The sequence below is a fragment of the Mytilus californianus genome, unplaced genomic scaffold (assembly GCF_021869535.1).
Source record: "Mytilus californianus isolate M0D057914Y unplaced genomic scaffold, xbMytCali1.0.p SCAF_7, whole genome shotgun sequence".
In the NCBI taxonomy this organism is placed as follows: Eukaryota; Metazoa; Mollusca; class Bivalvia; order Mytilida; family Mytilidae; genus Mytilus; species Mytilus californianus.
Window position 1 is genome coordinate 109,863,438 of NW_026262723.1, and position 144,179 is coordinate 110,007,616.

The 144,179-nt window shown below is 33.1% G+C and overlaps 1 protein-coding gene across 4 annotated transcripts; it reads left to right on the forward strand.

Moving 5' to 3' along the window:
- The first annotated feature begins 7,228 nt into the window (after window positions 1-7,228).
- On the forward strand, window positions 7,229-81,711 carry LOC127710027 (cadherin-23-like). 4 transcript variants are annotated; one of them, XR_007985908.1, is made up of 38 exons: window positions 7,229-7,272; window positions 8,040-8,231; window positions 22,218-22,349; window positions 32,325-32,402; window positions 33,101-33,273; window positions 33,781-33,846; window positions 35,431-35,520; window positions 36,328-36,414; window positions 37,144-37,275; window positions 37,833-37,958; window positions 39,203-39,281; window positions 39,798-39,916; window positions 40,465-40,674; window positions 40,948-41,109; window positions 41,458-41,622; window positions 42,528-42,592; window positions 43,633-43,873; window positions 44,222-44,467; window positions 45,372-45,899; window positions 48,080-48,221; window positions 49,410-49,616; window positions 51,117-51,430; window positions 54,211-54,759; window positions 55,097-55,279; window positions 56,064-56,304; window positions 56,759-57,111; window positions 57,790-58,026; window positions 58,401-58,489; window positions 59,051-59,137; window positions 59,569-59,637; window positions 60,515-60,581; window positions 61,042-61,169; window positions 62,182-62,222; window positions 62,461-62,475; window positions 63,393-63,456; window positions 64,744-64,789; window positions 75,120-75,173; window positions 76,919-76,936. XR_007985908.1 is itself a non-coding variant. In XM_052215746.1 (37 exons), exons 3-37 carry the CDS (start codon window positions 22,274-22,276, stop codon window positions 77,187-77,189), a joined length of 5,754 nt encoding a protein of 1,917 aa, XP_052071706.1. In that variant the 5' UTR covers window positions 7,229-7,272; window positions 8,040-8,231; window positions 22,218-22,273; the 3' UTR covers window positions 77,190-81,711. The 4 variants fall into 4 exon arrangements, 3 of the variants coding, with proteins under 3 accessions (XP_052071706.1, XP_052071707.1, XP_052071708.1); XM_052215746.1 differs by lacking the exon at window positions 64,744-64,789 and having other exon boundaries at window positions 76,919-81,711; XM_052215747.1 differs by lacking the exons at window positions 62,461-62,475; window positions 64,744-64,789 and having other exon boundaries at window positions 76,919-81,711.
- Window positions 81,712-144,179: the final 62,468 nt, after the last annotated feature.

Consider the following 144,179-nt stretch of genomic DNA (forward strand, 5'->3'; position numbering starts at 1 on the left):
GGTGCAAACTAAAACTAAGTAAGGTATAAACTGAGTTAGATACAAACTGAGAAAGTTACAAATTGAGTAAGGTACAACTGAGTAAGGTACAACTGAGTAAGGTACCAACTGAGTAAGATACAACTGAGTAAGGTACCAACTGAGTAAGGTACCAATTGAGTAAGGTATAACTGAGTAAGGTATAACTGAGTAAGATACAACTGAGTAAGGTACCAACTGAGTAAGGTACAACTGAGTAAGATACAACTGAGTAAGGTACCAACTGAGTAAGGTATAACTGAGTAAGGTATAACTGAGTAAGATACAACTGAGTAAGGTACCAACTGAGTAAGGTACAACTGAGTAAGATACAACTGAGTAAGGTACCAACTGAGTAAGGTACCAACTGAGTAAGATATAACTGAGTAAGGTACAACTGAGTAAGGTTTAACTGAGTAAGATACCAACTGAGAAAGTTACAAATTGAGTAAGGTACAACTGAGTAAGGTATAACTGAGTAAGGTACAACTGAGTAAGGTACCAACTGAGTAAGGTACAACTGAGTTAGGTATAACTGAGTAAGGTTTAACTGGGTAAGGCACAACTGAGTAAGGTATAACTGAGTAAGGTAACAACTGAGTAAGGTACAACTGAGTAAGGTACAACTGAGTAAGGTATAACTGAGTAAGGTTTAACTGGGTAAGGCGCAACTGAGTAAGGTATAATTGAGTAAGGTACCAACTGAGTAGGGTACAACTGAGTAAGGTACAACTGAGTAAGGTATAACTGAGTAAGGTACCAACTGAGTAAGGTACAACTGAGTAAGATACAACTGAGTAAGGTACCAACTGAGTAAGGTACCAACTGAGTAAGGTATAACTGAGTAAGGTATAACTGAGTAAGATACAACTGAGTAAGGTACCAACTGAGTAAGGTACAACTGAGTAAGATACAACTGAGTAAGGTACCAACTGAGTAAGGTACCAACTGAGTAAGATATAACTGAGTAAGGTACAACTGAGTAAGGTTTAACTGAGTAAGATACAAACTGAGAAAGTTACAAATTGAGTAAGGTACAACTGAGTAAGGTATAACTGAGTAAGGTACAACTGAGTAAGGTACCAACTGAGTAAGGTACAACTGAGTAAGGTATAACTGAGTAAGGTTTAACTGGGTAAGGCACAACTGAGTAAGGTATAACTGAGTAAGGTACCAACTGAGTAAGGTACAACTGAGTAAGGTACAACTGAGTAAGGTATAACTGAGTAAGGTTTAACTGGGTAAGGCGCAACTGAGTAAGGTATAATTGAGTAAGGTACCAACTGAGTAGGGTACAACTGAGTAAGGTACAACTGAGTAAGGTATAACTGAGTAAGGTTTAACTGGGTAAGGCACAACTGAGTAAGGTATAACTGAGTAAGGTACCAACTGAGTAAGGTACAACTGAGTAAGGTACAACTGAGTAAGGTTTAACTGGGTAAGGCACAACTGAGTAAGGTACAACTGAGTAAGGTACAACTGAGTAAGGTACCAACTGAGTAAGGTACAACTGAGTAAGGTACAACTGAGTAAAGTACATCTGAGTAAGGTACCAACTGAGTAAGGTACCAACTGAGTAAGGTACAATGAGTAAGGTACCAACTGAGTAAGGTACCAACTGAGTAAGGTATAACAGAACCACGTATAGTGCTCACATAATTCGGTATAACTGCACCACATCACCACTTACCGTATGATAACGATTAACTATGTGACAAGATTCTACAATCAATGAAAGATGTAATACCTTCTGGCTGTAACTTGATAATAGTCACACCTTTACGTATGGATTAAAGACTCGATATCTTTGCGCGTTTATATGATTCAGTAACGATACAAATAGGGTGAGAGCTGGGAAAGTGAAAAAAAATGAATTCGTATCGAAAAGGGTTAAAACGTAGAGACATTTTTTTAGTCCCAAAGATGTTAAGAATTATTCTTCTAAAAAGGTTCTTACATCTACGTCCTTTGGTTTCCAGTAACATGATAGCATTATCATTGGCATTCATATCTATGATCGAGAAATTAATATCTGTTTCCAAAGATTTTAAAAATGTTGAATCAAATAAACAAAAAAGGACAACCGATTCTTTTAATGTCAACATTTGACATATTTACAATGGTAGTAAAGTTCTTAACGAAACTTCAGTTCGATTTTTAAAAATACGTTTTTCGATTTCATATGAGAAAATGAGATATATTGCAGTGATATTTTCCGTCAAACTAGTCCGAAAAACAAACAAACAGTACAAAGTGGATAACAAGCAGGAAATTAACTATTCAGTTTCCATCACTCCATGACAAAAGTCACCAATCAATAAACGATATAATTAGCCCAGACTGTCAAACTATGGTGCCATGTAATAACAATATATCACCTTAACACCAGGATTACAGACCTAATTAACTGGAAGATACAAAATTAACTTTAATGATAATATGTCACTGACTTATCTATTAATATGTACGCAAGAAAGATTTCATTATGTCTATCTGCGAAATGTTCAGTGGAGCTAAAATAATGAATCGAAGCTATCAGAGCCCACGGCAGACAATAATGATCTGATAATATGTATGGGTTAGAAATGACCAACAATTATGTTTGTAGGTTTCTCAGATGTGTTTTATGATTCTACAGATTACACATGTATGGTTTTGACTGATGGGTATGATACGAAATAATGTAAACAATTTCCTTAACATCCGATAGCTATTCTAAAATACGGCTTCAAAATCGTTGTGATTTTAGAAGACTTGGTTCATCATAATACGTTCATGTATTTTAAATGAGATTGAAAAATGTATACATCATGTAGATTACGTACATACTGTCGATCCTTGTTCGATAAGATCTATATAAAATTGCATCGTCATGAACAAAAGGCCAATATAATGGTTATTCACCACTGATCAAACAAGTATAATTGTTAGGTTATGTACAAATTAGAATTTACTGAAACAATAAAAGCCTGGGGTAAAGTAAGAGTACATGACTCATGAAAATAGTCACTGTTTAGGAACAGATGATTTTATTCAAGATATCTTTTTTATGCAAAAAGCTTAAATGATATAATGTTTGAGTGCTTTCCAAAATACGTAAGGTAAAAAACCAATCAAATATCTTATGTGCGATACATTCAAAATCATGTATAACCACTGTAGAATATCTTTTGCTGATCGCAAAAATAATCAGAATAGAATTTACTTGATACGAATTATCTGATAATCTAAATTGTTCAGATGATTAGAATTCCTTCGCGTCAGATTTTTTCATACATAAAAAAGAATAGTAATTGCTTACCAATTAGCAATAAAACTGATGAACATATATAAGTAATTAGAAAAGGGAATATACTTCAAATAGAGCCAATAGGCATGAAAATCCCATGCGAGTTTTTTTAATCATTTTAAAATGCGTTGCTGTACACTTGGATATTTACTTACTAAGATAGTATAAAACATGTTATATTCGTTGCCACCAACCCGTTCCCTTAATTAAGATCAACGAAAGCGACGTATTACCTATTTTTCTTCTTACCATGAGCAGCATGACGTATGCAACTAAAGGGGCATGATATGCGTACTCTTTCGGAACAATAGAGATCACCCCTTGTATTTGTTGCTCAGGCTTTAAATGTCTGTGAAGTTGTTTGTAAACTGTTGTTTAACTTTTCACTAGTTTTCTTTTATTTTCATCAGTCATGAGCAATACGACGGCGACACACGTAAAACAGGAATTGTCAACCTGTCCGGATATCACAGATCATTCGCCATTTTTGTTTAAGTTCCGGTGTTGCTCTGTATTAGATTGTGATATCTCTTCTCCGTGTATTTTACTATTATTTTTGCCGTAGTATTGTTTGTCCCTATTTGATATATTAATTGTCATCTTGGTATTTTCGTTCGTTGTTGTTTTGTTTTCGTATAAAGCCTAGCTTGTAGAAAAATCTTTTTTTTATGGTTCCGCACTTGACGAAACCGGTACTCTTTTTGTCTTTAAGAAATGACTGTAATATTGTTTCTGTCTATGAAGAAATAACATCAAAAATGTGGTGCACCACATTTTTGAGGTTATTTCGAATAGACAGAAACAATATTACAGTCATTCCTTGTAATTTAATTCTAAATTTCATTTTTAAGGAGTAAATTATAAAAAAACGTTGATGACGTCACGATCACATGACAAAATTATGTCTATAAGCTGATAGACAAAAGACTTTCAGCCAATCAGAAGACGTGTAACTTCCAAAATTAGATTATAACGAAATAATAGAAGATGTGGATATACGACAATGAAACAGACGACAAAAGTAACCCCCAAAACATCCCAATGAAACAGACGACAAAAGTAACCCCCAAAACATCCCAATGAAACAGTAGTCCATCGACAAAAGTAACCCCCAAAAACATCTAAAAATTAGAGATAAAGTACAATTAAAATTTCGAAACATGCGTTCAAAATATCTAAGATGAGTAACAACATCGATGTATTCTCCTTTTATTCCTGGTATTCTATGTCATGCCAAGTTAATGTTGATTTTTTATAGGGCAGATGTAGAAAAAAAAAGATAAGTTTTTATGGCAAACAACAGCAATTGAAGCTGTTCCTTAGATTCTCTGAATAAGTAGAAGTCCTTTTTTGTTTCATTTTGTTGATAAATCTTATTTTATGTCTCAAGCGTCTTTATTAGTTTTCTTCCGTATATTTGTGTATGGTAATGACTGAAAAGCTTTGCTAGCTACGCATTTAGCAGACAGAAACCAAACAACACTAAACCAAAACGACACGGGGCTTCAATTGTATTTTGCATTGACTGTACCATTTCGAACTGTAAGATTGTTATAGGCCAGGCCTTTTATAGCTGAGAACACAGTAACGGTATTGATTATTTTCTAAATCCGTACGGTGAATCATAGTTGTTGACGTTCTCGTCCTTTGGTATCCTACTACAACTCCTTAGTTTTATATTGTAAAAAGGTAACAGAAATAACAAACTGACAAAACATAATTATGAAATATACAATTCTTCAGTAAAAATTCAATCTAAATTGTCGCTTTCGAAAAACAAAAATTGATTCATCAACATGATCTATTTGTGCGGCTCGACCTCGCTCACCTTTTCAATATAAAGACAATAGGACGTGGAACAGACATACACTTTTATATCAAAGATGGTCCTTTGTCACGTCTTTACATCGTTATCGTGATTTTTTCATTTCATTGTTTATTGGACTTTTTTTGTTCGTATATCTTGAAGTATAATCGAACATTTTCATGCCCCAGCAACTGAAAGTTAGGGGCATATTGTTTTACCCCTGTGCGTCCGTCCGTCCTTCCGTCCCATTATCGGTATATAGCTATTCCAAATAACTGCTCCTACAGTTTGAATGCTAGGAAGTTTCACTTTGCTGGCTGTTTGTACATATATTGAAGGTGTGCATGTGGTCAGGGTTTTGGTTTTTATTGATATTTGTTCTTTTGGGAGATAGTTGAACTTCATTTTTGGAGTATATACTTGCATAAGAGGTGCATAGCTATTCCAGATAACTCCTCCTACAGTTTGAATGCTAGGAAGTTTTCACTTTACTGGTTGTTTGTACATATAGTGAAGATGTGCATGTGGTCAGGGTTTTGATTTTTATCAATATTTGCTCTTTAAGGAGATAGTTGAACTTTGTTATTTTTGGAGTATATACTTGCATAAGAGGTGCATAGGGTTTCCGGATAACTCCTCCTACAGTGAACCATAGACCTATGTGCTCCCATGCTCAACTTTGTGTATTTTAAAATAACACTTTGCATCTGCGGGGGCATCATTTGTGTCTCCCAGACACAATAATATATCAAAGAAAGTCCTACATTGACTTTGTTATAATACAGTTACTTCAGAGTGGAGTGTTTGGGCATCACTTTGTCTAGTTTTTATTAAGATGCAGGTCAATTAGTTCTGAATACAGACACATTTCGTACAATTCCATAATTCAACTCATTTTACTTGTACTTCTCCTGAAACATTCACTTCTGTTCTGTTAATGTTAAGGATGATATTTTTAGGTGTAACGTTTGAATTTAAGCTACAATAATCTCAAGTGTCTACTGATATAAAAAATAATGCATCTGGTATCTATATACCTCTGTTTATTAGATATATAGATATGTAAGTAGTGATACCCACCCAATATTTACTATTTACCTGAAACGAATTTGTTCTTATTTGAAGATTATTTGTCTTGATCCGCATTTCTACGTTGAATCACTTTCCCACTTCATACCACTGTTTATATTGGCGGGAACATGGTGATCTTTTAATGTTTGTACGACCTTTGACACACTGCACGACACAACATCAGCTATACACCCTGGTTAAGTGAGTTGGACTTCAGACGTATATGACATCATTATTTTAAATTTCTTAACTTTTGAACTGAAATTAACAGATTCTTTATCTTATAGAAGGATTGTTAGTTTAAGAGAATCTTTAAATCAAAAGAAAAATCATGTCAAATACAAAATTTATCTCATTAAATGCTATTTTGAACCAGAAAATGAAAATTTAATCCATAGTGCGTCTCTGTTAGATCCCTAGTAGAAGCTTTTTTTTTATCAGGTACCAGAAACTCATGCAGAATAATTTACTCTCAATTCTGTGACCGTTCAATTCTTAATTGCAGATAAATTTTCCGAGCATTGGATCCCTTCATCCCGAAGAGATTATATTGTCACTGTTCAAGAATACTAAATAACCCCAACAATAAAACGTACCATTACTCTGTGATATTTATTGAAATAGTTACTTCATTTATAAAACTAAGTTACCATGTTTTCCTTTAAACGTTTTAATTCAATTAATGATAAACAGAGAGAAGGAGATATAAAATATAAACGGCTGTAAGTGAATTATGAAGGCAGGAGTGACTTAATCAAATAACTAGACATTCTATGATTCTTTGTGAAGAAATTATTGCTATCCAAAAGGCCAGAAATTAATGAATATTTACTCTACAGATAGGATCATGTAGCATGTTGTCCGGTGGGAGATCCATATTTGTGATGAGAATTCTCCAATGATTTATATCGCTGGGTTTTGTCAACAATCGTTTATATGATCGTCTACTGTCTTAAGGGTAGATCATGTGATTAGGACATCTGCTATGTGACCAATGAGGTGTAATTTTGATAAACATAATTAAACATTGTCATCTTTAATTTCAGATATCATTTGCAGTGCTTTAAGGATTAATATATATATAGAGGTAAGTGTAATAATTCGTCACTTAAATATATACCAATCGAAACAGAGCTATCAACAGCAGAAGTGGCAGCAAAATATAAGTAATAACGAATATGATTTGATTTAATCGAGCTATGAAAATATCACGTGATTCAAGCGTTTTAACTGTTAATGTCAAAATCTGCTGGATAAATAATAAAAGAAATTAGTTAAAACATATGATACTCACAATAATGATTTAATGGTATTATATATCTCTGGTTAAATTGTTAAAATCTTGGAATAATTTAGAGTGTTGGAAAGTATTTGAATTATGCATTTGAATTGAAAACGTTCAGTTTTTAAATTAGATAATGGTATAAAATTAAAGCTGCATTCTCAACTATAAAATTTAACATTAGTCGATTTCCACTGTTCTGTGAAGGTTATTTGTGGTTTTGATTCTTTTTTAATGTTTTATTTATTTGGCTCCTAAACATGTAACTTGTGAAAGTTTTTTCATATACACGCGCCGGGCGCACTGCAATCAGTATTATGCATTTATAATTGTAAAATCAATTGACAATAACTCACAGCATTCATTGCATATCACCGGTCATGTATTTACTTTGAAGAAAAAAAAGAAAATACAATTGTTTAGCCTACAGTGGTCTTTTCCTGCCATGAACGAGTCACGGAACATTTTTATTTGAACATATACAGGATATATATTCAAATGGATATCGAACATAGTTTACAAATAAACAGTTTTAATCAAACAAGATAAACACTATGTTGTAATATTTTCAGCGAGATCCTGTCAACGAACATTTCGACGTATCTTAGTTTTATAGTAGAATTACTTTGGAGTATTACTTGTGCTTGCCGGGAATATTTACAACTGTGATTTTTCGAATAAACAGATTCCATTAAACTCTGTGGATTAAGTACATTTATGTGTGACGTTTGACGTATTCAAGAAAAGACAAAAAAGAGAAACAGGTAAGATGTTATTAATTTTCACCAAAACATTAACAAACAGATGTTAAAGTTATAAAAGCATTAAAATAGACTAAGATTGATAAAAAGTGGGGGACTTCTATTAAAAAATAAACAATACAAAAACAGTAAATTACAAAAAAAATCATTTATACAGAACAATTATATGTATAAGGGAGTTGCACGTTTGGGCTAATTGTGTAACATTGTGCTAAACATTTGTTACTTTTTTGGGGCCAATGGCAAGTCGACATTTTGGCTAATCCTCACATATATTTTAGTTACATTTTAATATAAATGTCATTCTATTGATAACATGTTCTTGTTTAATATACCCATTCCGTTTGATATACAGTGACTGCTCCCTGCCAATCACTAAATACTGTTTAACAGCTATGCTAAGATTTAAAAAAGTACAACCATTAGATTTTTTGTTACAGATGTGTTTTGGTCCTTAATTTTAACAGCCATTACTTCACTGTAACTTCATTTCAATTAAATGGTATAAAACTTAAAGTTCTTTTCTTTTCAAACTAGCATGGTTTCCAAATGACCATATTTCTTTATGTAGATTGTATCCCTCCTTTAATATCTACATGTTTCATAACAAATATTTATATTGATACATTTTACCTCAAATTTACCTGTTTAGAGTAAAAATAATTAGCCCAAATGTAAACTTGACTCTAAATTTTTTAGTTCAAACGATACCATGGTCACGCTTTTGATTTATCCCAAACGTCTTGTCGTCCATGCATAAGAACAGAAAGCAAATATGGATTCTTGAATTTAGGTGCTCGTGTGTATTGCATTCACTGGATCTCGCCTGACAGTATTCATTTTTTAAGTTTGAATTGTTCAGTTAATATCTTCATAGAAGGTATCACTACAATGTTTGTTCAATATAGTCCCTGTTGTGACAAGATAATGACTTTAGGATTTTTACAATATTGTCAGATTGATACATACTTTAAAATAATGTAATAAAAAAAACATTAACTAAAAAAACCAATATACGCTTGTAGTGCTACATTAAAACAAATATTAAAATAAAAAAGCAAATAATTCTACCGGTACAACTTATTGTAAACGGAACATATTATGTTTATTGTTTCGTGTCTACTTTGGAATATATTAATATATGATCTTACGTTAACAAAATACATTCATAGTTTAAGTTATACAATAGATATATATCATCGTTTTCGTAAAATCATCACATTTTTTTTCAAAACTCAAGTTCGATATAAAATGTTACACGTTTTTATTCAAAATATTACACACGTTACATTCACATATGTGAAAATAGTAATACAATTTAATGATTCTGATGAGCATATGCAAGGTCCGATTGTTTAATGCATAAACACCGATATCACAAAACAAATCGAAAACAAAAAAAGTTGGTAAAACTTGTTCTAACACAGTTTGTACTCATATATAATTCGTGTTGATACCGAATAATCTCTCAGACCCGAGAGTGATCAAAACAAAAGAACGCTTTAATCTACCCATAACTTTGGTCGTGTATATAAACCAAACATAGATAGATTAAAGTCTTAGGAATCTTTATCACAATTTTTATACAAACTTAAAACGAGTTTCAGCTTGAATCGATCCAATGTAATATATTTAATGGCAGAGTACCATTTAACGCCTTTATATAAAAAAAGAAAATGTTGTATTATTGGCATTAAAACAACTCCAGAGTAAGCAATTATACCCTTTTTGAACGTTTTTACTCTATGTTAAAAAGCGAAAATAAATTGTATGCTTTCATTTTCTATTTCCATTGCCTTTGGAAGATAATGGTGTCATTTGGCAACTATACTGCGTCTCATTATTCTTATATTATATCATTATCCGCATGGTTATTACGTCATCAATAGAGAGAGAATGGTTATTACGTCATCAATAGAGAGAGAATGGTTATTACGTCATCAATAGAGAGAGAGAGTGTTTATTACGTACTGTCAGTCATCGTATTACATTGGCCATACACCACAATCAATACAATGTAATATCTGTTGACTGTTAAAATCTGTCACAACCAAATAATCATATTCCACCTTAACAAAAGAATTACAGACTTAATTAACTATAAGATACAAAATAGTAAGTGTAATGGTAGCATGTCATTGATATATCTATCATTATACACGCTACATTTCATTCGTTATTTCTATCTCAGAAAAGTTCGGTCAAGCAAGAAAACTTATAATAGCAATGATTCTATCATATAATGGACCAGTCCAAAATATTAATACTATCTCCTGAAGGACATATCATTGACTTACAATAGAAAATAGTACGTCACATCTTAAAATGGAGTACCTTTTATAGCTGACTATGCGTTATAAGTTTTGCTCATTGTTGAAGGCCGTACTGTGACCTATAATTGTTAACCTCTATGTCATTTGGTCTCTGGTGGAGAGTTGTCTCATTGACAATTATACCACATCTTCTTATTTTTATATACCTTAGTCGATTCATAAATGACCGGGTTCGGTCTGTTGACCGACTTTTATCAGATGCAAAATGAGGAATTCACAGTTCTTACTCCTTACATATACTGTTGATGGGTCATGTTAACTGGTGGTTAACTAGCAAAGTTAACCGATTTATCTGCGATTAACTCGTATTTGTAATCAGATGTTACTGTAAACAGTTACTGGAGGTTACAGTCAACCACTTTGTATTGAATTTTTTAAATCTTGGATCCAGAGGTCCCTATTAGACCGCAGGTTAACCGGTTAACTCCGCTAGTTAACCGCCGGTTAACAGGACAAATTATTAGTATATATATGAAATAAGAGCTGTTAATTTCTTATATGCCGTTGATGAAAGTCCAACAAAGGGCTGAAACCGGTTAAAGTGTAAATTGACTCTGGTACTCTATCTGAAGATGTAGAGTGCTAGCTTCTATTGTCTAAAAAACACTGACTGTCCCCCGGATATATATAAACAGAGTAACAGAGCTGTGACTAATAAATAACTTTTTGGTCATAGAATAGAGCTAGTCTTTAACCAATGGCTTTCAAAGAATTGGGAGAAGTGGCTTCTTAGAGATATCACTCCTATGGCCATTGAGGCGTTTGTGGAAAGGCTGCTTTGACTCACCAACATATTGGAAGCCACAAACCGAACATTCTAGAATGTAAATAACATTCATACTTTTGCAGGTCACATTGCAAAATATCCTATAGTTATTTTCGGTTGCCTTACTGTGAAAAGTTAATGAGTGATGCATCTGTAGGCAGCATTTGCAGCGTTTTTCATCACACGAACGACATTCTCCAGAAGTTCTTCTCGGATCAGACACTTCAGCCCGCACCAGCAGGTTCCGCAGACTATTGGGTTGCTTAAAAGCTATCATGGGGCTCGGGAAAAATCTTGGATAGTTTGGAGTTCTTTTCAACTGTTTTACAATGCTCACGAATGACACCGAAGCTGTTTTTGAGAGATGGGTGGTAAGTAAGAACACATGGAGTCCTTTTACTTTCTTTTTATCTTTGTATTCTAACAGTTTACTCCTTGGGATAGTTTCCGCTTTCTGAAAACTTTTTTGAATAGTTCTGTGTTTATAGCCCCTTCTATTCAAGCGGGTTTCGAGTTGACTCAGTCGTTATTTAGTTGTTTCTGTGTTGGAATATATTCGCTTGACTCTGAGTGCCTGACTGTACTGGATGCTCTTAGTACAGTGAGCAGGATGGCAACTTTTAGGGGACAAGTATTGGTGAGTATCAGTAGGCTTAGAATATAGGTCTGTGGATATAATGCCATCTGTAAGGGAGCTGGAAGTATGGAGGAAGGTGATTTTGGATTTAGATCTCTCATGAGTAAATTTGATACTTTGATGTATGTTGTTGGCATGAGTGATGAATGTATCTAAATTCTCGTCACTTTTATTCCATTTCATATCCACATCATCTATAAATCTAAACCAGGAAACTGTTTTTCGATTAAAGACTCAAGGAATTGTTTTTCTAATTTGCCCATAAATATGTTGGCATATGATGAAGCCATTTTGGTACCCATAGCAGTTCCATTAACTTGTAGATAATGATCTCCATCAAAGGTGAAGTTGTCGTTCTTTAATACCAGCGTGAAAATTTTGACCAGGCATTCAGTAGGTGGATATTTTACTGGTCGGGAATCCCAAACTTCTTTACATGCATTAATGCCATCTGCATGTGGAATATTCGTTTAGAGGGAGTGACGTCCATAGAGACAAGTGTCGTGTCGGAAGGAAGAGGATTTAAGGCCTGCATTTTTCTAAGATAATCGGTTGTGTCTTTGATGTGAGATGGTAAGTCTTCAAAATGTTGACGAAGATAGAAGTCAACGAATTCCGAAATTTTTTTCAATCGGATGACCGTTCGCTGAAACGATGCGTCTTCCTGGGTTATTGGCCTTATGAATTTTAGGTAAAAGATAAAATCTGCCCGGTTTGGGATTTTTTGGTTTCCGTTGAAATATTCAAGAGTTTTGTCATCGATGAAACCATCTACGTGCATATATATATATATTTCTCTAATTCTTCGTCAATTTATCCCTTTCTGCACCCATTGTATAAAAAAAATTTAATCAACGTGTGGTTCGTTTGATCTCAGTTCTTCATTGGTTAAAATCCGATTATGACGTCGAATTTTCTTGCTTTCCTCTGAATTTCCTATTGTGACGGCATGAAAAAAGGCGACCATGGCTGATGACGTCACATAGAAAGAACACATCTTTTTGCAGATCATTCGAAAAGAAGGAATAAATTTGCCTGCGTATTGTTTGAAAATCATTAGAGAAACAGATTCCACCACCAAATCTCGTGTAATACGATATTTATCCACTCTCGACAGTTAAATTTTAAATATTTAAAACGCTCGGCGAGCCTCGCGTTTTAAATTTGAAATTTTAACTGTCTCGAGTGGATAAATATCGTATCATACTCGATGCAGTGGTAGAATCTATATGTATATGAGATATAATAGATATGAAAAAATTACATTGTTAAAATGTTTTAAGATTATCAAATGTACTGGTTTTCGGTACATCTGGTTTGAAAAATTTCTAACATTAAATTGGTATATTATATTAATTTGAATTCTATTTTTAATCTAATTGGCAAGTAATGTTTGTACCTGCTTAGTGCTCGTCAAACTTTTTTATGACACTTATATAATGCGTTTCATATGATTAAATTGAAATTCCAATAAAATGTATAAAGAGTTAGTGGCTAATTTCCAAGAATATCATTAGAGCATGGATATGAATTATAACTAATGATTTTCTAAAAGCAAATTAAAATCTTCAAAAAGAGCTTCATTATGCTTCAAATTATAAAAGTTATATCTATATATAATGAAATTTCCGTATGGAAGAAATATTCTAAATATTCCTGTAATCGCACTGGATTTGACTTGTAAACAAAAATTACAAATGACTAGAAGCTGGATGTCTCCTGACTATTTGTGTAGTTGGGTTGCTGTCTCGGTAATGTGTACCCACGTATCTATGCATCCAAAATACAACTTAGCCACATACGTAGCAACGTATCATATACCACCAGTAGAAGAAAACATCCAACACCATGCACATTAAAACGACTATAAAAGACAACAGTATGTAAATTACTACACAAAAAAACAAAAACATTGAGCAACACAATCCACACCAACAAGGGGAATGAACTCATGATACTAAACTAAATACATTAGGCAACAGATAATAGGAAAAGAAAAAAAGGCTAGAAAGCGAGACGATGTAATGAAATAATAAATGGCTTTGAAATATATTTGCATCACAAACCCATCAGTTTATAATTTTCAATACCGCAGTTTCTAGTCACGTTCGGTTTAACTTTACAAGCTGTTCTATATGTCAGGCATCTCTGTATGAAACCTTTATATGATTGTAAAATTGACAGTTACATAAGCTGATTCGTTCTGAATTAAAGCTTTCTTGCATGTATCAACTAGGAATTTTCCAAATATAGGAAATCGATTTTGTTCTTATTTTCTTGTGTTCATTTTGATTCTTTTACATAAACTGTGTTTGACTGATCTGATTGACAACGACGCACCCGGTTTGGCTCCTTTTTGGAGCTGATGCGATTCCCTCAGTTTTTATTTTTATCTTAAAGGTGTGTTTTCTCAATAGCTTTATGAGATTTGAACATAGTAAAACACTGTTGTCTCTATCGCAAAAAAGCACAAACAATTATTTTTCGTCAATCAAGCATGTGTTTTCTAACTTTTGCAAACAAAATAATTTTATTTTTTTTTATTTTGGTAAAATCTGTATAGTTCCACTTTTTACATATAACATTCGACTATGGTAATACACTGGTCTTATATTAAAGATGTATTGTTCCACTTCTTTACATATAACATTCGACTATGGTAATACACTGGTCTTATAGATGTATTTTTCTTTCGGTCGTCGAACATCATCTGCATGCAATTAGATATAAAGGGGAAAACATAAAATACAAACCACACCATTTTTGTACATAAATTAGGCCGTTAGTTTTCTCGTTTGAATTGTTTTACCGTTTGTCATTTCGGGGCCTTTTATAGCTGACTGTGCGGTATGGGCTTTGCGCATTGTTGAAGGCCGTACGGTGACCTATAGTTGTTAATTTCTGTGTCATTTGGTCTCTTGTGGAGAGTTGTCTCATTGGCAATCATACCACATCTTCTTTTTTATATATAAAGACAAACACAAATACTGAAACTTGCCTTAGACGTTCAATGTACATTCGTATGCCGAAATTTACCTTATATCTGCCTGACAGCATACATAATCTAGGGTTTCCAGATGTATTCAATAGTGGCATGCGTTCACGTCCATTTCCATACCCCTATTTGGACACTGACGATATATTGAACTCTACTGTCATTGCACGACACTCATAGTGGTTCATATTTTATGTATTCTACATTCTATGTACATTATGTATGAAGATATATTCTACGTACATTGTACATTGTGTAAGATGACATAGTCTATGTACATTGTGCATGAAGACATGCTATGCACAGTGTGTATGAAGATATATTCTACGTACATTGTACATTGTGTAAGAAGACATAGTCTATGTACATTGTGCATGAAGACATGCTATGCACAGTGTGTATGAAGATATATTCTATGTATATTACTGTATGAAGATATTTTATGTGCATTGTAGATAAAGACATGTTATGTACATTGTGTATAAAGATATTCTATGTACATAATGTATGAAAATATTCTATGTGCATTGTTTATGAAGATAGCCTATGTACATTATGTTAGAAGTTTTTTGTTCTAATCATTCGATTTAACTATACGCGTGTTTATTTACTTTTGAAAGTGCTTTGAAAAAAAATCACCTAAAGAAATTTTCCCAATCCTTGTACTCTATTATATATATACATGTACATATCCATCTGATCACTGTTATTTTCGGTTCCATATGTTATCATATTACGGTTGTACTGCTTCGGTTCTTCTTGCCAGAAGCTATCATTAAGAAAGACGAAAGTCAAGCAACGAAAAGGTAAAATGCTGTGATATTTGATGGTAAAAGATTATGAGATTTATTGGTAAAAGGTTATGAGATTTGTCTGAAATAAGTTATGAGATTTTATGGTAAAAATCATGAATTATGAGATTTTATGGTAAAAAGTTATGAGATTTGTTGGTAAAAAATCATGAGATTTGATGGTAAAAGGTTATGAGATCTGATGGTTAAGGTTATGAGACTTGATTGTAAAAGGTTATGAGATTTGTAGGTAAAAGTTTATGTGATATGTTGGTAAAAGATTATGAAATTTCTTGTAGAAGGTTCAGAGATTTGTTGGTAAAAGGTTATGAAATTTGTTGGTAAAAGCTAATGAGATTTGTTGTTAAAAGTTTATGAGATTTGTTGGTAAAAGGTTATGAAAATTGTTGGTAAAAGGTTATGAGATTTGTTAGTAAAAGTTTATTAGATTTGTTAGTAAAAGTTTGAGATTTGTTGGTAAATGGTTATGAAATTTGTTGGTAAAAGGTTATGAGATTTGTTAATAAAAGGTTATGAAATTTGTTGGTAAAAGGTTATGAGATTTGTTGGTAAAAGATCATGAGATTTGATGGTAAAAGGTTATGAGATTTGTTGGTAAAAGGTTATGAAAATTGTTTGTAAAAGGTTATGAGATTTGTTAGTCAAAGTTTATTAGATTTGTTAGTAAAAGTTTGAGATTTGTTGATAAATGGTTATGAAATTTGTTGGTAAAAGGTTATGAGATTTATTTGTGAAATACAATGATTTACATTTTTTTTCATTCACAAGTTTATTCGTTTAAAATGATACTGGAAATGAAGATAACTAAAAGCCAATGGTATTTGCCATAATATATAAGCAATGATGATACCATGAATAGGTTAGAATCTTGAATTTGTAATCAAACAATACAAAAAATACAATAGTATTTTGAATATCTTAGATTTGAAACTTATCTAAGGGATACCTTTTAATTTAAAGTTTATTGTTGACAAAAAGGGATTACGTATTCATCCTATATAACATGTACAACTTTTGAAATACAGTGCACAAATAAATCTCAACGAATTCTCTCTCTTCAATCCTTCCAGCAGTCATTTGGATTCCATTGTTCAGATGGAAATTTGTATCTGGCATGAGCATGCAAAATGAATTAAGTAACCGTGTCACTTCTTTATTTTCATTTTCTTGTATGTAGGAACGGCGCAATTATGTAGTTTATTTTCAGTCGTAATTCTTTGCTTTGCTTTGATTTAATGATTTTGAATTTGAATTCCTTATTCTGCTTTGATAAAACTTTTCAACTGCATGACGACGTTTTAATCGGGATTTTCCGTTCATTCGTCTTGCAACTGTTAAATTTAGACTATTTGTTTTCATCTGGGACATTTATCTTTCGACTTCAGTTGTCCTGAAAACAAATTTTCGGTAATATTTTTCAAAACTAAAAATTGATTGATCAAAAAATGGTTTGGATGTAACATGGCAGAATGAATTTGATAGGGATTCGATGGCAACATTTTACGTGCAATTAGTGACATTGTCCATTACATAACTTGATCTGTTCTCTGCGTGTATGATACTGTGATCGATTTTGTTTTGCTCGTCTTTATAAATGTTGCATTCCATGTTTGATAACAAACATGCAATCTGAATGCATAGCTATTTATCACTCCCATAGGGTTAATGCTATATATCACTCTCGTGGGGCTATATATCACTCTACTGGGTTAGCTGCCAGTAGGAATGATTTTGCAAATCTCTGTTTAAAGTTTTAACTGCAAATATTCTGTAGGCTGTTTACGTTTGAAAGATTTAATAATTGTTATTGATAAGATGTAATTCAAAGTACGTTCACTTTCTGCTAGAAAGATGACCAGTAACACTAGATAGACTCAGAAAGTATCTATCTATTTCTTATCTAATGGTTGGTGTCTATTCGTATCGCATTTCCGTATCTGTAATTTTCTGAATCTTAAGCCTTAATATATTCGTGGTTTTTTTTATAAAAAGCATATTCAATGTTATTGTGTAAATGTTACCACGTTATTTATGCCCGATTGTAAATCATGGAAAGATAACAGAAACATTCTCTATATTATGCCCAAAGGTTTTTACTGATTTTAACATTTACACTTTTTGATTTGCTAACTGATTTTTTAACCCTACAAGTTTACAACAAGAAGATTGCGATCTTTTTTCCTGGGGTACTTCAAAAAAACGTTGTTTTACAATGCATGTTTGAGCACACCTGTATAGTATTGTTATTTTTATGTCAAATTGGAAATAAGATACTTGAACTGTAAGTGGTGAAAAATTTAATTAAGTTTTCTAAATTTTAATCAATACATTTCAGATGAAATAAGCCTTTGTCCATTGTACTTATTACAATGCTCTGATTTGAAGATAACAATATTCTTTTTTGGATTTCATGATTGATATCAAATATAAACAGTTAATAATATGGCGAACTGTTATATAGATGTAAATTGTCGTAAAATCAGCACAAAAGTGGACAGAACTGTTAAACTGTCCATCGCACCTGCTAATCATTATCCATCATACAACAAATTCATTGATTTTACACCATAACAAAAGAATTCATGAAAGGAAACCAAGTTTTAAATATGTACATAACCAAATACCTTCAATATACTATCATGAATTTATAAATAGTCCTGAGATGAAGTATAACATTTAGTGTTCATGGTCGTCATAATTCAATAGCAACACGTGTCTATTTGAGAAGTAAAAGTATGTAGTGCTATAAACTTTGACAGAAATCATCACCTGGATTAAGATACTTATCACAATAATTATGGTCCAAAATTTCATTATACCACCCTTGTAGAGAAACTAACCCAGTGAGGGTAAACAACAGCATCAACTGTGGGAACGTTATCGACCAGAGAGGTCTGTAATGTTAGTGAAGTAATGTGTCATCAAAGATCTTTTTGTTCACTTATAATCAACCGTTTTAATCGGTGATAATTTAATGCAAATAATCGTTAAAAGCCTTTAACTGTGAACACAGGAAATATAACACTACTTTTGTTATAAAACAATAATATTTACCCAAGGAATAAATTTGTTGCAACAATGGAAATAAAGTTATTGTAACACGGATGAACATTCACGTGTCATAATAAACCTAATTGGGTATGTACACTTTCTTTTTACTGTCTATATTAGACTTTTGTAATCATTTTATATTTTTTATCTTCAAAATTATAAAACATTATTTCTTCTAACCAATCACATAATACTTGTATATCAAGACTGAAGTTTGAAAAAATAGTTTCTTTATACTTGATGTTACAAATCGATTTGATAAAAGCCCTGTGTGCTGCTTATGGTCCTGACTTAAAACACAAAAGTTATTTCTCCAAAAATGTGTAAACTCATTGCGACTTTCAAATTAACAAGATTTGAAAATAGAGCGTAATGATAAATACCATAATATTGGCAAATTATAGATTCAGAATTTAATGAGTAAATTTGCCGATACGTACGACTATCAGTATAACAATTACAAATAATTCAATTCAAATACGGGTTTTAAACTTCAAATGATCGCCATTGTACAAAATACAACATCCATAGTAATTGTTTAAATTAGGTGAATAGCTTACATTATATTGAATATAGTGAAATCTCTATCCTCCGTTAAAACAATTGATGTAATTTTATTGAAATTAAAGTCATTTTGCACAGATAAAAGTTAGAAATCATGCAATTACTGGCGGCATGAAGCTGTGTATTAGACTAAATTGTCTTAGAATTAGTTAACCAAAGATAAAATATTCACTTATTTATAGATCATAGGGTGAAATGTCAAATAATTTACGAAGTCAACTCCGTGAAATGTTTGTCCTTATTACAGTTTTATGTTACTTTGTCTGAACCTGATTAAGAACTTGTCCTGTTGTCTGGTCCTAGATACAATACATCAATAAACCATGTCTAACCAAAGCCTAACAACTATGTCCGGAAAACAATGAAGGCCATCACTCTAGTGTCCAAAATCTGTAAAGATAGCAAACTTTATTGAGGCTACAGGAAATTGAATTAAATATTTGGTGGAAATATATAGATAAATAAAGCGAATCAATGAATGAAAGGATATTGTTTATTGTAGGATAATGTATGTTTGTCCCTTTAACAGCAGCATGCAATCTATATAAATTGCTTGCAGGAAATTTGCTTAGAAAAATATGGCTTCAGATTTATAGTGATGATTTTACGATTGCTTATGGATATAATCAGAGTATACGACTCGTATTATCAATCACAATCTTATCTTTCCGCAAGAAACAAGAGACATGTATTGTTTACAATTGAATTCGAGGACCGTCGAGTAATTGGTTTTCGGTCCACTCTTAATTGATTTGGAGAAATTCTGCGTTGTTTAATATAATTTCTTGTCAACAGATGAATAGTTGTTGTTTGGTTAACTACATTCTGTCAAATAGTTCAAAGAATCTTATTTTCTTTCTTTGGTAAAGCTTGCTTGATTGTACGGAAAGATGTTATTACGATTCTGGCTAAACCCTGCAACGATATTAGTCTTGAAAACAGTCACAATTGAGTAATGAGATATTGAAAACAGAAAAAGAACAATGGAAAGATTATTCCGATTTAAATGATAAACTATGCATAAACGGAACTACACAAATCACAAATACCCAGTCGTGAATGATCTTTCAAGGTATGCTTGCTCATCGTCCATGTGCAATGTTTTTACAGCTTTGCTTGAGTTGGGGTCACTTAGAGCCTGGCATATTATGGAAACACATGTTTACGACAATATATTGAACTTTTTTGCTTTTTTTTTGTTATCGTTGGATTGTTGACACGTTGGCTTATTCGCCATAACTGCTTTTATTCAATCTTATGATGGACGTCTGTTATTATACGGTATATGTTTACAAATGAAATGTAAAACATTGGTGGGGAAACTGAAACTTAGTCTGGACGTACCTTTGAGATTTGGGCACATCTTGCTTAATGAAATTTTACCTACTGTATTTCTATAGTTAACATCCTCATATATTTTCCGTTGGATATATTTTGTGCCGGGTTAATATTTAGCTTCAGATTTGCTCCGTTTGTAATAATTGTTAATGAGAAAAAGAATTATAGCACAGTGAATCATTACGAACATGACAAGACATAACCAAGGAGTTGAAATTCCCTGTAGAATATTGCATAACAGTGTCAGCATAAATAACATTTGTTTCCCTGCAATAAGATTAAAACTGCTTTTCAAATTCGCTAACCTATTGAAACTTCATGTAGAAAATACAATTGTCACGGAATTAATCTAATATTTATGATAGGGTCATGTTTCAATATTGAGTTTTGAAATGTATTTGTAGGAGACATACTTATTTTTCTGGTTCAAATATCTCGAGTGGTCTTATTTATTAATCATTAATTTAAGCAGTCGCGTGCTCCGCCTCGAGAAAATAAGTAGAAAAAATGGAGAGAGTTAAATCGCCACTCATAATGTTATGTGGAATGCTAAAGATAATAAGTCAGATAACATTTATAACGAAACCGATGTTAATGCACCAGATGAGCATTTCAACAATAAGTATCTCTTTAGTGATGCTCGAGGCCAAAATATTTGAAAATCCATGCGTTGTAGAGCTGAGGAAAACAGTATAAAACCAAAAGGGAACAAAAACATTTTCAAACGGTTATAAATCAAATTTTACAACCATAATTTTGCTAATACATTTTATCTATCAGAAATATTTATAGATAAGGTTGCTTGCTCATAAGGATATTTAATGTTCACATATTAATTATCAAATAATGAGATTCGGGATTACCGAAAATAGGGTAACTTACATACATGAAAAGTAGACTTGAATCCTTGAAACAGAAACTTAGAATCGTCCTTGTATGTTTCTGTTTGAAATAAAGATAAAAAAAAAATTTCTCCTTGGTTTTCAATTTTCTTTTCTCAGATACTTCAAACCTGGGAATAACAGACTTCCAGGTAGCCAACATTTTTTCGCCTCTCTCATTTTTTTTTAGTCCAGCCTTAATTATGAGTTTGATTTATCATTTTATGTATAATTTGAAATGCTATATTAATGTATACACCAGCTGTGTCTATATTGTAGTGCACTGCTGCATCCATTTGTCGTATGTAAAACAATAACATGCTGGAGGATAAAATCATACTATATATCAAACCACTGAATCTATCACACCCAGTTTCAGTATATGTTTTAGTTATTAACGTTTAATAGCATTCATGCTATTTATAAAATAGTATAGGAAAGAAACATACATGTATGCTAGAGTGAAAGAGTGAAAAGCAATACTTTAGCAGGGAACTATTTTGTGAATTCGTGTAAAGAAAAACAATGCGTATGTAGATTTTATAAAATATTTTGGTCAATAATTTGCGTGTAATTTCATCTCTGTTATATTTTTATTTTTTACTATTTCAGTTAAACATGGATTAAAATAGTATAAAGTGAAGACAGTTTCCAAAGAGCCACCGACAATGAAATATAACAGTACTGTATTACATAATCTGTTTGTTGCTGTATTTATTTTCCTGTCCTCAGTGTTACAATTCGGTATGTATATTGTAATTAAAATCTGCATGGCTGCTTTCACATGTTAACATAAGTTTGATTATGCATGCAATACATAATGTCATGTTTAAGTATATTTGAAATATCATGTTATAAATAAACTTCCATTCTCAATTTCATTCTATGCAAAGTTTATCCAATTGGTCTATGCCCTTTTCACCAATCCACAGTCACCATCAGTCAGCATGTGTGTTCGTTCATATATATCTTTATTCTCATAAACAAAAATCTATGGTACAGAGATATCAACATTTTGAGTATAACAATTGATAAGAATAATTGAAAAGCAGCCATTTTCACCAGCTAGTACCCTTTTGAAGTCGGTATAAGCCTTTAATGTTTTAGGTACTATGATGATGTTATAGTACGCAACGTGATTGCTAATTTAAAATTAGAATAGAAAAAACAATATGTTGCATTGGTTATCAGGAGACTGAAGTCTTGTTGTTTAAATCTATGGTATTATCAGTGCTAAATTGGGCTCATCTGGTGATCTGACGGTACCCATTTAGTTCTACAGAACGTTAAATTAGTAAATTATTATAGGTCTGTCATAAAGTAATGACTCAACTTATGGCTTGAAACGTAAACTGAAATCTTGTGGCAGGAATGGAAATCTACCCATAAAATGGTCATAATGTACTAAAACATTGTTTAACAATATTTACTGATCAAATCACATCAGAAAATACCAAATTGATTGAATATCAGGACAGAACACTGGAACTAATGGACATATTTTAGGCATCATTTTGACCATTTTTGTGTAATTCAAGTATAGCGTTGGGATGAATAAATCTAAGTAGAAACATATTATTTTCAACGTAAAACTTCTACAGTGTGAAATATGATAAGTATTTCTGTAGCCCAGTATTGACCAGATATTTAGCTAAGTAGAAAATGAAATACGATACATCATTCCGCTTACCAATTTGTCAAGCCACTTTGCATTAAAGCAGATTTGTCCATTTAGCAGCAACGATCAACTTTATTAGATTAAGTCACACGATCAGATTGTTGCTGAATATTTCATTTTACTTTGATGTTAAGAACGGGTTCATTTCCTCACAAAAGCCGATGCTGATGTTGTAAATATAACTGAACATTTACATATTGCTATTCTTTAGTTTATGTTTTAGGGGAATAAATTACTCATCCAAAAAAGGGGACTCTTGATCTAGTCAAATATAACTGGATGGCTGTAGAGTTTCTGACTATACATTGTTTTACATTGTAATATTTACAATTTCAATTAATATGAGAATGGAAATATGGTATGTGTCAAAGAGACAACAACCCGACCAAAGAGCAGAAAACAGCCCAAGGCCGCCAATGGGTCTTCAACACACCGAGAAAGCCCGCTTTTAAAGGCCATTTAAAAACGTGGTCCAAACTCGCTCTGCTCATTCATATGACGTTGCGGTACATTTTCTTAATAAAAAAAAATTGGGGGTTTACGGCAAAGTATACGTAATTTGGAGATATTTCGGATTTTGATGAAATAGTGTATTCAGTTAGAACTCTTTGAACTGAATATAAATAAAACGATGTATGTAGCATTTTTACTTCCAAATTTACCGTTAATTAACATTTGTGAAATAACGTCCGAAATCTGAGCTCGCGATTCCTATCATGATTTCTTTGGAAATAGAGGGTTGCTGCTAACACCAAGGGTTTCAAATGGTAAAGCTGAAGTCATCCCTTCGAAATTTTTACGGACGCCATCACCACGAGTTTGTTGACCGTTATGGGCTCTGTGATGTCTGTGTCACTGAACCACGGATATGTTCCTATTATGGTAACCACAATTCCGTCCTCTTTTCCTCGAATGTGAACGTGCCAGGGACTAGAGAAGTTAGATCTGCTAACCCTTCCGGAGTACTTGAGATCCCAATAGCATTTTGTGGGGTTCGTGTACTGTTGCTCGGTAATTGGTTTAGTATGTAGTGTTTTTTTAACTTGTTTGTCTTCTCTACGCCTTTGGTTTTGTTTTGCCATAGCGTTGCCAGTTTTTCCCGACTTATGAATTTGGAATGTTCCTTTAGTATCTTCCGTCTCTTTTCTTATTACGTTTCTTTAGTAGATGAGGACCTCGTCGACGGAAATCACACAATGTCCAGGACTATTTAAAATTTTATCATTTGATCATTTTTTAAGCCTGTGTTGAGTTCGGCTTTGTAAGAATGTGAAAAGTGTCGGAATGGTTTCAGGACAAGTCAGGTAAAATTGACATCAGAGGCGTATTAAGGAGGGACAGGGGACCCACACCCTTATGGTGTTTCCTATATGGTCAATGCATATACTTTTTACAAGTCCCATAATGGCATTCCAAACATTGCCTTGGCGGTGCTAGCCTTGGCCGTTCCCCCTTTTCCCGACAAAATCCTGGATCCTCATCTGTACATATATAAATATAAGAAGATGTGGTATGATTGCCAATGAGACAACTATCCACCAAAGTTCAAATGAAGTGGATGTAAGCAACATGAACATTAGAGTTTTTTTCTCATTAGATTGCTGTCTCATACATTGACAATGTGAATACTTCATATGTATTTACCGACTCTGAGACTTTAATGTAATACCTATGGTACTTTGTCTCTGGTCTGAGATTACTATGAGGCGCCGTTTTACTATTTATTCCTTATTTTCTGATATCAAAAATTCAATTTTTTTATATCAGGAAATCGATTTCTTGATATCAAAAGATAAAGAATATTTTCTGATATCAATAATTCAATTTTTTTATATAAAAAATTCATCATTTTTTTATATCAGAAATTCGAATTTTTGATATCAGAAAATATTATTTATATTTTTTGATATCAAGAAATAGATTTCCTGATATCAAAAAATTATTTTGTGATATCAAAAATTCTAATTCCTGATATCAAAAAATCATTTTTTGATATCAGAAAATAAGAAATTAATGAATAATGGCTCCCTGTGTGTCAATAAAAGCATCCAAGCTCACCCATGAGCCCAAACATCAGGAAATATCTGAAATAATGTTTCCCGTAGACCAATTGTTTTTATAATGTGGAGTACCGCTTCACAGTATTGGTCATTATATTTATGACAAAGGGTTCATTGTTACAAAAACAAAATGCTTATATACTTCAAGTTCTATAAACATGATTTAGACTTCAAAGTCTCCAGAACACTGCTATTTAATAACTATATTTGAAGCAAAAAACATGTACACCAATCTTCAGTTTGACGAAACTGAACGAGTACTGAATTACCTCGATCCAACTAATTACGAAATTCGAGTCCCATGCACTACAAGACAATATATTGAAGATTTTTGAAATTATTCTAAAATATAACATATTTACTTTTGCGATGAACAATCCCAATCGGCGGAATTGGTCGACCTAAGAATTTACTTAATACTGGAAAATGTTTTACAAAGCTTGACACATCTAAACAAAATACTGGTGTGTTCAAGATTTAGATACGATGGCTGAATGATATATTCAGGTTCAACTGACGTAATACACGATCTTTTCGCCTTATTTATCTAATACAATGCATATACTAGTACCCACCTAGATTGTACATACCAATTTTCTCAAAATGAAGTGTAACTTTCTTGACAGTCGTTTAATACAAAGACAAACGCTTCCAAAATAAAGGTATTTTAGAAATGAAAACGTACATCAAGCCTACTGAAACTTTTCAATAGTTCACAGAAAAAGCTCATATAAAATAAATATATTTAAATGATATATGCAAGGCGCGGTACATAAGAAATACTAGCAGTCTTTCAAAAAACGTCTCGTAAAAAGACGAAATAGACGAATTCGAAGTATTTGAAAATACAAAACATGCAATTTTTTTATTTGTTATTATTGGCTTTGAACTAGCTGTCAGTAACTGACAGTACTCTCACATCTGTACTTTGTGTCTTTTTGTTGTTGTTACCCTGCCACATCCGGACTGTGTTAGCTGTTTTCTTCTTTGTATCGATCTGATGAGTAAAGCCCTTTTCAACTGATTTCTATAGTTTGTTCGTACACTATGTTGTGATGTAACACCGGTGTCCCAGGTTAGGGTTTAATCCCGCCACATTCTTTATGTGTCTGTCCCAAGTCAGAAGCCTGTAGTTCAGTAATTTTCGTTGGTTCATGTCTGTCATATTTGTTTTTCGTAATATGTTTTGTTATAAATTAGGCCGTTAGCTTTCTAAATTAAATGTTTCATATTTTTCATGTCGGGGCCTTTTATAGCCGACTATACGGTAATGGGTTTTCTCATTGATGCAGGCCGAACGGTTGCCTATAATTTCTTACATCCACTTCATTTGAACTTTGGTGGATAGTTGTCTCATTGGAAATCATACCTCATCTCCTTATTTTTATACTTAACAGAACTAACGAACTTACTAAATTCGCAACATAAACAACGGGGGAAAAAAACTAACAACAAGATTACCAAAACACTGGGGCTTAATTTCACAAAAACCTGGCTGCACAAATCTGTTTCAGAGGAAACCAATAATTGCTTATAAAAGAAGCGGCGGAACTTACACCTTAAAATTATTAATATGTGAGAAACACAAACACACAAAACTTCTTATGACTCATGAAGCCGAACTCTGAGATATTCTTTCCTTAAACACGACCGAAACCCCAGACCTAATGTTAGGGTTATGGGTGAGCTCGGATGCTTTATTGACACACAGGGAGCAATCATTGATATTTTTCTTATTTTCTGATATCAAAAAATCATTTCTTGATATCAGGAAATCGTATTTTTGATATCAAAAAATCATTTTTTGATTTCAGAAAATGTATTTCTTGATATCAAATAATCGTCAGTATTATTTGATATCAGAAAATCAATTGTTTGATATCATAAAATGGATTTCTTGATATCAAAAAAATATTTTTTGATATAAAAAAATCGAATTTCTGATATCAAGAAATAAAGATTATTTTCTGATATCAAGAAATCGAATTCCTGATATCAAAAAAGGGATTTTTTTTATATCAAAAAATTGAATTCCAGATATCAAGAAATATTTTCTGATATCAAAAAATAAATTTTTGATATCAGGAATTCAATTTTTTGATATCAAGAAATATTTTTTGATATCAGATAATAAGGAATAAATAGTAAAACGGCGCCTCATAGATTACTATATAACACTTTTATATTTTTACAAGTTTAATTAATACTTTGACCAATGAAGTTAAAAGACCTTAAAAATTCCTCCATGCTTTGACATACTCAAATAATGTTTTAGATTTATAAGTCTTGTATTCAGTTTTCAAAATATCATACAGACCCTTATTGATCCTATTACATATATATATCAACGATTATGGTGATTTCAACTTTGCACACAATGGATCATATAAATTGTTATCATTACTTTCGTTTCACTCCCCGTCGCCTGTCTATTCCAATCACTGTGCTATATTTGTGTATGTAAACACGGTCTTTCAATTAGTGCATTATTGATTACCCCGGATAAATAACGTCATTTTAAAGTAAATAGTTTTACGTCACGATGTCCTATGACGCTTTCACCCGAATGACCACAGGTAAACCGGTAGACCGTACAATTCATCGTAACTCGGGCTATTACAGGTAATGCTATTTTCCATTGGTACTAACACTAAAACTGAGACAGTTTACAACGAATTCATTTAAATACTAAAATCACAAAACCATAGATATAAAAATCATATAATAGAGGGGCTTAAAGGGGGGTGGGGGTGGGTGTTATCTGCATGGAAGAACGCAAAATAAAATTGCCATTTCACGATGAAAGAACAATTAAAACTTTCTTGCACGTTGATCTTTATACCGATTTCACGAAACACGGTGAATAACGAACTTTTTTCACGTCTGCATGTGAAATAAAAATGGCAAAACACGTACGAAAATAACCCTTTACCACCCTCATAATTGGCTATTATATCTATGACAAAACCGTGCATAGTAGGTCGTGAACTTTTCCCACAAATTTATTTTGACTGACGTTTGGAAAGATTTGCATTGTATACCACATAGACAGATTTAGCAAATATAACAAAATTTGGAGTACTTTGCTACTTTGCATAGTTGCCATATTGCCTTATCATGAGGACAGCCATTGCAATAGGATTAAACATGCCCTTAAATAGAAATGTGAATATGCCAATTCCTAAGTTGAAATCAACAATTTGTTCGCATATAGGTGAATTATACATGTTGTTTGCCTTCTGTTCGTTTACTAATGAACATTATTATTAAACTTTGAAAACTTTCACCTTTTCAGTCTAAAAATCGGAAGCATGACCATAGTATAATTGCTATATAGAATAACGAAAAATCGTAAAAAGCAAAATTCAAAATAGAAATAAAGATACAAGAAGAGGTTGTTCATGATTTGTTCGCTTGTAGGGAAACACCTTACAGGTTAAATTTTCAGGTTAAACATCTGTTAACTTACCTGATTTCTTAGGTTTTCGGCCAAATTCTACACACTATACCAGACGGGGATGCTTATTTATACATCCTGCACATAAAAAAGACAATCGAAGTCACCCTACTTTAAAAAGGTTTGACTGCCATAGTTTTACACTCAAGCCATTACCCTTATATAGTTTTTTGTTCATAATGCGGCTATTATATTGGCAAAGAATGATACATGCTTTAAGATAATAACACTTTTGTCCAGGGCCCAAGTGTATGTTATATATTGTAATTGTTTGTCTTGTTTATTGTGTATGTACAGTATGTTATATGTGTTATATGCATGTAGGCCTTTCGCAAGGTAAGGGTAAATAACTCACATATTTGCACAATTAAGTCGAGCTGCTGTGTTTATTTTGTTTTTCAATTATGTAGACTTGTTAGTAGAAAGTTTTGATAGAAAAGTTATTTTCTTTTGAATTCTGTTTAAATATGTACCTCCTTAACAAAAATGAGTTGCAAAAGTCGATCATTTGCTTTAAAAAAAATAAATTTGGCTTGCCCTCAAAACAAAAACCTAGTTGTCCTTTCCATTTTCAAAGCCTTCAGTCCCCCTGTCAAAGTTTTGTATTTAGTAAGTTTTCATTTAAATTGCCTCCAAAACATCTATTTCAGATAAGTATGTTATGCATTATTATTTAGGACAGATAAATAAATTATTATTATAGATTTAAATTCATCTGGCATGTCCCGCACACTGGGTAATACAATCTATGTTCCAAATAAAGTAAATTGATTGAAAATTTAAAAAAAACACTAAAAAAATGATCTTGTTAATGTTTCATGACCATGGAACTAGATAACTTAACTCTTTAAGTTTACTGCATAATCTTGTATGTATTGTTTTTATTTTATCCATATTTAGGGCCCTATAGAGAGCTGCTTACTTATTTATAGACCAAATCATTTAGGCTTTATCTACATTTTCCTTCATAAAAATAGCATCAGATCAATTTTCAATATTTGCAGAGTTTTTGCAGAAGTTTTACATTTAAGTAGCTGTTTTTGTTGAAATTATAAATTTCAAATGCGTTGGAAAAAATTTAGTGTTTATTTTTTAATGAGCTGTGTCGGATAGAAATTGACCTTATGCATAGATTATCAATACATTTGTTAACCTATTTCAGGTTAAAATATCTCTCTGCAAAATATGTAAGTGTTTGAAAATTGAGTTGATATAAGAACCCTACAAAACAGATCAAAAATCATCTTTTATTTCGTATTTGAATGTTCCAAAATCAACCAAAGTCTGATACATGTACATGTATAAGTACACTTGCATAAGGTCAATTTCTATCCGACACAGCTCATATGTTGTCATGAATACCCATGTACAAAATGTAATTCCATATTATGTTTTAATACCTTTCATATCAACTAAATCTGTAGATCATTGTCCCAGCGTGTTTATTGTTTGTTGAATGTCAGATTATGGTAGGATACTGCCTAACTGGAGAACAAAATTTCATAAAAACAAAGCAAAATTTAGAAAAAAATGAAAAAACTCACTGACAAATAATAAAAAAAAAAAACAATACACAAAGCCTTAAAACAATGCAAAATATGGAAAGAATACATTCAATATCTTTCTGGGACAATTCAAGCTGGAAAATCTACAAATGAAGTTAATATGAATTTCTGTGTTGTGTAATGTAATATTTTTTTGTTAAAATGAGAATTCCATGAAGATTTGTTAAACAATGGACAATCAATGGTGCTCTCGTTTTAGTTATTCCACTGCAGTCTTCAGGGAATTGTACCAATTTCTACAACATAATTGTTTTTTAGTGCAAAGCACATATCATGTTCAAATTATCAGCTTTATCAATCTGATTTGATGTAATTGGAAAGAAATGGAAAATGAATGAGAAGAAAAATGAAGTTGATGTAACACCTAATAGTATATAGATTTGAGAATAAAATAGTTCTGTAGTAAAGTCATAATGAAGATGTCTTGTAGAAGTTTAAGTAACAAGGGCTAAATATGTTATATCGCTGAAATAAAAGAAATTTATTAACCAAAGAATCTTAAAAGTAATGAGCATAAAGTTGCACAATCAATATCCTAAACAATAAAAGTCAAGTGCTAATGGTTATGTAATCTAGCAGAAATCTTTTTTAACAGTAACAAATCAAAACAATACAAAGAAAGATAGTATGAAGAATACAACAGAGACAACCTCTAAATGTCTCTAGTGATTGATTTGTACAGGCACACTGTGACAGGGTTAAGTTTATGATCGAAGCCTACTTAGACCCACCTTACTCAAAGGTCACTCATGATGAATAAAACTCTTAGACCCACCTTACTCAAAGGTCACTCATGAGGAATAAAACGACAAATGATAAAATTCATTACAGTGTATTAAGTATTATAAGGATCAGGACAATAAATAGGATGATAATGAGACTCACAGACTGAAACTAACATCAAACTATTTCATCATTCTGTGACAGTCACTGTCTAACTGTAAATGTAAGGAGCATTCTATACAAATAAATCCTCCCACACTTCATTATCAGTATTGTTCATCAAAACAGTGTCTACAGTATACAAATTAGCAGTATTTTCCATTCTGACTTAGTTCTGGTATGTTTATCACTATGACAAGTTTTGTCTGTAAAGCACTAAATACAAATAAATCATTGATTGGGTAATAAGCTGTTTGGTGGTATGTATAGCATTGACCACTGACAGATGGGTTTGTAAACCTTATGAGTATCAGAGTGCTGAAATCATTTCTATCAAATTGACTGTATTTGTCAGAATGTTAAGACCATTACATTCAAATTAGATCATTCTTGACCCATGTGGTAATCTATAATGAAGTGATTCAGAGTAGACAGATATTGACCAGGCTGGCTGATCATTTAATGGTTGAACCAATTCATAGTCTGAGATATTTATACATTCTATAATTTGATTTGTTTGTATAGAATGCTCTTTATATTCACAACTAGACAGTCATTCTCACAAAATAATGAAACACGTTGACACAGTGCAGCCAATTCATGCTGACTTTGATATCTCAACAATTTGAGTTTGAATTCCTGGGAGAGAACTATATGTATATTTGTTTATTGGGACTTGAATAACGGAAAATTTAGGATATGGCATTTGACTACATGTACATAAAAAAACCAAAAGCAAAGGAACAGAGTGCTTTTATTGATGTTCTTTATGTGAAAGTCACAGTGACAATTTGAATATTTATCCAAATTGCAGATAACTCTTCAAAATTTCCAATAGAAAACCAAATGAAATATTACCAATGATGTTATTAGCACTCATATCATTTTCTTTTATTTCAACTCTAGATGTCTTAGATTGTGTAAAATTTTTTAATGTTCAGCAATTTTTGAAATATCAAATGTTGTACTTGATAATCAAGATCAGGGCAATTATAATTTACAGTGAAAGTCATATCAATTATTACTGAAGCAGTAACTTTTCACATTCATTATTTTATTCATTAATTTATTTGACAGTCGTGACTAACGATGCACCAAAACAGTTAGAATTCTCAGCTACAAACACAATAATCATTCCTGAAAATACAGCTTTAAGTAAGTATAATTTATACATTGACATTTGGGAAATTTACATGGACAAATTTTGACAGGTTTTATGTATGAATAAAGTTTTCATGGACAACAGTGTGAATTATTTACAAGGATTCTATTATTTCCACCTACGTTAACATGGTTAACATGCTGGATGTTCTACTAACGTGTGTAAATGTTATGTAACGGTATCGGTAATTGTCTGTAGACAACAGTAATAAAAAATAATTGTGACAAAACTCTGCAGTGATCCAGTGGGTGATTTTATAGTGATAAAACTAATAACAATATTAAGAAAGAACTCATTTTACACAGTCCAATCGTTTTATAATTGGAAAATGATTTTTATTGTTATTGCACCATTATAATAAAACAGTTAGAATTTCATTCTTCTCTGTTATTTTTATGCTGACTTTTACTATGCTTTTTAAGTGTAGCAATATCCAAGTGGAGATAACATTTTTAGATAGATGTTTAAGGAAATATTGTTGTCCAGCTGTCAAAAATTCTACATTTTTGACTTTGTGTTTAAAAATTCTCTGCCTGCCTGTCAAAATTGCTTTCATTAAGTCTTGTGTTTTATTATATGAAAAAATTGAATTCTTATAAGCATATTTATGTTGTATCTCACTGAATATAATTGTAGAAACAATATCTAGACACCCATCTGACATGCATTAATAATACAAATATCTTTGCAGATTCCACTATAGGTACTATAAAAGCCAGAGATTTAGATGGACCTATGCCTATAATATTTTCTATACAAGATGAGAAAACACGACAACTTGTTAGATTAGGAACAACCACGGGAGATAGTACACGAACAAGACAAGTTGATATCATATTAATAGCACCACTGGACAGAGATAGGGTCAGTTGACAAAGGATATTTATTGATTCATTACTGTTTGCAAATATAACAATGTCACAGACTCAGAATGAGAAATAATTATGCATTATTATATAGTATGTGTTAAATTGTTCTGTAATAATTGAAATGCTTTATTTTGGCATAGAGTTAAAATGAATTATTTTGGGAAAGATGCTACATTGCATGATCATCAGTCATTACAGGTGTTATTAATGGTATGCTTTTGACCCATGTTCACATGAGTAAGTGGAGCTAAGTGCAATTATTATCAGCATCCTAATTGCAATACAATCTTAAGTAAATAAATAGCAATAGTGATCGAGCAATTCAAGCTCTATGGGCCTACTGTTTATCAAAAATATTTTCTGCATTAATCAGAAGTCATATTTGTTAATAAGTTATTCAGAATTTATACAAGAGTTTTGTTTTATTTCAAGAATCCATCAGGTATTAGAATATTGAGTAAAATTTGTATAGTATATAAGAATAATTTTGTTTATTATTCAGGACCCTTCAGACAGGAAGTTATATTTCATTATGGCAGACGGAGATAATACTATAGAACATAATCAGGTATGAATCCTAACTAAGATCTGATGAAATGACTCAGAAAGAGTGCAATTGTTAAACATATATATTAAGTAATACTATATCTCATCTAGCATTAAATTGATTGTGTGTCTCAATTTTAAGTTTTTCAAAATGTTATAGATGATCCTTTGTAGAAATACAACATCTCTCTAATTCTTACCTATTTACTTTACCCAATAGATTCATTTTTTTTTAATAATCAACATGTGGTTTGTTAGATCTCATGTTTAAAATTCAATTGTGATGTCAAATTTTCTTGCTTTGTTCTGAATTTCCTATTCTGATGTCATGAAAAAAAGGTGACCCTACCTAGGCCTGATGACTTCAAGTATAAAAGAAGACATCTTTTTGCAGATTATTGAAAAAGACAGATACAGTTTGTATACATGTACTGGTACTCTAAAAATCATTAGAGAACCAGGTACCACCACGGAAACTCCTGCAATATTATATTTTTCGACTCTTGGCAGTTAAATTTTAAATTATTTAAAAAGCTCTGCAAGCTTCACGTTTTGAATATGAACATTAAAGGTTGTGCTTCTGTAAATATAGACAATGCAATTTCTCATAGAAGCTATTTTACAACTAAACTGTACCACTTTTACTAGGATATTTCGTAAAAAAATCATATCCGGGCTATGCACTACTTTTTGTCGAGCCTGCGATTTTTGAATCCTGTTTATCCATATTTTACTTATAAATGGACTTAGTTTTTCTGCCAGTTAACATTACATTCACTCTGTGGTTAATGTTTTAAAAATTTTAATAACTTTCTTAAACTATCCTGGATTTGTACCAAACTTGGACAGAAGCTTGTTTATGATCAAAAGCTAGTATCTAGAAGGAAATTTTGTAAAAATTTATTTTCTGTTTTTCCCTATATTACTTATAAATGGACTTAGTTTTTCTTCCAGTTAACATTACAAACAGTCTGCATTTAAAGTTTTTAAAACATTTATTAGATTCATAAACCATCCTGGATTTTTACCAAACTTGGACAGAAGCTTCTTACAATCAAAAGATAGTATCTAGAGGAAAATTTTTGGATAATTTTTTCCCCATTTTTGTTGAGCGTATAGGGTTGTGCGTCATGTTTTTAAAATTTATATGCCTTGAACTTCTAAGAGTTTAAAATTATACTAAAACTTTGTACTACCCCTCCCTTTACTTTGAGTCTTCCTGAGAATTCAATTTGTCCGCTATCTAACAGTTTTTATCCTGGAAAAATTCCCAAGTTGTGTCTCTTTGAGATGAAACATGGAGATCATATCTGGGAACCAGTAGATAAACAAAACAAAATATCTATGAATATTAAATATCTCCTAAAAAGAGGTTACATGGTTTGTGAATCAGCTGTATTTACAAAGTGCAACCTATATGTATCCAGTGAAGTAATATATCACACTTGATGCAATGGTAGAATATTTATGTATCTCATTTGGCTTGTAACATATATTTTTGGCATTGACCACATTTTGAAAAAGTTCAACATTTTAAAACTTTATAAATTACTGAACAATTAGCATTTATTGTCATGATTTTAAAATAGTATTGTTTATGTTTCAGCTTATTATTACCATATCATTATATATAACGGATGTAAATGATGAACATCCAGAATTTCATACCAGACGATATAAAGAATCGGTTTTAGAGGTAATATTGTCAGAGGGGTTATATCACTGGTCTGTGAGTTCAAATCGGTCAGATCAAATCAAATCTTCTGTTTCTTATGTACTAATGATGTCTATAAGAAATTTCGGTGTACAAAAAAATAGCATTTCCAAACTAATGACTTTGCTTTACATTAATTGTAAATGAACTGTATTTTAGCTCTTAAAATGAATTGCTTAGGATTGAAAGGGATTTTCATTAAATTTTTTTTATATAACTCATATTCTTTTAGCCAACATATAAATGATGTCCATTAAGTACAAACTTGTCAGTTGTTATGTACGATGATAACCTATATAAAGGATGTGACCAGTACTTATAATTGAGCATGTTGTTTGTATCACAATGTACATCTGTCTAAGAAAATAAGTCTGGGAACTTAATTCACTCATTAATAAAAAGATATTTTAGTCTCACCAGATAATTGATTTTGTGTTGAGACTGCTAATCCATTTTGTCTTTATTTCAAACTATTTATGTCATGTTACATGTTTTATATAATGCAGTTCTATTTTAGTGAAAATTGAATTAGAGGATTAATTTACCAGCATGTCCACGAGATAATTTACCAAGGAGATTATTACATAAATGAACTAAAAAATAAATAGGTGTTTGTTTTTGCTCTGCTTAGCTGTTTGGTTGCTGTCTCAATGTCATTTATTTTACATGTCACTTTATGATGAACTAATATATATGGCTGTTTTGTTTTTGTCATAAAATCTATAGCGCAGACTTTGATAAATCAAAGAAATAAGTGTCTGTAAACCATGTAAATTTTTATATTTCCAGAATGCAGCTATAGGGACAACAGTAGGCCGTGTTTCAGCTATTGATGAAGATAATGGTTTAGGAGGAAAAGTCACTTACTCTATGCAGGTAATCCATGGGATTTTCAACTAATTTATGTAACAAGGAGGTCATACTTACCTCATATTGTTATTTTTCTAATTCGAGATTGATTTGTATTGTGCTTGTGTCTTACAGATTAACAAATTTTGTTTTCTTTCTTAATTGATGATTTTTTTCCTTTAACTGCGACTGCTTCTTATAGATTGATACAGTCTGTGTGACTGTTTTACAGATTTGTACAGTTGATTTGTGACTGTTTTATAGATTGATACATATTTGAACTGTTTCTTCAGATAGGCATGCATATTTTGTGACTGTATCTTATATATTGGTTCATTTAAATTTCACAAAAAGGTAGCAATTCTTCACTGTCATGTATAAAAAGATTCAATATTGTGATAAAAAGTGATGTTTTTTATGTTTTTAATTTATCTATTTCAGGTGAAGAAATATATATCTAGCTTAGATTAGAACATTATATATAAGCCCAACAGGTAAAAAAATATATATACAGTCAGACCTGTATACAAAGGTCACCTTTTCGGGACAGAGATAACTGACCTTGTAAGTGAGATGACCTTTGAATTAAGGTTCAAAATGTAACGATATTACAACAGGGGAACAAGAAGAAGGTAACATGACAAGACAGATTTTTGGTTAAGACAGGTGACCTTTATAGCAGTTTTGACTGTATATATATATACATATTGATTGCAATCAGATTCATTTTATACAAATAATAAACATATTTTTCAGCCAGCAGCCCAAACAGCAGACGACACCTATAAAAATGCTTTCCGAATCGACCCAAACACAGGTGATGTTATCATCAATAATGTACTGGATTATGAACGGCACAACTTTTATGAATTTGTGATCAGTGCTCAGGTAAATTCACATGAATCTGAATCATCAGAAGTCTTTATTTTAATATAAGTCAACCTTTGGCGATGATAGTACATTTGTACATAAATCAGATGTAAAACGTTGGTACTTGTGTATTTGTTTTAGAATTTTCTATTTATTCAGTTAATTTTCAGACATATCCACTGTGGTAAATTTAGTACTGTTCAAACAATTCACTTGCAGCCAATTCAGTCCAGTAATTTGAATCTTGTTTAATTCCATCTCAATATGGGGCTCCAGTAGGGCACACCTATCATCACAAGGTTGCGTTTAAACATATATCCTCTGATCACCAGGTCACTTTTAAGCAAGTTTAAGAAAATCAGTTTTGAACAAATTTAAAAGTCACAGGTCCTTTAATTTGAGACGTCAGGGTACAAGGTCGCTCACCAAGCCCCCAAGGTCCAAGGTATGATAATGTTGGAGCCACCAATATTGTTTTAATGATCATTGCAAGGAAAAAATTTAATAACCATCAGATCTTATCTAAGCCAAGATATGAACCATTTCTTCATAATATGAACATTTTATCACTTTAGGATGGAATGGGACTTAAGAGTACAGCTGATGCAGATTTCGTTGTCACGGTAACAGATATACAGGACACACCTCCTGCATTCTTTAATTTGCCATACAGTGTATCTGTAAAAGAAAACATTTCTTTGGTGAGATATTTTTATTGTTGTTCAATCATGTCTCTACATTTTTTAAGCTTATCATAAACACAAAAATACTTTCGGGATGATGAGGATAATAATATTAATATTGCAACCTTACTTAGATGATTATGTGGTCACATGTAATGGAAAAAAATCTACCTTAAAGTAAACAGATATAATAAATTTAGATAAAAATCATCTCGTCAGAAAAACGAAAAAGTATTTGTCTTTATCCACCCACTGACATATAGATTCGTGATGGATGAAAATTGCTAAATTGGCATTTTTTATGTCATTTGTGAGTAAATTAGATAAGTCTATTGTTGTCACCTGGTAACAGATGTTTAATTGTGATATATATTTTGTTTGTAATACTTTATATGTCCTTGGTAAACATAATCATCATTAAATGGTTTTTATTGATTTCTTTATGTTTTAATGATTTTCCAACTAACAATTATTTTAAGCCAGTTTGAAATGAAGGGCTGTTATGAAGAGAATACTCCTATGATCAATTTTACAAGAAAAAAATTAAATACTCTAGCATGTAAACTTCTAGACTTTAAAAATAAATAAGCTTGTATCAAATTAGCCCAGTTTAAAAACTGAAAATTTCTATTTTCTTGACTATTTTACAGCTAAAAAAAAAGATATTTCTTAACCAATGATTATAGCAGGGCATCAGAAATTTTACTTAAAAATTAATAAGGATCTTTCCCTCATTATGTGTTAACATATAGCTAAGAAAGGTTAATGATTTTTAGGTCACTACCTCTTAGGTCAAGGTCATTGCTACTAAAAGTAGACCAAAACATGTGAAGGAAAGTGGTTTTTGGATACTAAATCAAATATGATATATGGGATTTCAACCTTACTTAGATATATAGTAACATAAAATGAGAGGAAGATCCCTATTAATTTTTAGGTGACATCTCTAAGATCTTGTTACTAAAAATAGACCAAAATTTGTTTAGGAAAGTGGTTTCAATATGCTTGATAAAATACTTTATACCATATTGCAACCTTACTTGAATATGTGGTGCTATATAATGAAAGAAGGATCCCAATTGATTTTGAAGTCACTACAGTATGTCAAAGGTCAAGGTCATGGTTACTGAAAATAGATTTTTGTCAGACATTATCGAAACAGAAAACAACTATCTTCTAGTAAGAGGAAAATGTTTTGCTGAGCAGGTGACTTTCAAATTTATTTACTATTTGCTTATATTTATTTTTTTCTTTTTGAAAAGGGTGAAAAAGTGCTACAAGTGACAGCCTTAGATGGAGATAGAGGAGTTCCAAATAATATAACATATAAATTTACACAGGGTAAGCTTGAAAACATAATGATAGATATGGTTTATAGTTGACATCATGGTTTTGGATGGAACATTGACTAATTTTCCACCAAATTAATCACATCTCCAGTTAAAACGCAAAACAAAGTAACACTTTATTTCTGTACAAAGTTTGTGAAAAACCCTCAGGAACTATAAGATAAATTAAAGCGAGATTTTTAAAATAGTTTTTAATGAGCTTAGGCTGTTTCTTTCAAAGAATATGTTACTAAATACAACATTAGTATAAAAAATTACAATTTTAAAAAGAAATGTATTTACAGAATAATTTTGGTAAAAAAATTTTCTATTGAACATTTAGGAAATAACCAGTTTAACCTATAATTTACAAATGATTTCATCCAATGACTGTATATTTTGTTGCTTGCCTGGGTCAATAGATGAATGTTTTGTTTGAAATATTGAACTTTTTTAGAGTCAATTATGGTGCACTACTTTTACATTTAATTTTATTATTTATAACCTACTTTTGTATATAACATTCCAGGTGATTTTGCAAACTTTTCCTTGAATGAAAATAGTGGTTGGATTACAATAAAAAGTGCTCTAGACAGGGATGATGATGCTGTCACACAGAAGGGAGGGGTGTATGCCATGTATGTACAGGTAAGTGTTCTAGACAGGGATGATGATGCTGTCACACAGAAGGAGGGGTGTATGCCATGTATGTACAGGTAAGTGTTCTAGACAGGGATGATGATGCTGTCACACAGAAGGGAGGGGTGTATGCCATGTATGTACAGGTAAGTGTTACTGGAGGAAGGAGCAAAGATGCAATCAAAGTTAGTTTTATTAATGTATAGATGATTGAATGAAATGCATGAGTAACAAAGTCATTTTGGTGCAGAAAATGGTGTCAGTATCACACATACTGATCTATAATATGTATATAATGTCAGGGATACAGGCTTCAAATGGAGCACTGCTTTATAGAAAAGTTTTTGGAACTTATAAAGGAAAAGTAGACTTGAAAATGCAACTCTATGAATTAATGATTGAAATTTAAAATATGAATATGAGTAATTTATTGAAAATATTTCATATGAAGTTGAAAGATTTTATTGTTTTAGTTGAAATGAATTTGGAATTCACAACAAATCCTTATTAAAAATTTACCATGACCCAGTCTATAAGATTGTCTTTATCCTTTTCAGGCATCAGAAGTTGTGAAACAAGGATCAGCTAATAATGGTCCAACAACAACATCAACACTTGTAACTATCACTGTCGAAGATGTCAATGATAATAAACCGGAATTCAATGCTAACACTTACACGGCAAAGATCCTGGAGAACATGCAAGATGGGGTACCAGTTACCTTGACTGGTGTGACAACTTCTATGTCTGTTAGTGACAAAGATCAGGTACGTACCCGAGTTCTATAATGTATCATCAGTAATTATGAGCCAGAAATTATTATTTAAGCATTATGCAATGATTGATGATTGAGTGTTGGTTGCTTAATGTCCAGTGGCAAATATGTCATGCATGTTCAGGATAAACATTATGCAATGCTGTTTATCTTTGATTTTTATAATCCTTATACTAAAACATCTGTTATGTATTTTTGTTGTGATATATTTAATGATAACTGATACATTGTGGCTCCATGTAACTTTTGTACTTTGTATAAACAGGGACAGAACAGTATATTCAGTTTAAGCTTTGAGAAGAATGGACAGCCATATTATGACTTTTCACCACAGCCTAGCACAGTATACTCTCTTTCACCTATTTTAATTAGAGTCAATAACTCCAAAAATCTGGACTATGAGAAGATGAATTCAACAACATTTCAGGTTTGTAGATTATGGTTTCATTTAAACAAAAGGATCTAGCTAAAGGAATGTAAAGTAAAAAAAAACAATTAGTTTTTGGATGACATGAATACCTGTATTGACCTTAGAGATTTTCAACAATAAGAAAATATATACATCCAGTAAAACTGAAAGCTTATGTGCATTGTAAATGTAACAATTGATAATTACATTGTAAACAGTGAAATACAATAATTTTCTATAAAAAAAGTAGGAATAATGTCTAAACATCATATTTCCCTTTTGAAAATTTAAGACCAGTATGACAAATTCTCACAATTTTTTTAATGAAATATATGTGGAAATTTTATATTTTTGCTGTTACAATAGGTCATAGCCAGAGAAATACACACTGTTGAGAAGAAATCTAGTATAGCTACTGTTACTGTGAACATTGAAGATGTAAATGATATTCCTCCTCAGTTCCAATCTGAAATATTCAGTGCTAGTATACCTGAAAACTCTGCCATAAATACACCTGTCATCACTGTTAATGTAAGTTAATACAATTTATGTAATACCACCATTAAATCATAGTACATCACATCTGGTTTAATACAAAAAGGGTTGAAAAAAATATTCCATTGAATTTGACAGTTGTAGGAAATTAACCCTGCATTTCATTGCAGTAAAAAAACTGTGAGTCATAAACATATATCTTGGGTATTTCAAAGCACCATTCTTTTTATATTTGGTGTTTCTATTAAATATTGTGGAAACTTGAGGTGACATGGTTACTAAAGATTGTAAACAAGAAAAAAAGGGGTGAAATTTGATTGGTTAACTTCTGGTGATGGTTATTTTCTTATATGCAATGAAATTTTATGTGAAATTTTCACTGTAGTACTGGACAGGATAAAACTTGACTCTGACATGCCAAGTATTTCTTTATTTGAAACAAAGATAAATCTGCACATTTTTTCAAAGGTCCCAATTTAACAAAAAATAATAGGGGATAAACAATGGTGGTATTACTCCTGAAGAACTCAATAGACCTTTACACTATATGGGAATCTGCTTTACTTGACATGCAAATTTGTGACTTTTGACTTCAGACAACAATCAAACATGAATCACACAGCAAACAAAACTAAAAAAAGGTATTTAAAGATGGAATTAAACATTGCCTCGGGTCAAGTTAAAATTTTGCTCGCAAATTCATGCATATACATGCCTGTCAGCCAACATTTTGGACTATGATTTAGGCTGTACAGTATGTAACCTATAGTCTGTTTGGTCTCTGGTGGATAGCTGGCTCATTGGCAATCATACCACAACTACAAAAAATGTATTTATCATGTATTGTTACAGATACTAAATTATAAATATATAACAATAACCCTTTCCTTTGATCTATCATGGATGTAACAGTTTTTTTTATAATAATTTCTTGTTTCCAGGCAACAGATGAAGACTCTGGTATATTTGGACAGTTGACTTATTCACTCAGGGGAGGTAATGGGAAGTAAGTTCGTTACTTGCATATTAGAAAAATTGTATTGGAATGGGTACATAAAACAATATCTAGTTGGTAGACTTCTTAACACTGGACACATGGTTCTACCATTTATTGTTCCTTGTCAAGAATAAATATAAATTCAGTAAGACATGTAAAATATACAAGAACTAGAGAAGAAACAACAATGTACTGTAAGACATAATCATATCCTTATGATGGAGTAACCTCAGAGATTACTCAGTTCTCTCCCTTTATAACTTAAACAGTTGAAGAACAGACGAATACAATTAAAAGTTAATTCATAATAAGCTGCTAAATGCAGTTATTCCATCAGAAATTAAAAAAATGCTGGGCTTGAAAACAGATTTTGGACCAGATTATTCACAGTTATGTGCTCAATCCAAGAGAAGGATATAAAAGAATTTAATAGAGAAAATGTGATGTTCTTCACTGTATAAGGAAACAGCAATAAATAAAATAACTACAATATTCAAAAAAGAATACAGCAAATTTTTTTTCAAATCATTACAATTTTGAAACATTTATTCACATTAGAAAAGATTAAGTACTAAAATTAATTTATCTATAGGTTGCACTTTGTAAATACAGCTGTGTCACAAACCACGCCTCTTTTGGGGAGATATATAATATTCATAGATATTTTGTTTTGATTATGTACTGGTTCCCCGATATGATCTCTATGCTGCATCTCATAGAGACATTACTTGGGAATGTTACCAGTATAAATACACATGGATAGCGACCAAATTGAGTTCTGAGGAAGACCCAAAGTGAAGGGAGGGGTGTAGTACAGAATTTTAGTATAAGTTTAAACTCTTGGAAGTTCGTGGCATGTAAACGTTGAAAATATGCTGCACAACCCTAAGTTTTGACCATTGAAAAAATTGTAGTGCATATGAACTTTTCATTCTAAGATATTTTTTAACGAAACTTCATGGTTAAGTGGCACAGTTTTAGCCGTAAAAAGAGTTCCTATGGAAAATTGCATTGTCTATCTTTACAGAAGTATATTTGTATATCTTAAGGTTTGTCATAAATGACAAAACTGGAGAGGTTTCAGTAGCTGGAGAGTTAGATAGAGAGAAAGTTGACGAATACTATCTAACTGTAGAGGCCAAAGACGGTGGAGGATTCCGTTCTACCACAGAGTTACGAATCAACGTCACTGATGAGAACGATAACTCTCCAGAATTCAGAAGAGAGGAGTATTTCAGTACTATTAAAGAGAAAGCCAGTAATTTCCAAAGAGGCAAACTCATTGTGGAGGTATTTTTTGCCTTAAGGGGAAGAAAGTTAAACTGGTGAAGCTGAAGAAAAAACATACAAAATGAATTACATTTAAAAAAATTGGAGTTATCTGTCATCATTATGATAAATTCTCCAAATTTATTCCAACTTTTTGTGCTAAAATGGATAGCTAATTTAATTTTTTTTAATTTTAAGCTTAGCTAATTCTTTTAGTCATTTATATTTAGTACATGACACTGTCAAAAACTTGAGTTACAGTGAGTGTAGCGAAAACTCATTGGCAACATACTTTTGGAAATGTGTTTTTATTGATGTGTAAAAAACTGTGCTTTTAGAATGCAATTTATTTGGATCACGTTATTTCAGGCTTTTGATATAGATGAACCAAACACACCTAACAGCTTAATAAAGTATGAGATTAACCAAACGCCGCCTGGACTTGAAAACAACTTTGAAATAGATATACTGTCAGGGGAGATAACTGTCAAATCTCCCTTAGATTATGAAGCTCTTGATCCAAAACTGAATGGAAAGGTTGTGTTAATTGTAGAGGCCATGGATTGGGGAAATCCTAGGAGGTCAAAGGTCATCAATGTTACCATAGAAGTGGAAGTAATTAAAATCTTTACATTTATAATTATGATATACATATACAAAGTTGAGATTTCAACTCCTTTGTTGTGATTTGAATAGTTTTTATCTACATGTACATGTGGAATTTATAGCATTATTGCTATTTTGTGTACTTTTCCTTTGATTTTTTTTGTAATAATATTTTTAATTAATTATCGCTAGAAACTAAGGGCACAAGTGCCGTTGTCAATGTAAAAGTCACCCACATCTGATACACAAATTAACGATAAAAGATTACCAATGGTCTTTCAAACTCGAGGATGTTTCTAGGCCTCATCTCATTTCAGGACTGTCGACCTTCGATGAGATTGTAGGTGAGAAACACCCTTTTGTTTGAAAAACCATCAATAATCTATATTTAGAAAGATAGGATCTTTACATTGTTACCTCTAATAAACAATTCACATTGCACTAGCTCAGATTCAAAGTAAAAGGGCCTATTGAGATCACTACAGTCTAAAAAAGAAGAAAAATAGAAACTAACATGTTCATAATTAAATATGGTATCAAAAAAGTAAAATAACAAAAATACCGAACTCCAAAGAAAATTCAAATCGGAAGGTCCCTTATCAAATGGCAAAATCAAAAACTCAAACACATCAAACAAATGGGAAAACAACTGCCATATTCCTGACTTGGTAAAATATAGCTTGATATTACATGTCATAATCATAATCATTGTTATTTATTTAAAAAGCTTTTTTTATACACAATGAAAAGATGACTAGACCTTTTGAAAATGACAAATATATTGCTTTATATATATTAAGATGGAAGAAATAACATATTCTCTCTTTAAGAATTGTCGCTTGCTTATATTAAAAAAAAAAAATAATGGAAGTTTTTTTCCTGCGAAATAAGAGATAATGTCTTTTGTCTTCAGGATGTAAATGATAATGCTCCGGTATTTAACCAGCCAAGTTATACAGCCCATGTTTTAGAGAATGCAACAGATTCAACTGTTGTTACACAGATCAAGGCCACTGATGCTGACGGCACATTTCCCAACAATGAATTTGTTTACAGAATAGACAGTGGATCACAAGATCAGTTTAGAATTAACTTCAAAACTGGAGAAATAAGTGTAGAAACTGGTGCTAAGTTGGACAGAGAAACCAAAAGTTTATATATTTTGAATGTCTCTGCAACAGATAGAGGGTCTACTACTCTAGTTGGATATTGTCAAGTAAAGATCTATGTAGACGATGTTAATGATGAAAGTCCAATATTCACTTCATCAAGGACAGTACATGTTAGTGAGAACACTCCTAAAACATCTGAGGTGGTGACAGACTTCACTGCAACAGATCCTGATTCTGATACTGATCTTCATTACAGTTTAATAGAGAATAGAACAACAGCATTTGATGAGAATGGATTTGAAGTTGATGTAGGAAAATATAACATTCAGGTATGGAATAAAAAATGGTATCATTACAAAGGTGTTTAAATGAGAATGATATAGGACAACATCAATATTGAACACATAAAAGGAATTGGTATGAAATACTGTGGAAAAGGCTAAGATATTTATGAAAATAGAAATAAATAAATAAAAGTAAAAGACAAGGCAAATTAAGATTGGAAAATTTACTTGTGTATTATATATTCATCCACAGATCCATGTCCCAGAAGATGAAGTTTAAAATTCCTTATATAATTCTAATGCAATTATTTTGTATCAATGGTTCTGATTGGATGACAGTAAGCGTAAAATTCTCTATCTCCTTGTCTGTAACTAAGGAAGCCGACATTTTGAATTGCGGAATGTATTGACATGTAAGTTCTACAATAATAACAAAAAAACTCACATGTTGCACCTAGCAATTTTCTTTTTATCAAATTTTATTACATTTTGAAGCGGCCAAGAAGCCAGAAAACGCCAGTTGTTTACGTTTGACGCCGGAAGCATACCTATGGCGTCACCTAGTTTAGGGGCCAAATAAGATAACATCTTTTCGCGGAATTTTCTTTCATGAAAATTTTACACTGGAATAATGATTGGAATTCAATTATGTACTTGTTTTGCATTAGAATAGAGATAACTGTAATGTATTTGAAGCTTTGCGGACGTCCATCAGTAGTTTTACTGTCGCAAATACCTGTTTACCTGTCTCCGCTACGCGTCGCCAGGTAAACTAAATTTGCGACAGTAAAACTACCGATGGACGTCCGCAAAGCTTCAAATACAATACAGTTATCACTTAATTATCCTATTACTTGGTTGAAGAGTTATATAATTGTTACTCATTACAAGGTAGATTGAGAAATAAACTTAAATGCAGATTTTTTGCAGATTATCTGATTGTTAATTTTTTGTCGAGCCTGCGACTTTTGTCGCAGAAAGCTCGACATAGGGATAGCGATCCGGCGGCGGCGGCGGCGGCGGCGGCGGCGGCGGCGTTAGCTAACTTCTTAAAAGCTTTATATTTTAGAAGATGGAAGACCTGGATGCTTCATACTTTGTATATGGATGCCTCATGTTACGAAGTTTCCGTCAGTCACATGTCCAATGTCCTTGACCTCATTTTCATGGTTCAGTGACTACTTGAAAAAAAAGTTCAGATTTTTTGTAATGTTAAATTCTCTCTTATTATAAGTAATAGGATAACTATATTTGGTATGTGCGTACCTTGCAAGGTCCTCATGCCCGTCAGACAGTTTTCACTTGACCTCGACCTCATTTCATGGATCAGTGAACAAGGTTAAGTTTTCGTGGTCAAGTCCATATCTCAGATACTATAAGCAATAGGTCTAGTATATTCGGTGTATGGAAGGACTGTAAGGTGTACATGTCCAACTGGCGGGTGTCATCTGACCTTGACCTCATTTTCATGGTTCAGTGGTTATAGTTAAGTTTTTGTGTTTTGGTCTGTTTTTCTTATACTGTATGCAATAGGTCTACTATATTTGGTGTATGGAATGATTGTAAGGTGTACATGTCTAGCTGGCAGGTGTCATCTGACCTTGACCTCATTTTCATGGTTCAGTGGTCAAAGTTAAGTTTTTGAGTTTTGGTCTTTCTTTCTAATACTGCATGCAATAGGTCAGCTATATTTGGTGTATGGAATGATTGTAAGGTGTACATGTCTAGCTGGCAGGTGTCATCTTACCTTGACCACATTTTCATGGTTCAGTGGTCAAAGTTAAGTTTTTGAGTTTTGGTCTTCTTTTCTAATACGTTATGCAATAGTTCAACTATATTTGGTGTATGGAAATATTTTATGATCTATATGTCAGTCACGCAGGTTTTATTTGACCTTGACCTCATTTTCAAGGTTCATTGCTCAGTGTTAAGTTTTTGTGTTTTTGTCTGTTTTTCTTAAACTATAAGCAATAGGTCAACTATATTTGTTGTATGGAAGAATTGTTAGCTGTACATGCCTGCCTAGCATGGTTCATCTGACCTTGACCTTATTTTCATGGTTCATTGGTCAATGTTTAGTTTACTTGGTTAATGTTAAGTTTATGTGACAGTTGTAATAAAGCTTTATATTTAGGACTATCAACATAATATCAATGATTAGTAAAGAAGGCGAGACATTTCAGCGTGTGCACTCTTGTTATTTTGTATTTGTTTTCTATTTTTAGGACTATTTTATGGTTGAAGAAAACAGTGGAATAATAAAAGTTAACAAGGACAATATAAACCGAGAAACAGCAGAGAAAATAGTTCTACAAATTTTAGTTGAGGACAAAAATGGTGTGATGCATAATCCACAAACAGCTACAGGTAATATATGTCAATTTATAATTGGACGTATGGATGTCTTATGTCAGGAATACTGTAGTTATTTTTGCCTCAGCTGCGATGAAATTCTTGGAAAGCGAGACTTAGGGATTGCTTTTCCGTCTCCAGCTCAGGCTCTGGCGTCAACAATTGTTAAGTTAGTTTGATAGGAACTACTTGTGATAGATCATTGATATTTGATATAAAGTTGCATTACTATCAGTTCATATCAGTTTGACGACTATTTTGGGGCCCTGCCCCCTAGGACATGGTCCAGTGACTTTGAATTAATTAGCAATTTTCAATGTTAAGTTTTCTGCCTGAGTCAGTTTGATAAGAACTAATTGTGATAGATCAATGATATGTTGTGTAAAGTTGCATTACTATCAGTACTTATCAGTTTGACAACTATTTTGAGGCCCTGCCCCCTAGAACATGGTCCAGTGATTTTGAATTAATTAGCAATTTTCAATGGTTAGTTTTCTGCTTAAGTTAGTTTGATAAGATCTGCTTGTGATAGATCAATGATATTTTGTATGAAGTCGCATTACTATCAGTACATATCAGTTTGACGACTATTTTGAGGCCCTGCCCCCAAGGACATGGTCCAGTGACTTTGAATTAATAAGCAATTTTCAATATTAAGATTTCTGCTTAAGTTAGTTTGATAGGATCTACTTGTGATGGATCAATAACATTTTGTTCAAAGTTGCATGACTATCAGTACATATCAGTTTGACGACTATTTTGAGGTCCTGTCCCCTAGGACATAATCGAGTGACTTTGAATTAATTAGCAATTTTCAATGTTAAGTTTTTCTGCTGAAGTTATATTGATAGGAACTACTTACAATAAACAACAATATTTTCTATAAAGTTACATTACTGTCTGTACATCTCAGTTTGTCAACCATTTTCAGGCCCTGGCCACTAGATCATGGTCCAGTGACTGAATTAATAAGCAATGTTACTGTCCATCAGATTGTCTTTTTCTGAATTATATGCCGATAGGCGAGATATATCTCTGTGTCAACAGTTTATTAAAAGTTATAATTTGAATGTTTGATGCAATATGGAGCTATTATGAAAATAAAAAAATTATTTATTTATGATAATAATATGTAACCATTTTTATACATTTATGCAGGCCATTTCAAACTATTTTCTAATTATTTCCCTTTTTATTAATCAGGCACCCTAACAATAATTCTTGATGACAAGAATGACAACCCACCTACATTTACACCTAGCAGTGAATACCACGTCAACATATCTGAGGGACGAGACATCTTGGATGTTGTAACTACGATATCAGCCATAGATTTGGATAAAAACCAACAAATAAAGTTTTCTGTAGATCCATCAGATTCTACAACATTTCAGATAGATTCTAATACTGGTAAGACAAATAATTGTTCATTTAAGTCCTTAATATTTGGGCCTGCTGTAAATTATGATTTTTGCACACAATCATACAAGCACAAATGCATGCAGACATGAACACAAAGGAAAGAACGAAGGAAATGATGGTAAACATTTAATTTATTAAGATTCAGTATAGCAATATTGATTTATATAGCAATATTGATTTATAAAATTGAGAATGGAAATGGGGAATGTGTCAAAGAGACAACAACCCGACCATAGAACAGACAACAGCAGAAGGTCACCAACAGGTCTTCAATGCAGCGAGAAATTCCCGCACCCGGAGGCGTCCTTCAGCTGGCCCCTAAACAAATATATATACTAGTTCAGTGATAATGAACGCCATACTAAACTCCAAATTGTACACAAGAAACTAAAATTAAAAATAATACAAGACTAACAAAGGCTAGAGGCTCCTGACTTGGGACAGGCGCAAAAATGCGGCGGGGTTAAACATGTTTATGAGATCTCAACCCTCCCCCTATACCTCTAGCCAATGTAGAAAAGTAAACGCATAACAATACGCACATTAAAATTCAGTTCAAGAGAAGTCCGAGTCTGATGTCAGAAGATGTAACCAAAGAAAATAAACAAAATGACAATAATACATAAATAACAACAGACTACTAGCAGTTAACTGACATGCCAGCTCCAGACTTCAATTAAACTGATTGAAAGATTATGTCTTCATCATATGAATATCAGGCACAATCCTTCCCGTTAGGGGTTTAGTATCATACCATCATAACATATATGAGAAGAACATAACCCGTGTAATGCCAACAACTGGTTTTTAAATAAATGTGTTTAGTTCCGATGCAAAGACCCTATGAGTGAATCAATATTAACGCCAAAATATGCAATCTTTAATGACCTTATGTATACATGTCAAATTTTTAACACTACAAGTTCAATTACTCTGGAATCAAAAGGGAGCTTGTTTTTATTTTTTTTAAATGTATAGAAATTTCCTAATTAACAAATTTTAAAGGAAATTGGAGATATCATGAGAAATGTTTAAAAATATTGTTAAATTTACAAGTTCAAAATAACTATGGAACAACAAATTTAAGAATTGTCATAATCACAGTGCAGCGTATCATTCTATAGAACATAACATAATCTAAAAATTTCTAAGATATCTGTGAAAACAAATTTGAGATATCATGAGACACTATTCATATCAAAAAGTGTTTAACAATTTAAGAACAGTTACTCTGGAACAACAAATCTGAATCTATGAAAATTGAAACCAAACTTATCTTTATAGAAGCAAACATTGTTGTTAAAAATTCTTAATGTCCAGTAAAACAAACTTATTTTATGGTGTCAAAGTCATTCTTGGACAGAAAGACAGAATACACCATACATGTACTTTTAAGTCTCAGAAACTGTTGTCACTATGATATTTTCTAACTAATGAGGATACTAACTATAGGAACTTTAATACATAACAATACCAACTGCATTTTAGGAACAGTTAGACTTGCCAAGAAACTAGATAGGGAACAGAATTCTGAGGTCAATTTCAAGGTCATTGCTACTGACAATGGTGTTCCCATACTGTCATCCACAGCAACAGTAACAGTGGCAGTTCTAGATGTGAACGATGAATCCCCTGTATTTAATACCTACCAGAGAATCTATAGTGTATCTGAGTCTGCAGCTAATGGCACTATGATAGCAGTGATTGATGCAACAGACAAAGACATCGGAGAGTTTGGTAGTCTTCGCTACTCTATACAAATTAATAATGATGATGGCTGCTTGGTCATTAATGAGTTCACTGTAAGTTTGTCTTTGGTTCAATAACAATAGACCTGGTCTGACATTGTAGGATTAAAAATAACAGATTTTTACAGGAAAGTTTGACATCATAAATTCTGAAGTTTGTCACTGGCCATCTTATGTGCTGTATTATGTTATTAACTGGAAACCCCCACTATTATATCAAGTCCAAATTCTAAATTTTAATGGACAGAATCTTTTTATCCCATATTGAAATTTGGAATCAATATATCCTTCATGTATGTTCATTGCATTAAACAGGTCGGGAACTCTAGATTTCCTGACATCAGTATATATTTGCATAGTAATTTCCAAAATAGAAGGTAAACATGGCCTTGAAAAACTGACCAATTGACTCAATGAACTACAATGCATTGTGGGCTACTACGAGTTGACTACTGCTTAAAAACACAAGGAGTTAGTGGAAAAACTGTCAACTAATAATAGTGTCTGGGACTCTCATAATAAATGTTTTTGTTCAGCGAATGTGTTTAATGTAAAATACATAACATAATCTTCAAATTGCATGCTCAGATTAAAAAAAAAAAAAAGAAAAGTAAAATCACAAAAATACTGAACTCCGAGTATTGTTTACTGGCTTCACGATTCGACTTTCTTTTTTGCCTTGTAAAAGTAGTTCAACAGGCTTTGTCCATTGTTATGCATTGTACCTGTGGATTAATTTCAAGTGAAACAGTGAAATTTCCAATGAAGTGACCACTGTCCAGTATATCATCATTTGAGCTCTTTTAAACCCGTCAAAACGGTTTAAAGGAATGGGTTACAGGTCTATCTCTATATACGCTTTTGGATTTTTTTGTATCCTGTATAAGGGCATACGACACAGTTTTAATCTCACGGTGATTTTTTTTTAGAAAATTTGCATACAAGCTAATTTTCACCTAGTCAATTCAAATATGTAATAAAAAATATACCTTTATGTGCTACTTTAAGAGATAAATGGGGTCAAAGTGTTAAACATTTACACAAAATTTTGGTTTTGTGGACATTTCTATCCTTTGGAAAGACATACTTAACTTTTTTTGTTTCAAAAGATAAACACAAGCGGATTTTTGTAAAAAAAAACATCTGGAAAATCTTCTTTACATAAGTATATATGTTCTAAAATTGTATAACAATTCTTTGGAGTTAATTAATTTTTATCAAAGTTTCAGGATTTTGGGAAAAAAAGACGGATTTTTTTTGCTTTATATTTATCTTATTTTAAAAAATTTCATCAGTGACTTTTTCATAGAAATTAGTATAAACAATCTTCATACATAATAATAGCATCATAGCACCATAATGATTTTATTAAGATTGGCAAATATCTGAGTCCGTTAAAAATGTAAAAAAATCCAATATCTACTTTAGAAGAAAACAAACTTTGCAAAGACAAAAACAAAACGAAACTACAGCTGCTTGCAATGATTGAGGAAAATATTGCTTCATTACCTTCAGAACAAAGGGAACAGTTTGAAATAGAAAAAAAGTCCAAAAAACTGAAATATGCCAAAAAATCAATACTTATAGATTTTATTAACATTTTCAAAGAAGAATTAAGAAATGTCTTGAGCAGTTTTGATAAAATATGATAGATGATATACTGTCCTGGTTTTATACATGTTCTAGCTGTACCTGTCAAATTCTAAATATAAAAATATTACACAGTATTCTATAGTAAATATCTCTTTTCAAGATAATGGAAAACCAATCATTCTGAAAGGTGTTTGTATATAAAAATAAGGAGGTGTGGTATGAATGCCAATGAGACAACTATCCACCAAAGTTCAAATGAAGTGGATATAAGCAATTATAGGCAACAACAATGAGAAACACCCATACCGTATAGTCGGTTATAAATGGCCCCGATTGATGATTACACGTGTTTGTTTCTCAAAAACAAATTAATAAATAAATACCCTTCCTCGATTTAAATTACTTTTTAATCATAAAAAAAGGTACAATATCGTAACATCAATTTTATGAAAAGTTTGGAAATTTTATTGACCCCAACAGATATTTGACACACTCTAAGTCTTCCTCTTTTTACGAACCCAAAATTCAAGGATCCCTTATTTTTTTAACTATCTGAATGAAAGTTTGTCTTATGGGTAATTGTGTTTTTCACTGTTGTTTCGTTGTTGTCTTGTGGATGAATACCTGAAATCTTCGTGTAATCATCAATCATATAAATGGCTATATTTTGGGTAATTCAAACACTCGTTTCTTAGCATAAAAACAACTCTTCGTTAATCTGAGCATGGAACAAATACTTTATATCACGGACTATAAATGTGGGAAAAAAAATTTTACAAAAAAAAGAAAAATTAAGCGAAATTGTTAATCCTGCAATGCATGAAAAAATGTGTTGTATTTCAGTAAATAACACATGTTCTTGGGTTGATCGAAAACACGTAGTAGTCCATCATGCATTGTTATTCATTTAATGGATTGGTCAAAAACCCAGGTAAAAAAAAATTGCGTCATACGTAAATAAACAATTACATGTGCGAGGACATAAGTATGCTAATTTATGCATATCCATATAAGGTAGTGTTCCCGACCTGTTAAAATTATAGAAGAAATTCAAAATAATATTATTACATATTCTTACCTGAAGCAAAATGTTTATAGAAATTATTGTAAGCTATGAACTTTAGTTTGCAACTCAACGACACAAAAAAACAAAAGATATCTTTAAAAAACCCAAACAAACAACACTTTATACAATGGAGTCATATATTTGTGAATGACCCCATTTTGTCTTGTCTTTTTAGGGGGAAATTACTGTGGATTGTAACTTAGACTATGAGACCAGAAAAGAATACAGTATATATGTCGTTGCCAGGGACAATGTGAATGATCCAACCAATCAGAAATCAACACGAACAGGACAGATTATGATCCACATTTTAGATGTAAACGATAATGCCCCTGACCTAAGGAGTATGACAAGTGATCAGATTAGAATTTATGAGAACGCGCCTGACAGATCAACCGTAGCTAAAATATTTGCAACCGATCCCGACAATGGAGAAAATGGCACAGTGGATTATTCATTAACATCCGATACTAATGCTACAGTCCAGTTTACTGTAGATACCACATTTAACCCTGACAGAAACCAAAATGAAGGTGTTATTAAATTAAAAGGAAGTTTATTAGGTCAGGTAGGAATTATATATGTGACAGTGAAAGCTACAGATCGTGGATCACCAAAAAAGTCGTCAGAGAAAAAAATGTATTTTGAGATATTTGATGTGAATTTACATCAGCCAGTTTTCATTGTACCACAAGGACCACAGGCTACCATTAGTATAGAAGAGGTATTTATTAGTGTTGATTTTTTCATTGGTTTGAATAATTGAATAAACGTGATTTCAAAGATAAATTATTTGATTTAAAGGACAAAGGTAAAGTGTCAGAGTATTTTTATGACAAAATAAACTATACAATTATGTTATAACTTGAAGATAAGTCCAATCTTTGTCTAACTTTATATTATACTAGGTAATGGGTAAGCATCATTTATTTCTGTTCATTTAAAGGTAGAAAATCAAGAGCAGGACACACATTATTTGCAACTGAAAGCAAAGTGCTGTAACTTTTAGAAAGTAGAATAGAAAATGGTGATAATGTATTTCTGTTGTTTTGACATTTCAGCAACAAGATCTCAATACATTGATTATAAAAGTAATAGCTAACGATGAAGACCATGGGAGGAATGGAGAAGTTACATACAGTCTGATACCAGAAGATGATTATCTTAAATTTACCTTGAATAACGATACAGGAGAGCTAAGGAATAAAGTAGTACTGGACAGGGAAGTCAGGGCTCAGTATAGGGTAAATATAACATTTATTAAATTTAGGAATAGTATGTAAAATGTCAGTAGTTGGGGTCCAGTAGGTTACCCCCTGTAGAGCACAATTTCATGTTTAAAAATTGTCTCATGACACCAGATCACTTTAAGCAAATTAAATAGTTAATATTTGACAGTGTGCCTGTGTTACAGGTCCTTTTAAATGTGACATCAAATCAAACATAGCATTCCAACCCCAAAGGTTGCAAGTTATATTTGACCATGTTGAAGGCACAGTAGTGACACTGCATACAAGAATCTTACTTTCCATGTAGGAATTTCTTAAAGATATTTACATCAACACTCATTCTTTAGCCTTTGTTAATTTATGCATTCATGATGTAAAGACACTTATCTATTGTTGAAGACCATACTATGTATGTTGACCACTAAATGTTTTTTGTGTACCTTAACTGACTAGGATGGCCAGTTTTCCTATTAAATGTCAGTGATTATCTCTAGCCAATCATGATCATGCAGGCTTCCTCTGTCAATAAAAGTTTGCAGCAATGATATAGCCATGAGTACTGAAAGTGGAGTTAACACCCACAATCAATCAATCAATATTGTGTGTGTCTGGGTTGCTGTCTAATAGACATACCCAACATATCTGTTTTTTTTCTTATTGTATTAAATTTCAGCTTATGAATCATGATTGTATATAACATCAGTCCCCCAACAGTAATGATACAAATGATCTGGCATGGCTAATAACTTTACACTGGGAAGTAAAATGTTCTTATTTTCCATATATGATTTATTTTCAGGTGAAAATAGAAGCATATGACAATGGTCTACCAAATAAACTAAGGACACCACTAGCTTTAACAATCAGCCTGATAGATATCAATGATAAAGACCCAGAATTTCCCCGAGATAACCAGTATCAGCCGTACTATGTTGGCAGTGTGCCAGAGGAGAGTGCCGGGGCATTGATTGGTAGTGTTGACGTAGCTGTGGATAAAGACAGTGATGCTAACAATAGCCAGATATTTTATTATATTATTGGTTAGTCAAATGAGCTTTTAGTACTGAATAAGTTTTTAAATTAACAAATGAGTACATGGTGTTAAAAATGCTACGAAACAAAGCATCATACATTGATTACTAAAACCTTACTGAACAAGAGGTTCCACAAAATCCTGCTCAAAGTGATTCTCTGCTCATGTAACAGTAATGACTGCTAGAACAGTTGTATGGTTATCATCAGGATTGGTATCCAAATAGGTGATCAGCCTATAAGATAACTAGAGCTACAAAAAAAATATTTTTCAAAAATACCAATTGTTTGTGGGTAAAGATAGTTTTAAAATTAAAGGTTACACAATTTTATGATAGTAAGATAGTTTAATGGCTTGTATAGCATGAGCTACATAAATTTGTGGTCTGGTTCTGTCTTCTATATGTTCACAAGAAAATGATATCAAACTAACTCTGATCATATTAAGAAATATAATTTCAGGAGGAGAAATGCAGGATCACTTCCATCTAAATGAGACAGGACAACTATATTTAATGAAATCAATAGACAGAGATGGCGATAAAAATCCTTTCAAACGACAGATTAATTTCATCAATTTGGTAATATGGGCCACACCTTATAACTACCTTAAGTTATCTCCTGGACAGATCGGAGGGCCTGCCACATCTGAAGCAGTGGTCCCATCTATATATAAACCTTTAAATGTGACACAGTTATGGGTGAGGGTCACAATTCAGGACATTAATGATCATCCTCCAAGGTTCCGAGAGGATACACTCAGTATTGGTATAACAAGGAAAACACAGTTTGGGGAACTTATATTTAATTTAAAGGTAAGATTACCGTGGAAGTTATCATTGCATTGAAATATAACCCAAACAGTTACAGGGAATCCCAAAACATGGTCAATTTAGCTAATATTAAGATTATCTCCCTTTGACATTCTTTAATGCATTATTTTTTTCAGTAATTGTCTTGAAGTGGCCTATAATATTTTCAGTTGTTTCAACAGAATCATTTTTAATAAATCAGTCTATTCCTGATTCACTGACTGTTGATGTAAATTATATATCTTTATTTAGAGAATACGTACAGGCAGAAGTATGCTAACACATCTATCATCTCTGAACTTTCCATGAAATGATTCTTAAATACCATCTGGTTCAAAAATGAATACAATCTCAGAGATGAGCCATGGAAGGAATGTCTTAGAATACAATTTTTTCTGTCAGTGAAAATTATTTTTTCTTTTGAAGAAATATTAGACAAGTCATTGTTCAATGTTAAATGAACAAACATTGTAACGGCTTTATTTTGTTTTTGGGAGAAATTGCCTTTGAATATGTAAGCAATCGATAATCAAGTAGACAATTGTGTACTTTTGTGATTTTTCCTTCAAAATGGACCAGAATTGTTTATACCAGTATTTCTTTGATAGCGGTTTTACATTGAATATGTTGTCTGTGTAGTTAGTTATTTATAACATTGTAAAATATATCTTTTTTTTCCAGAGTGAAATAATTGACTTAGACATTGGAGAGAATAAGAATCATACATTTGTACAAAGTCGTCCATTGGTTGTGTACCCTGATAGTTTGAGTCAGTCTATAGGATCTACTCCGTTCAAGTTCTTCAGTAACGGGACATTGAAAACAAATACATACTTCCAAGCTGATATGAATGGCTACTTCTTAATGAGTGTACAAGCAAAAGATAAAGACATGCAGCTGGCTAATGCTACTCTAAGGGTATGTTCACTAATATATTTATCATACATTGCCAAATTAATGTATCAAAGGATATTTTGATTTCATCAAAATTTTTGTACAAGAGTTGATGCCTCTAGTGACTTGCAAGAGAATGTGGATAGCTAAGAAAATACTCATCCAATACACTGTGTCAGTGACATCATTTTGGATTTGAATAATTAATACTGAAATGGCACTTAAAGAAAACTTTCAAACAGATAAGTTCACTTCCTGTTTGTTAATCAATTATGAAAAAGATGAAAAACTTTTGCAGCTGTTTATGACCTGTAGTGTTTTATTGTGAAATACTGAACTTTTTTAAATTGTAAGTTTCACATGGATATCAAATGCATTTTTTATCTTTGTTTTTTCAGATATCTTTAATTAATGATGACCAAAGGTTAAAGGTCATATTCCGTATGTTCCCAGAACAAGTCAGAAATTTTTCCACAGAATTTAAAAAGTAAGTTTGACTTAATCTTTTGCTAAACATTTACAGTTTTATTGGAGGTAGTCAGATTTTTGTTTGGTCTGTTACACTCTCAACACTGAATCTCATTAGGATAAAGTGGGCTGAATGATCACCATTATAACCTACTATCAAAGTTGTAATTGCTGCAGCTATGGTGCTGTTGAAACAATTGATCACTTCTTCTTATCCTCTCCATTTTGAGATTTATTTGTTTGTTCAAAGCTGTAGAAATTTATATGGACATCTTGTTTTTTGGATAATTAATCTCAAAATATTCGGTTATATTTAACAAATTCTTAATTGGATAGACTTAAAAGACCTTATCCTAATGCCAATTTAAATTGTTAGGTTTATCTGTTGTTTTATAAATTTCCCTGTAGTACATGTTCTGTTTGTTTACTGCAGAAAGCCACTTGTGGACACTGGGCTGTTACAAGTTCTTGTTCAAATAATATAAAAAGCATTAGATCAAATTATTGTTTTTTTTTATTTTTGCTTTTAGTAAATGACATTTGTGGACAATACAATGAAAGTTTATGAATATATTTTCAGTCGACTGGAAAAGATAACTGGTTACAGAATTGTTGTTGATAAGATACAGACACATGAAAATAAACAAGGCAAACCAGAGGTCGATAAGTAGGTGTTTTTATCATTTGTCAGCCATGTAAAATTTTATCAACAATCTTTAATGTTAAAATAACCGAACTGCATAATAATGATACATTTTGCAACTTTTTTAATATAACTTTAGATTTTATTTTCTCAAACCAGAGGCAGATTTAGGGGGGGGGGGGGGGGGGGGGGGGCAGGGGGCCAAGGCCCCCCTTTTCTGGGAAAAATTTGGTTGATTATATAGAGAATCACTGAAGCATGACTGGAGCGGGCCCCCTCTTAGGCAGTCAGTGGGCCCCCACTTATGAAAATTTCTGGATCCGCCACTGCAAACATTTTACAACGATATTGCAGTTAAATATGTAACTTACTCAAGATTCAATTTAATTGTAATTTTTGGTTGGCTCACCGTACAATTTAACTATGGATTTGACAGTCTTATGTTTTGATTACAGAACTGATATGTTTATACATGGAGAGGTCATTAATCCTTTTAGAATTGTGGATTCTTCAGAACTTTTAAGGTAACTGTATTGCTAGATAAGGAAAAAAATTACACTACTATCAAATCAAGAGTTTTGTGGTTTCTATCAATTAAAACTTTGTTGAATTCTTTTCCTCTGAAACTTAGGTAAGCATATATACTTCTCCATCCAAGGTTAATATTCTAAACAATTAAGGAAGAAAAAATTACACCAAACATAAGATTGATTACTAAACAGAGTAGATTGAATACTAAACAGAACAAATAAGAGGTATAACCAGATCGATACTGCAATGTGTTTTAAAAATATACAATATTAAAATAGAACATAATCATAATAGAACATATAAAAATAAGGAGATGTGGTATGATTGCCAGTGAGACAACTATCCACCAGAGTTCAAATTAAGTTGATATAAGAAAGTAAAGGTCACTGTACGACCTTTAGCAATGTTTTTTAATCCTCAATATTTCAAATTATATATTATCAATTACAAATATTCATTAAATAAAATTGAGAATGGAAACGGGAAATGTGTCAAAGAGATACACCCGGTGGCGGGTTTTAGCTGGCCCCATATCAAAAATGTATACTAGTTCAGCCAAAATGGACGTCACACTAAACTCCGAAACATATAAATGAACCAAAACTAAAAGAACATACAAGACTAACAAAGGTCAGAGGTTCCTGACTTGGGACAGGCACTAAAACACACAGCAATACGCACAGTAAAACTCAGTTTAAAAGTTAAAGTTTACACAATGAATATTTGTAATTGATAATATAATTTGAAATATTTTTTATGTAAATACATTTATGAATTTTTTTGATATACATATACCATGTAAGTGTATTTAATTTCAGATTCAATAACAATAAACAATATGTTAACTTTCTATAAATTTTGTGTTTACAGTGCGATAGATGGCAGTGCCAGTGCTTTGGTCAGTGTATTGAATGATTATAATATTGTCCAAATAGTGGTAAGTTTATACTATGCATGATAGAATGATCATACAATAACACATGTCCAAAATGAACCCTAAACTGAACCATGACAAAACTGAAAACCAGACCTCCTCAGTCAATTTATACTAATCAAACACATATCTAAACAGAACTAATTTTTTATCCTTAAGGGGATTGGCTTGGACAGATTTCACTGTTTTTGATTAAACACATAAGTCAGTTATTTTGACCTCACTCTGTCGTGTGTTAGCTACTAAAATAAAAAATTAAAAATTTGGTTGGGTTGTTGTCTCTTTGACACAATCCCTGTTTCCATTCTCAATTCTATCATCATTTTGAATGGGTCTACCATCATAACCTTTTTTCAAAATCTTTTCCTCAAAACTTCCAACCAAATTGTGGTCTAGTGGTAACAGATATACTAGGGTAGATACTCCATACATGATAAAAATATTACCTGTTTGTATATTACAGCCAACGACAACGCAAGCTGAGGAAGATGATAGCAAAAGACAATTAACTATGGCTATAATTCTGTTAGCTATAATCCTTGGTGTACCAGCCATCGCTATGATGTTTGTTATTTATTTTATGTATAAAAAGTAAGTGTGACTATGAATATATATTACATAACCTTACCCCTTACTTACCAACAGTGCAAGACCCTCATGGGTAGTCAAGGTCGTAAAAAAAAAACCTCGTCGTCGTTGTGCCGTGAAAGAATATAATATGTATTTGTTTGAGCCTTACAAAAGGTATAAATATGAGGTTCACATACATTTATTTCCTGCACCATGTCCAGTATTTATGAATATGAATAAAATGAGACAGCAAACATATAACACAAATATCCATAAATCATAGATAATGTTTATTTACTATAATGTTGAAAACTATATAAATAAAAGTATTTTGGATTGAAAATACACTTACTATCAACTCATAAATTAAAGCCTAAAGAAATCCACTGTTTATGTCATACAAAAAGGCATGTATGTTCATTTATATGTTTCGAAGTTTAGTGTGACGTCCATTTTCACGGAACTAGTACACATTTTCGTTTAAGGGCCAGCTGAAGCCCGCCTCCGTGTGTGGGATTTTCTCGCTGTGTTGAAGACCCATTGGTGGCCTTGGGCTGTTTTATGCTCTTTGGTGGGGTTGTTGTCTCTTTGACACATTCCCCATTTCCATTCTCAATTTTATGTATATGATTATTATTTTGGTAAAGTTTATATGAATGCATAATAATTTATTACAATGATATTTCTGTACTGAACCTTGCTTTATTATTTTCCACACTTAAGTCATTTTGCAGAAGTGTAAAACAGAAATACATTAAACAGTACAGTCAGTCTTCTTGATTTGCATAAATGTGAATAATGCTACTATATCAATACATCTTTAAGTTTCAAAATTTGGAAGGTTTAGTTCCACAATAAATGTAAATTTTTCATTATTTTAAGAGGAAAATTGGACACAGTCTTCTATACTACCATCAGTTGGGGGAAAGAAAAAAAACGAAGTAATTAGTGGACGGTGAAATAATATAAATATATTAATTTATTTGATTTGTTCATGCCACATAATAATCAATGAATATTGGTACTATTACAGATATCAACGAAAGTTGAAGGCAGCCACAGCTATGGCATATGGTAAGTTTTAATAATCAAATATATATTTTCCAAAATGTCTCAAATTTAAATAGAATTTACTTTGGAGTTTGGTATTTTTGTTATACTTTTTCCATAAATGATTTACAGCATAAAAAGTCTTATAAGGAAAGTCTTGATGCATTAGAAAAAAAACAACATTTATACTCTGTTGAAATTTCATGCATTCTAAAAAAAATTAACAATATAGTATAATTATTTTGTTGTATATTTTCTGTAGCTTACAAAGGAAATGGTAAGATTTATTGTTGTCTGTTTTTTAATTTTTTTTGTAAATCTGTGTTTTGCTTAATCATTAAAGGTTAAGAGACTGTATTCACACCAATTTCCACAAGTGTATAATTTACTATATTGATTAATATTTGTAAGATTACAATTCTAGGGAATATTTTTACAAATTTTTCGGATAATGAGAAGTAATAAGTAGAGAAAAAATATCCTCACAATAGCAAAGGAGGAGGTTTTATAAGAGCCATTATTTGGACCCTGAAATTGCAAACAAAGTAAAACTATCTTTGTAAAATACAGTGTGTAGTAAAATATCTTTTTGGGTAAAGCTGTTGCTAATATCTCTAAAGATCAACGACAAGCTCTCAAAATGAGGCTATTTTGACAGTTTGGCAGTTTTGCACTAAATTCAAGAAGTTTGAACCTCTCAGGTGCAAACATGAAAGCCAAAATAGGAAAATATAAATACCCTTTATATCTCAAATTAATGTCTTATAAACATCAGAAGTATGTTACTTGGTAGATGTACAATACTTTTTGATATTTGAATTCAAGGGGCCAAAAAAGTGGCTTAATACATTCTCCTTTCTCTGGAAACCATGGAATTAGGAGCCTACAAAAAGAAATAAGTCCATGTTTGAAAATTAATTTTTTATACATATCTATATCTTTCTATAATTTATTTTTTACCTTTTTAGAAGGTTATATAAAAAAAAGCAGAATATTAATCAATTCTGATATATTAGGGATTTTTTTTAACCATTAGCATTACAAATGAATATATGATGGGTTGTTGACTAAATGAATAATGTACCTGAAATAAAATGATAAAAACATGGTTGTTTTATTTCCCTTTAAGAAGTTACACATGTTATAGTTTTGTTATTTTAAGAAATAAGTTATCATAATTTAACTGTTATTTAGATTCTAGAGATTCAGATATGCAGAAGCTACAGTTACCAGGGACAAATCTTCACTCATATGAAAAGTAAGTTACTAAAAATTATATAAGGAATCATATAACTTGACTTATACAGTGCATATTTCTCACTCTTCCTAGTTATCTCCCCACAACAAACAGTTTATATCTGCAATATAAATCATTTTACTTGAATATTCGAGTGCACCTTTCTCACTCTTCAGTCATCTTCCATTAACAAACATTTATCACAATATCTTCACTTAACACATTTTATGTATTTGATAACAATTTTTCTTACTTAAACATTAGGTTGTCCTGTAGAGGGTGGGATAGGGATGTTCAGATGATATATTGAATGGTGATAAAAATGTCGTCTATTTAGGTACAGAACAGGGTCATATTTCAAGATATTTGACTTTTCCAGTATGATCCAGAATGGTGTTGTGACAATTTTTAATTGTAAAGTAACAACAGATAGGGTGTCAAATTCATTTTAATGTTAGTTACTTTGTGTAAAATATTTTTTTGATTATTTTGTTGATTTTATAAGTGACTTGTGCAGGTAATATTTTTCTTAATATTCCTTGAAATTCCTGGCAGGTTATGGAAATTCAAACTGATTGTTAAGATATGTATAAATATTTGAAAACTGTAGTTCTGAACATGTGTGTTTTACGGTAAGAACCGTCATCACTGCAATACCAAACTCTTTACAAGTAGCCATCCCCAGAGTTTGCCTACTTATACTCAAAATTGAGACAAAGGAATTTAATAAACAAAGGAAATAAAAAATAAAGGGTGATCACATCAAAAACTTTTAGTTTTAAGTTATCTGGGATTCGTTAAATGAAGTCAAAACTGTTACAATACAAAGAAAACAAATTTGAATCACACCTATTTTATACTGGATAAAAAGAAAGTTGGATCAGAAATTTCACTACTGCATGTTCTTTGTGTGTTAAAAAATGAGTAATTTCTCTTTCAATTATTGAATAGATATAAGCTGGAAAATTGGTTTATGGAATGTGATGTATATTTCTTAAAAACTATTTTTTGTCCAATTATTGATCAAAATATTTCTTTCGTATGATTTTAATTGAACTGACCTGATACAAGAAAATATAGATAAGGTACTGGCATTCATTACAGTAATTCATACAGCAGTAACCTATCAGCAGATTTCTTGCGAGAAAACTTAGATAAACAATTAAAGATCAATTTCTCCTCCTTTTTGGTAAAAAAACACACCTTCAGAAAGTAATGAAGTTTTTTTATGGTTTGATTGTGCATTCCATATTTAATAGTTTCAGTATTTATTTTTAACCAATAATATTTTCTTCTTTAACAATGAAGTGGTGGTGGGAATAGAGTCTATATGACTGAAACCAGGTTTTAATGGGTAACCATTCTGTTGTCTTTTGTTAATCCCTTGTAGCATGGTTGTAACAAATGGATGGTAAAAAGAAGTGTATTTACGGCTAATGAGAGAGCATGAGGATATTCTTCTGCCTTTTATCCCCACCTTGATTGTATTTATTCATTTGATTTTATTCCTACAGTTTATTTTGTCATGTGCATGTTTTATATCACTGCATGAAAAGGTCGATTTACATACGTATGTAAATATATGATAAACATAAATAAAGGCACATATTTAGATAACCTTTACTAGGCTGTGAATATGTTTGTGCTATCTTTGTTGACAATAAATCTTAATATTTCCCCATAAACATCCATGGTGTTGCAGGTAGGCGCGGCCGCCTTTTACATATATAAAACGTGGGTAAATGTTTCTTTATTATTGATATTTTGTTTTAATTTTACAGGTTTTGTGTCAAAGTTAAATTTTCAAATTTCTATAGGTATAAGCAGTATTTCATTTGCATACATATGCAAATATGGTTAGGCATCTTATGTTTGAACCTGGTGACCCGATAAGGCAAATATTTAAGTATTTGCATATTTCAAACCAACATAAAGTAATGGGCCTCCTTATTATTTGTGATTAATTTTTAAGCTATCCAAAGATAATGGCATTATGGAAATTTGCATATATGCAAAACCTTTGTAAATATATAGGAAACATTAACATGCCAGACCGTTTATGTGGTGTGCAAATGATTTGAAAGGTTGTTGTTTGCAATCATTTATATTATTGAAATGAACTGTAAATTTATAGTTATATTTGCATTTAGTTCATTCCTTGTTTTCTGTATAAATACTTGTTTGGTGTACATATTGCTGTTGGGTAATAGCGGCTCACAGTTTTGAAAATTAAAGATTTTGTAACTATGGTGTCGTTTGATTATACATGATATGCATATAGTCATGATTAATTAAATTTATTTAATACATAATACAAATATTTCCATGAAGTGACTGCTATCTCATCTCACTGAAAACACTGGTAACACGTCAATCGTGTTTTTAAATACGAAAAATTCCTACTCTTATAATTATTGTTACTACTTGTTCAGCTGCAATAAGCGACAAGCGAAAAGTAAAAAAGGCCAAAGGAAATGTTCTGGTTTGTTTATGTTTCTTCCTCGGCTACTTTTTTGACTTCTTGAAAGTTTTATAATTCATGTTATTTAATATTAAAACCAAAGACTATTAATTTTTCAAATCCTTGTATTATCTACAAATGTGATCCAAAAATATCATTCCGTCATCAATTATACAATCCACATAAAATATTAAGTCCGTTTTGATCCACATCAGAGCGATTACACAACTCTATGAAAAATGGTTCCTGGTTGCTGGTATTCAACAGTTCGACGTCGGTTAGCAATGTTTAACGTACTTAACAGATACTGTATGCTCTAACATGTCTAAGTCATACTCATGCGGTACTATTCGACAGTTATTAAAAGAATGCCTATTTTAAATCACCCTCGGCTTGTCTACATATTTATCTATAATTCATTTTAGCCAATCAAATTGATGTATTATGTCCACACAATTGGATACCCGCCCACAAGTTTGATTGTAAGTAAACGCTGCATGCATTCAAATGCTAAAATTACTGTATTAAACAAATTATAAAGTATCATGCAATGCCTGGTTTTGAAATGTTGTTTTCTTTGAAGTTGTGTGGCAGCAAGTTGTTATATTAGAATAGTGTGGCCAATGCTACGACAGCTTATTTATTTTTCTTCCCTTAGGAATTTTTTTTTTCTTCATCAAAATATCATACCCTCTCCCTTTTAAATGAAAGGGTTGTTCCTTAAATGCATTATTTTTCCGTTTTGAATATTCACTTAAATTTGACAAATGACGTCTTGCACACAAAATCATTTTTTGTATGAAATCTAGATATTTCTGTAACCCTGCTTTTACCGTAAGGTTGTAGTTTTATTTTGGTTTATTTGATGCTTCCAATGAAAGTGCCAAAATTAAACACACGAAAATTAAACAAACACTAAAAATTGAAACGCCAAAATTGAGTACCGGTACGACAATATCGTAATGTTAATTTTTGGGGAAAATATTTTATGTTATTTTATCTTCCGTATATTTCCTACAATTCTATACATAGCCAAATCTGCAAATAAATACCTGGTATAATTGGACAACAACACTATATAATTTTTACTTAATTGTCAATTTTCTGAAATTGTTAAGAAGTCACAACATGAATTTTTATTCACACATGTCATAAATATACCAGGCTATTGCTGATTAGACCCCGTTATTGGTAATTAGAATATCAAAACTCCTTGTAATCCTTTATCTTCAATTAATTAACATGTACTGCCAGAGGCATAAGGATTAAAATTTAAATCCTTGATCGTCAATAGATTAACATGTACTGCAATAGAGATGATTAAAATTTATTTCATATGATATTTGTAAAGAATAAATAATCTATTTAAAAAGTGATTTTAATATTTAGGATTTTATTTCATATTTTCTTTCATCTTTGAACCACGATATACGGAATTATTTGTTATTGCATTCGTATCCGACTCCTTCATTAAGTTTTGTCGTGTTTCTAGTTTGAGAAATTAAATGATATTTTGTCAATAAACGGGTAAATAAAGGCAAATATGAATGATCTTGCTCACTACTGTTGTTCCAGAATTAAACATATCAATTAGACGAAGCACCAAAATTATACACACCAAAATAAAACACATGCCAGAATATCCCGACGCCAAAATTTCCCAATTTACGGTAACTGTTTACTAGAAGTTTGACAATATGATGCTCTGATTTCTTTTTTTTTCTGTAATACGTATTGCCATTCGAATGTTGTCTGTACTTCGGGTCTTTTTTGTTGTGGGGATGACATGTTAACTACCCTGCCATGTCCGGTCTGTGTTTTTGTTGGATGTATTTCTGCTTTGTATTATTCAGACGATTTAAGCCCTTTTCAACTGATTTTATAGTGTGTTCTTATGTTGTACTGTTACACCACTGTCCCAGATTAGGGAGAGGATTGGCATCTTCAGACTAGTTTAACCCCGCCACATTCTATGTGTGCCTGTCCCAAGTCAGGGGTCTGTAATTGAGTGGTTGTCGTTTTTTGCTGTTTCTCATATTTTTTTTTCGTTAATTGGTTTGCATAGTTTTTTCTTGGTTTGTGTCGTTACATCACTGTCCAAAGTCAGGGGAGGGTTAGCGCTTTCAAACATGTTTAACTCCGCAACATTCTGTATGTGCCTGTCCCAAGTCAGGAGCCTATAATTCAGTGGTTGTCGTTTGTTGCTGTATATCATATTTGTTTTTTCTTTCATTATTTTGTACATAAATCAGGCCGTTAGCTTTCTCGTTTGAATTGTTTTACATTTGTCATTTCGGGGCCTTTTGTAGCTGACTATGTGGTATGGGTTTTGCTCATTGTTGAAGATCGTACGGTGACCTATAGATGTTAACTTCTATGTCATTTGGTCTCTGGTGAAGAGTTGTCTCGTTGGCAATTATACCACATCCGTTCTTATTTTTTATATGATATATTTGCCACTGGACGTAAAGCCAATCAATCAATCGTAGCATTTACATACAGACGATACAGAATGATCTAGTAAAGAATGTCATGATAAATCTAAATAGATTTGTTAAATATACTGTAGACATAGTCTATGAATATCAACTTTGATATCAATTAACCGGTTAATCGGTCGAAAGATTATCCGATTAAGCGGTTAGATAAAATTGTTCGATTTGACAAACTATACTAAATAACTATTTAACATTCATGTATTATATGCGTTATGTCAAATTTGGTGAGTGTGCCAAAGAGCGAACAACCCAATAGCATAAAAAAATAATTTTAATTTTTATCTGTGAATATCTAAGTTTTAAACGCATATGGGGTAGGGTCGCACACTTTAGTATTGTAATATTATACAGTACTTTGTTCTCTAAATCCAATTAAAGCAAATGTACAGAGAGGCGACTACATGGATGTCAAAATAGCAGCAAGTCCGTCCAATTATATTTGTTTATGTCACACCCATCTTTGTTAAATAATGAGACCAATAAGTTTGTATTAGGAATAAAACCACATTGATTAGCCCTAACACTTAATGCACATATGAAATGGATGCTTCATACCTTGTATATCGATGCCCTATTTTACGACTTTTCTGTCTGTCATGTGAACATTTGATCAAATTTGCATAATTCAACTAAAAACAAAGTAATTGGATAACTGTTCACATATTTAGTCTGCGATCTTTGTAAATTCTACATGTCCGTCGGACAGTTTTCTTCTGACCTTTTTTTACCAATAGGTCAACCTTATTTTGCGTATGGAATGATTGTAAGGTGTACATGTCTGTTCAGGCAATGTTCATCTGACTATGCAGTATGGGTTTTACTCATTGTTGAAGGCCGTACGGTGACCTATAGTTGTTTATTTCTGTGTCTGTCATTTTGTCTCTTGTGGAGAGTTGTCTCATTGGCAATCATACCACATCTTCTTATTTTTATATTGTCCTCATTTCAATCAAAGTTCAGTTTAATAAGATAAGATTTGACATTCTGGGTAGACTGATACTAAAGATTGAAAATGAAACGAAATAAAAATTTTAATTTAAATGCATTTGACGAAATACATATATTATCAAGTACAAATGTAAATACTTTAACAATCAACATAAAAAAATAAACATACTCTGAGAAGAAATATGTTAGGACATTATAACATTAGACTTATTGTGAAACAAATATGATAAATCTATATATTGGTCCAGAATGAACAAAATCGAGGTTAAACCAACACATTTTGTGGTGTGTATTTGCTGCTTCTCCGTTTTTGCTTTTGTTTCTTTTTTAATAGCAACAGAAGACTGAAAAATAAGTGAAGTGTCGAGCAGGGTAAATTGTCTTCCAGATGAAATTGTTACGTTAGCTATAGGGAACGACCATTTAACTTCAAGAGGAGTGGGGAGGTTATGGTTTTTTCCTAAAAAAATATTCTGATCCCCAATTTGATGAAAAAAAATATTCTGAATGCAGATTTCCCCCATACCTTATAGTTAGTGTTGAATTCAGAAAAAAATAATTTGATTGATAGCGCCGAAAAACTTAAATTTTCTGACTCAGAAAAAAAATACCCCCCCCCCCCCCCTTTTGAAGTTAAATGGTTGCTCCCTTGACTGTGATCTAGAATGCACATACTATGGACCAGAGTGTTCAGCTTGTACAGGAATCAGGTCTAAGATTCAGATTACAATTTGAGAGTACATAGATGTTTCATATGAATTTCATCATTCAAGTGGCATAAACAACCACGTCGTATTTTATTGTGATTAGGTATATAATAAATGTATACTTCCATTATAATTGCACGTTCTCTCCATTGCAACCTTTTGTCAATTAGTAAGAATATTCTTTCCCTGTTTCAGCATTTAAATGTATTAAAGGATTAAAACCGACAGTTTCGTAGTTCTTTAGGGTTGTAAAAGCAGTCATTTTAAGTATAAGCTCTTCCTTTGCTTCATAAAAATGAACTTCGATCAAATAAACCTTTTCACACTAAAATAAAACTACATGTACATTAAATATATATGTCCATATAACATCATGGCCAACTCGTACTCTCTTGCGTCCATGTTCAGTATACCATGAAATCTGGCCAAATCCGAATATATCAAATGATTTGAAAAGATCACCCCTCAATACACATGTTTACAAGTTGATGAATAAGAATAATAATATTTTGATGCGACCAAATCACTCGTACGGTTGCCTTTAATTGCTTACATCAAATTGAATTTGAATTTTGGTGGATAGTTGACTCGTTGGCAATCATACCACATCTCCTTATTTGTATACCATAGCTGCCAAAAAGAATTTTTGCGACAACAGATTAAGATGCACATAGTTTTATGATGCAACAAAAGCTGAAGATATTGTTTTAAGGATGTACTTAGGTCAGGTTTGGGAATTTGTGTCAGATGTTCGGACTCCTTGCTTTTTTTCCTACGATACAGGGTAAAATATTTTGCCCCATAACACCCATTTTTCTTTTCATATTTTTACCAAAATTTACGCAGATTCTAGATTTCTTTTTTTTTCGATTTGAGACCCAAATAATACCAAAGCAAATATAAGGTAAAAGTCCGAGTCAGCCTTTTCTTGCCATTTAAAAAAAATAAATATCCCGAAAAGGATCTCCATAACCTATCAATATTTTTAGCTTATTTTGTTCCTTAAAAACTTTTCCAACTTATGGTATCAATTTTAAATTCCAATTTTTTTTAATTTCACCCAGTATTTTTGGCGCAAATGAAATACCGATTGACGCAAATCAATGGCAAAGCGCTGATCGGAAGACATCGCTATCCATAACAAATATAATATGTGTATCCAAGAGTCAATAGATACCTTTTCTTCCAACATATTTTTTATAGTGGTTAACATTTATACATTTTTGGGAAAAAATGCTAAATATTTGTCTCCGGCGTTTTGATGCCTGTTCAGGAATAAGCCATAACAGTGTAAGAACCTTAAAGTTCATACCTTGGGCTTTGATTTTATGAATTTAAGTGAAGATTGAAAGACTTTGAGAATGGCAGTTGTGTAAATAAAATCAGGGGAATTTGTCCCTACTCCTTTAGAATATATTATGTTGATTTACGCAATAAAACGAGTGTTATAAAATACTTATTATATATAATAATGTGGTGTGTGTTAAGGGAAACCTGTCTGATTTTTAGCACTGAACATTAAACACTTATCCAGTATTTATTCTATATAAAATTTTAAGCTGTATGAAATCTATATTCATATCATGTGAAATGCCAATGTATTCTATAAATTTTTATTTTATGGTAACATTCACTCTGATCAGTTTCATGTCTCACATATATAAACGAGGGTTCTCATAAGCACGGCATTGGTTAGTTACTTTTTACTTGAGTTTCTTTTTCAATGTAGTTTTTAGAAAACTTGTATGGAAATACATTACAGGGAGATTACAACGTCTTATCAAGTTCATTTTTATTTCCAACTTTTGTATTCTCGTATTCTTTCATCCATATTTTCTACACAGCTGGACAAGTAAGTTCAATCATTGAAGCATTATAATTTGACTATAATAGTTCAATGGTTCAATTAAGATTTTTCGCATAATTATGTTAATATTTTTTGTTAACTTCTAAATAGTACAATATTGTGCACAAAGAGGTGTGAATTTCATAAAACAACAAAGTAATATCCCACTGTTATATACTAACATCAGAAACTTAAGACAGAATTTTTATCAGAACATGCAGAGATGCTCTACAATTAACACCCGTGTGAAAAAAATCAGTAAAATCACGTCGCCTGGTTACGTAATGACATTGCCAATGACTGAAAAATACAAATGGTTTTATGGACACAACAAACGAAATACAAGAATTTAAAGTCTCCATTATAGATATATATCTTCCTATATTTATTGTGATTTAACATTTGTCCTACATGTAAAAATTATTCTTGACTTGCTATTATTAAATAAACAATACAAAAACTGCTTAGAACGTGTGAACATTAAAAATTAGATGACCAAGTTGTGAGTTGGTTCCCGGATTTATCAATTAAAAAATATCCTGTATTTTCTTTCTTTTTACAAAATCTTGATACCTTTAGGTTCTTTATATTATGTAAATAAAACTCAAAACAAGTGAATTTATACAAAATTATAGTGAAGTTTTGTCTTAATAGTTAACCCTATTTTATTGCTCTAATTATAATATTGTCAAAATGTTTTCTCTGCAATGTGTATTTTTGGGAGTAAATACCATTTATTCAAATCATTGAAGTAAATTAAAAGTCAATATAATACTCCCATGCCGAAATGCACGGCAATCTTTGGAAACCATGAAATAAAATGAACACCAAAAGCATTACATCTAATAAAAAAGTCATTAGATATAAGAAGATGTGGTATGAATGCCGATGAGAAAACTCTCCATCCAAGTCACAATTGTAAAAGTAAACCATTATAGGTCAAAGTACGGTCTTCAACACGGAGCCTTGGCTCACACCGAACAGCAAGCTATAAAGGGCCCCAAAAATGACTAGTGTACGTAAAACTATTCAAATGGGAAAAACCAACGGCACCGACAACTACTGAACATGTATAGCTACATAATACTGAATAATCGACGAAAAGAAAGAGAAAAATAAAGAAAAGAAAATTGATAAAAGATTATTCCAAATTGGTATTATTATAGTACGTTTTTCTATATGTAATGGATTTTGAATGAAACAGCATATTCATTTGAAGAATCGGATCTGATGATGCAGTATTACATATTATCAATTCTTACAAATACGAATGGTTTCAAAAAATAGGAAAACTTTACAAAGCAGAGGATATGCAAAGACTTGCAAAACATTCCATTATGTTTATTTATGTATGTAAAATATGTCTGTATTTTTTAAAGTCATAATGCTATATATCTATCGGCCGAAAATTTGCGTATAAATTCATCAATACGTATATATATGCAAAGACATGGGGAAACCTTTTTATACATTTTACCCAAGTTTTAAAGATTATGCAAATACGATATATACTTTGTTTTTGTTTGATTATGTTTGTAAACTTAATGTAAAAGACGGCCCTTCATATCATCAAATAGGACGACTAAAAAACTACTTTAGGTTAATAATTAAATATATTTCGGAAACTATATAAACATTTGCAAAGATATGGGAAAGCTTTGCATACATCTAACACACTATGCGAATAGAACGCAAATACAAGTGTCTACTTTGCTTATGTTTTACGATGTTTGTAAATTTAATGTAAAAGGCGGCCTTTCATATCTTTAAATAGGACGACAAAACAACTAATTTAGATTCATATTTAAATATATTTCGGAAGCTATATGAACATTTGCAAAGATATGGGAAAGCTTTGCATATATCTAACACACTTTGCAAATAGAATGCAAATACAAGTGTCTACTTTGTTAATGTTTTACGATGTTTGTAAATTTAATGTAAACGACGGCCTTTCATATCTTTAAATAGGACGACAAAACAACTATTTTAGATTCATATTTAAATATATTTCGGAAGCTATATAAACATTTGCAAAGATATGGGAAAGCTTTGCATATATCTAACACACTATGCGAATAGAACGCAAATACAAGTGTCTTCTTTGCTTATGTTTTACGATGTTGTAAATTCAATGTAAAAGGCGGTCTTTCATATATTTATATAGGACGACAAAACAACCAATTAAGATTAACATTTAAATACGTTTCAGTACTTTATAAATGTAAGTAAATAAGACCATTGACTTTACTTACATTTAACGTTGTTTGAAAGTTAAGGAAAGATTAGCATAATTTTTGCAATTTCTTTGCATATATAGTGTACGAATGCAAATTTATCATGTATTTATTCACCAAATAATGGGTATTGAGATATATGGTGCAACAAAGTGCCTATCTTTGCCTTCGCTTTATATACACGAGTAAAGAAATGCAAATCAACCTTTTCATGCAGTGTATATGTTGGTAATGATTTTTGTTGTGCCTTAAATATTTTAGAAATTTGGGTGAAAATGATAAGAAGATAAAATAACAAACACAAATTAAATACATGTATTATAATTTTACATATGACCAAATATTATTTAGCTTTAGATTTATTAAGAATTTATGCAAAAAATTTACCCGCCATCAAGATTTGTGCACAAATTTATTTAAAGTTATAAAGTAATGATAGGAGGATAACAGGAGGAGTCTGTCTGTTTTAAACAGGCTGTCTGCTTAAATGAAACATTTTCGATACAATTAAATTGATATATTAAAAAAAACCCAAACAAAACGAAGTACCTTGAGAGTACAACACACAATATTTAAACAAAATACTAACTGCAATATACAAAACAGAAACCATAAGATTAACACTAAATCAGATAAGTATAAAAAAGAAGATGTGGTATGATTGCCAATGAGACAACTCTCCACAAGAGACCAAATGACACAGAAATTAACAACTATAGGTCACCGTATGGCCTTCAACAATGAGCAAAGCGCAGACCGCACAGTCAGCTATAAAAGGCCCCGAAATGACAATGTAAAACAATTCAAACGAGAAAACTAACAGCCTAATCTTGTTGATTATTGTCTACTCTTTATAGAGTGCAATTGTCACAGTGTTATATGCAAAATAATATTGTTACCAAATGAAGATTTTGCCAGCTTTAAAGAGGCATTGTTTTTTTTCTGTATTAAATTGATGGTATTTAACAATTTTTTACTCTATTTTAGTGCTAATCCTATATTTCTGGAGAAAATTTTATTGGAGGAATCAGGAGATCCGGCGTAAGTATTATCATACCAAGTCCTACTAAAGTTCTGTGTTTGAAAATTTGATGAGTAATTTCCATGTCAGTTTCTCCTCGACTTTTGAGTTTTGAATGTCTCCTTAGTATCTTAAAAGAAAATCATCCTATATCAAATGTAAGATTTCAATGCCTTCCTTGGAAGTCTAAGGAAAAATAGACAGATGAGCCATGTATCAGACAATATTTACAAAGGTTTCTGTTGTTTATGACTGAATTTTTGTTCAGTATTTATACTTGATCTTTATACCTTTATAAATCATTGTGAAGATTTAATAGTGACGAGTTCTTATACTTCTTTTTTTATCAGTGAAATACAGCAGGTCTCTGAGACATGGTATATATATTCATAAATACTATAAAATGTTTTTTTTTTTTTTTTTTTTTGTCACAAGTCATGGAAAATATCACATGTTTGATTCACATTTTTAGTTCAATCACAACACCATCTATATGTATGAACGATTCATTCAGTCCAGTGCTTTAATAAACACCATTTCCTTGCCAGTATGACATAGGTAGTATATAAATTAAAAATATCACAAAATCAAATACCTGAAGGTTAATTGCTGAACTTTGAATTTATTTGTTTTTATTTCTTCCTTCTTGTTAAGAACAAACACAAAATCAAAGAAATTATGCCTTTAAATGAGAAATTGAGGAAAACTTTACATTGACTGTTAGTAGTTGCATTCTTTTTTAATACACAATAATCCAATATATTTAATTAACTTCTTCAAAGTAGTGCATTTTAAATAGGAATAGCCCGTTTGTGTTGCAAATAATAGATAGTATTGACTTAATTCTGTTTAAAAAATGACTCCATAAACAATGAAGTATGAAGTTATTAATTTCAACATGAATCCAGCCATTTGTTTTACTCTTTTGTATTGTTTAACTTTTGTCATACCATGGCTTTTTATAGCTTAGTATACAGTATAGGTTTTGCTCATTATTGAAGCCTGTATATTTATGTCCCATGCATTGTTTACCTTATGCCACTCTTCCAATCACCTGTATGAGGTCTTTAATTTGCAATCACATATTTGCATGTTTTGTAAATAATTGAAGTTAAACAGAAAGAAATATAATCAAGAAATCTGAATTTGAAGAAATACTGACAGAGAGATATTCTATCAGAAATGAAAAGATAAAAAAAAAAAAATTTTAAGAAACAGAGATACAGTTAAGACTAGGGTCACTGTTTTTAATCTTGAACAGATTGTTCTGTAATTTTTAAGTTTGAGGATCATACACGTGACAACTTTTCCTAACTCAGGGCATTCTTTTAATCCCATGAGCTATAAGGATGGACCATAAATAAGTGAGGAAAAAACTTATCTTCCAAAATAAAAAATATGAGCCGTTCTTAAACTTTACATGTAAAACTAAACTTTTTTATACCACTTTTAAAAATTTATTTAAGTGGTTTTCTTGTAAATGTATTCAAAATAAAAATTATCTAAAACTAAAAATTGCCTGTTTGGATTGCTATTTTACAGTAATAATAAAAAAAAATGCCCTCCCTTGGTCCATATATCTCAAATAGAAAATAATTTGTACAGAAGTAAAGTATGTCAAAGTTTCAAATAAAAACTTTTAATATGCTTAGCTCAGAAAGATCAGTAAATATTGTTTGCGTGTAATAATATTGTTTATTTATTGTTTGGTGTTTTATGATCATAAATATCAGATTATTCAAATCAAGTTCTTTCTTTCTTACAGAGATAGTGACTCTATTGATGATAATGCTGTCGGACCTCCAAATCCTAATCGTTATGATGAACAGGAAGCTTCTTTACAATTCTCTGAGGAAAATAATAAACATAACGATATTGGTTCTCCTGATATGAACATCAAAGCTGCCTTACAGGCACACAATGCCATGAGAAATAATAATAACGAGACTAAAAATGGAAAAATTTCTAATGGTAACATGCCAAATGGTGCTCTTGATACAAGAATGATAGAAGGCTTACAGACAACAGAGATATAACATGCTTTCATTTTATATTGCCAAATTATATGATAAACTTGCCATTGACCTTATATGGTAGATTAATTTAGAATTGTGTCTATAAATAGGCTTTCTGTGATCCTTGTGTTTATAAATAGATATTTTGGGATCCTGTGCCCATGAGTATTTTCAAATCTAATTTAATGACAATTAAACTGTGATTGAAATATTGAACCCTTCGAGATGTATATGATTCCAAAGACAGCTATTCTTACGTACATATCAATCAGTGCTAGAATTATAGAAGAGTGATTCTATTTTAGTAGAAGTTAGTAGAATGATGTTTTAGGCCAAGGATGATACTTTCATAGACCAAACATTCTGTAGAATGATGTTTTAGGCCAAGGATGATACTTTCATAGACCAAACATTCTGTGTTATGTCTCACATGTAAGGAAATGAACTACAGAAGAATATGACCAAAGTTCATCTTTGATTAACTTCATGGTAACTTGACATTTGTTTTGATTCATCTCTCATAATATAATTCTTACTAGATAAACATATATGAATTGTCAAAAGTTAAATCTGGCTGCGCTATTTTTAATAGTTTTAACAATTTTTATTCATGGGACAAATAATTTAATCAGAGTTAACCTTAATTTATGTCAGAGTTATGACATATTTGATTTGTTTTTGAATTTATTGTGTCGTAGAACAATCTTGTCTTTGCCTTAATGTTTTCCCCTAAATTGTGTAGCCTTGGCCCTTGGTCTGTAACTCAGACCTACTTGGCCTGAATATTGTCTCTGACCATGGGTCAAAGATCTGTTTGACTTGGCCTGAACAATTGTCTTTCACGAGTTGTTGTATTGATATTTAATTTATTTAATGTGTGAGTTTGTCAGCATTATAATTTTGTTGTAAATCAAATGTTTAGCAACGGGTATTAATCACAAAATTAAGTTTTTATCTTATTTTTTTAGATGCTTTGATCATTTTAAATTTTAAACATACCATTTAATTTGTTTACTTTATTTGTTATGGATATCATTTGAGTCTTAGTCTGTGAATACATGTATCTGTTGTTTCACAGAGTAAAACATAGATTTCACTAGTTACAAAAGGAGTAGGCCCAGTAAAACCCCTTTTTGGCCCCAAAATATAGCATTTTACAAATTTGTTAAAAATGTATAATTTTAGCTATTTATTGGAAAGTAGACTACTTTTGTTACATAAATATGGGCTGTTTTTGACAATACAATGCACATGCATCAGGTAATAGCATCATTAATTCATCCATCAATAATGAAATCTTAACAATTTTAGCATTTGTGCTTATTTTTAGACGTTTTTTTTACTAAAATGTAAGTGGCCGTACTTGTGTTCAGTCTTGATATTTAATTATGTATTGTATTTGATGGTAATACATAACATATATAAAGGTTGAGACTAAACACGAAAGCAGCCACTTACATTTTAGACAAAACCAATCTGAAAATTACGTTTTATGGCATATTTGAAAGATTTTCATATTTAATTTTAATGAACAAATCAGTAAAAATCTTTTACATAAACTAATTGAAAGACTGAAGCAGATACTTTTTTTTTTATTTTCAAAAATCTTTAATCAGATGTACTTCATATTTTAGGCCAAAATTAGCCCTTCCCGGATCTTCTTCTTTAGCTTTTTACAGTAAATGTTGATATTAAATTAAAGCCTCTATATATAATGTCTTTTTAACAGGCCTCTGCTTGGGGACAAAGATTTAAAATCAGTGCCATGGATCAGTTAAGATGGGAGGAAATTGAAAAATACTGACTTAAAATAACATTTAATCACAGTTTTAATAAATTAATTACAGAGTTCTCCAGGGATATTCCTTACATAGATCTCCAGGGATATTCCTTACATAGATCTCCAGGGATATTCCTTACATAGATCTCCAGGGATATTCCTTACATAGATCTCCAGGGATATTAATTACAGAGTTCTCCAGGGATATTCCTTACATAGATCTCGAGGGATATTCCTTACACAGTTCTCCAGGGATATTCCTTACATAGATCTCCAGGGATATTCCTTACATAGATCTCCAGGGATATTCCTTACAGAGTTCTCAAGAAATATTTTACATAGATCTCAATGATAGAGAGAATAGCATACATTGAAATATTGAAATGGGAACCTAAAAAAAAAAATGCATGTGATGTTTTCCATTTATCTGAATGTTTCGTTCCTAAATGTTAATGTTTAACTTAACTGAAAAAATGTGATAATTAACAGTGTTTTATTGAATTGTTTACTTAAACTTAACTCTTAACTTATTTTGTAAAAAAATATTATTATTCATAGTATATCAGTTTTCATGGATTTTTTTGGTAACTTAAGGAAAACAACAAATTTAAAAAGTAAACCAGTTACAAATATTTACAACGAAACAAGAGACCATCTAAAATTGATATTAAATGAATCTACAGTGTTTGATTGACATCAAAATATTGCTACAAGAATAGATCTGTGACCATGTGATATTAAGGTATAGTTTTTGTTGCTTAAATGTATTTGAGTTTACTATTCTTTTTAATCAATTTGATTATGTATATTTAATTAAATAATTGACTCAATTATTGCTCAAAATATTCTGTAAGCCAAAATGTAGTTAATGAGCTAGGAGCTATTCCAAGGAAACATATAAGAACTCAACATATTTTTTTATAGGAGGATGTGGTTTTAAAAATGAATGTATGATTTTAGCAAATAGGAACATTTATTTTTATAATTGGCATTCACTTGCACATTTTTAACTCAGAAAATTGTTTTGGCTTTTGAACTAAGTTACAGTTCAATAACATTAACTGTACAAATTTTACTACACCAGATGATTATTTCGACATTCAATGTCTCTTCAGTGATGCTTGAGGTCAAAATATTTGAAAGTCCAAAGCAGAATACAAATGTTGAAGAGTTAATAAAATGAAAAAAAGGTAATCAAGGGTTTTCATAGGATTGTCAGGCAAATAAGTGTTTAGCCTTTTCAAAGGATAAGTTTACTTCTTGTTTTAGGATGCCTTTTAACCTGAAATAAAAACAAAACTTTAACTTTAAATACAAGAAGGTTTGTGATGACTTTGAATATTTTGATAAATAACAACAGGACCGAAAATAGGTATATATGTAGTATGATGAATGAACTGTTATAAGATTTTATACATTTTGTAATATTAAGATAAAAAATATTTATTTTTATACCTTTGTAAATAAATTTGCTTGAATTTTGCATGAAAACAGATAAAAAATGGTTTATAAATGTATGTTGTTATTGTGTTCAGCTTGTATTGTATTTCAAATGAGAAGATTAATCTTTTGTTCTAAAAGGCATTAATGTTCAAGAAGATTTTGTGTGTGTTTGTTTAAAGAAATCAAGTTTTATGTAGAAGATACGAAATAAAGGACCATTTTTGACACAATGGTAAAATGCTTAATTATGTCAGTTGCTTAATCAACTCAAATTGTTTATAATGGCATATAACAGATATTATGGCTTTTTACAGAATATATACACTTTGTATAATATAATTTTTGTTTTAAATATGTTTAAAATTGTCAGAAACAAGTGTATTTTTGTTACAGTGTACATGTATCTTGAGTATTTATTTCTTACTATAAGTATTCTAGTCAATTTTCACAATATTTTTTTTATTGAGACTGAAGTATTTTTTCCTTCTTATAATCATAATTTTATACTTTTTCATGTCAAAAGTTGTTTATTTGTATATGAAAGTTTTTTCCTTGCAGTTTTTCATATTCATAACTCATTTAAAAGAAAGAGTTAATTTTTTGGACCAAATTCTTCTCTTAGAACTCTTAAACATTTGTGTAATTGTTTGATTCACTTTTGAAAAGATTCAATAAGAGGTTCTACTGTATCTTTCTCCTAATAAGCATACACAAGATGATTGTTTCTTTCTCTCAATATTAATCAATCATTGCTTAATAAATATGTTGAGTATACATCAATATGACAGCAACCTTCCAATATGTTAAACAAAATGACATCTAGGTATTTTGGTTGCATGTTTGAATGTATTAAAATAAAACAGAAAACACGAGTAATTTTCACAAACTATTTTATAAAATTATTCAAGACTTGCAATCAAGTGTGTTACGTCAATACACAAGTGAACATTTACTTTTGTTTTATATTACAGCATTCATAAGAGTTATAACATAACTTGTGGCTTCAAAAGAAAAATTATTTAAATGTTCTTGTTAGAAGTTCAAAATAGCATTGTCATGTGCAGTTTGGAAAGAAATTTTTATAAAAAAATTTTGATTAGTGTGGTACATACACATTTATGTTCTGCACAACAGGAAGTAAATTGTCTGTATTGTATTTGTGAAAATTTCATAAGTGAATGGGATATTAGAATGTTTATTGTCCTTAGTTTGGACAATTTTAGGTGCTAAATATAGAATGTTGATCATAATCTTTTTGTACTCATTGCCATTTTCTATGCAGGTGATTATGTTAAATAAAAATGTTTAGTTGACAGTAAATGTTGTCTATCTTTTATTTCTTTTGACTAAAGACCATATCATCTTTCCTGTTTTTTTATGCACATTACTATTAAAGAAGGGGGTATATAGTGATGGGGGAGTTTTTACATTTGTCTGTGCTTTCCACCGTTCATTAATCTGTACAACTTTTGTATTTGCAACTGCTCCTAAATCACTTGGCATAAGCTTGTGAAAATTTCAAAAAATCTTACTTGCAGATAGACTTTGGCTCTTCCAAATAAAATTTCGAGTTAACTTTGGAAGGACATTGCTATAAAAAAGCAGATGTGGTATGATTGCCAATGAGAAAACTATCCACCAAAGTTTAAATGAGGTGGATTTAAGCAATTATAGGAAACCGTACAGCTTCAACAATGAGAAAAAACCATACCGTTTAGATTGCTATGAAAGTAATTGATGCTGTTAGATCTGCACACTACAGTACACATCTATATCTGCCTCTCCTCCTAAACTCATTATACTTGATGCTGTTAGATCTGCACACTACAGTACACATCTATATCTGCCTCTCCTCCTTAACCCATTATACTTGATGCTGTTAGATCTGCACACTACAGTACACATCTATATCTGCCTCTCCTCCTAAAACCATTATACTTGAGGCTGTTAGATCTGCACACAACAGTACACATCTATATCTGCCTCTCCTCCTAAACCCATTATACATGATGCTGTTAGATCTGCACACTAAAGTACACATCTATATCTGCCTCTCCTCCTAAACCCTTTATACCTGATGCTGTAAGATTTGCACACTACAGTACACATCTATATCTGTCTCTCCTCCTAAACCCTTTATACCTGATGCTATTAGATCTGCATACTACAGTACACATCTATATCTGCCTCTCCTCCTAAACTCTTTATACTTGATGCTGTTAGATCTGCACAGTACAGTACACATCTATATCTGCCTCTCCTCCTAAACCCATTATACTTGATGCTGTTAGATCTGCACAGTACAGTACACATCTATATCTGCCTCTCCTCCTAAAGCCTTTATACCTGATGCTGTTAGATCTGCACAGTACAGTACACATCTATATCTGCCTCTCCTCCTAAATCCTTTATACCTGATGCTGTTAGATCTGATTACAGTACACAAATATATCTGCCCCTCCTCCTAAACCCTTTATACCTGATGCTGTTAGATTTGCACAGTACAATACACTATATCTGCCTCTCCTCCTAAACCTTTTATACCTAGCGCTGTTAGATCTGCACAGTACAGTACACATCTATATCTGTCTCTCCTTCTTAACCCCTTATACCTGATGCTGATAGATCTGCATACTACAGTACACATCTATATCTGCCTCTCCTAAACTCATTTTACTTAATGCTGTTAGATCTGCACACTACAGTACACATCTATATCTGCCTCTCCTCCTTAACCAATACCACTTAATGCTGTTAGATCTGCACACTACAGTACACATCTATATCTGCCTCCCCTCCTAAACCCATTATACTTGGGGCTGTTAGATCTCTATACTACAGTACACATCTATATCTGCCCGTCTTCCTAAACCCTTTATACCTGATGCTGTTAGATTTGCACAGTACAATACACTATATCTGCCTCTCCTCCTAAACCTTTTATACCTAGCGCTGTTAGATCTGCACAGTACAGTACACATCTATATCTGTCTCTCCTGCTAAACCCCTTATACCTGATGCTGTTAGATCTGCACACTTCAGTACACATCTATATCTGCCTCTCCTCCTAAACCCATTATACTTGAGACTGTTAGATCTGCACACTAAAATACACATCTATATCTTCCCCTCTTCCCAAACCCATTATACTTGAATCTGTTAGATATGCATACAACAGTACACATCTATATCTGCCTCTCCTCCTAAACCCTTTATACCTGATGCTGTTAGATCTGCACACTACAGTACACATCTATATCTGCATCTCCTCCTAAACCCCTTATACCTGATGCTGTTAGATCTGCACACTACAGTACACATCTATATCTGCCTCTCCTCCTAAACCCATTATACTTGATGCTGTTAGATCTGCACAGTACAGTACACATCTATATCTGCCTCTCCTCCTAAAGCCTTTATACCTGATGCTGTTAGATCTGCACAGTACAGTACACATCTATATCTGCCTCTCCTCCTAAATCCTTTATACCTGATGCTGTTAGATCTGATTACAGTACACATCTATATCTGCCCCTCCTCCTAAACCCTTTATACCTGATGCTGTTAGATTTGCACAGTACAATACACTATATCTGCCTCTCCTCCTAAACCTTTTATACCTAGCGCTGTTAGATCTGCACAGTACAGTACACATCTATATCTGTCTCTCCTTAACCCCTTATACCTGATGCTGATAGATCTGCATACTACAGTACACATCTATATCTGCCTCTCCTCAACTCATTTTACTTAATGCTGTTAGATCTGCACACTATAGTACACATCTATATCTGCCTCTCCTCCTTAACCAATACCACTTAATGCTGTTAGATCTGCACACTACAGTACACATCTATATCTGCCTCCCCTCCTAAACCCATTATACTTGGGGCTGTTAGATCTCTATACTACAGTACACATCTATATCTGCCCGTCTTCCTAAACCCTTTATACCTGATGCTGTTAGATTTGCACAGTACAATACACTATATCTGCCTCTCCTCCTAAACCTTTTATACCTAGCGCTGTTAGATCTACACAGTACAGTACACATCTATATCTGTCTCTCCTGCTAAACCCCTTATACCTGATGCTGTTAGATCTGCACACTTCAGTACACATCTATATCTGCCTCTCCTCCTAAACCCATTATACTTGAGACTGTTAGATCTGCACACTAAAATACACATCTATATCTTCCCCTCTTCCCAAACCCATTATACTTGAATCTGTTAGATATGCATACAACAGTACACATCTATATCTGCCTCTCCTCCTAAACCCTTTATACCTGATGCTGTTAGATCTGCACACTACAGTACACATCTATATCTGCATCTCCTCCTAAACCCCTTATACCTGATGCTGTTAGATCTGCACACTACAGTACACATCTATATCTGCCTCTCCTCCTAAACCCTTTATACCTGATGCTGTTAGATCTGCATACAACAGTACACATCTATATCTGCCTCTCCTCCTTAACCCATTATACCTAATGCTGTTAGATCTGCACAGTACAGTACACATCTATATCTGTCTCTCCTGCTAAACCCTTTATACCTGATGCTGTTAGATCTGCACACTACAGTACACATCTATATCTGCCTCTCCTTCTAAACCCTTATACTTGAGGCTGTTAGATCTGCACACTAAAGTACACATCTATATCTTCCCCTCTTCCTAAACCCATTATACTTGATGCTGTTAGATCTGCATACAACAGTACACATCTATATCTGCCTCTCCTCCTAAACCCCTTATACCTGATGCTGTTAGATCTCCACACTACAGTACACATCTATATCTGCCTCTCCTCCTAAACCCTTTATACCTGATGCTGTTTGATCTGCATACTACAGTACACATCTATATCTGCCTCTCCACCTAAACCCTTTATACCTGATGCTGTTAGATCTGCACACTACAGTACACATCTTTATCTGCCTCTCCTCCTAAATCCTTTATACCTGATGCTATTAGATCTGCATACTACAGTACACATCTATATCTGCCTCTCCTAAACTCTTTATACCTGATGCTGTTAGATCTGCATACTACAGTACACATCTAATCTGCCTCTACTGCTGAACTCATTACATCTGATGCTGTTAGATCTACACAGTACACATCTATATCTGCCCCTCCTCCTAAACTCATTATACTTGACGCTGTTAGATCTGCACACTACAGTACACATCTATATCTGTCTCTCCTGCCAAACCCCTTATACGTGATGCTGTTAGATCTGCACACTACAGTACACATCTATATCTGCCTCTCCTAAACCCTTTATACCTGATGCTGTTAGATCTGCACACTACAGTACACATCTATATCTGTCTCTCCTCCTAAACTCTTTATACCTGATGCTGTTAGATCTGCATACTACAGTACACATCTATATCTGCCTCTCCTCTTAAACTCATTATACTTGATGCTGTTAGATCTACACACTACAGTACACATCTATATTTGCCCCTCCTCCTAAACCCATTATACTTGAGGCTGTTAGATCTGCACACTACAGTACACACCTATTTCTGCCCCTCTTCCTTAACCCATTATACTTGATGCTGTTAGATCTGCATACAACAGTACACATCTATATCTGCCTCTCCTCCTAAACCCATTATACCTGGGGCTGTTAGATCTGCATACTACAGTACGCATCTATATCTGCCTCTCCTCCCAAACCCATTTTACTTAATGCTGTTAGATCTGCACACTACAGTACACATCTATATCTGCCTCTCCTAAACATATTTCACTTAATGCTGTTAGATCTGCACTCTACAGTACACATCTATATCTGCCTCCCCTCCTAAAACCATTATACTTGGGGCTGTTAGATCTTCATACTACAGTACACATCTATATCTGCCTCTCCTCTTGAACCCTTTATACATGATCCTGTTAGATCTGCACACTACAGTACACATCTATATCTGCCTCCCCTCCTAACCCCATTATACTTGGGGCTGCTAGATCTGCATACTACAGTACATATCTATATCTGTCTCTCCTCCTAAACCCATTATACCTGATGCCGTTAGATCTACACACTACAGTACACCTCTATATCTGCCTCTCCTCCTAAACCCATTATACCTGATGCTGTTAGATCTACACACTACAGTACACATCTATATCTGCCTCTCCTCCTAAACCCATTATACCTGATGCTGTTAGATCTGCACACTACAGTACACATCTATATCTGCATCTCCTCCTAAACCCCTTATACCTGATGCTGTTAGATCTGCACACTACAGTACACATCTATATCTGCCTCTCCTCCTAAACCCTTTATACCTGATGCTGTTAGATCTGCATACAACAGTACACATCTATATCTGCCTCTCCTCCTTAACCCATTATACCTAATGCTGTTAGATCTGCACAGTACAGTACACATCTATATCTGTCTCTCCTGCTAAACCCTTTATACCTGATGCTGTTAGATCTGCACACTACAGTACACATCTATATCTGCCTCTCCTTCTAAACCCTTATACTTGAGGCTGTTAGATCTGCACACTAAAGTACACATCTATATCTTCCCCTCTTCCTAAACCCATTATACTTGATGCTGTTAGATCTGCATACAACAGTACACATCTATATCTGCCTCTCCTCCTAAACCCCTTATACCTGATGCTGTTAGATCTGCACACTACAGTACACATCTATATCTGCCTCTCCTCCTAAACCCTTTATACCTGATGCTGTTAGATCTGCATACAACAGTACACATCTATATCTGCCTCTCCTCCTTAACCCATTATACCTAATGCTGTTAGATCTGCACAGTACAGTACACATCTATATCTGTCTCTCCTGCTAAACCCTTTATACCTGATGCTGTTAGATCTGCACACTACAGTACACATCTATATCTGCCTCTCCTTCTAAACCCTTATACTTGAGGCTGTTAGATCTGCACACTAAAGTACACATCTATATCTTCCCCTCTTCCTAAACCCATTATACTTGATGCTGTTAGATCTGCATACAACAGTACACATCTATATCTGCCTCTCCTCCTAAACCCATTATACCTGGGGCTGTTAGATCTGCATACTACAGTACACATCTATATCTGCCTCTCCTCCTAAACCCATTTTACTTAATGCTGTTAGATCTGCACACTACAGTACACATCTATATCATCCTCTCCTAAACACATTTCACTTAATGCTGTTAGATCTGCACTCTACAGTACACATCTATATCTGCCTCCCCTCCTAAAACCATTATACTTGGGGCTGTTAGATCTTCATACTACAGTACACATCTATATCTGCCTCTCCTCTTGAACCCTTTATACATGATGCTGTTAGATCTCCACACTACAGTACACATCTATATCTGCCTCTCCTCCTAAACCCATTATATCTGATGCTGTTTGATCTGCATACTACAGTACACATCTATATCTGCCTCTCCACCTAAACCCTTTATACCTGATGCTGTTAGATCTGCACACTACAGTACACATCTATATCTGCCTCTCCTCCTAAATCCTTTATACCTGATGCTATTAGATCTGCATACTACAGTACACATCTATATCTGCCTCTCCTAAACTCTTTATACCTGATGCTGTTAGATCTGCATACTACAGTACACATCTATATCTGCCTCTACTCCTGAACTCATTACATCTGATGCTGTTAGATCTACACAGTACACATCTATATCTGCCCCTCCTCCTAAACTCATTATACTTGACGCTGTTAGATCTGCACACTACAGTACACATCTATATCTGTCTCTCCTGCCAAACCCCTTATACGTGATGCTGTTAGATCTGCACACTACAGTACACATCTATATCTGCCTCTCCTAAAACCTTTATACCTGATGCTGTTAGATCTGCACACTACAGTACACATCTATATCTGTCTCTCCTCCTAAACTCTTTATACCTGATGCTGTTAGATCTGCATACTACAGTACACATCTATATCTGCCTCTCCTCTTAAACTCATTATATCTGATGCTGTTAGATCTACACACTACAGTACACATCTATATTTGCCCCTCCTCCTAAACCCATTATACTTGAGGCTGTTAGATCTGCACACTACAGTACACACCTATTTCTGCCCCTCTTCCTTAACCCATTATACTTGATGCTGTTAGATCTGCATACAACAGTACACATCTATATCTGCCTCTCCTCCTAAACCCATTATACCTGGGGCTGTTAGATCTGCATACTACAGTACACATCTATATCTGCCTCTCCTCCTAAACCCATTTTACTTAATTCTGTTAGATCTGCACACTACAGTACACATCTATATCTGCCTCTCCTAAACACATTTCACTTAATGCTGTTAGATCTGCACTCTACAGTACACATCTATATCTGCCTCCCCTCCTAAAACCATTATACTTGGGGCTGTTAGATCTTCATACTACAGTACACATCTATATCTGCCTCTCCTCTTGAACCCTTTATACATGATGCTGTTAGATCTGCACACTACAGTACACATCTATATCTGCCTCCCCTCCTAAACCCATTATACTTGGGGCTGTTAGATCTGCATACTACAGTACATATCTATATCTGTCTCTCCTCCTAAACCCATTATACCTGATGCTGTTAGATCTACACACTACAGTACACCTCTATGTCTGCCTCTCCTCCTAAACCCATTATACCTGATGCTGTTAGATCTACACACTACAGTACACATCTATATCTGCCTCTCCTCCTAAACCCATTATACCTGATGCTGTTAGATCTGCACACTACAGTACACATCTATATCTGCCTCCCCTCCTAAACCTATTATACTTGGGACTGTTAGATCTGCATACTACAGTACATATCTATATCTGTCTCTCCCCCTAAACCCATTATACCTGATGCTGTTAGATCTACACACTACAGTACACATCTATATCTCTCTCTCCTCCTAAACCCCTAATACCTGATGCTGTTAGATCTACACACTACAGTACACATCTATATCTGTCTCTCCTCCTAAACCCATTATACTTGAGGCTGTTAGATCTGCACTCTACAGTACACATCTATATCTGCCTCTCCTCCTAAACCCTTTATACTTGATGCTGTTAGATCTGCACACTACAGTACACATCTATATCTGCATCTCCTCCTAAACCCCTTATACCTGATGCTGTTAGATCTGCACACTACAGTACACATCTATATCTGCCTCTCCTCTTAAACTCATTATACTTGATGCTGTTAGATCTACACACTACAGTACACATCTATATTTGCCCCTCCTCCTAAACCCATTATACTTGAGGCTGTTAGATCTGCACACTACAGTACACACCTATTTCTGCCCCTCTTCCTTAACCCATTATACTTGATGCTGTTAGATCTGCATACAACAGTACACATCTATATCTGCCTCTCCTCCTAAACCCATTATACCTGGGGCTGTTAGATCTGCATACTACAGTACACATCTATATCTGCCTCTCTTCCCAAACCCATTTTACTTAATGCTGTTAGATCTGCACACTACAGTACACATCTATATCTGCCTCTCCTAAACATATTTCACTTAATGCTGTTAGATCTGCACTCTACAGTACACATCTATATCTGCCTCCCCTTCTAAAACCATTATACTTGGGGCTGTTAGATCTTCATACTACAGTACACATCTATATCTGCCTCTCCTCTTGAACCCTTTATACATGATGCTGTTAGATCTGCACACTACAGTACACATCTATATCTGCCTCCCCTCCTAAACCCATTATACTTGGGGCTGTTAGATCTGCATACTACAGTACATATCTATATCTGTCTCTCCTCCTAAACCCATTATACCTGATGCCGTTAGATCTACACACTACAGTACACCTCTATATCTGCCTCTCCTCCTAAACCCATTATACCTGATGCTGTTAGATCTACACACTACAGTACACATCTATATCTGCCTCTCCTCCTAAACCCATTATACCTGATGCTGTTAGATCTGCACACTACAGTACACATCTATATCTGCATCTCCTCCTAAACCCCTTATACCTGATGCTGTTAGATCTGCACACTACAGTACACATCTATATCTGCCTCTCCTCCTAAACCCTTTATACCTGATGCTGTTAGATCTGCATACAACAGTACACATCTATATCTGCCTCTCCTCCTAAACCCATTATACCTGGGGCTGTTAGATCTGCATACTACAGTACACATCTATATCTGCCTCTCCTCCCAAACCCATTTTACTTAATGCTGTTAGATCTGCACACTACAGTACACATCTATATCTGCCTCTCCTAAACATATTTCACTTAATGCTGTTAGATCTGCACTCTACAGTACACATCTATATCTGCCTCCCCTCCTAAAACCATTATACTTGGGGCTGTTAGATCTTCATACTACAGTACACATCTATATCTGCCTCTCCTCTTGAACCCTTTATACATGATGCTGTTAGATCTGCACACTACAGTACACATCTATATCTGCCTCTACTCCTGAACTCATTACATCTGATGCTGTTAGATCTACACAGTACACATCTATATCTGCCCCTCCTCCTAAACTCATTATACTTGACGCTGTTAGATCTGCACACTACAGTACACATCTATATCTGTCTCTCCTGCCAAACCCCTTATACGTGATGCTGTTAGATCTGCACACTACAGTACACATCTATATCTGCCTCTCCTAAAACCTTTATACCTGATGCTGTTAGATCTGCACACTACAGTACACATCTATATCTGTCTCTCCTCCTAAACTCTTTATACCTGATGCTGTTAGATCTGCATACTACAGTACACATCTATATCTGCCTCTCCTCTTAAACTCATTATATCTGATGCTGTTAGATCTTCACACTACAGTACACATCTATATTTGCCCCTCCTCCTAAACCCATTATACTTGAGGCTGTTAGATCTGCACACTACAGTACACACCTATTTCTGCCCCTCTTCCTTAACCCATTATACTTGATGCTGTTAGATCTGCATACAACAGTACACATCTATATCTGCCTCTCCTCCTAAACCCATTATACCTGGGGCTGTTAGATCTGCATACTACAGTACACATCTATATCTGCCTCTCCTCCTAAACCCATTTTACTTAATTCTGTTAGATCTGCACACTACAGTACACATCTATATCTGCCTCTCCTAAACACATTTCACTTAATGCTGTTAGATCTGCACTCTACAGTACACATCTATATCTGCCTCCCCTCCTAAAACCATTATACTTGGGGCTGTTAGATCTTCATACTACAGTACACATCTATATCTGCCTCTCCTCTTGAACCCTTTATACATGATGCTGTTAGATCTGCACACTACAGTACACATCTATATCTGCCTCCCCTCCTAAACCCATTATACTTGGGGCTGTTAGATCTGCATACTACAGTACATATCTATATCTGTCTCTCCTCCTAAACCCATTATACCTGATGCTGTTAGATCTACACACTACAGTACACCTCTATGTCTGCCTCTCCTCCTAAACCCATTATACCTGATGCTGTTAGATCTACACACTACAGTACACATCTATATCTGCCTCTCCTCCTAAACCCATTATACCTGATGCTGTTAGATCTGCACACTACAGTACACATCTATATCTGCCTCCCCTCCTAAACCCATTATACTTGGGACTGTTAGATCTGCATACTACAGTACATATCTATATCTGTCTCTCCCCCTAAACCCATTATACCTGATGCTGTTAGATCTACACACTACAGTACACATCTATATCTCTCTCTCCTCCTAAACCCCTTATACCTGATGCTGTTAGATCTACACACTACAGTACACATCTATATCTGTCTCTCCTCCTAAACCCATTATACTTGAGGCTGTTAGATCTGCACTCTACAGTACACATCTATATCTGCCTCTCCTCCTAAACCCTTTATACCTGATGCTGTTAGATCTGCACACTACAGTACACATCTATATCTGCATCTCCTCCTAAACCCCTTATACCTGATGCTGTTAGATCTGCACACTACAGTACACATCTATATCTGCCTCTCCTCTTAAACTCATTATACTTGATGCTGTTAGATCTACACACTACAGTACACATCTATATTTGCCCCTCCTCCTAAACCCATTATACTTGAGGCTGTTAGATCTGCACACTACAGTACACACCTATTTCTGCCCCTCTTCCTTAACCCATTATACTTGATGCTGTTAGATCTGCATACAACAGTACACATCTATATCTGCCTCTCCTCCTAAACCCATTATACCTGGGGCTGTTAGATCTGCATACTACAGTACACATCTATATCTGCCTCTCCTCCTAAACCCATTTTACTTAATTCTGTTAGATCTGCACACTACAGTACACATCTATATCTGCCTCTCCTAAACACATTTCACTTAATGCTGTTAGATCTGCACTCTACAGTACACATCTATATCTGCCTCCCCTCCTAAAACCATTATACTTGGGGCTGTTAGATCTTCATACTACAGTACACATCTATATCTGCCTCTCCTCTTGAACCCTTTATACATGATGCTGTTAGATCTGCACACTACAGTACACATCTATATCTGCCTCCCCTCCTAAACCCATTATACTTGGGGCTGTTAGATCTGCATACTACAGTACATATCTATATCTGTCTCTCCTCCTAAACCCATTATACCTGATGCTGTTAGATCTACACACTACAGTACACCTCTATGTCTGCCTCTCCTCCTAAACCCATTATACCTGATGCTGTTAGATCTACACACTACAGTACACATCTATATCTGCCTCTCCTCCTAAACCCATTATACCTGATGCTGTTAGATCTGCACACTACAGTACACATCTATATCTGCCTCCCTTCCTAAACCCATTATACTTGGGACTGTTAGATCTGCATACTACAGTACATATCTATATCTGTCTCTCCCCCTAAACCCATTATACCTGATGCTGTTAGATCTACACACTACAGTACACATCTATATCTCTCTCTCCTCCTAAACCCCTTATACCTGATGCTGTTAGATCTACACACTACAGTACACATCTATATCTGTCTCTCCTCCTAAACCCATTATACTTGAGGCTGTTAGATCTGCACTCTACAGTACACATCTATATCTGCCTCTCCTCCTAAACCCTTTATACCTGATGCTGTTAGATCTGCACACTACAGTACACATCTATATCTGCATCTCCTCCTAAACCCCTTATACCTGATGCTGTTAGATCTGCACACTACAGTACACATCTATATCTGCCTCTCCTCTTAAACTCATTATACTTGATGCTGTTAGATCTACACACTACAGTACACATCTATATTTGCCCCTCCTCCTAAACCCATTATACTTGAGGCTGTTAGATCTGCACACTACAGTACACACCTATTTCTGCCCCTCTTCCTTAACCCATTATACTTGATGCTGTTAGATCTGCATACAACAGTACACATCTATATCTGCCTCTCCTCCTAAACCCATTATACCTGGGGCTGTTAGATCTGCATACTACAGTACACATCTATATCTGCCTCTCCTCCCAAACCCATTTTACTTAATGCTGTTAGATCTGCACACTACAGTACACATCTATATCTGCCTCTCCTAAACATATTTCACTTAATGCTGTTAGATCTGCACTCTACAGTACACATCTATATCTGCCTCCCCTCCTAAAACCATTATACTTGGGGCTGTTAGATCTTCATACTACAGTACACATCTATATCTGCCTCTCCTCTTGAACCCTTTATACATGATGCTGTTAGATCTGCACACTACAGTACACATCTATATCTGCCTCCCCTCCTAAACCCATTATACTTGGGGCTGTTAGATCTGCATACTACAGTACATATCTATATCTGTCTCTCCTCCTAAACCCATTATACCTGATGCTGTTAGATCTGCACACTACAGTACACATCTATATCTGCCTCCCCTCCTAAACCCATTATACTTGGGACTGTTAGATCTGCATACTACAGTACATATCTATATCTGTCTCTCCCCCTAAACCCATTATACCTGATGCTGTTAGATCTACACACTACAGTACACATCTATATCTGTCTCTCCTCCTAAACCCCTTATACCTGATGCTGTTAGATCTGCACAATATAGTACACATCTATATCTGTCTCTCCTCCTAAACCCCTTATAACTGATGCTGTTAGATCTGCACACTACAGTACACATCCATATCTGCCTTTCCTCCTAAACGCCTGTTAACGTACTTCGAATCTTCACTACATAATACCATTGAACACCTTTTTTTATGCCCCACCTACGATAGTAGAGGGGCATAATGTTTTTCGGTCCGTGCGTCATCGTTCGTCCATATTTCCGTTCGTTTGTCTGTCCGTTCGTCTGTCTGTTCCGCATCAGGTGAAAGTTGAAGTCAAATCAACTTGAAACTTAGTACACATGTAACCTATGATATGATGTTTCTAATTTTAATGTCAAATTAGAGTTTCGACCCCGATTTCTCGGTCCACTGAACATAGAAAATAATAGAGCGAGTTGGGCATCCGTGTACTATGGACACATTCTTGTTATTTGAATTATTTATGGAGTTTCCATTAGCAAAACATGGACTTTGCCATTGCTTTATCTTTTGGTACCCATCATTTATCTGCCACTCATAGACATAAAATTAATTGAAACTTACACAATTTTAAAAATGGATCCCATTGTGCACATTCATTTTTTTTCTGTTTATCTGAATTTGGTTTGGGTTTTCCTAAGCCTAAGCCATTAATAGAATTTGCCATTGTTGTTTTTTTTTTGTGATGAGGATATCATTGTGTGAGCTTTGCTCGTAGTACCTCTCGTTTGCATTGGAAATCAAACTTAACACTTAGTAAATTTTTCCAAAAGGAAAGTTGTCCAAACGTTCATTTGATTGGTTTTTATTTTTATTTTTACAACAGATAAAGCTACCAGGGATAAAAATTCTCATTTTCATGGTTTGGCAACTTTAAAAAAAAACATTATATTTTCATTTACTATTAAAAAGTGGACAACTAAATGTATGTTTAGTATATAAAAATCGATGACTTCTGGGTAGTAAATGATGGCGGACGTTTACTTTTAGCGCACAAATTTCATAACATTTTTAGTGCTTTAATTCATCACAATACACCACCTGTAGATACTGTATAGTACTGAAGCACCATTTTATCGTTTTACATCCATTTTGACTATTTTATTAACTGTAATCACCAATTTTATCACCTTTACAAGGCCACAACAAGAGACGCAATCTTGCAAAATCGAAAAATTATACTTTCATGATCCTGGTTGTGTAAAAGAGACTTTTAATTTAGCTCACACACTAGATAATCCACATTCCGCATTGAGCTCACATTCTTTGACAGACCTTTAAACAACTTTTAATGTGCATCTTTGTCATTACTGAGTGGCCCAGTAACCTGTATATAAACTCTTTTATTTATCATTAGTGCCTATATTAACTTTGTAAAATAACAGCATATTTTAAATAGATGTTTTAATCGTCATTGACCTTTTCTGGAGATCACATAATCCTCAGTCACTCACATTGAATATGACAAAGGAAATCAAAGCCAGAAATAGTGGTTGTAATGACTTAAGTTGTGAACGAACAATTAGCACAAGATACACTACAAAAAATAGAAATAGTTTATCAACAAATGAACAAAGTGCACCAACCAAACAATCAGGTACAATACAAAAGCCTGTCCCATAGACGACCAACCTTATGAAAACAGCATCAAGTAAAATAGATGCATCAAATCGGGTATTAGATGTAGAAACAGAGGTTAAGTTTAACAACACTATTCTAACATTTACTGCAGGTGCATATTAACAATTTAAAACGGCTCTGAGTAGAAGCATTATTGTAGCAAAACTGAACACGACAACAACCACTAAGCAAGACCGACAGGGTCTAATTGTTAAAGAGTCAGTCTCTGTACGACCGCATAAAAAACAAGCATACAGAATAAACCGTTATCACACTACATTACATGTTATGATAAATGGGCAACATATTAAACTATTTGTGACTGATTTAGCTTCCTGAAATACTTAAAATAAAGAACACAAATAAAGAACTTAAAGCTCTGAATGACAAAATTACGCTGGCTTGTGAACTATTTATGAACTTAAAGAAAATAGGAATGAATCTAATGAGCAGATTATAAATGTCAGTGTAGAAGAACAAATAAAGCATATTGAACATATTAATACTGTAGAACATTATAAGAAGGACCTTGATAAATACATACCTCGATCTAGTAACAAACAAGAGGACTGCTATGCTATATGCCCGGTATGCATTACTTATTGTGACGAAAGAGCAGTTGAGTGCGCAAGATATCTAAACTGGTATCACTATGTCTGCTTAAAATTAACAGACTCTGAAATTGTACTATTAGAAACAAGCACGTCAGAATTATTTACATGCAATAGCTGCACACAACGACAAGATTTTGTGGATCTTGAACCACGTAGTGATGGAGACAATATCGTCTCTGATGATGATGACGTTACGGAATTGAAAACCCTGTATAAAAATCCAGAAAAGAGTATCAATTCTAATAAACAAAATAGCCAAACCACAGAACATTCTGACAAGCAAGACAGCCAAACTCAAATTGTGCTGATCAGTAAGCCAGAACACAGTATTTATTTCTGAAAATAGTCTGAATGTAGAAATAAGGGGCACACAATCACAAAAATATATATATCAGCCTAAAATTGTCGGTCAAACACAGACTGGTACCCATCTGGAAAACAAAACATAGCCTAGTATGAACACTCAAGGACAATCTGGCCATATAGCATTATCATCACAAAATCATCAAGAAACACAAACTTCTCCTTCTTTACTCCCAGCTTTGTCCCATGATAACTGTAAAAAAGATATTGATAAGAAAACGAAAAAGACATACAACAAAATTACAAAAAGTGGAAACAGGACTAGCTCAATATAAAAGTCAGCTATCAACTTCAAAATCATACTTTGCCAGTCTAGAATTAAAATTGAAAGAAATGGAAGACTCTAATAGAAATCTTAAAACAAAGATCCCTTTGATGCAGGATAACATTCCAAAAGTAACATCTGATCAACAACATACATCATTCCAACACGTAGATAGCTCAAATGACATCAAATTACTGCTACATGAACAGCAAATTAGACAACTTAAGAATGAAAACATAAGGATCAGTGTACGTATGGAGAAACTAGAAACATTGACTTCACTGAACCTGCCACACACAAAGAAGCGTAACAACAAGAAGATGAAACAATATAATATAAAGAAGTCAAAAGAACCCACTTTAAACACTGAGACTCTTAGTGGTAAGAACACTTACCGTCTATCTGATACAATAATTGAGCAAACTTTGAACTCGAATAGATCTTTGACACAAAACTAGTCATGCAATCACCAGATATTCTTAGTCCTCCAAGCCAGTTCAGCTCAGCAACATATTCTCCAGCAGCCAACTTATCACAGGGTTCAAATCATTCAACCATGGCATACCCCAACAGAAATACAACAATACACCAAATTCAACATTTTTAGCGACGGGAATGACTCAAATGAAACCACCATGGACACCGCCAACAACCCCTCAGAGCACACCCATATCAATACCACTAACGAATCAACCGACATTACAAATGAGAGCATATGCAACACAGATGCCGATTGTACCCTCAGCATTATGTCACATTGAATGCTTCCGTAGCAGTAAACTGTATCTAGATAAACTGTCAAATATGGGGGATATTATAGTGCTTCAGGAACATTGGCTTTATAACTTTGAAAAACTTGAAGTACAGGATTTGGATTTTCTTCCAGGGTACAGCTGTTTTGTTTTAGTGTGTTGATGATGCAGATCCTCTGCCTACATCGCAGCGTCCAAGAGGGAAAGGGGGGGGGACTGCTATCTGTTATAATAACAATATTGCTTATTCCATAGAGGAACAACAAGATGTAGTAGTCGTGATACAGTAGTAAAATTAAACTGTGGGATAAAACCACTCATAATTGTGTATATATGCCCTGTAGTGGCTCGAAAAATGCAAACGATGAGTTCATATGGGTTTTAGAAGAAATTGGAGAAATAATATATAAATTCAAGCCAACATGCATATGTGATATAATAATGGCCAGTGACATAAATATCTTCACGGATATGCTCTGTAACATCATAGAAACTTCAGCTAAGGAATGTGAAAAACCGAAAAAGCATAACATCCGCTCACGAAAGAGATACTGGCCTGATCAAATCACAAATGCATGCCATTTCTGGAATCGGAAGGAGGCTTGACGATCAAGAGATCAGGAGTACATATACTTTGAAAATATGAAAAATGGAAAACGCAAACTTAGGTCAACCCAGAGACAACTAGAAGCAGTAGCCAGAACATAAAAGTTTGAAAACATTATGACAGCTAGGGAAGGCGACAAAGAATTTTTCTTCAAGCTGGTGAACGATCAACGAAGAATTGGTATGGAAAATACCTCGCATTTGAAATTTAAGAACGGTACCTACGACAACCCTGTATCAATAAGGAAAGGGTGGGCTGATTATTTTGAAGGACAGGCAACACCCTTATGCTCTAATAGCGCAGATGTCTCGTACAACAACCAAGTGGAGCTAGACTGTCTGTTATTTGAAGATATCTCAAAATTGCAAACTAGAGAAAAAATATCTGTGACTGAAGAGCAGGTCGAAAAAGATATTAACACATTAAAGAATGGTAAAGCAGCCGATTGTGCAAACTTGACATGTGAACATTTAAAGAATGGAGGTCCAATAATGATATCAGCAGGAACTAAATTGATCAATGTGATCCTTGATGTATCTTCAATACCAGATTTACTTAAACTTGGTATAGCAACTCCTGTGTATAAGCGTAAAGAGAAACCACGAAATGACCCAAAATCTTATCGAAAAATTACCGTAACCAGTATTCTAAATAAAATATTAAAAAAATTATATTTGGGAAAAAAAATGAACCACTCAACAACGTACAGAGCCCACTACAAAGAGGTTTCACTAGGAGTATATCTAGTCTTTATGCAGCCTTGATACTGAATGAATTAATTGCAGAAGCGCAGGACCTGCACATTCCATTATATGTTGCCTTTCTTGACGCCCAAAAGGCATTTGACTTAGTTTGGCACAGCTCATTACTACGAAAGCTTCATCAAAGTGGTATTGAAAGTGACTCGTGGCTAATGTTTAAGGAATGGTATAAAGATTTAACATCAAGAATAAAATGGGAAAGTGAGCTATCAAAAAACTTCTCTGAACATCAACGGGTATGACAAGGTGGAGTTACCTACCCTGCAGCATATAAACTTTTTATCAACCCAATGCTGGATCATATAGAGACTCAAAATTTAGGAAGTTACATTTGACCAATTTATTGTGGCACATCAACAGTAACAGATGATGTATGTCTGGTCTCAAACAACCCAGATGATTACAAGCAATGCTTGACATACAAGGGGATTATGCAAGTAAATAACACTACTGTTTATACTGTTTAAGTAAAACAAAATCATCTGTGGTTCAATTCAATGACAAACAATCCCGAAATTTCACCATGAACTCAAAAGAGATTCCAATGTCACGATCTGCTGTTCATCTAGGTATTGAAAGAGACAATTCATCAAAGTTTGGCACAAAGAATGTTAGCAACTCATGGATCAGTGTTGCAAGAAAAGCAACCTATGCACTTATGGGAGCCGGCCTCCACGGTATAAACGGTTTAAACCCCACTGTATTTATCCGTATTATCCGTATATGTATAATAACAAGACTCATACATGGACTTGAAGTAGTTAGATTAACGTCAGTGACACAAAAGCACTGTCATCTTATTTTAAACAATTACTAAACCGTATTGAACATCTACCAGAAAGAACAGCAGACTCAGCAACTTACCTTTTGTCTGGCCAGATGCCAATAGAAGCGGAAATTGATAAAATAACTTTACCTTATGTTCGGAAATATAATTTGAAAGTTTAAACTAGCACAGAAAAAATTAGCCATCAAGGACAAGGATTCAAAAAGCTGGTTTATCTATGTGCAACAGCTGTTGGAGAAATATAACCTACCTTCATCATCGGTACAACCAGAAGAACCACCAGGAAGATTCACATGGGAGACCCTAGTATCTAAATCTGTAAAAATATATTGGACTTACAAAATACAATCTGAAGCCCGTGAAAAGTTGTCTCTTCAATATCTAATCATCGATCAACTAACTTTCGATAATCCACATCTAGTATGGCAAAGTGCAAACAAAATTTGAACATTTCTCAGTTCAGAGGGCAGGTATTAAATGCAGTCTTATGCTCGAAACTTACTTACTTCAAATCCATAAACAAAGATTTAAAATGTATGAAGTAGACTCAACCTGTTTATTATGTCATAACGGCGCTGAAGAAATGAACATTTTTTAATTCAATGTGTCGCTTTAAACAGTATAAGAAGTCCATTTTTTTATACTTTTACATGGAGAAACCACTGAGGTACTAAAAATGTTAAACTCACTGATGCAATAATGTGTACACCACTTAACTACTCTAGAATGAAAATGTTTAATGAAATTTATAATATTGTTCCTAGTTTTATTTCAATGAGTAATGGGGGGAAATTTAATTTTATTTTCTCTTGTAAAGAATATGACATCTTGAGGTGTAATACCACCATTGATTTTCCCCTATTAGTCTTTGTTAAATTTGCACTTTTCAAAAAATTGTGCAGAATTTATCTTTGTTTCAAATAAAGAAATACTTGGCATGAGTAAAGTTTTATCCTGTCCAGTACTATAGAAAAAAATTCACATAACATTTCATTGCATATAAGAAAATAACCATCACTGGAAGTTAACCAATCAAATTTTCCCCCTTTCTTAACCTGTGTACAAGCTTTAGTAACCATGTAACCTCAAGTTTCCAAAATATTCTATAGAAACCCCAAATAAAAAAATAATGGTGCTTTGAAATACCCAAGATATATGTTTATGACCCAGAAATGTTTTACTGCAATGAAATGTAGGATCAATTACCTACAACTGTCAAATTCAAGGGAATATTTTTTTTCGACCTATTTTCGTATCACTACAAACCAGTAAAAGTCTGAAATGGCCTATATTTGTACTCGACTGTACTGATTTTTACTCGACCAGTCTGAATTGGTCTGAAATTTACTTGATAATACTCGACTGTAGTCTGAACCATACTTAACAGTCTGAACTTGTACTCGACCAGTACTTAACCATTTTAATTTCGTCTGAACCATGCTCGACCTAGTCTGAACCATACTCGACCTAGTCTGAACCATACTCGACCTAGTCTGAACCATACTCGACTAAGTCTTAACCAACCTAGACCTAATTTTTGTATCTATCTATTGTATTTCATCAATTTAGGAACTGTTTTTAACAGCTATTTCCCCTGGCTAGAAATTTGAACAACAATTTGAAATTCAAAATGTATTCAATATGGCCAGAGACATTATATGTCTCTGATATGGCATATTGAAACCAAAATTTCACAATAAACATAATATAAATTCAACACCATATTTATCAACACTTACATATATATATCACCTTTAAAATAAAAATAAAACAAACTGATCAAATAATCTCAAACCGAATTGTGACTAACATTTTCAATGTTATTCAAATTTTTTTGAATGTTTCAGGTATATTTTATGGTTACTGGACAATTTTCACCATTTACTTAAGCCTTGTATAAATTTATGGTGTCAGTTGAGTTTAGTTAATAATGCAGTGAACATTTTTTCTATTAAAATATATTTAAAATAGTATATAAAGCAACTTAATAAATTTTTAAAATAACACCTTTGTTTTGTAAAACCAAGAATTTAAGATAATCATGATAATAGAACTTCCATAGCAATCCTTGATAACCATTTAAAAAAGGAAATGTGTTCCAAAGCTGCAGAAAAAATTTATTTCAACTAAATTTAAATAACTTTTGTCAAAATTAAAGACATGGCATACAAGAAGCACTTTAATAAGGTTTATTTATCTTAGTACATGTGTGTTTTACAGGTAAAAAGAAAGCCTTTTTTTTCTTAAACTCGTGTATTACTTATCTAGTGAATTCAAAAGGCCTTGCGATTTAAGTTGTACAGGATGTTGCAATTTTTAATGAATGTTAATTAGAAATTAATACTCTCTGACCAGGTGTGATCTTTTAATGAGTTTGCCCCAAGCAGGAGGTATTACTTTATAAATCAGAAGAAAAAAATTATCTATTTCTTTAATTTTTTTATCCCCTTTTGATATATATTATATATAATATATCCCAAATTATAATAGAAATGGATATATTTCTAATATAAGGTTAAACAATTTCAGTGATTTTTTGGCTGTTGTTACCTCATTAAAAAGATAATTATATAACTATTGTATATAACCATGAAACCTATATAGTTTTTCTTTAGGAATTTAGGAAAATTAAGTTTAAAAAAAAAAACCACACATGCCAAACAAGAAGCACCTTAATAAGGTTTTATTACTCTCAGTAAAGGTGTGGTTTTTAGTTAAAAGAAAATTTTTTTTTTAACAAAACTCTAAAACTTTAAAATTAATATAATTAAATTATTATATAAGATAATTTAATTTAACTATCTCTATTTGATAAATCTGAGAATCATGTAAGGATGTAAAAATATATTTTTATATATATCTTTATTTTATTGTGGCTGTTTTCATTGTCAGAAAAAAAGAAATTAATTTTAACAGGTAACATTTAAAAAAAATATAGGTTTTTTGGTCAAGTATGGTTCAGACTGGTCGAGTATTGTTCAGACCTTTGGTCGAGTATGGTTTAGACTGAAAAAATTGGTGGAGTACAGGTCGAGAATGGGTTAAGACTGTTTCAGACTGGTCGAGTAATAGTTCAGACTATTTTCAATGGCAAAGATAAGGGTCAAGTACAAATCAGTACGGTCGAGTATGGTTAAGACTGGGGTCGAGTAATGTCGAGTAAAATTCAGACCAATTCAGACTGGTCGAGTAAAAATCAGTACAGTCGAGTACATATATAGGCCATTTCAGACTTTACTGGTTTGTAGTGTATGCAACCGGATGTGACGTACTATGATTTGGTGGTATTACACCTAAAGAAGACTTTTTTGTCAAATAAACTGAATGTGACTTTTTTCCTTTGTAATACTGGTTATTTCAAGCATTCCTGTCAAGTTTTGTCATAATCAGTTCAATAGTTTGAGAAAAATCTAGTATAATGTAAGACGACATCTACAGCGATTCGAGCAAAATTTCTTCGAAAAATCCAAACCAAGCCGCATCATGATAGAATATAGTGTGGACCAATAAATGATCAAATATTTATCTCATCTGCCTACAAACAGTTGAATATGATACAAAAGATGACTTGAGGATGATAAATACTACTAATGGACCTCTTTGTCTTCCTTATAAGGTCTCTTTTGGTCCATTTATACCTCTAATTTCCTCAAAATTTCTACTTTTTAGGCCAATAAATAAAAATTTTGGGGTAACTTTCACTCATTTATGATAGAAATGTTATAATAAATGATTAATTGAAGTATTCAAGCTGAATGAACTATCCGTATAAAAGTTTACTGTCTCCAAGGAGGTTTCAATAAGTCCTTACGTAAAACTTAAATTTACGCCGCGTTCCAGAGAGGGACATAAAAAGCTTCTCTTTTGGTGAATAATTTGTTGTTACTGCTTTTAAAATAATTTCATTTACTTAAAACTATATATTTATTAAAGTATTTCTTAGGAAAAATTTTCTGGTATGGCAGAATATAAGAAATAAGGAGAAAAAACTCCCCAATACTCTAAGTATGGCTTGTTCTGTAAACTAATATTCATGGTAAAGTCCTATTTCAAGGAAATTTTCTCATAAAATGTGTTTTGGAGACTCAATCCACTCAGAATATTTCATTATTTGTAATATTTCACTTAAATAGCAAGAAATTTTAACACATGAGAGTACTCACAAGGTCAAAGGTGCATGTACAGCTTCCCATATTAGGTGTAATACCACCATTGATTTTCCCCTATTAGTCTTTGTTAAATTTGCACTTTTCAAAAAATTGTGCAGAATTTATCTTTGTTTCAAATAAAGAAATACTTGGCATGAGTAAAGTTTTATCCTGTCCAGTACTATAAAAAAAAATTCACATAACATTTCATTGCATATAAGAAAATAACCATCACTGGAAGTTAACCAATCAAATTTTCCCCCTTTCTTAACCTGTGTACAAGCTTTAGTAACCATGTAACCTCAAGTTTCCAAAATATTCTATAGAAACCCCAAATAAAAAAATAATGGTGCTTTGAAATACCCAAGATATATGTTTATGACCCAGAAATGTTTTACTGCAATGAAATGTAGGATCAATTACCTACAACTGTCAAATTCAAGGGAATATTTTTTTTCGACCTATTTTCGTATGCAACCGGATGTGACGTACTATGATTTGGTGGTATTACACCTTGATGATTATTGTTAATGGCATAAATGAGATGTAAAATTACAGAAACAATGTTAGCAATTGTGTATGAACTGTTGATTTTACATGTATGTTTTGTTTTTTTTACTTTAATCTAAAATATGAATGAATAATATAGAGTTAAGCTATATATAATACGTTGTTCGGCTGTGCCTTTTTTATGTGCTGATTTAGGATGTTCTACGTATTCGTTTTTATTCTGTAGTTAGTCACAACTTCGGTGTTAACATGTATATCTATTATATAGTCATTTTTATAAATTTACTGTTAGCAAAAGTATGAATTATTCTAAATACTAATGATTTTCTTATCCCAGGCAAATAACCTTAGCCGTATTTGGCACAACTTTTTGGAACTTTTGGTCCTCAATGCTCTTCAACGTTGTACTTGTTTTGGTTTTCGAACTTTTTTTATCTGAGCGTCAATGATGAGTCTTATGTAGACGAAACGTGCGTCTGGCGTATTAAATCATAAGCCTGGTACCTTTTGATAGCTATTATTTGTGTGTGTCTCTGTCCTGTATGTTCTCCCATTTATTTGTATTGTAGTACTGTCATGTAACCTTGTCATATTAATGTTATATTTAACATTGCCATAAAAGCGGGAGGTTTGGCTAGCCACAAAACCAGGTTCAACCTGCCATTTTTTTCTTAAAAATGTCCTCTACCAAGTCAGGAAAATGGCAATTGTTATCGTATAGTTTGTTTCTGCGTGTGTTGCATTTTCGTTTGTCGTTTGTTTACTTCATGTAACCTTGTCATTTTAATGTTATATTTAACATTGCCATAAAAGCGGGAGGTTTGGCTAGCCACAAAACCAGGTTCAACCTGCCATTTTTTTCTTAAAAATGTCCTCTACCAAGTCAGGAAAATGGCAATTGCTATCGTATAGTTTGTTTCTGCGTGTGTTGCATTGTCGTTTGTCGTTTGTTTACTTCATGTAACCTTGTCATTTTAATGTTATATTTAACATTGCCATAAAAGCAGGAGGTTTGGCTAGCCACAAAACCAGGTTCAACCTGCCATTTTTTTCTTAAAAATGTCCTCTACCAAGTCAGGAAAATGGCAATTGTTATCGTATAGTTTGTTTCTGCGTGTGTTGCATTGTCGTTTGTCGTTTGTTTACTTCAGTGTTTCTGTTGTTTCGTTGTCCAAATGTTCTAAATTGTATTGTTTATTTGCGTAATTCTCTGTCCGTAATGTTGTACTGTATTCATGTCATGTAATGGTGTCATTTTAGTGTTATATTCAACATTGCCATAAAAGTGCGAGGTTTGGATAGCAACAAAACCAGGTTCAAACCACCATTTTTTCTTAAAATGTCTGTACCAAGTCAGCAAAATGGCCACTGAAATAGTTTACATATTTGTATAGGGGCCAGCTGAAGGACGCCTCCGGGTGCGGGAGTTTCTCGTTGCATTGAAGACCCATTGGTGGCCTTCGGCTGTTGTCTGCTCTATGATCGGGTTGTTGTCTCTTTGACACATTCCCTATTTCCATTCTCAATTTTATTTATTATTGTTATATTATAGTTCGTTTCTGTGTGTGTGTTGCATTTTAGTGTTGTTTTTCTATTGTGTCGTTGTTCTCTTATATTTGATGTGTTTCCCTCAGTTTTAGTTTGTAACCCGGATTTGTTTTTTTCTCAATCGATTTATGAATTTCGAATAGCGGTATACTACTGTTGCCTTTATTAAGCAGCATTTCTTCTAAATATAATAATCTTAAGCTAATTTCAAGGGAAGGTATGTTATCTATCATTTTAATATTTTTTGTATATGTTACATATTTGTATTGTTTGTTCGTGTTTGTATTTAGTAGCAATCCGATTGTTTGGAATTTATACTAATGAAATATCTTATCTTATCTTATCTTATGTGATGCAATTTTTGAACAGCCAGACGAGTTGTTGTCCTTGATTCTTGACTGTACAGGATAAGTTATTCCTTCATCTTAACATAAAGAATTTGAGGCAGTGAACAGAGGCTTGTGTTTTGCACTACACATTGATAGGAGTAATAAGATAAAGACTTTACAATAACAGACTAAGGTGACAGGAACATTAATTTCAAATGTATAGTGAGAGTATACATAGGCTTACCGTGAGAGTGACGGAGGATTATCGATCTCATTAGAGGGATTTTGAAACATATATTTTCTATATATTTTTATAAATTACTATCTCCCTGGACGATAAGATGGTGTTTCAATTCATATTTAAAGAACAGTAGTGGACGTATAACGTTGTGTATTCAACGGTTCTCCAAGATAGTGGAGGAATAGTACTTAAACAGAACAGATTGCAAGGTATTTATGTCCATCAGATATAGGCTAGGATTCATACAGACTTGACTTCATTTGTGAACTGATCAACTTTAAGATTTATTTATTAGGTCTCTTTCTCAGATACTAGAAGCAAAAGGCAAACGTGCAACTATAATTGGAGTCTGGAATATTGGTAAGGGTTATATTTCTGTATGGCAGATTTTATATGACCTATTCATCTTCATGGTTTATTGATCAAATAAAAATGTGAGATTAGGACAGTTTTTAAAATACTATAAGCAATAGATTAAAGGCCAACTGTACTTTGTTTATAGAATGATTGTATGGTTTTTATGTCCCTTGGGCGGGGTTCATCTGTCCTTCACTTAATTTTTCTTGAATCATTGGTAGCCTTTAAGTTTTATGAAAAGGTATGTTTTAAATACTATAACTAAGAGGTCAATACATTGAATAGGGTGGTGTGGTATAATAGCCAATGCCAACTATCAACCAAAGTCAAAAAGTGAATGTAAAGATTTCAGATCACTGTACGGCCTTAAACAATGAGTAAAAACGAAACCGGATAGTCTGCTACAAAAGGTTCTGATATGACAAAATGTAAAACAAGTCAAATAAAAAAAAACCAAAGAACTGATTCATGACAAAACAAATAACGAAAATCAAATACGACGGAGAGATACCAACTACAACCACTGACTAACATGGTTTGGACTTAGGACAGGTACGTAAAGAATGTGGCATGGGACAACATCTTTGTGAGAGTCCAATCATCCCCTTACCTTTGAAAGTGGTGTAACAGTAAATCAAGATTAAACTGTAAAAATCAGTGGCAAAGGGCTAAATTTGACATATTGGTACGAAACACCAAAAAAAAAGAGACACAATACTTACATTACTCACAGATCATGAAAGCTAGATCCAGTCCAATTAACTCTATGATTCATGGAATGATTGCACGGTGTACATATCCGTTTTGCAAGGTTCTTCTGACCTTGAACTCATTTGTAAGGTTTAAAATGAAAGCTAAGTTTTCTTCTTTAGATCCACTTTTCAGATACCTTAAACATTGGTCAACTAAATTTGGTGTATGAAATGGTGTGTACATGTCCTTTTGGTATGGTTGATTTGACATTAACCTCTTTTTCATAGTTTATTTGTAAACGTTAAGTTTTCGTGATTAGGACCGATTAATAGATACTACAAGCAATATAATTTTTGTATTTTTGTATTTATTATTACAATCAAGGTCCCACAGAGAGCATTTGCAAGGAACAATTATGAAAATTGAATACATGCACAATATAAGCATGATAAGTAACACACATGGCACATTATACATTATTACTGAATATGACAGATATTGCAATAGATAGTAAAATAAACAGTACAGTTCAGCGATACAGCTCATTTTCACATAATTATAATGACCATTGAAGGACTATACCGTAACTTAGCTAAACTTAACTTGTCATAGGGGGGAAGGATGTTGTTAAGAGTCAGTTGCTTAACTTCAAAATACACCTAGGGACAGTTCATCAACAACTATATATGCTAAACGGAATGATCCTTCTGAGTGTCCAACTGGTAGGGTTCAATTGACCTTTACCCCATTATACCACCTACCTGCCAGATACTGTTTTGGTGTATACATAAATCCACATGTCTGTCTGTCCGTCTGATCAAACCAACGGTTCTTTGTTTGATTCAATTCAAATGTAGAAATGTAAAAATTAATATGTGTAGAATTTTTAGTGTATCCACCTTTGTGCCCCTTTCACCTGAGAAATTGTGAACTTTCCAGGACCGACCTTGTCATTGCAACTCCTCCAACATGGTTTATTGTAGTACATTGTAAGATCCTGATATGCAGATATGCATGTGGGTAGGATTTTCAAGCCCACGCACTGAGTGTTATGTTTTAGATAGTTGTTTCAAATTTTGATACTGTAGAGCACCGATTTTGTCATCGCAACTCCTCCTGCAAGTTTATCGTATTTACACGAGACTTGGTATATTGTTGGATCCTAACATACCGATGGGCATGTTTGTATGATGCTATTGTCCCCCTAGATTTCTCAGAAATATGCCTTTAAGTCTAGAAAAATATTGCCCTGTCTAACATCTTCGTTGTCATGCTATAACTTCTTCATGGTTTATTATTTCTACATAGAAGTCATGACCACGTGAAAAAATTTTCATTCGGTTGTTTGTTACTTTTTTCCAATTTTGCCAACAATGTTTTGAAAAGACCATCTACGTGTATCAGATTAAATATTTTTACCTGATTTTTGTAGTTGTTTGATCTACCATTGCCATGACAAAACCCTTTCTTTGCTCCATCAGCTTCTGGTCTACAAGAAACAAGACGTCTGAAATTAAGCTCAAAACCACCTTTATTTTCACCAGGCTTAGGCGTAGTCTTAGGAAAGCTAGCATTTGAAAAGTCAATTTTTGCCAATTTTGAAACATTAGAGTCTTATATGAATAACAGAATTCTTCTTCTTAAAACAGGAAGTTGATGCATTTGTATCACGGTTCAATTCCGGAAGTAGATCTTAAAAACAATATCTGGTCTCTGAGTGATTTATCTTCAAAAAGAACAAAGATCCAAGTTCACCATCACTTGACAGTTTTAGCAATACAAATTGTCATTTAGCTTAGTTTTGATCAAACAAGGTAGCTTTCCTACGAATCAATTGATGAAAAGACCAGTTCGAACTGTTTGATCCATAGCTTTCTTCATGGACATTGCAAAAATGTCGTTAACAATTTAAAAAAGTAATTCAACAATTGGCTCAGATTTATTCAATTTTTCCATTAACGAATCTAAAGCTTGTTCCATGTATTCGGTAATAACTAAAACCATTTTAGCTGCTGACTGACCTTTTCAAAAGTTTTTTTTCCTTTTGAGAACAAAAGTATTACGAGCTTTACCAGCCTTAGGACCATGCCATTTGCAAAGTAAAGTCTGAGTAATGTCATCTAGTTTTGAGAAATTCAGCATCTCAGATGATTTATCACTCACATGTAAACTAGCCCTATATTCCTCTTTATAAGTTAACATCAAAATGACTTATCACAGTACCATAATTGTTTCAAACTATTAATTTGACTCTGATCCAGGACAATACCACATTCAGATCTCATAAAATAACTCTTCTGTCACTTTTAGTATTGTTTTTAGACTCCTTATCAACCACAAAATACCTCTGAAAACGGTTATGTAAATTTTTTTTTTTCACAGAAGAATGTAGGATTTATTGCCCCAATCTATTTCTAAATCTTCTTTCGTCCCTATCTGGTTGAAGGGACATTGTATCATCAATATCATTGTCATGATTTGTAACATGATCACTATGTCTGAGATCATGTTACAAATCATGACAATGAGGTGTCAATAATTCAACTCAACTGACGTCGCGATATTTTAAGAACCCTGAGAAATATTCTTCCCACCTGATGTAACAATTTCTCAGTGCGTTTCATTTGCTCCACAGAAAGAGAAGGTTTAAAAAACGAAATTTTAAAAGACTTTGGCACAAAAATGTCCATACGTTAATTCACCAGATTCACGGTTTCTTTGACATTTGAATTTTCTGTTCTCAGTTCTTTTTTTACAAGTTAAGACAAACTGTTGTCGAAATTGACTCCGTTTCACCTGATATTTCTTTTGCATTGGTGCTTCTAGCAGTAAAAGATATACGAGACGATTTACTCGTCGACTTTTTCCTACTTCCAGTCTGTTTGGGTGAGACGGTGTAGCTTCATGATAATTTGGCTCTTCACTATCCGCATGTATGGCCGTATACAAACGTTCTGCCCTGTTGACAATGAAAAGTCTCTCAATAAAAGCTTATCACTATAAAATACACATGAATGAAATAAACATCTTCCATGAGCGCTATATTGATAATTTAAAGCGCAAACGGCGTTGTAAATACTACTAAGGGGAGATACCAGCCACATGTCCTGGCTGATTCGCTAGTTTTGGATGGAATACTTCCATTTTGTCCAAAATCACTTTGGCTTATATTATTTAATCAAAATTTAACAGGAAAAGATGACGAAGATTGTTATGTGTTTATCTTTCTTTGGAATTAGAGTTAGTATGTTCCGTCTTTGGTATATTGACAGCGTTCAGGTTTCGATGCCTTTTATTGCATATTTTGTTATGGCAATACAGAAAAAAAATATAGAACTTAGCAGTTAGCCCATCTGTATCAGGGCTATTATTTGTAATATAATTTGCATATAATGTTTCAGCTTCTGTAAACTAAGGAATAAAATCTAAATTTAAACAGTTTGAATCACCCGAATATTCATCTTATTTTCACGGGTAAAGTTTTTCATAGAAACTTCTTTCTTCGGCTATTGTTTTTCTTCTTGTGACATAACTTCCATTTTGTTTACATATAATTTGTTAATACAATTATTTCTATAATTGCATTTTTCTCATGTCAAGAAATTTTTGAATTCTTTGAATTGCCTTCGCAGTGCTCGGTTTGTGATAGCATAATTGCCCCCTGTTTTATTTTTTACTATTTGCTCTGAATCTTCTTTAACTATATATACCCATTTTACCCTAAAGTTTATTGTCATCTTTCTTAACCTGTACGGAAAAGAATGTTCTGAATTTTATCTGGTCATTTTGTTTAAATTCGACCCTCTTTCTCGCAATTTCATGTTTTTATATTTGGAACATTTTACAATTGCACCGTTTTGTTAACCTTTAATAGAATCACATTTCAAATTTACTTTTTCTAAATTGTAATATTTATCATCACATTCTGATATAGTATTTGCTTGACAAGAGACCTTGATCTTATTTGGTGGACCTAAATAAAGGCAACAGTAGTATACCAATGTTCAAAAGACATAAATCGATCAAGAGAAAACAAATCCGGGTTACAAACTAAAACCAAGGGAAACACATCAACTATAAGAGTAAAACAACGGAACAACAGAAACTACTTACTGCAACAAAAACAAACGCCAACAACGGACTATTTGATAACAACTGCCATATTCCTGACTTGGTACAGGACATTTAAAGAAAACATGATGGTTTGAACCTGGTTTTATGGCTAGCCCTCAAACCTTAAATAAAAAGACCCTATAATTCTAAAACTTACGGTTAACGAGTTACAATTTATTTCACTTACGTTCTATACATTAAGTGAATTAACTCCCATTGTGTGTCTCCGGGTCGTTTCGATCAAAATTACTCACAATACCCTGAGGTATAACGAACAATTTGAAAAAAAATTGTAGGCTTCTTTAACGGATGCAAAGTAGTAGCGATAACAAGAAACAAAGTGTTGGGAGAAACCCCCCCCCCCTCCCCAAAAAAAAAAAGGTATCGGTTAAAAAGGGCGAGTTTCAAAAGTGCAGTAAATGTTCGATATATCATATGCCAAATAGCTAATCTTGCAGAACCATGGTACAGCAGAAAAAACTCCCAATAATCAGAACAATATCAAAAAGTCTTTCAATAGAAAAGTGGAAAGACCTAATCATAACCCATTGGAAAGTTTTGCCTTTTCAGTCTTATATGTACGATATATAATACACTGTAGTTATATAGTCAAGAGAAAAACGATACAAAAAGACAGGGTTTCCTCTGTTCGATATTCCTGTTCTTTAAATCCTTGAATTGAAGATTAAAAAAATATATTGTAATGTTTCATCCTCTGACTCATTAAACACATGTAACATTCATTTTCCAATAAAATTCAACATTATAATTTACAACATTACCTATAGATGATATGCATACCGTTAACATTACGCAGACGACCATTTCGTAAAATCTTATCTTGTCGACATACAAAAATGGGGCAGTTAATACATGAAAGATATTCAGTTATCTTTTAATTGGGGTATGGTTTGCATTTTGTATCACAGATTTATCAATACTTTGCATATGCGTTATAGATGTGCAGAACGTACAAAATTGCACGTCCTATGGTCAATGAACTGATGTTACATTTTAGCTCAACAACATTTGCGAAATAAAAGTCCTTTTACTATCTATAAAAAGAAAACACGACGACGAGGAATTTTCATTTCAGTGATTAGATTAAAACACAGTGCAACAGTGTCGTAAGTATATCATTATTATATATTACAGAAATCAGTTTTTAGGATACACGTATTTAGTTGGTTTTCTTTTTTCTTGGTGACTTTATTCAAAAGTTAGTATCTAAAATTGTTTTATATCAAATTCAGAAATCGTATAAAATACTTCTTTCTACAAATGACCGAAATAAAATGTATAGATTTATTTATCGCTAGCACATGAAATATATTAGTGAAATTATTTGTTAATAATTCAAATATTTACAAATTTCGGAAATGATTTGATGTCATGCCAAATTATTTTCATGAAGGGCAGTGGTATATAAACAGATCAAACCAGGAGATTTTCCGTTCTTCATAATTTTAGATGCATTTTGAATTTATAAAATTCCCCTCGAAATTATATTTTGGCTCATCATATACAATTCTGATAAAAAGTATTTACCATAGTAAAGAAATTTGACCTGTTTTTATCATTTACTAAATTTTCATGGATTTATAAAGATTTTAATGATATATAACTTTTTTTCTGCACGAATTTAAGCTTGATTATTGATATTGTTCTTACTATCTAATATCAATGTTGGTATAACCTTATCTGTATAATTCCTTTTCTCTAGGTTGCAAATGTTAACATTTCTCTTAACTTACCATTTTGCTTTTGCTCTCATTATTGTCCCTTTTATACTCTTTTCTTTTGAATTTCTTAATCATAATTAAATACTAGGTATTATAATTTCCTTTTTCCATCACTATTTTCGCCACTGTGCAAATCGTTCAGTTGAAGTTTTGATTCTCTCTATTTCTAACTGCGTTCTTTTTCCTTTGAAGATGTATAAGAGAGTGTTTGATAAGGGACTTTCCGGTTTGAATTTTCCTTGGAGTTCGGTATTTTTGTTATTTTACTTTTTACATCGAATCATCATTTTCAATATCTCCTAAAAAGATGATCTGAAATGGAAATGTATATTTTTTTCATGATTTCAGAATCAAAAATTTGTATTGATTGTTCCTTTTTCTTTTTTGCCTATGCAAATATGAAAGCAAACACGTGAATGAAAGGTTCACATTCGCAACTGTATTTTTGTCAAAGATAAAATATATGATTTTACAGTATTTCTACATGCAAAATGGTTTCATTCCCTTATAATACTAGCATAATACCAAATTTTGTACTTAACATTCCTTTTATTTGAGCCTTTCTGAGAATTTATTTTGACAGCTGTACATACTGATTTCTACAGGTACCATTTTAGAGATGTGTCTCTATAAGATAAAATGGGGATCATATTTTGGTACCAGGAGTGAAATAAATCGAAATATCTTATAAAAATGTTTAGTTTCTGTCCAAAAGAGGCGGGTTGTGTAAACTATATGATAAAACTACAACCTTTATGTCCGATATCTAAAATAGGAATAACTTTGTTTCTATACACGTCTCTAAAAAGTGACCTCCTCTACTTAAGATATGTACAAATATGACATATTTTGTAGTGTTGCGTGAGTAATTATTCTCATTCGGTTTAACTGTTTTGGTCACATTACAATAACTGAATTACAGTGGTTCATACACAGTTACCGTATCAATTTAAAATATTTTCAGATGGAGACTGACGAAGAAGTTTGTAGAAGACTTTACTATTGCTTGTGTGAGATAATTGGATCAGTAGAAGTAGTTAATGTAAGAAGACAATACTACTCTTCAGTAGATTACTTCACCGAGAGAACAGACTTCACACTGATCACCAGTGGCAGCAGGTCAGAAGGCTTAGAAATGGGAAGCGATATAGACATCATGACGCTATTTAATTTTGTGCATATAAGTGAAGGAAGAACAGAGGACTCGTTTCGAATTCCGAATAATATCGTGATGGATACTGACGAATGTAAGCCTTGCTTTTCTCAACTTAAAGGGTACAGCTGTCATTATGATACAATAGTAAAATGGGCCTTTACTCCACATGGACAGGAATTGCTGCTTGAAAGTGAACGTGTACGGTTTTTTCTTCTTTGGATTACCAGGCTATTTAGACCATTTGACCTACATGGTCCATGTGTTTCAGACGAGTCTGAACTGGGCCTTTGTGATATAACTTTGTGTCTTCGATGCCCAGTTTGGATTAACCAAGCCAAGCCATGGATAAAAAGGGAACGTTACTGGCCATCCCCATGTTTGGTGTCTCGTATATGCAATTATGGTGTTGTATTTGTTCCCATAGGTTGCAAAGACTCACCAAATGAACATTTGGAATGGAGAATTTCTTTTTCCGTGGCAGAAAAACTTTTGATATTCTCCTTCACACATACTCAGTTTTTATGTTATGCTCTTATGAAACTTTTATTAAAGCAAATTATTGACAAAAATAAGCATTTCAACGGTTTACTGTGTTCATATTTTATGAAAACCGTCATGTTCTGGGTTTCTGAGGAATCCGATCCATCCATATGGCGACTAGAAAATATATGGCCATGTTTCATGAAATGCTTGAAACGACTTATTTATTGCATCACCTACAAATGTCTTCCTCATTATTTTATAATTGAGAATAATTTGTTTGAGTGCAGATTTGATCGACAACATACTGAATTTCTTAAATTTCTAAGTGACTTGTGGTCAAGGGGAATATATTTGTTACGGAGTTGTAATATGCTTTCGAACTTTTTCAACAACGCCTTTTTTGAACCAAGGATATCTGATATTGAAGGTGTATGGTCTAAACTTAGAGCTGTAAGTCTTCAGTTATCACGACCATTAATTCGGGTATTTGGAGTTACCAGTCTCTTAGACTCACCTGATCGTCAATTGTACATAGGAAGATTGTTTATCAAAAGATTTTTAAAATATGCATCAACTGATTTCATGCCAATTATAGTTTTTTCTGAATTCTGTCAGCTTGTAGGTAAAAGTATGGACATTCACATCAACTGCCCTACCAAACTTAAATATAAATATGTGAAGCAATATTTACCGTACTTATTCCTTGGACTACGTGTGGATGCAGTTTCCAGTTGGATGTATTTGGCAACATTCTACTATTGTATTAGACAATACAATGTTTCTCTTCAACTTATATATCATGCTTTGAGAAAATGCACCTCTGATAAATTATTTCATGTTAATAGTACATTCATCGCAAATAAATTTTCTGAGATTGAGAAAGACGGAATACGACGAAAGCTGATATGGAAATGCAGACATCTCTTCCAGAACCACGTCGTAAATGAGATATCATTTTACTATAATTCTAGGGTGATTCCGCCAGAACTAGATGTACAGTTTACAACAGTGTCTTTTATACCTCCATTGGTATATATTTATTTTTTACGGTTTCTCTGCTTATTTCGATTAAATGAAAAGTCTAAGTGTATGCAGGCCGAAAAGGACCTGTTGTTTTCTATGAATGAGGAATATTTTATTAATTCTGAGGATTCGTCATTTGAAGAAGCCTGCAAATGTTTAGCAATAGCATTTGAAATTTATGGAAAAAAGGAAGAAGCTAGGTATTACTTTGCTACATATAATGATTATAAAGAAAACCATAAGGGCTTTTATTTTTGATATGTTTTGAAAAAATATAGGCGACTTGAAAGAATAAAATGTTATTTAGAAAAACTATAGTTTTGTTCCTGCTAAACATTGATAAAAAAACGGATTAGTTATCAAGGTGACTGTCTCAAATCAAGCGTAAACGGCCAGCACCAGGGATTCTTTGATTCATGACAAAAAGACAAAAATACAAATAACAAGCCAACAAACCCTACATAGAAACTTCGACAAACAACATAAACCCTAACGACAAAAAATAAACGGATTGATTTTAGTAACACATAATACAGAATAAACATCACAATAAATAGGAAAGTACAAAAGATGTCCCAGAATGTTTTTTAAATAAGTCAAAATAAAAACAAATGGGGATCCATAAATCCATAAACGAACAAAATGTGCAAAACGTTCATCATCAGTAAAATATCATCATATTTATATGAATACATTCGTTAACATGTTGAAGACTTACTTTCTCATATGAAAAAGTATAAACAAAAACGAACTCTAAGGTAAATTTAAACAAGATGAAGTCCATAAAACCTGACAAAAAAAAACCCGCTAGATTCTTTCAACCAACGGAACGACTGGAAATCAACTGTGGTATTCTTGACTTGGTACAGACAATTTCCGAAGAAAACGGTGGAAAGACATAGTTTAAAGCTAGCTTAACCTCCCAGTTGTATGGTAGTTCAGTTAAATTGACAAAAGTTGGCAAAAAACCAAAATTGGTTATCGTGACACTAATTGTGTAAACGTTCATCACAGACATACAACACAACTAATTAAAAAATGCAAACAACCATACAAATAAACATGACAAAGGAGGCAACTAAAAAAAATTGTGTAATAATAGTTCATACAGTACAGTAATACATAATGACATATAAACTTTCCAGATAAAGCACATATTAAGTAAAATATGAATACACGGGTATACAAAATGAAACCAACACTTTAAAAAACTCCTGCGTCCGAATCGCACATCTAGATTACCCGCATCAGGAATCTCCTCAGCAAGAAACTGGAAAGCTTGATGCTGAAATACCGAGCCACATCAAAAGTCATACGACCAAATGGAACATAATAGTTCAAAGACAATTCTTAATGTTCATGTCCCAAGTCAGGAACCTGTAGTTCAGTGGTTGTGGTTGGGTCATGTCTGTTATATTTGTTTTTCCTAAATTGATTTGTTATAATTTAGTCCGTTATTTTTCTCGTTTAAATTGTATCACATTTTTTCATGTCAGGGCTATTTCTAATCGACTATACGATATAGGAGTTTCTCGTTGTTGAAGGACGTACGGTGACCTATAAATGCTTATAATAACATCCACTTATTTGAACTCTAGTTCTAGTTGTCTCATTGACAATCACACCACATCTCTTTATCTTTATATTAGATAGAGGGAAAACTGATAAGTTAATAAAATGGTACACAACGTTAGTACCTAGAATCTATTACCAAGGACCATTCTGTACTATTTGTAAAGTAGACACTGAATATTTATCTACTAGGTCTTGGTACTTTCCGATGAACTTTTTTGGAGATTTTTTTACAAAACCCATCTCATTTATATTTTGCTCAGACCTCGATGACGTTTCACACAGTATGAGAAGCAGCTGCAAGCTCTTGGATATCGTATGAGTTGAGAATTGTATACCCCCATATGCGTGTGAAGTTAGAATATTACTGCCAAGGTGAGGAGAATATATAATTCCAAAATTAAAATAATCTCGTTTGTCAAAGACAATAGTACTGAGGTGACCGCTGGAATCAAATTCGAGGTATATGTCTGAAAATGAGTGGAAGAAACTGTACCTATGGTTCCTTTAATCTCTAGTTCAAGAGGATTTATTAATGGGACTCAATCAGAAATGTTTGGATTGTTAATTGAAAGAACATCATCAATTTACCTGTATGTGAAAGAAAATGATGTAGCATCTTTTTTTTTTAACATTAACAAATTCTTTATTTCACTAGTATCTAGTTGTTAACAACTGCCCTATATAGTACAACTATTCTATTTAGGTTTATCCCTGTGTGTTAATCGTTAAATGAACCAGGGGATTGACTTGACGAAATTGTGTAATCTTCTTTGTTAGAGTTATTTACATTTGCATTATTACATTTATTTTGCGGATATCTGTTTTTTCCGTTCACGGTTTGTTATTTACAGTAATTTATTTATGAACCCCTACTTGTGTTACTTTCCGTTGGATTTAAAAATTGTCTATCCTATTCTATCAAAGTAAGTTTCAAAAATAGTTAGTGTGCCACTATGACTAAAATGACTTAATATGTAAGGTTAATTTGTGTGTATATATATCTATTCAAATGTAGCATCTTAAATCTTCTTGTTTTTACTATATGTAGTGTCTGAAGTGACTCGGACTCATATGCAAATAAGAAAAGTCAGCAAGGAGAGTCGCATATTTGATTTCCATAGGAATCCCGACAACCTGTAAGAAAATGTCGATGTAGCATGTTTAATTCGGGTTCCTTGTGAACAAAGTATGCCGAATCGTATCCCAAAGCAAAAATTTTTATGGAGAAATACATTATGGATAGTTTCATGTAGACGGGTTTTTGATTTTTCATGTGGTATGGTGGTGTAAAGGGTAGAAAAATCGAAGGGTATTGTAATATTTTTTTGTAAGAAAATGACCGAGATTCAACATGGTCCAGAAGTTCTTTTGAGTTAAGAATCCACAAATGGTTAAAGCCAATACACGAGTAAACAATATCAAAAAATTTCTGTAATCCCTCTTTCACTGCGGACAACATTTTGGTTAATCTAACGGACAATTCCTTAGTAGAATATGCAGATGAGCCTGCAATCTACCGTTGTTTGTACGGAGTTTTGTAAAGTTTTCGTATCCAATACAAAAAAGGTAAGTTCGCAGATTTGTTGCTTAATGGAATTCTTAATGAAGACATATCATCCTTATAAGTTAGAAGTTAGCTATATCCTTTAACTCTACGTTCCGCTATATAGATAATGTTCTCTCACTAAATAATACAAAATTTGGTGACTATGTTGAACGAATCTATCCCATCGAACTAGAGATAAAGGATACTACAGATACAGTTAAGTCTGCCTCATATCTTGACTTACATCTAGAAATTGACAATGAGGGTCGGCTGAAAACAAAACTTTACGACAAAAGAGATCATTTCAGCTTCCCAATTGTGAACTTTCCATTTCTATGTAGCAACATTCCAGCAGCGCCTGCATACAGAGTATATATCTCTCAATTGATACGATATTCCCGGGCTTGTGTTTCCTATCATGATTTCCTTGATAGAGGATTGCTGCTCACAAGGAAGCTATTAAACCAAGAGTTCCAAATGGTGAAGTTGAAATCATCCCTTCGTAAATTTTACGGACGCCATCACGAGTTGGTTGACCGTTATGGAATAACCGTTTCACATATGATATCGGATATGTTTCTTATGTCGTAACTTCAATACCTTCCCTTTTCACGAATGTGACTTACCGAATTAGACTATTTACCGGATTTGTAATAACATAAGCAATACGACGGGTACCACATGTGGAGCAGGATCTGCTTACCCTTCCGGAGCACCTGAGATCACCCCCAGTTTTTGGTGGGGTTCGTGTTGCTTAGTCTTTAGTTTTCTATGTTGTGTCATCTGTACTACTATTTGTCTGTTTGTCTTTTTATTTTTGGTCATGGCGTTGTCAGTTTGTTTTTGATCTATGAGTTTGACTGTCCCTCTGGTATCTTTCGTCCCTCTCTTATAAAAAGTTACATTTTAGTACGCGTGTTTACCCGAGCAATCTTTTATTCCTAATTCTTTGAGAAGACACCCGTAGTTATATGAATTAAAAACAAAACAATATTGTGTAAAGCTTTGTCCGCAGGAACAACAACATATTTATCGTTGGGAGGAGGAAGGGTCCATATGCGCACCAAATTCATGTCAGGACAATATTTTGTTGATGGTGGCCATTATCGGGTAGAAGTACTCTCACTGTCGATACTTCACTCGTCTCTAAGGATGTCACCTCCCTCTACATGAATATTCCACATGCAGAAAAAATTGTTGCATGTAGAGAAGTTTGGGATTTTGAGCAGTCAAATTTTCGAATACAGAATGTCTGTCCACGATGATAATGAAAAACAACAACTTCATGTTTGATTGAAGTCTATACTAACAAATTAATGCAATGGGTATCAAATGGTCCTATCTTATACCAACATATTTATGAGTTTTGTAGAAATTACTAAAAACTTCTTGAATCTACATTCGACAAAACCGCTATCTTTGTTTAGATTCATAGATGGTATTGATATCAAATGGAATCGACGAGTAATATGACATATTTATCCCTCTTGCATACATCCAAGTGTAATATTTACTAATGAGATTTCTAAATACGAAATTACTATCCGTGATTCTTTCAGATCTCTAACAAGTGACATGATATCCACATATATGTACTTTAATGCAACTAACACCCAGCACAACATTTACCCCCTCAAAGCTGACATGCATCTCATTGTACTTAACATACATCATTCAACCAAACTCCCAGAGTCAAGTGCAATTGTTCCAACGGAGAAATAACGGGAAACGACTGATGTGAAATTTAGGAGATGTAGTATGATTGCCAATGAGAAAACAATCCAGCAGAGTTCAACTGACCTGGATGTTAATATTTATAGATGATTGTACAGTTTTCAACAATGAGCAAACAGCCATAAAAGGCCCCGACATGAAAAAATGTTAAGCAATTCAAGCGAGAAAACCAATGGCCTGATTTATGACAAAACAGTAAATGAAAAACAGATAAAACAGATAGCATAGCAGTCAACGAAAATCACTGAATAAGAGGCTTCTGACTTTGGACAGTAACATAAAGAGTGTAGCAGGGTTAAACATGTTTGTGAGAGCTAAACCAACCTTTGACACTGGTGTTTCACAGTTACTGAAAGCTAGTTCAAAAAAGCTAAATACAACTTATAAATAAATCATATTCTCCCGGACTAAAGTATCAATCATTCCACATAAAATTTCATAAACAGTCTGAAATAGCCTAATATTTTATATTACACACTAATTTGTCTTGCCCAATGTTGAAATACTCTGAAACAATATCGTCACGATGCTTGAATGTTGTGTTAGTTAAGTGTGAACAGAAGGATTATTGTTTTCAGTATCAGCGTCAAATATTATTGATGTGTAATTACTTATATTGATACTAGATTTTTTGTATGTGAAAGTTAGGGAAGATAAATGTCAGCTCCATTTTTTAAAGTTACAATCATTCACTTGATGGATTAAAAATGATGTATGTGAGCATTTGGTTAGCTGTCCACATAAGAAAATGTTGACTGAAACAAGAAGACCTGATAATTCAAATTCCTTTGTAAAGGAGACTGAAAAATAGAGTCTCAGATTTAAAAGTTCCTTGAATTAAAGTAACCCTCGTCTTTTTTCATACTAATTCGAATAAGCTTTATTGAAGCAAATAGGCTGGCATGCATGAACGAAGATATATAGTAGGACATACTCATAAAAGGGAATAAAAAGGAATATAAATTAAGACCACAATGGAAAATATTATAATATCTACTGACCAAAAAGACAATATTCTTTCCTCCTTTGACTGAGCAACACGAACCCCTACAAAAACTGGGGGGGGGGGGGGGGGGGGGGGGGGGGGGAATTTGAGGTGCTCCACATGTGGAACCCGTCGTGCTGCTCATGTTAGTGCAAACCCGGTAATAAGTCTAAATCGGTAGGTCACATTTGGGAAAAGTGGACGCGGGATTGTAGTTACGACATTAGGAACATATCCGCTGTCATCTGTGACACGGGTATTCCATAACGGCCAACCAACTCGTGACGGCGTCCGTAAAATTTACGAAGGGATGATTTCAACTTCACCACTTGGAACTCTTGGTTTGATAGCGTCCTTGTGAGCAGCAACCCTCTATCAAGGAAATCATGATAGGAAATACAAGCCCTGGAGTATTGTATCAACTGGGAGATATATACTCCGTATGCAAGCGCTGCTTGAATGTTGCTACATAAAAATGGAAAGTTCACAATTGGGAAGCTGAACTCATCTCTTTTGTCGTAAAGTTTTGTTTTCAGCCGACCCTCATTGTCAATTTCTAGATGTAAGTTAGATATGAGGCAAACTTAACTGTATCTGTTGTATCCTTTATCTCAAGTTCGATGGGATAGATGCGTTCAACATAGTCACCAAATTTTGAATTACTTAGTGAGAGAACATCATATAACGACTAGCTAAGCATATATGATCATGTATATCTATAACTCTATACAAAGTAATCTAATTTATTATGTATTTTTATTTTCAATCAAAAACCTCTAAAGATTGACAAAATATTGGAAAACAGTTTTTAAGAGTTTTGAAATATTTTAATTTTTACAACAAGTTTATTATGGAAAATTATAAGACGCATATATGTTAATATGCTGTACACACCACATAAAACGTATAAATATCCGTTGTTAAATTAAAGCAATTTTTAAATTATATCAAGAAACTGACCGATCAACAATCATAATCAATATGTTTGTGTTCTAGATTTTATAAGTGTTGTGATCTCAATTACCCATTCAACGTATTAATTGTTCCCGTGCGCTTGATATCCAACAAAATAGTTTTAAACATTAATAATCAATTAACCACATATTTCACGTATAAACTGACTGAGTCCATATAAAAATACCAATGTCATAGAATTGACAAAAGAAGAAATATGGGTTTTATGTCAATCAGATAACAATCCAACAACATGAAAACCGAGACACCTAGAAGTCAACATAATCTCCAACGATTGAAGTCTGTACATTATTTGCACAGTTTTGAAATATAAAATAATTTTAAAGATACCAGTCTTATAGTTTTGTACACCAGCCCCATGTTACGTCTTCATAAGACTCACCAATAGCGCTCGAATGGACAATTGGAAGTTAATATCAAAAAAGAAGTTTAAGAGCCAATAATCCCAAACAGTTGTGATAAATACGGCTATGGCAATTTCCGCCTTAGTGTTTCGAATAATTCAACTTTTCGCAAACAGTAAATGTACAGAAATGAGCATATCAGCGATATAGCATGTCAACACAAAAATACTGACTATCTAGCTGGTGATCATACAGATATTAGGATATTCCACAATGATAAATATATAGCAGATCTTTTGCACTTATTAAAAAAATGTCTTTACTATTATTGGAGAAAAGCAGATATTTTCACAAGTGTTTTTTTTAATGGTATAACTTTTTTAAAACATTGGTGAATTACCCAAAACAAACTTATCTATGATAATCATAATGCAATAAACAGTCGGATTTCCTTAAACTTGACATTGCTCTTGAAATAAATTATTATTATTACAAAAGTCAAATTTTGTATTGTAATATCCACTTCATCCAATACATCACATTATCTCTATATCTTAAAATTGTCAGGAATTGGGTTCCGGTTCTCGCCCCCTGTAATGGAGATGCCCGGTAATCTCTCATTCTTGACATACACTAGATTTATGAGGGTGATATTAAGTTATTCAAACAATTTGAGGCTTTAGCCAAGATTATTTGTCAATTCAACAGCACAAAACACATCAGGTCTCCCAGATTCAATCTTCATTTAATGCGTCCACCAAAAGATCGCAAAGGACAAAGACTGAGCAAAGGTTCATAGCCACTTCAACTTTACATACGTCTACTTAGATGGTGAACACCCCACTACTAGCAAACATTTGTTATTATCGCATTAGTTCACAGATTGTTTTTGACTGCTTCACAAAAAAATTGAAAAGAAGTATTATTGTGTATTTTGTGGCAGTCATTTTTTATTGGTGGAGATATCCGGAGTGCATGGACAGAACCATCGACCGTCAACAGGACAACTGGTAATCCTTGTCAATTAAGATTGAAGTCAAACTCACCTGCCACGTGCGGAGTTTAAATTTACAACTTTAGCTTAGACAGGCTAGTAATAACGTATCCTGGTTTCCGGTACTACATGTACGTTCCAGGTATTAGCTAATAGCCATACACTGTCACGAATACTGAATATTGCGATCGGGAATCAGTCTAGTAATAACGTAGATAAACAACTTAGACCTTTCGGCTACCGAGACCCCACAAATATATACAAATAAGTTAATCCTTTGATAATTTTGTAACTTTTAAACAGAAATTTTTCTTACAGCTACTTATAAATGTTGTATTCAAAATATACCTTAACTGATAGTTTTAACGTGCCTGATTGATACTAACATCCGTATGAAGAATTTTATTGGGTAAAATTTCATAGTGCTAACATTAAATAAACACATTGTTCAAATCGGAAAAACAAGTGATTTTACATTAAGATGTGATATTTCATAGTTGTAAAAGGAGATGTTGGGTGTTTACAAATGAAACAACAACATAACGACACAAAAATACAAAATACGTATATAGCTCTAAAACCGTCCCGTGTAAAACAAGTTAAAAAAAATGATCTACCATCGACATCAAATTTTCTAAAAAGACACACATTATAAAGATATAACTTAACAAAAAACTCGACGAGATTTCTCACTTAACACAGACATATACACATGTGGCGGTGTCAAAAACGATTTATGAACTTTTAACTTCATCTCCTTTTATTATTAACCAATGCAATAGTTCCGGAAACAAGGAGAATTTGCTATCAGTTTAAAAAAATAACTGACACTATAACGTCGGTATAACAGACAATGCACTTATAAAAGCGAATAAGACAATCACAGGAGATTCCTTACCGAAGAATATTTTACTAAATTAAGATCGTAGAACAAAAGCATTTATTCCATTCCCTTCGAAATTTTTGAAGTGTGTGTGATCAATAATATCTCAGATATTGGATACACCTGTATACATGTAGTCTGAAACAAGGTTTTCTGTCAGTATTGGAACACTGTCTCCAGTAGCCAGAAAAGTTTTGTTGGACTATGATCAATAGTGCTTTACTCTTGTAATTGTAAAATGTATTAAATATAATAAACATGTAATGTTATTTGATTTAATCTGTTCTAGACAAACGTTCTTTTACCGTTTGATAACTTTGAGTTCTTTCCCTTTGTTCACCCATTTCAAGGTGAAACATAAAATGTAAAGGGACAATTGTGAATTGAATTGTAATGGTGTCATACGGACAACATCTTTGTTGAGAATGTTTCGAGTTTTAGTCACCAGATTAGTGATTACACTGTAAAAAAACCCAAGAAAACGAAAGACCGAAATTACCTCCAAAAGTTAAAGACAAAAAGGACAGGATTGGTTCATAAACAAATACAAAGAAATCATGAAAAAGGTGAATTATCCAAAACAAACCTTTTATCTAAGATAATCATAATGCAATAAACAGTCGGATTTCCTTAAACTTGACATTGCTCTTGAAATAAATCATTATTAGTACTCAAGTCTAATTTTGTATTGTAATATCCACTTCATTCAATTTATCACATGCTCTCTATATCTTAAAATTGTCAGGAAGTGGATTCCGGTTCTAAATAGGTCATGCACATGAAAAACGTGAAATAAAAGGATCACACGAGTGGTGCATTTTTACCCATTTAAGCACAAAAATAACACTTTAACCGGAGACAGGAACATGACCCAGCGCAAATCACGTTTAAACCTAACGACAAGAAGTTGCTGTTAGCAATGGTAAATAGACAAGTCCCATTATTTCAAACGGGATAGCACGTCTTCATTTTTACGAAGATGTTGTTTACCGAGCCCGGAAATTAAGAAACGATCCGGGTAAACTTATCTATCCTTTAAATAAACTTATTGTAAAAGGTTACCAATTCAACACTGTAATTAGATCTTTGAATATTGTTTTATTGGTATTAATATTGATTTTGTTATCAGTAAATTAAAATCAAACTAAATATTATTGTTATATACATATGCACATTCATGGCTTTACAATTTATCGATACCTGTATCTTGCCATTGCACAAAGTCATGTTTTTCTCTGACTGTTTATGACGTCTTTACACTAAATCCATTGGATGTTAGATGTGAACTGATTGATAATTTAGTCTTAGATGCATGATATTTTTTATTAGTTGTTATTGTCTTTGAACTAGCTGTCAGTAACTGCGAATACTCTCAGATCTGTACGTAGTGTCTTTTTGTTGTCGGGGTGTACAAGTACCCGTCCACGTCCACTCTGTGTTTTTGTTAGATGTATTTCTATTTGTATCCATCTGACGAGTTAAGCCCTTTTCAACTGATTTTTATAGTTTGTTCTTATGTTGTGCTGTAACACCACTGTCCCAGGTTAAGGGGAGGGTTGGCGCCTTCAAACTAGTTTAACCCCGCCGCATTCTCTATGTGCCTATCCCAAGTCAGGAGCCTGTAATTGAGTGGTCGTTTTTTGCTGTTTCTCATATTTTGTTTTTCGTTCATTGTTTTGCAGTTTTTTCATGTGTTGTACTGCTGCTTCTTGTGTTGTGCTGTTGCACCACTGTCCCAGGTTAGGGGGAGGGTTTGGCGCCAACAAACTAGTTTAACCCCGCCACCTTCTGTATGTGCCTGTCCCAAGTCAGGAGCCTGTAATTCAGTGGTTGTCGTTGGTTGCTGTGTTACATATTTGTTTTTCGTTCATTATTTTGTATATTAATTAGGCCGTTAGTTTTCTCGTGTGAATTGTTTTACATTTGTCATTTCGGGGCATTTTATAGATGACTATGCAGTATGGGCTTTGCGGAAGGCCTTACGGTAACCTATAGTTGTTAATTTCGGTATCATTTGGTCTCTTGTGGAGAGTTGTGTCATTGGCAATCATACCACATCTTCTTTTTTATAAGTATTCTTATTTCTTGTTTAAAGATTACAATACAAAATGCACAGATTTTCAAATGTACATCTAGTATTTTCATTGGCCTTTCGTACTCTTTAAAGATTCTGTGAAGACCAATGTGGAACAGAGTTCATAGGAATATAGCATACAAGGAATGAAATGTTTACAATGATTATTTGTTGTATTAGCAAAGGGTTTCGATTTAAATATTAGCCCAGGGTTTTATACTTTATAAATAACGGAATCGTTTTAAACAATCATCAGTTTACAGATGAGATATGATAAAGATACCAAAAGTTAAATAGACACATGTGAATAGCTCGGACTTAATTAATCGGCATTTAACCATTTCCAATTTATTATTTATAATGCAAATATAAGACTATATTTTAGACTGAAAGTCTTCCATAGCTTACTCTATTGGGATTTGTCTTTGCCCATTGCTGTATGCATATACGTTTGTTGTCTTTTCACTTCTGGCACTTTTGTTGTTTGATTAAAATTGTCGATTCAAGGACATTCATAAAACTCCTAAGTTTTTATTCTGTTAGATTAACTTGTTAAGTGTTTATCTCTAATAATGCGCTAAATCATTAAAAAAGTATATATTCACCTCTGATCTCACACTAATTAACCATTAACAGTATCATAACACTTCTGTATTCCAGACATTATCTCACACTAGTTAACCATTAACAGTATCATAACACTTCTGTATTCCAGACATGATCTCACACTAATTAACCATTAACAGTATCATAATACTTCTGTATTCCAGACATTGTCATTGGAGTAATGAATCAATTATCAGATGATCAACGGAGATGTATATCAATGATATGTGAACATTAGCATCTTTCTAGGTAAAATTCCTCTGAAACATAGTTCATTATTGGGTCAAATATGTAATCAGTTTTTTAAAAGTCATGCCTGGCTTTGAATTATTTGAATATAAGCATTCCTGATGAAGGCCAATCTAGAAAAGCGCTTCGAACGCTCACCATGAAAATACAACTGGATACTTTTTGTTTTCGAAGCGTTTTGGATTAAACTTCACCAATTTTCATTTTCAAAATATTTTGCCCTCAAACACGCCTGGTAAACCATTATATCTCAACCAAATGGTTAAGCGAAAAGTTTACTGACATTTCCTGTTTCTGGTACAAAATATCAAAAATATAGATAGGGTAGGTCGACTTTTCATCAATATATTGTCAATCTGTAAATATTTTGTCAAATAGGAGAATGTCATGCCACTGATAACTAACAGAGAGCTTGTCTCGTTCATTACTCGGACCAGTGTAATCTAAAATGAAATCGGAATGACTTTTCTCCCGCAGGTAAGTGCGGCCAGCTCATTGAGTTTTTGACAAAATGACAGTGAGTTCTTCAATACGTAACGTATATATCAGTGTATAAGAGTTCTTCTTAATCAATATAAACGTAGAATAACAGTTTTTTTTCTATTTCTTGCGAATATAATTTTATTAAGCTGAATATGTTATAAAGTATGTCAGGTTGAAATTGTCTGGTATCGGTTGTGATATTCTGGAACAATGTTGAGATCTGTCAAAAAAAACTTCCTACTAGCTAATCGTTAATCTGGTACGACCATCATTATTCATGAACCCTTTGTATAGTGGTTGTCATTATAACCAGATACTAAAGAGTAGTGGTTTTTAACGCTTAGAAAACGAGATTTAAAGTCGCCGAAGAAGTGAAGATGTTAAGCAAACGCTGGAGAAGTTAAGTCTAACGCTTGAGATTTAAGGTCTAGCGCTGTAGATGTTAAGTCGAGCACTGTATGTATCAGGTAGCAATTCACAGTTAGATGTTTGGTTTCGCAATTCGGCCCCGGTGAAATTGTCAAATAAGAAAGTTGGTGAGCAGTACAATTTATTCTTTGATAACTGAAGAATAATATAACTTTAAAAAGCGTTTTTTATGAACATCAAGATTTTTTTTCGCATGTTTTATATGCAATTATCTGTTTGACAGTCCTTGTATCACATCCGTACCGGCATTATGTCTAGAATTTATTGAATTATTTATTGAAGCGTGTTTTTAACACTTTTTATACGCTCAAACTTTTCAATTCAATTTTTATCGATAAATGATATCTAGATAGATAAATGCCAATGGTTTCAGAAAAGATGTCATTCAAATGGATTGAAATTCTACTTTGGACCACATTTTGGGGACATTTGTGACATTTTCATCCCCCTTTTTGCAATATATTGTATCAAATAAATGCACATTGTTTCCTTGGTAACACCTACAAGAGATTATATGTTACATTGTACCTATTGTTAATCAAATCTATGGAAGATGCTATTTCAATATATATATGCACAAATATGACACAACAGTAAGAATTATTTGTTAGGAAGCAAGGCAGGACTTTGCATCTACACCTTTGAAAAGTAGGATTTACAGCGCTGGACTTTGCATCTACTGCGCCAAACTTTATTCTACAGCGCTTGACGATTGACTTTAAATCTTCGGCGCTAGACTTTCTATCTCGTTAGCTAGGCTTTAAAAACACAACTTTTTAGTTTTTGTATTGCACCAAAAGGACTCCATATAAAACTAATGTCAAAACCAGAAACAAGTTAAAATGACAACCACTATACAGAAATTTCATGAGTTTTGACGCTTGTATCCGACTGATATGTAGCTAGTTAAAAATTTTAGTCGACAGTAGATCTCAACGTTGTTCCAGAAAATCACAACTAATACCAGACAATCTTAACCTGACATACTTTATAACATTTTCAGCTTAATAAAACTATATTCGTAAGAAATGGAAAATACGGTTATATTGATTAAAAAGAACACTTATATGACTGATATATGATTAACGTATTGATGAACTCACTGTCATTTTGTCAAAAACTCACTGATCTGGCCGCACTTAACTGCGGGAGAAAAGTCATTCCGATGTCATTTTAAATTACATTGGTCCGAATAATGAACGAGACAAGCTCTCAGTTAGTTATTTATGGCGGTACATTCTCCTATTTAACAAAATATTTATAGAATGACAATAAATTGATGGAAAGTCGACCTACCCTATCTATATTTTTTATATTTTGTATCAGAAAAGCTCAACAGGAAGTGCCAGTAAACTTTTTTCTTGCTAAACCATTTGGTTGAGATTTGATGGTTTACCAGGCGTGTCAAATGTAATAAACCGTTTTAATTTTGTTTTCGTCGTTTTAAGATTAGATAACGTAGAAAAATGATTTTGTTATTTTGTAATAAGACTTTTGTTATCGTGAATTGATTTACATATGTCATTTCGGGGCCTTTTAAAGCTGACTATGCTGTATTGGATTTACTCGTTGTTGAAGGCCGTACGGTCTTATGGAAAGTTGTCTCATTGGCAATCGTGCCACATCTTCTTATTTTTACATATATGATACATATTTTTAAAGGGTTCACAACAAACATTTCTTAAATAACCTTAAAGTCATGGAGTCTTCTGCATTAGATTAGAAACTATAAATTTTTCAATCATCGTAATGTAAACAATCATGTGACACCTGAGTGACCTTTTAAAACAGAAAATAAAGACCATAGAAACCATTTATCTTTTTAATCAGTGTAAAACAAGTTTTCCGATGACACGAGAAGTGACCTCTAGTAACATATTATCTCCCTTTTTCGGGTAAAAACATAAAGGAACGTTATATTGTGGAATCAGTGTATCATGAGCTATCCATAAATCAAACCGGAAGTAACCGAGTATCTTACTTATTGCATAGAAAGATTCAATTGTTTATATATTTCGGAAATTAGTGTAAAATAAGCCTTTACCTAATGCCTAAAGTCACGTTTTGAACCGCCAATTACTATTCTTCTCCACTATTTTATATACAAAAAAACTTTTAAAAATCTTTCTCCAAGTTTTTCAACATATTATAAGAATATTCGCTACTCTTGTTTTTGACTTTTTGTCATATATTCCGAATCCTCTAGTTTTATCCATGTAGTGCCAATACACATTTTGCTCGCTAACCCCTACTTTACTTTTCATATTTTTTTTTATATTTTTTCAAAATCTTATTAAGTCCTTGTTATTTTTTCATATTTTTTCTTTAAAGAAAAAAGGTGCCAATGTTAAATGAAAGAAAAATCTAAAGAAAATCATTTTCCTCCAAATTTGCAATTGGTATTATATCAAGACATGTCATTTTTTTCTTCATTTATGTTCTGTTATTCGGTACTGACATGGTATATAACAAACTTTTCTAAAATTATTCGTTTATAAATTTTAAATTATAAAGAATTTAGGTTTCAACTGCCTCAGGAAAAGTTGACCTTAGATGGATTTGGCTATTTTTATAGGTTCATTTTGGTCATATTGCTCTTCAATTCTTTCGGTTCTTATACATCCTTGATTTTCATATATTCGGATTTGAGCATTCCTGATGAAGGTGAATCAATAAAAGCGCTTCGGCTGCATGAAATTTATACGATGTACTATGAGCACAAGGGTATCTAACCCATTCAAGAACCCGGAGGATGTGGATGCTTTATCCTCTTCGCATGACAAATATGTCGTTGATCCAGCAGATAAAGCCTCCAATAATATTTTCTTTGTATATAAAAAACATTATTTGCAATGTCTCACAAAAGAGCTTAGAATAAACAGCAAAACTGGTAATCCTACATATTATCAACATCTTTACAAGTGATGAAATTTTACAAAATCACAAACCTGTCCTTTCTTTGTGTATTAACTTAAAAGAAAACGAAGAAAATCTACCGTCATTATACTGGATACCAAAAACTTCACAAAACTCCTTATAAAGAACGACTAAACATCTTTCTAAAGTGCTAACTACTATTCTTTCTACAGTAAAAGATGACCTTCAAAAATATTGTGATGAGATATATTCAACCAGTGGTGTCAATCAGATGTGGATTCTCAAAAATTCTAAAGATCTACTGCTAAATCTTAGATCACAATTTCTGCAATTTTTCAGCAACATTTAGACCTTTGATTTTTCTACGCTTTACACTACTTCCCCATGCTCAATTGAAAGATCGACTTCACCATCTTATTTAACAATTTTTTTTTTATAAAAATGGGAATCGTAGATATAAATTTCTTGTTTTGGGTTATAATAATTCTTATTTTGGGAAGAACCACACTGATTCAATCAGAAAATACACTGAAGATGATATTATCTAAATGCTGGACTTTTTAATCGGCAATATATTTGTTGAGTTTGGAGGATTGATATTTCAAAAAACAGTCGGTATTCCAATGGGTACTAATTGTGCACCCCTTCTGGCCGATTTGTTTTTGTACTCGTATGAAGCAGAATTCATTCAGAACCTTCTAAAAGAGTGTCTCGGTATTTATACATCCAACATTCATTATTATTTAGTTATGATGTTTCTTTTGTAAGTACGGTTCGATATTTTGTTATGTCTTATCGTTTGTGGTTTGAATTCTGTATTTTCGGTACATTTTACATATGTCTTATTTGTCAGTATAGTCGAGTTAATTTCCATTTTCCATGGATAAAGTATTGTGTTAGTCCAAATAATTATGATGTAGCCACAACATTAATTTAAAATAACATTTCAAGACCGTCATAATCATGAGAATTATTTGGAATAGTATTGTGAAAATAATTGTGAATTATTGGATCTCGTTCCATATAATTGTATGAATTTCAAGATAACCTTTGATAATATATATACGTCACAAAAATACGCGTTGATCCATTGATGTGACGTGCAGTTTGTGGTGTCCTGTGCTGTCGTTAATTCATGGGAGATGTCTGTTGTTATTCTGCGGTTTACATGTTGTAATGTACTATTATATTATTTATTTATGTATTTCTCTGTGCTGAGTGTTCTTGCGTTTGTTTGTACTGTATTCCTATCACGTAGTGTTGTCATTTTTTAACAATGACATATAAGCGGGAGGTTTCAAGCCACCATTTTTTCTTAAAATGTCCTGTACCAAGTCAGGAATATGGCAGTTGTTATCTAATAGTCTATCGTTGGCGTTTGTTTTTTTTTTGCAGATCAGTGTTTCTGTTGATCCGTTGTTTTCCTCTTATAGTTGATGTGTTTCCCTCGGTTTTAGTTTGTAACGCGGATTTGTTTTTTCTTAATCGATTTATGACTTTTGAACAGCGGTATACTACTGTTGACTTTATTTATAACGTGTTGTTTTCATTTACAGCACTGGGTCGATACCTCTGGTGGTAGACTACCAGTCCCCGAGGGTATCATCAGCTCAGTAGTCAGTACTGACATGATAAAGAATAAACCTTTCTAAAATTCTCCGCTTAAAAATGTTTAAATTAAAAAGAACTAAGGTTTCAACTGCCTTTAGGCAAAGTTGACCTTTGATGGATTTGGATATTCTTTTAAGTCCTTTTTGGTTATATTGCTCTTCAAATGTTTCGGTTCTTATACATCCTTGGCTTTCAAATATTCGGCTTTGAGCGTTCCTGATGAAGAATAGCGCTTTATTTTTTTAATACTATCAAATTATATCAGTCTTTTAAAAAGCTTGTTATCTTTAAATAGAGGAGCGAATATCCTTAAATGGTCAATATGAGTGAATTTATAGGTGGACAAACTTTTTGAATGTTTAAACATTTTGTTTTCGCTTTACTTTTGAAAGATTTCCCACTTTCTAATTTAAGAAAAAAGACCACATGTACAGTACATTTTTACTTACAGTACTTCCCAAATCACTTTGGTTTTCTATCTGATAATGCATAGGTATTTTTAATGACCGACATGGTCATGTATTACATTCATTTGTTTTTTCGTTGAAATTGATGATATTCGTGTTGTAAAGCTTAAAAGTGAAACTAAAGGCCCCAGACCACAATTAATGATCCCGCTTTTCGTTGTCCAGACCACAATTAATGATCCCGCTTTTCGTTGTCCAGACCACAATTAGTGATCCCGCTTTTCGTTGTCCAGACCACAATTTATGATCCCGCTTTTAGTTCCCTTTAATTAAAGTGTATTTTTTCTTTATTTTTTTCTTTCCTTTTCTCATACATTTCTTAGTTTTTATAAGGTGGAAATGAAAGAAAAGAGCTGAAATAAATTTTTGAATGTTTTATTTTAACTGATTTTGATATGGAAAGAGTGATTAGGTCAGGTGCAAAAAGGTAATATTTACAGTTTTCGAAACATCTCTTGTCTTGTCCATAGGGGTATGGATGTGTATTGGCTCAATTTGTAAGATGTAAACGTTCAATTTTTCTAAACCTTGGATATATTTTTGGACTTGTACTGTACATTACACACACAAAAGATTTGACAAAAAAAACCAGATAAATTTTTGTTAATGCGACAAAACGTTATAAAGAACTAATAGGGGGAATTAATTGTGGTCTGTGGCCTAAGAATCAAATAATTAGTCAATTATTTTATTTAAATAAACAATGTATAGGCCTCTGACATGTCAGAATATATGATAAATTGACATTTTGATGAATAAATCTCAGATTATAAACTTAAGCCAAGGAGGTTGCTGTTTAAAAGTTTTCTGCACCAGACAATGAGATTTTTGGCATTGACCAAAGTATTAAATGCTTTTTGTCAAAAGCCTCGGACCTTGCTGTAAAATTCTGAATGAATATCATGTAAATTTTAAACATATACAGAGGAAAGAATTAATTCTGATCTCAATATCAATTGAATTCATTTTCAGATAATTAAATCACATATCTTCTATGGCTTTTAAAGACAATAAAACTTGGAGCAATTAGTACAATAGTCTATTTTTTTTTTTACAGTGAGACTGAAAAAAGGTAACTTGTATTTTCCATTTTCATGCAAATTTATTTATCTTTTGGATGGAATTTGTTTTTCCGCAAAATTCTACAATTATACTATTACCATGACAACCATAAACTGACGTAACGCTTCGTATATGATTTTGCCTTCCATGTTTCGAGCACCTGTAATGATGCGTAGGTAGACAAACATTTACGTTTGGCGTACTAAATTATAAGCCTGGTATTTTTTATTAGCTTCTACTGTATATTGCCGTCACATTATTACCTGTATCAGACAGCAATTAGGGAGCATGAAGTATTACATGAAAACTAATACTTTCCAGGGTCGCTGAGCCTTTATACTAAAAGCTTTATCTTGTTCTTTCAATCCATGGAATTCTATCTTTATTCTGGAAAGTATCTCGCATTTTGGAGTGCTGCCAATATAAGGAGTATACTCTTCATGTGCAAAGTTCTCAGTTCTTTTAGAAAAGATTTTTTTTAACATGATAGTAAGTTATTTCCCCTTTCAAAGTTATTTCTCTACCATCGTATTTTCAATTATTTTCAGGCTCTTAAGGAAACATAATTTCTTCTTTGTTTACTATCTGACAACTAGTTTTTTTATGAAGTATTGTAATTTCTTAGCTGGTACTGACTGTTTGGAAAAGCTGTTTATGTGGACAAATTATCTCCTTCGTCACTTGTTTGTGAAATATTATCATTGATGTAATATTCCTTGCCACTACATTCCGTAACACTTTTGGTCATGTGTCACTCAATATGTTTATACTGTCCTGCTTATTTCATGCTTATGTTGCAAAATCCGCAAATAATCTGTGAATTTTGAATTGCTTGCTAAAAAGAGGCTTAATATACCAAAAGGGGCATTCAAACTCATAAGTCAAAAATAAACTGACAACGCCATGGCCAAAAAAGAAACAGACCAACACAGAACAACAGTACACAAAACTCAACATAGAAAACAAAAGTCTGAACAACACGAACCCCACCTAAAACTGGGGGGATCATAGGTGCTCCGGAAGGGTAAGCAGATCCTGCTCCACATGTGGCATGCGTCGTGTTGCTCATGTTAGTACAAACCCGGTAATAAGTCTAATTCGATAGGTCACATTCGGGGAAAAGGGAATGGGATTGTAGTTACAACAATTGGAACACATTCGCTGTCATCTGTGAAACGGATATTCCATAACGGTCAACCAACTCGTGATGGTGTCCGTAAAATTTACGAAGGGATGATTTCAACTTCACCATTTGGAATTCTTGGTTTAATAGCTTCCTTGTGAGCAGCAACCCTCTATCAAGGAAATCATGATAAGAAATACAAGCCCTGGAATATCGTATCAATCAGGCGCTGCTTGAATGTTGCTACATAGAAATGGAAAGTTCACAATTGGGAAGCTGAAATCATCTCTTTTGTCCAAAAGTTTTGTTTTCAACCGACACTCATTGTCAATTTCTAGATATAAGTCAAGATATGAGACAGACTTAACTGATTTGATAAATTGACAAAATCCGATGAAAATAACAAATATGACATCAAAACTAAATACATGAATTTTGGATAGAAAGGTACCGTGACACGTCTTATAGCAATGCGAATTCACACTCAGCAAAACAGTCACAATCGGGAATAAGTCACGTTCGGTAATTAAAAGATCAGATGACGTAATGTCAAACCACAATCTAAAACGTGGTAAAAATGTCCTTAGTTAGTTTGGACAAAGACACATCGTATGGATCGACCAATTCGTGATGGTGTCCGTAAAATTTACGGAGTGTCATTTTTAATCTGTCCTCCTCATAACTTTGTTGAAGCAGTTTCTGCGTTAGGAGCACACTCCTGTATATGAAATCCGTATAGTGTGAACATGCACGAGCATAACGTATCAACTGAGATATGTAAACACCATACGAAAGGGCAGAGGGTATGTTACTGCTGAGAAATGGGAAATTGATAATTGGGAAGTTGAAACGTAACAGATATGTTGACAATCAAGAAATCAAGCATCTTGATAATTTCAGTTTCATTGAATTTTTTATTAGAATCAGAGTGATTTTTTACAAAGTACGATTTAACCCTCCCTAAGACAAGATACTCTAACTCGTATACTTTTTTTTTTAATTTTTAAACAAGTCTTTTGAGAATATCCTGATAAGAGATTCATATTTGAGTGGTTATTGTAAAACCTTTTCTTGTTGTCATTTATCTTATCGTCATCAAGCTCAGTTACAGAAAAGAAATCGGTTTCCCTGAATTTTGTAACATACATGACATGGACTAAGCTGATTTGAGGAGGTTTGTGTTTTGTGTCTGATACCACAGTTGTATTATTTATCACTCAGTTGCACTTCGAAGAATCATCATAAATAGAGTGTATGTGTTAAATTGAAAATGTAATTAGGAGATCCTTTTTGTCTAAATCGTTGCTTATGAGGTTTCATGCAAATACTTGAATGAAAAATTCACATACTTGTAAAATTTACAGAAATGTGTCTTTATAAAATGAAATATGGAGATCATATTAGTTTTACCCCAAAATAGGACTGGTTTGTTATGTGCAAAACAAAATATAACATATATGTTCGTTATATTAGATAATTTTTAGTTGAGTTTAAGTTACATCGATTCAACAGACGTCTCCAATAAGTGGTTTTTCCCACTTCAAACAACTACACACGTGACCTATATATTTTGTATTGTTGTATGTAATCTTGTTCTGACTTGCATTTAACTGTCTAAGTTACGATTACCGATACAGTTATTTATATGAATTAATTTCAGATGGAGATTGACAAAGACGTTTGTAGAAGACTTTATCATTATTTATGTAAGACAATAGGATCAGAGGAATGGATGTGAAGTTAGCAGCCGGTTCGTTATTCGATATTCGATATTCAATATCCAACCGGCTGCTAGCAGTCGGTTCGATATTCAAATTTAGTTGAAAATCATAAAAAATATAATATTTGACAACATTAAAAGCATGATTTTTATAGTTGAAAGAAGTGAAAAGATACGTAGGAAATCGTTTTATGACCCCTTCAAGTTGTCTTAAACTCTCGTTGTCCTCAAATATAAACCCTTATCACTGCTTATGTAATTTGCATATTTGTCTTTATGTTATATAGATTTTTATCAATAAAACGACATCAAAACTGTAATTTTATATCTAATATTTCTTAAAACAAAAACAAAAACCGATCACTCTAGAAAAAAATTTGAAATAGAAATAGAAATATTTATGGAAAGCCCCAAAAAAAGAAATACATAGTGAAAACCTACCTGAGACCGCTGAAATGACGGTGAGACCCCCCTGTTCTTTCAATGTCCATAAAATTCGACGAATTCATAGACTCTCTATAAACAAAGATTGTATCAAAAGGATTTCCCAGAATAATGTCATCTTCGATATCTACGGAGGGCTTAGATTGTCACTTTTCAGCTAAAAATTGTCAAAATTTCATGACAAAGGGCACAGGGCAATGGTGAGAGCCCCCTGATCTCTCAATCTGCCTTATATTAAGCAGACAGTTAGTTAATAGGTAGATACAAACGTGACTAAAAGGAATTTGGGTACACTTCCTGTCTTCTATGCTTACGGAGGGCCCAAAGTGCCAGTTGGATATTCAAAATATATAGCGAAAACCTACCTTAGACCGCTTAAATGAGGGTGAGACCCCCCTGTTCTATCAATGTCCATAAAATTCGACGAATTCATAGACTCTGTATAAATAAAGATTGTATCAAAAGGATTTCCCAGAAAAATGTCATCTTCGATATCTACGGAGGGCTTAGATTCTCACTTTTCAGCTAAAAATTGTCAAAATTTCATGACAAAGGGCACAGGGCAATGGTGAGTGCCCCCTGATCTCTCAATCTGCCTAATATTAAAGAAACAGTTAGTTAATAGGTAGATACAAACGTGACTAAAAGGAATTCGGGTACACTTCTTGTATTCTATGTTTACGGAGGGCCCAAAGTGCCAGTTGGATATTCAAAATATATAGCGAAAACCTACCTGAGACCGCTGAAATGACGGTGAGACCCCCCTGTTCTTTCAATGTCCATAAAATTCGACGAATTCATAGACTCTCTATAAACAAAGATTGTATCAAAAGGATTTCCCAGAATAATGTCATCTTCGATATCTACGGAGGGCTTAGATTGTCACTTTTCAGCTAAAAATTGTCAAAATTTCATGACAAAGGGCACAGGGCAATGGTGAGAGCCCCCTGATCTCTCAATCTGCCTTATATTAAGCAGACAGTTAGTTAATAGGTAGATACAAACGTGACTAAAAGGAATTTGGGTACACTTCCTGTCTTCTATGCTTACGGAGGGCCCAAAGTGCCAGTTGGATATTCAAAATATATAGCGAAAACCTACCTTAGACCGCTTAAATGAGGGTGAGACCCCCCTGTTCTATCAATGTCCATAAAATTCGACGAATTCATAGACTCTGTATAAATAAAGATTGTATCAAAAGGATTTCCCAGAAAAATGTCATCTTCGATATCTACGGAGGGCTTAGATTCTCACTTTTCAGCTAAAAATTGTCAAAATTTCATGACAAAGGGCACAGGGCAATGGTGAGTGCCCCCTGATCTCTCAATCTGCCTAATATTAAAGAAACAGTTAGTTAATAGGTAGATACAAACGTGACTAAAAGGAATTCGGGTACACTTCTTGTATTCTATGTTTACGGAGGGCCCAAAGTGCCAGTTGGATATTCAAAATGCTGCCAGTTGGATATTCAAAATATATAGCGAAAACCTACCTGAGACCGCTGAAATGACGGTGAGACCCCCTGTTCTTTCAATGTCCATAAAATTCGACGAATTCATAGACTCTCTATAAACAAAGATTGTATCAAAAGGATTTCCCAGAATAATGTCATCTTCGATATCTACGGAGGGCTTAGATTGTCACTTTTCAGCTAAAAATTGTCAAAATTTCATGACAAAGGGCACAGGGCAATGGTGAGAGCCCCCTGATCTCTCAATCTGCCTTATATTAAGCAGACAGTTAGTTAATAGGTAGATACAAACGTGACTAAAAGGAATTTGGGTACACTTCCTGTCTTCTATGCTTACGGAGTGGCCCAAAGTGCCAGTTGGATATTCAAAATATATAGCGAAAACCTACCTTAGACGCTTAAATGAGGGTGAGACCCCCCTGTTCTATCAATGTCCATAAAATTCGACGAATTCATAGACTCTGTATAAATAAAGATTGTATCAAAAGGATTTCCCAGAAAAATGTCATCTTCGATATCTACGGAGGGCTTAGATTCTCACTTTTCAGCTAAAAATTGTCAAAATTTCATGACAAAGGGCACAGGGCAATGGTGAGTGCCCCTGATCTCTCAATCTGCCTAATATTAAAGAAACAGTTAGTTAATAGGTAGATACAAACGTGACTAAAGGAATTCGGGTACACTTCTTGTATTCTATGTTTACGGAGGGCCCAAAGTGCCAGTTGATATTCAAAATATATAGCGAAAACCTACCTGAGACCGCTGAAATGACGGTGAGACCCCCCTGTTCTTTCAATGTCCATAAAATTCGACGAATTCATAGACTCTCTATAAACAAAGATTGTATCAAAAGGATTTCCCAGAATAATGTCATCTTCGATATCTACGGAGGGCTTAGATTGTCACTTTTCAGCTAAAAATTGTCAAAATTTCATGACAAAGGGCACAGGGCAATGGTGAGAGCCCCCTGATCTCTCAATCTGCCTTATATTAAGCAGACAGTTAGTTAATAGGTAGATACAAACGTGACTAAAAGGAATTTGGGTACACTTCCTGTCTTCTATGCTTACGGAGGGCCCAAAGTGCCAGTTGGATATTCAAAATATATAGCGAAAACCTACCTTAGACCGCTTAAATGAGGGTGAGACCCCCCTGTTCTATCAATGTCCATAAAATTCGACGAATTCATAGACTCTGTATAAATAAAGATTGTATCAAAAGGATTTCCCAGAAAAATGTCATCTTCGATATCTACGGAGGGCTTAGATTCTCACTTTTCAGCTAAAAATTGTCAAAATTTCATGACAAAGGGCACAGGGCAATGGTGAGTGCCCCCTGATCTCTCAATCTGCCTAATATTAAAGAAACAGTTAGTTAATAGGTAGATACAAACGTGACTAAAAGGAATTCGGGTACACTTCTTGTATTCTATGTTTACGGAGGGCCCAAAGTGCCAGTTGGATATTCAAAATATATAGCGAAAAACCTACCTGAGACCGCTGAAATGACGGTGAGACCCCCCTGTTCTTTCAATGTCCATAAAATTCGACGAATTCATAGACTCTCTATAAACAAAGATTGTATCAAAAGGATTTCCCAGAATAATGTCATCTTCGATATCTACGGAGGGCTTAGATTGTCACTTTTCAGCTAAAAATTGTCAAAATTTCATGACAAAGGGCACAGGGCAATGGTGAGAGCCCCCTGATCTCTCAATCTGCCTTATATTTAGCAGACAGTTAGTTAATAGGTAGATACAAACGTGACTAAAAGGAATTTGGGTACACTTCCTGTCTTCTATGCTTACGGAGGGCCCAAAGTGCCAGTTGGATATTCAAAATATATAGCGAAAACCTACCTTAGACCGCTTAAATGAGGGTGAGACCCCCCTGTTCTATCAATGTCCATAAAATTCGACGAATTCATAGACTCTGTATAAATAAAGATTGTATCAAAAGGATTTCCCAGAAAAATGTCATCTTCGATATCTACGGAGGGCTTAGATTCTCACTTTTCAGCTAAAAATTGTCAAAATTTCATGACAAAGGGCACAGGGCAATGGTGAGTGCCCCCTGATCTCTCAATCTGCCTAATATTAAAGAAACAGTTAGTTAATAGGTAGATACAAACGTGACTAAAAGGAATTCGGGTACACTTCTTGTATTCTATGTTTACGGAGGGCCCAAAGTGCCAGTTGGATATTCAAAATATATAGCGAAAACCTACCTGAGACCGCTGAAATGACGGTGAGACCCCCCTGTTCTTTCAATGTCCATAAAATTCGACGAATTCATAGACTCTCTATAAACAAAGATTGTATCAAAAGGATTTCCCAGAATAATGTCATCTTCGATATCTACGGAGGGCTTAGATTGTCACTTTTCAGCTAAAAATTGTCAAAATTTCATGACAAAGGGCACAGGGCAATGGTGAGAGCCCCCTGATCTCTCAATCTGCCTTATATTAAGCAGACAGTTAGTTAATAGGTAGATACAAACGTGACTAAAAGGAATTTGGGTACACTTCCTGTCTTCTATGCTTACGGAGGGCCCAAAGTGCCAGTTGGATATTCAAAATATATAGCGAAAACCTACCTTAGACCGCTTAAATGAGGGTGAGACCATAAAATTCGACGAATTCATAGACTCTGTATAAATAAAGATTGTATCAAAAGGATTTCCCAGAAAAATGTCATCTTCGATATCTACGGAGGGCTTAGATTCTCACTTTTCAGCTAAAAATTGTCAAAATTTCATGACAAAGGGCACAGGGCAATGGTGAGTGCCCCCTGATCTCTCAATCTGCCTAATATTAAAGAAACAGTTAGTTAATAGGTAGATACAAACGTGACTAAAAGGAATTCGGGTACACTTCTTGTATTCTATGTTTACGGAGGGCCCAAAGTGCCAGTTGGATATTCAAAATATATAGCGAAAACCTACCTGAGACCGCTGAAATGACGGTGAGACCCCCCTGTTCTTTCAATGTCCATAAAATTCGACGAATTCATAGACTCTCTATAAACAAAGATTGTATCAAAAGGATTTCCCAGAATAATGTCATCTTCGATATCTACGGAGGGCTTAGATTGTCACTTTTCAGCTAAAAATTGTCAAAATTTCATGACAAAGGGCACAGGGCAATGGTGAGAGCCCCCTGATCTCTCAATCTGCCTTATATTAAGCAGACAGTTAGTTAATAGGTAGATACAAACGTGACTAAAAGGAATTTGGGTACACTTCCTGTCTTCTATGCTTACGGAGGGCCCAAAGTGCCAGTTGGATATTCAAAATATATAGCGAAAACCTACCTTAGACCGCTTAAATGAGGGTGAGACCCCCCTGTTCTATCAATGTCCATAAAATTCGACGAATTCATAGACTCTGTATAAATAAAGATTGTATCAAAAGGATTTCCCAGAAAAATGTCATCTTCGATATCTACGGAGGGCTTAGATTCTCACTTTTCAGCTAAAAATTGTCAAAATTTCATGACAAAGGGCACAGGGCAATGGTGAGTGCCCCCTGATCTCTCAATCTGCCTAATATTAAAGAAACAGTTAGTTAATAGGTAGATACAAACGTGACTAAAAGGAATTCGGGTACACTTCTTGTATTCTATGTTTACGGAGGGCCCAAAGTGCCAGTTGGATATTCAAAATATATAGCGAAAACCTACCTGAGACCGCTGAAATGACGGTGAGACCCCCCTGTTCTTTCAATGTCCATAAAATTCGACGAATTCATAGACTCTCTATAAACAAAGATTGTATCAAAAGGATTTCCCAGAATAATGTCATCTTCGATATCTACGGAGGGCTTAGATTGTCACTTTTCAGCTAAAAATTGTCAAAATTTCATGACAAAGGGCACAGGGCAATGGTGAGAGCCCCCTGATCTCTCAATCTGCCTTATATTAAG

Excerpts from the sequence above, each read along its gene's own strand:
- LOC127710027 (XM_052215746.1), top strand. The coding sequence starts at position 22,274 with ATGAAATATAACAGTACTGTATTACATAATCTGTTTGTTGCTGTATTT. Across the intron at positions 48,222-49,409 it reads TAATCCACAAACAGCTACAG|GCACCCTAACAATAATTCTT; the intron begins GTAATATATGTC and ends TTTATTAATCAG. Across the intron at positions 55,280-56,063 it reads AAGTCAGGGCTCAGTATAGG|GTGAAAATAGAAGCATATGA; the intron begins GTAAATATAACA and ends ATTTATTTTCAG.